At 33.6% G+C, this 114968-nt stretch overlaps 8 protein-coding genes across 15 annotated transcripts; 3 read left to right on the top strand and 5 right to left on the bottom strand.

Moving 5' to 3' along the window:
• The first annotated feature begins 9124 nt into the window (after window positions 1-9124).
• LOC126972678 (dnaJ homolog subfamily A member 2-like) lies at window positions 9125-10790 on the top strand. Its single transcript, XM_050819563.1, has 2 exons — window positions 9125-9292; window positions 9383-10790. Exons 1-2 carry the CDS (start codon window positions 9224-9226, stop codon window positions 10523-10525), a joined length of 1212 nt encoding a protein of 403 aa, XP_050675520.1. The 5' UTR covers window positions 9125-9223; the 3' UTR covers window positions 10526-10790.
• Window positions 10791-11237: 447 nt separating this feature from the next.
• Window positions 11238-15346, bottom strand: LOC126972684 (transcription termination factor, mitochondrial). The gene is made up of 6 exons (XM_050819574.1): window positions 14904-15346; window positions 14655-14830; window positions 14466-14562; window positions 14224-14377; window positions 12670-12820; window positions 11238-11537 (listed from the first exon to the last, which is right to left on the bottom strand). Exons 1-6 carry the CDS (start codon window positions 15088-15090, stop codon window positions 11319-11321), a joined length of 984 nt encoding a protein of 327 aa, XP_050675531.1. The 5' UTR covers window positions 15091-15346; the 3' UTR covers window positions 11238-11318.
• Window positions 15347-22890: 7544 nt separating this feature from the next.
• LOC126972681 (U2 small nuclear ribonucleoprotein auxiliary factor 35 kDa subunit-related protein 2-like) lies at window positions 22891-31117 on the bottom strand. Of its 3 annotated transcripts, XM_050819570.1 has the most exons (8): window positions 30946-31117; window positions 30794-30867; window positions 29701-29921; window positions 29294-29557; window positions 28307-28483; window positions 25653-25818; window positions 25123-25225; window positions 22891-23066 (listed from the first exon to the last, which is right to left on the bottom strand). In XM_050819570.1, the coding sequence occupies exons 1-8, from the start codon at window positions 30951-30953 to the stop codon at window positions 22922-22924; spliced, it is 1158 nt and encodes a 385-aa protein (XP_050675527.1). In that variant the 5' UTR covers window positions 30954-31117; the 3' UTR covers window positions 22891-22921. The 3 variants fall into 3 exon arrangements, with proteins under 3 accessions (XP_050675527.1, XP_050675528.1, XP_050675529.1); XM_050819571.1 differs by lacking the exons at window positions 22891-23066; window positions 25123-25225 and adding an exon at window positions 25900-25930 and having other exon boundaries at window positions 25669-25818; window positions 28211-28483; XM_050819572.1 differs by lacking the exons at window positions 22891-23066; window positions 25123-25225 and having other exon boundaries at window positions 25669-25818; window positions 25900-28483.
• A 4186-nt stretch (window positions 31118-35303) lies between these two features.
• Window positions 35304-56825, bottom strand: LOC126972685 (uncharacterized protein C18orf63-like). Its single transcript, XM_050819575.1, has 8 exons — window positions 56646-56825; window positions 55899-56037; window positions 41429-41612; window positions 40346-40442; window positions 39202-39298; window positions 37904-38038; window positions 36432-36524; window positions 35304-35501 (listed from the first exon to the last, which is right to left on the bottom strand). The coding sequence occupies exons 1-8, from the start codon at window positions 56783-56785 to the stop codon at window positions 35424-35426; spliced, it is 963 nt and encodes a 320-aa protein (XP_050675532.1). The 5' UTR covers window positions 56786-56825; the 3' UTR covers window positions 35304-35423.
• A 608-nt stretch (window positions 56826-57433) lies between these two features.
• LOC126972701 (28S ribosomal protein S18b, mitochondrial) lies at window positions 57434-58561 on the top strand. The gene is made up of 2 exons (XM_050819600.1): window positions 57434-58002; window positions 58338-58561. The coding sequence occupies exons 1-2, from the start codon at window positions 57604-57606 to the stop codon at window positions 58494-58496; spliced, it is 558 nt and encodes a 185-aa protein (XP_050675557.1). The 5' UTR covers window positions 57434-57603; the 3' UTR covers window positions 58497-58561.
• LOC126972677 (suppressor APC domain-containing protein 2) lies at window positions 58254-68760 on the bottom strand. Its single transcript, XM_050819562.1, has 3 exons — window positions 67732-68760; window positions 60840-61055; window positions 58254-59779 (listed from the first exon to the last, which is right to left on the bottom strand). Exons 1-3 carry the CDS (start codon window positions 68605-68607, stop codon window positions 59654-59656), a joined length of 1218 nt encoding a protein of 405 aa, XP_050675519.1. The 5' UTR covers window positions 68608-68760; the 3' UTR covers window positions 58254-59653.
• A 12079-nt stretch (window positions 68761-80839) lies between these two features.
• Window positions 80840-92173, top strand: LOC126972680 (uncharacterized). 3 transcript variants are annotated; one of them, XM_050819568.1, is made up of 6 exons: window positions 80840-80851; window positions 81022-81354; window positions 81431-81546; window positions 83375-83887; window positions 85208-85460; window positions 85547-85689. In XM_050819568.1, the coding sequence occupies exons 2-5, from the start codon at window positions 81051-81053 to the stop codon at window positions 85445-85447; spliced, it is 1173 nt and encodes a 390-aa protein (XP_050675525.1). In that variant the 5' UTR covers window positions 80840-80851; window positions 81022-81050; the 3' UTR covers window positions 85448-85460; window positions 85547-85689. The 3 variants fall into 3 exon arrangements, with proteins under 3 accessions (XP_050675525.1, XP_050675524.1, XP_050675526.1); XM_050819567.1 differs by lacking the exon at window positions 80840-80851 and having other exon boundaries at window positions 80860-81354; window positions 85208-85465; window positions 85547-85685; XM_050819569.1 differs by lacking the exons at window positions 80840-80851; window positions 85208-85460 and having other exon boundaries at window positions 80860-81354; window positions 85547-92173.
• On the bottom strand, window positions 92147-107046 carry LOC126972669 (glycerophosphocholine phosphodiesterase GPCPD1). Of its 4 annotated transcripts, none has more exons than XM_050819550.1 (7): window positions 105754-107045; window positions 105394-105619; window positions 104734-104943; window positions 104526-104648; window positions 103588-103722; window positions 99187-99333; window positions 92147-93433 (listed from the first exon to the last, which is right to left on the bottom strand). In XM_050819550.1, the coding sequence occupies exons 1-7, from the start codon at window positions 106824-106826 to the stop codon at window positions 93404-93406; spliced, it is 1944 nt and encodes a 647-aa protein (XP_050675507.1). In that variant the 5' UTR covers window positions 106827-107045; the 3' UTR covers window positions 92147-93403. The 4 variants fall into 4 exon arrangements, with proteins under 4 accessions (XP_050675507.1, XP_050675506.1, XP_050675509.1 ...); XM_050819549.1 differs by lacking the exon at window positions 92147-93433 and adding an exon at window positions 93494-95361; XM_050819552.1 differs by lacking the exons at window positions 92147-93433; window positions 105394-105619 and adding an exon at window positions 93494-95361 and having other exon boundaries at window positions 105754-105896.
• Between the last annotated feature and the right edge of the window lie 7922 nt (window positions 107047-114968).

Here is a 114968-nt window from a genome sequence, read left to right as displayed (position 1 = left end):
TTTTATAAAATATTACGCGGTCCTTCCGGGTTGGGGTCGTTGACTCGCATAGCTCGGCTAGTGTCTCAGCCATGCCCGTGTCGAACATATATGTACCGCTATAGATAAATACGTACAAGTGTTTTTTGCCTAAAGTGTTGGGAAAACCTCGCCTTAAATATGTATATTAATTTCCGCAGCCTCACTTTTAACGCTTCTATTTGTGTATGCCATTTTAGGTTAGAGTCTATGTGGATTCCGAGGTACTTTACGCTGGAGACAATATTGAGAGAGGGGCAGTTACAGGTGGAATAGTGAATTAATGAGTGATAATAATCAAAACATAAACAATGTTTGTAGCCAAGCCAGTGACCTTGTGAAATGTGACCTATGCTCTCCTACACGCTATTTTAGAGGTGCAAGAGGCTTAAAAATTAACAACGATAAAAAGCACAGTTCCGCGTTAGTTTCGGATATACATCATAGCACCTTGCCCTCGACAAATAACGCGTATCATGTTACAACAAAATTTTCTGAATTATTAGGAAAATTAAAGAATTCGGTTCCAGTAGTAAAGCGAATTCCAAAAGGGGCTCGCATTATTGTTGCAACTGCACTTTCCAAAGTCATTCGATCTACAGTAAACCAAAATTCAAAAGATAGTTTTGTTCGCATATTCAACTTTACATGCAAAAAAAGATGACCACAGTTCACTCACACAGAAAATAAAATCAAATTATTTTGACCCAAATATCTTTGGCAATATTTTAAATAGTAACCAAAATTCAACCTTTTTCGAAAAGTAGAACAGAAAGTTAATGACGGTGACGTGAAAGGTGCTGCATGTATAATTTTTTCAAATGATATCTTGGCACCCGACTCAAATAAAATACTTTTGGCTTTACAAAGTAAACACCCATCACCAGATACTAATTGTGTTATTCCGGAACCATCTTTTTCCGATAACTTTATTAAAAATTCATATAATAATAATTTAGATCTTGTATTTAGTAACTTGTCTGCCTCCACGACTCGTTCGTTAATCTCATTAGTCAGTGAGGATTCAGCGCATCCATGTCTAATAATTGATGCTTCAAATATATCACTTAATTTCATGGAAGAAAATTCAATAGAGAAGTATAATTTTAAAAAATATAGTTATAATAAAATTATAGATTACCTAAACAATCTTAATTGGCATAATATTTTTGAATCATGTGACACGGTAGATTGCGCATTAAAATGTTTTTATGATGAAATTTATACATGCATCAGCCTGATGGTACCTAAATATAAAATAAATAAGAACAATCACTATCCCATTTGGTACAATAATACACTCAATAAAATTATCAGAGAAAAATCTAAAATGCATGCTAAATGGAAAAGATTTAACAATCCATTAGACTATATTGAGTTTTCTTTACTTCGAGCTAGACCGAAAAATTTAGAATGTGAACTTTATAACAAATTTATAACTAAAATTCAAAAAGATATTAAAACTTGTCCTAAAAACATGTGGCGTTACGTGAAACTCATGAGACGAAAATCTAATAACCCGAAGACATTATCATTGAACACCCAAGTCTTTAACAACGGCCCGGATATATGTAATGGTTTTAATACTTTTTTTAAAAGTGTTTTTGTCGAACCCGCCTCAAACTATAACCTTGACAGTCTTCAATTACCCAAATGTAATGACGCATATGCAATTGGTAAGGCTGGCGTCTGTAAAAATAAATTATTACGATTACTCAAAACGATTAATATTAATAAATCCAGCGGACCCGATAATATTCCTCCTATCTTTATTCATAATTGTGCCAGAGCGTTAGTTAAACCTCTCAAATATATTTATGACAGATCTTTATCAGAGGGCATATTTCCATCTAAATGGAAAGAGGCTAATATCATACCTATTCATAAAAAAAATTCGAAATCCAAAATTGATAATTATAGACCTATCTCAATGCTTAATACATTTAGTAAAATATTTGAAAAACTTGTCTACGATCAAATTTATCCCACAGTTATGAATGGAGTAAGTCATTCAGAGCACGGTTTTCTTAAACATAAGTCAACCCTGACGAACTTAGCTGAATTTATACAGTTTGTCCTTAAAAATATGGAAAATGGTGGTCAAGTTGATGTGGTTTACACTGATTTCGAAAAAGCCTTCGATCGCGTAGACCACATCATCTTGCTAGCCAAATTAGAAAGTCTAGGTATACATGGGGATCTGTTAAGATGGATTAAATCATACCTGTCTAATCGATCTCAGGCAGTGATTGTAGGTGGGTACAGATCGGATTTTGTGAAAATTCCATCAGGTATTCCACAGGGATCGCACCTGGGACCATTGCTTTACAACGCATATATTTATGATATATACAGATATTTTAATCCATCTTTTATACGCAGATGATAAAAAAATATTTTACAAAGTACACAATCATAATGACTGCATTGAATTACAAATTACTCTTAATAATCTATCTGAGTATTATAAAAACAATTTTATTTCAGTTAATGCACCTAAATGTCAACAGATGTCGTTTAGTCGTAAGGTAAATAAGATAAAATTTACATACTCGCTAAATGGAATTCCTATTAATAAAGTAGGTGTTGTTAGGGATTTAGGTGTTATTTTTGACAGCAAGCTAACTATGTCTGAGCATATTGATTACGTTGCGAATAAAGCGTTCAAGAGCTTAGGTTTTGTGATACGTACCTGCAAACCTTTTAATGACCTTGCATGTATTAAATCTGTTTACTATGCATACGTGCGTAGTGTCTTAGAGTACGCAAGTTGTATCTGGTCGCCCCATTATATAACATATATTGAAAAACTTGAAAAGATTCAAGCTAAATTTATCAGGCACCTTAACTTTCGTCATAAAATTTTTTCCAACTACAAAGAAGGCTGCATGCATCATAATATAATTTCACTAGTAGACAGACGAACGTTATTAGATACAATGTTCTTATTTAATATAATTACTAATCTTCTGGACTCCCCAACATTACTTGCTAGTATTAACTTCAATGTACCACTAAAACGAACGAGAAATACGCCTCTTTTTTCATTATCATTTTACACTACGAACTATGATAAAAAATCTCCCATTAACAGAATTTGTAAGCATTACAACGAAGTTTTTTCGAATGTCGACATTCATAATCGCAGTAAAAATAGCTTCAAACAGAAATTATTAAAATATTAATGAATACACTAGATACAAGAAATGTTACTGGAGCAATATAAAACGAACAAATAGGTACATTAACACACGCACATATACACAAACACACACTACACGCACACATACACATCCAAACATAAAATAAACACTATAACCGATTATAACATAATATAATAATAGATATATATATATTAAATTCGCATTCATACGCATAATATTATTCTTTTAATGTTTAAACTATACATATTATTATGTTAAAGTAAATTAAGTTGAAATTCATTTAAGTCGATTTTTTTGTTTATAAGTTAAAGTAATTTAAGTTGAAAACTCATTAGTTGATTTTTGTTTATATAGAGAGACCTGTAATTGGCTATTATATGTACACTAATTTTTAAGACTAATTTGTAATGTTTATGCTGTTGGTCTTTTCAATAAATAAATAAATAATCATCTACGGGCTAATGATGGTGATGTACTAAAAGCAATAATATCCTTTAAGACTGGTTCTGCCGGCGGCTCCGATGGACTGCTTTAAAAAACCTTTTAAAACTCCCATTAAATTCAATCTAGCTTAGTTTAGTTTCTTCTCTTTTTGTAATATTTGTAATGGAACTTATAGTTGATTTGAAATATACGGACCAACCTTGGGCTCATCCTATCAGTTGGAAGGAAGTCTACTTCAATTACTGGTAGCTTATAGACGAGTACGGAAAGATGTATCCATATATTTTCGCTATTTATGATATGGTGATGATGACATCTTACCACTGGATTTGCTGGTAATTAAACTTAATATACTTCCATCATTCCTTCTTCCATTCATTTCAGCCGGAAGACGTCCACTGCTAAACCAAGACCTCCCCGAAAGAACCTCATCACGATCGGTCCTGCGCTGCCCTCATTAAACCTATTCTGGCGATCTTAATATAGATTAATCCGTACTTGGATCAAAGTATAGTATCACCGCTCTTCGAGAACACTTCCCTTAAAGCCTCGCCTAGTATCGGAATACTGGGTCTCGAAATCTCGAGCAATTGCCAATTCCGTGGCCATCTGGAGGGCAAAGCCAAACTGGCTCCAAAGAAACTGGGCGTCATAAATAGAGCACGGCAATACATCAAGCCGGCCCACTTTCTAGCGCTCTACAAAGCGCAGGTCCGGCCTCACATGGAGTATTGCTGTCATCTCTGGTCTGGCGCACCCCAGTATCAGCTCGATCCAGTTGACCGCGTGCAACGCAGAGCAGCTCGAATTGTCGGGGACCCAGTACTCTGTGAACGGCTGGATCACTTGGCGTTGCGTAGAGACGTCGCTTCATTGTGTGTCTTCTACCGCATTTATCACGGGGAGTGTTCCGAAGAGCTGTTCAACCTGATTCCTGCCGCCGAATTTCACCTTCGCACGACACGCCACAAGTTACGATATCATCCCCACCACCTGGATGTGTGGCGGTCCTCCACAGTCCGGTTTTCAAGGAGCTTTCTTCCTCGTACCACGAAGCTGTGGAATGAGCTTCCTTGTGCGGTTTTTCCGCGACGATACGATATGGGTACCTTCAAGAAAAGCGCGTACACCTTCCTTAAAGGCCGGCAACGCTCTTGTGATTCCTCTGGTGTTGCAGGAGAGTGTGGGCGGCGGTGATCACTTAACACCAGGTGACCCATACGCTCGTTTGTCCTCCTATTCCATAAAAAAAAAAAGTAGGTATTGATATCGTATCGTTTGGGTTCATTTTGTTGGTTATTTAGATATCTTACCACCGAACGTGATAGACTGAATTGAAAGCCTGCAACAATTACTTAATGCCAATAGAAGTATTAGATGAGTAAGCTAGATGCTTACTAACAATATATAATACTAATATATACTACTAACGATATAAATACTCATATCATAGTTTAAATCAAATCAGATTTTTTAAATCATATCAGATTTATTTATTAGATCTAACAATTACATTTGTGAAAGTCATAATTTACCACCACTTCGGAAAGATTGATAAGAAGAATTGGCAGAAGCAGATTTCCTAATGACAGTTTCTACCAGCCGCTACAAGCACCGTAGCGCCCGTTCACGAGCATAGCGCGTAGACCAGTCATCACTTTTGTCAAACCGTATATTAGGGAACGACCAGACCCACGACCCCACGACAAATAATGACAAATAAACGAGCATGACGAAGTGTGCTACTAAAACTCAACCAAATAATAAGCAAAAATGTATATCTACCTATCTATCATACAATGCCTACTAAATACATCTACTGACATAAATAAAGATCAGTATTTTATTAAATCTGTTACGATTAGTTCTGGCTACTAAATTTGGTTTCTAATTCAAATGCTGGTAACGGATCTACTAGAGAAACAGCACTTACCTAAATCTATGTTTGGCTTTAATGTTAGTCATAAAACATTCGACATCCATTTATATCATTCGAAGTGTAGGAACTAAAATAATGAACTTGAACTATCATACAATGCTTACTAAATACATCTACTGACTTAAATAAAGATCAGTATTTTATTAAATCTGTATATCGATATGTTTTATTAATTTATTTATATTAGGGGGGCTGGTCGCCATAATACAAAGTTTAATGTAATTGGTAATAAGAAAAGGCCATTTATGAGCCTCCACAAGTAAAAATCAACTAAAAATTACAATGCTTCACACTTAAGTCTATGTATAACATTTGCGAGATTTAAAACTTATAAGTGAGATTTTATATAATACAATCCTATTTAGAATCCAGCCCTAAGCTACAATTAGCCAAAATTCTTTTAGATGATTGCACGTCAGAGCAGAATTAGCCAATATCATCCAAATGTTTTAATCTATTGGCAATACTTGAAGCGCCCAAGGTGGACATTGGCTTATGGTCTTGCATCCCGTGCCACTAAATAAATTTAAAAAAAAACAAGGTGGACAAATGCATTTTAGTTTTATTATAATTATTTTAACTAAAAATAATAAAAAAAAAATATTGAAGTAGGCGTTACTTTGCGGAAATCCATAATTATTCAAATGATTTGAGTTTTCTTTAGTGTTAATTCCGCCAATATTTGTCTTTAAACAAGCAATATTAATGTGTCCTTCCGAACGAATCACAATATCAATCGAATATGTAATGGCAAAGATCGATTAAATAATTCTGAAAAGACCGGCGTTTATAAACTAAGTTGCGACACTTGTAACGGGGTATATATAGGTCAATCAGGTCGAAATTTCGAAATTATATTAAAAGAACATATTGCCGCATTTAGGAATAATCATCCCGAAAAATCACACTTCGCGAAACATTTAATTGACACCGGTCGCTCACTCGGAAACAATAATAATTTTAATATTTTACATACATGTGAAAAAGGATTTCGCTTGAATACACATCTAACACTAGAGCAATTAGAAATAATAAAATAGAAAAATAACATGTTTACATTGTTGAATGAACAAACAAATTTAGTCCCTTCACCATTGTTTCTTCCCGGGGGTAATACGTCACAACAGCTGACCAATCACAGTGCGTCATTTCATGGGACGAGGGTATAAAAGTGCGGTTCATTTGATTCAGTCTCGTGCCAGATTTTGGCTAGACCACACGTCCTGAGGATGCCTCTTGTAGAGGCGAAACACGTGTCGAATTGTTTAAAGACAAATATTGGCGGAATTAACACTAAAGAAAACTCAAATCATTTGGCTAAAAATAATTGAAAGCTTTGCTCTTTAGAGCAATTCACACCCAAGCTTTATTATATTTTTTTCGATTTATATATAAATGTAATAAACTTACTACATTCCTTCAAATATCATACAATAGGTATAAAGCGCTTTAGTAAATAGTAATATGTCTTCAAAACTCATCCTCATCCTTCATCATTGCACGTCATTGATAAGATCTTATCATAAAAAATGGGCTCAAACTCGTTACTTCCACTTAAAGTTCATAATCTTAGTTCCTACACTTCCAATTATATAAATTAATGTGCAATGTTTTATGACTAACATTAAAGCCAAACCTAGATATAGGTAAGTGCTGTTTCTCTAGTAGTTCCATTACCAGCATTTGAATTAGGAACCAAATTTAGTAGCCAGAACTAAAAGAGGTTACTCTTTAGTTTTCAATAGAGTCTATCAGAGTTATCGGGAGACTGGTATCTTGACTCGCCGTCCAGGCTCTGGTTGGAATCAAGTTCCATGAGAGCAAGATTTAACGGTATATTGTGTCAGTTCCTCTAGGAAATGGCGTAGATTCTATCCTAAGAAGATTGGCGAAACGTGGCCTCAAACCTCACAAACCAGCTAATGGCGTAATTGCCAATTGGCCCACTTCAATTGGTCATACCTTTAATGGACCAAAGTTTTTATTTTTCTTACTTTCTGGCGAGAATAAAATCAGGCTTTAAGATAAGCAAGAAAGAAGATGTGTCAAAGAGAAGGAAGGTATTTTGCACAGTGCTACATTGAAGAAAGTTAGTTACCATGGAGGTTCATGGACACATTGACATAGTTTGAGGAAGCATACACATCGATGAAAAAACCAACATTTGCTTTTGCATATCCTCGCAATAGTTGAAGAGATGAGTCAGAAAGAGAAAGAGATGTTGCTTTCTTGTACCTATAGCTTAAAACAACTATGCAAGAAGAGTATATATACAACATAAGACTGTGATTCTTATCCGCTCCATGAGGCACGTTATGAAGATAGTCATTAAGAGTAGCCATAAAGGGTTAGGCTAGTGTTATCACTATCGTCTCGTGCACATGTTCAACGACTTCCAGCCTTCCGAACAAGCCGGATTTCGATAAGGCTTACGCTAAAAGACGGAGGAGTATGAGAAAGCCTTTGATTCGATCGAGATCTGGGAGGTGCATCAGTCTCTTCAGAAGTGCCACATTAATTATCGATATTTCGGCATTAAAGTGTTTGTATGGAGACGCCACCATGTCAGCCCGTCTCCAGGTTCAGTACCCGAAGTCTATCCGACTGCAGCGCGGAGTCAGACAAGGCGATGTCATATCACCGAAGCTGTTCACTGCTGCATTGGAAGACGTCTTATGGACTGGATCGGGCTGGGTATCAAAATCAACAATGAATACTCTAACGAACGTATGACATACGGAACGCGTGGTCACTAACTATGGGCCTTATGAGCAAGCTCATGGTCTCTCGGAGGGCGATGGTTTCGTTAGATCGAATCAGAAATGAGGAGATCTGTAGGAGAACCAAAGTCACTGACATAGCCCAGGTGATTGCGAAACTGAAGTGGCAGTAGACAGGGCAAATAGCTCGAAGAATAGATGGCCGTTGGGGCAGTAAAGTAGGTTGCAGGAGGGCAGCGCAGAACCGATCGTCATGGCGATCATTGGGGTGGCATATGTCTAGCAGTGGACGTCTTCCGGCTGAAATGATGATGACCTGACTGAATAAAATATGAAATACTTTTGAAGTCAAACTTCTTTTGGCGCAAGTTGAGGGTATCTCAATTTTTTTACTGATGGATGTTACACTAACTTCTGGCAGAAAATATCAATTGGAACAATTTCTAATTGTTAAATTGAATGGTTTAAGAAAAAATTGGTAAGTAATATTTTTTAAAATCTCCCAGTGACCAGTGTATTTCATAGATTTAATATATTAAATTACGTAACTAACGTTAGAGGGATATCATAATATTTATGTTGTATTTCTTTATTTATTACTAATATAATATAATAAATAATCCATTAAATTTTTAGAAATATCGCTGACGTTTGCGACTTTCCTTAAAATATTCAATAACTTAGAATATTAACATTTTATTATTCTGACTGAAGGAGTAGTATCCATTGTTATAAAATAAATTAAAAAAAAAACGTAGTAAAAAGGTAAAAAAAAAAATACTTTCTGGTATTCGTACTCTGTAGCGTAGTCATAGAGTAAAATAATCCAAATCCAATAATTTATCGAATTCCGTTCTTTCTGGTTCTCAGTTCTCACTAAATCGTTGCATCAGAAATTAGGTACATTTAACAAAGGCCACATATTTCTGAAAAGAATCATGGCTGATAGTAAATTATACGAGATATTAGGAGTTTCAAGAACTGCAAGTGATTCAGAAATAAAAAGAGTAAGTTTCCCATGATTACTTATTCACATGTCGACTGTAGACGCTAGCGAGAGCACATTCTATTCATAATTATTGTTTCATTGTTTTCAGAATTATCACAAATTAGCTAAAGAATATCATCCAGACAAAAATCCTGCTGCTGGTGACAGGTTTAAAGAAATAAGTTATGCTTACGAGATTCTTTCTGATCCTAAAAAACGGCAAACCTATGATAAATATGGCTTGAAGGGATTACAGGAGGGAGGTCAAGGAGGTTGCCCACCGGATGACCTGTTTGGGAAATTTTTTGATATATTCGGGATGGGAGGCGGCAGGCCTCGCGGCCGAGCGCGCGGAGAAGATACTATACACAGACTGGATGTATCTCTTGAGGATTTGTATCTTGGAAAGACAACTAAATTGCAACTAAGCAAGAATGTGATATGTAGCCATTGTAATGGTGTTGGAGGTAAGCTTGGTGCTGTAGTTCCTTGCCGAGATTGTCAAGGAAGGGGCATAAAAATAACTTATCAACGCTTTGGACCAAACATGACTCGTCAGTTACAATCTCAATGTATGACTTGTCAAGGACTAGGTGAAACAATCAGTGAAAAAGATAAGTGTACCAAGTGCAAGGGTAAAAAAGTTGTAAATGAAACAAAAATCTTGGAAGTACATGTGGAAAAGGGTATGGCTGAATTCCAAAGAATTTACTTCAGGGGTGAAGGTGACCAGTTACCTAATACAGAACCTGGTGATGTGATTATTGTGCTTGATGTAAAAGAGCATGAGGTGTTCCAAAGATCTCCTAATGATGATCTCCTAATTAAAAAAGAAATTACTTTAACTGAAGCTTTATGTGGTTTTCAATTTGTATTGAAGCACTTAGATGGCCGTGATTTACTTATAAAACATGGACCAGGGGAAATAATAAGGCCTGGTGATTTAAAGGGAGTACGAGGAGAAGGAATGCCTCACTATAAAAATCCTTTTGAAAAAGGCAATTTGTATGTTAAATTTGATATTAAATTTCCTGACAACAACTTTGCTACAGAGGAGCAAATGTTGCAGATACAAAGCATATTGCCACCAAGGCCAGACTTTGTTATGCCTACAGGAGAAGATGTAGAGGAAGTTAACCTGATGGATTACGTACCTAATGAGAGGAGCAGTCGTGGAAGACAAGAAGTATATGCTGGTGATGAAGATGAACACATGCATGAAGGGCCAGGAGTAGAATGTGCTCATCAATAGAAAATTAATTGCAACTCTAGGTGACTGGTTTATATAAAACCACATGTTTTAATATAATTTTATCATAACCATAGTTAATATTTTACAAAATAATAAAATTTAGTTGTACTGATGTGTAGGATAATTCAAAGTTGTTTAATATTAATAAAACAACACAATTTGAAGGTGGTGTCAAATATATATTATCTAATTCATTCCAGTTCCACACCATATGTATTTTAAATAAATTATGTATTGCATTAATTACAAATAATTATTGCTATCAGTCTTTGTTTTATTTAACTAGTATTTATTAAAATATATCTATATATATAAAAATGAACTGCTGTTCGATAGTCTCCCTAAAACATGAGAACGGCTAGACCGATTTGGCTAATTTTGGGCTTGAATTATTTGTGGAAGTCCAGGGAAGGTTTAAAAGGTGAATAAATAGGAAAATGCTGCTAAATTAAATAAAACAAATTTGTTTTTCCTTTGATGTGTCCATACATAAATTCTATGAGAGAATTAATTGACACACGGTTTGTCAGTTCTGCTGTGAAACAATTTCATTATGAAAGCAGGGTGCATATTTTACAGAGTAATTTTTTATGTTATGATATATTATTGACAAATTCATATAAAAACATTATTTTATTTATTATATACAGAACGTCTGTTGGGTTAGCTAGTTAATAATATACTTGGCTAAAATATTTAAAAAAAAGAGACATTCATATATAGGTACCTGTTTATTATTATTTATAATTAGTGTTTACAAATGTGTTCTTAGTTAAAATATCATAATTTCTGATTATTCTCTATAAGAAGCTTCAATACTTTCACAATATCTTTTAAAATCTTTTCTACTTCTACACAGAACATTCAAGTTAATTTGTGTCATTCCTAACTCCCTCAGTTTGTCAAGTCGCTGTTTAACAGTTTTTTGTGATGCAGCAAAAACTCTAGGCCTACTGATAATATCTTCAACAGTGTATCCTTCCTCAATCAAAAAATCTATAAAGCTTTTCACCTGGAAATAAAAACCGATGTCAGAATTTAACTATTTATAAATAATTGAATGAATTTTACATTATAAATTTTTTCCACAATCTAGTAGGCCTGCGCATAGTAGTTTGGGACTGGGAGCTGTCAATTTAGTTCACTGCTTAATTAACTAGGTTGGTCTTCTAGTATGTTAGTTCCTTTCTCAAACCCGATACTGATAATTCAACCGATCTTGCTTTTCAGGTATTTTACTAAAGAACTGCGAACTACAGTGAATGTTCCCAGGTGCAACTAAAACTTTTATAGTTAGTGAACATAATTAGGTACCTACTGACAACTATGCACAGAATATTTTGTACATCGAGCCTGCGCATGATAATAATAAATAATTTAGTTTGCAAAGTACATATCAGTATTGGAATTTGAAAGAGGATCCTTAGCACAGATTACTAATGTGTAACATCCGTAGGATTGTTAATGAACTAGTTTGTCTGTGGGAGTGCTCTTTTGAACTAGTTAGTTCGCAAACTTCACAAGACTACAAACTAGTCCTACCAATCTCAATGACATAAATTAACATCAGCGGGGAGAAAAAGGGAGCTCCACTTTCATGATTTTTCTCTGTAGAAAAATATTGAGGCTTATTGGTTTAAATTATATTTAATAAATATAATTATTGTAATGATATTTTCTATAAATTTTTCTGATGCATGTCAATTTAGACAATTAACACCCCCAAACATTTTATCACTTTTTTATGACTTGAATCCTTATTTACAAATCTGCTATCATAATTAATGGAACAAAGTCTATATTTGTGCTGAATTCCATCTCAGACATTTTTGTTTAAGGGAGAAGAGTTCAAAGAGTAAAAATAACATGTGGAGGGTGTTCCCTCTCATTCATATTTACAGGAAACCCACTCTCATGTCAATACTAACATGATTAACCACTCCTCAGTCAGAGAAGTACATTTTTCTTAAAGGATTGATATCACTGCAAAAGTTCTTTAGATTTGATTATTATGAGTAGATGTTTTCTGAAAATAATAATGAATGCTGACTATTTTTTTTCTGGACTCAAAACAAATATTCAGAAAATACCTCCATAAAAAGAGCCAAAACCCATTTTATTTATAAACCTTGCAAAATCTTCACCTTAGTTACTCTTATTGTTTCAAATCCAGGTACTTTTGAGTACATATCTTCGACAACATCCTCTGTAGTATTAAGACGTTTTGCAATATACTCAATTGTTCTTTTATCATCACCTAAAATTGACTTGGTTTCCTGAAATAATTCAATGTACCTAAAGAAAAAGAAAAATAAGGCTGTAATAAAGTCAGTAAAGGTTAGCTCAAATATTCCATTACTTAAATTATTAATATGGCAAGTTTGAATGATGATAAAGATAGCCTTTATTTCTAGACATTAGTTATATAGTAACATGTATTTTTTTTTTTATTATTTCCTCTATTTTTTAACAATGTGTCTGTCCACTGACATAGGCCTCCTCTAGGACCTTCCAGTGCTCTCTCTCCCGCGCTACTCTACTCCAAACTGGTCCAGCAACCTTCTTTATGTCATCTTCCCACCTTAGCATCTGTCTGCCTCTCTTTCTTTTAGCATCTCTCAGGTACCAATGGGTGAGTTTCTGTGACCACTTGTTTGAGCCTCTGATCATATGACCCATCCATTTCCACTTAAGTTTTTTCACAGTTTTTGTAATGGGGATCACCTTTGTTTTTTCTCTTATGTCTGTTAGTCTTTCTCTGTCCTTTAATTTTATGTCCAATAGGCTCCTCTGCATGGTGTTTTGGCATACTTTTAAAGGCCGTCAACACTCTTGTGATTCCTCTGGTGTTGCAGGAGAGTGTGGGCGGCGGTGATCACTTAACACCAAGTGACCTGTACGCTCGTTTGTCCTCCTATTCCATAAAAAAAAAATACTTCCAGTTTTCTCATATTTTTGCTTGTAAGGGCCCAGGTTTGGCATCCATAGGACATACATGGTGTTATGCAGGTGTTTAAAATCTTGCCTTTTTCTAATGCTGGAATCTCCTTACTTTTCATGATCTCCTTCAATGACTAGTAGCGTTTCCAAGAGTTACCAATCCTTTTATTGATCTCTTTATCCATGTGGTCCGTCGGGGATATTGTCTGGCCTTGATATTCATATTCATCCACATACTCTACGCTTGTACCTCTTAATTCATTTTTTGTCTTTGGTCCATTTGTCATGACTTTTGTTTTAGATGTATTTATTGTCAACCCAACTTTTGTGCTTTCCTCATCTAATTGATTTATCATTTCATGTATCTCTGTGGGATTCTCACTCAATAGTACTATGTCGTCTGCAAATCTTAAATGATGTAGATATTCTCCATTTATGATAATATAGTTTGAATTTGAGATAAATAATTTTGAATGATGATAATAATGTGTAAATCAAAAATATAATAAAATGTCACCGTCAGTAATGGCTTATTGATGATTTCTTTTTAATGATATACATGATATTATAATCTCTTCATCCAATCACAACACACTGTCTGAGCCTCACAAGTTTATTTAGAACAAGTACAATACCAAGAAATCAGCAGTCCAAGCGTCCTTAAGTAGCTACATAATGTAAAACACAGACTTAAGAAACAAGATTCCCACCTTTTTGTTTGTGATATCTATAAGTTGTAAGTGACTATGCAGATTTACCTATGCAATACATCTTCTGAACACCTAACCATCCATGGATACAATCTCTTTATACCTTGATCTTTAATTTTCTGCAGTCGGTTTCTAATTGTAGTGTGTTGATATTTTAAAACCCACAAATCTCTTATTATTCTGTCACCAGTCACACCCAGTTCTATGCAAAAATATATGTTTAAGTAAATTTCATTTCTTGTTAAGAAATAACTAAATCAGCAAATATAATATAATACCTTAGGCTTTACCTAATAAGACATTCAAAGAGTTTTCAATCCAATCAAAGGATAAACTATAAATGAATGTTCTCCTTGCAACCCGTTCACTAAGCATTGATGGTGGACACTGAAAAAGTAGTAAAAAGCAAATTTGTTGAAGTTATATATTTACTTATTATTAAGGTATTTATTTTAATGATATTAGTAAATTTTACCTACATTAAGACGGGATGCAATATAGTACAATCTATTTTCACAAAGTCCATTTTTTTCATCAGCCTTTGTAGTTTTATATATTTGTAACAAGGTGTGTATTGGCAACTTAAGAAATGGAGCAGCATGTAACTGAGATTTCAAGTTTATTTTTGAAACGATATCAAATTTCGATTGATACTCTAGAAAAAAAAAAAAATTATAGAAAAAGTACAATCTACAATGAAATTAATTGATACTCATGTAAAAACATACCTTTATCTGTTTTCATGCATTGTTTGGGGTTGTTTTCATGTGTTTTCTTATGTCTTTTAAAGTTGTCTAATGTGCATAGTATTTTATTAAATAAGTTACTAGATAGATAAGGTATATTTACATAATATTTAATTTTGTTCTCAAACAAAGCACGACTGCCGACTTTTGACCAAAAGTTTAAAAGCATTTTAAGATACGGTTTTCATCCTATAGTCTCAGAAACAAACTCACCAACTCTACTTGTTTAAGGTGATTAAATCGCTATAAGTATTGGATTTTGGTAATGTTCATTGAATAATTAATTTATCAGTTACATCATACTCTAATTAATATTTTACAAAACAATGTATGTAACCTTTGAATTTAAAGAGATATTTTGTAATCAAATACCTAGGTATCAATAAAAGTTACCAAAGTATATTATAATATTTCCTTTGACCGCAGACAACTGACAAGTTTGTTGCAGACTGCGCAGTGCGCAACTCATAGCTTTATTTTTTTTTTGCGCCCAGACAATGGGAAAGGGCTACCCTCCGGGATAACGACGGGAGGGAGGTGGTGAATGTTCATGTATACCAACGCAGCCTAAGTCTGCGTTGGTTATGTGGGACTCACGTAAGAACCTAAGTGCCTACCAACTAAACATCACCTGAGGTTGGCTTTGGGCAATGTGCCCTCTAAGCCTTCATCGGAGGCGACCATCTCTTGGGGGAGAGAGGCGCAAGCGGCACTCCCTTGGGAGTGTTCGCTGGGATCGCACAGAAGGTGCTATCTAATTGGGACTTGGTGACATCAGAAGGATGATCACAAATGGGAGGTGACGTTACATGTATCTGGTACCTGGCAATCCAGGTCAGACGAAAGTTTGAAAGAAGAGATAAAATGTGATTTAATGGATCGAGTAATACGCCCCTAGGCTACACTCATACCGCACAATGTGATAAGCACTAAGTGCTTTAGGTATTACAAAGAGGCCACCAATTGGTGGTGCTTCGCCAGCACAAAGAGGCGCTCCTTTGAAGACTTAGCCGTCCGGAGTTTCCGTGCCAGGACGGAGATTTCTTGGATATCGACATCGCCCAGTGAGGCGTAAATCTCTTCCAGGTCTTTCACGGGGCCTTGTACCCCTGATTGAGGCTTGGGAGGTACTGCCCTGGGGCCACTGAAGGTGGCCGGAGCGGGGCGGGAGTAGACATTGAATGTCTGAGAGGGCAGGGCTGACTGCCTCCATGAGCTGGAGAGTTGGGGCCCGGTAGTTTTATTCCTCATATGAGGAAAATGGGATTGGGAGTTAGAGGTCGGAGGTGGCCCTCGTTTGGGTGGCCTGCTTATTAGTAGCCTTTGGAGGGGCGGAGCGAGGGGCACGAGAGCATCCGCGATAATTAGCGGTATGGCCCTCCTGCACGTAGAGCACGCATGCGGGAGGTGTTACCTGATCGCGAGTGCGTCTCTTTGGTGCTGTGGGGTTCAAGGCACTTTACCCACCTAGGTGGGGCGGAGCAGTTAGGCACTGCGTGACCATACATCTCGCAGCGGTGGCATTGACCGGGAAAGTTCCGTTTGTGTGGAGCTTCCACACTTATGACACTGATGGATTCATTGTGAAGGGAGCCTCCCCGCTGAAGGCAGGGAGCAACGGGTGTCAGATGTGACGCGGCTATCACTACTGGATATAGCCGCAAACCCTCACCCTTGGGAAAGCCCAAGTGCAATGGGATCGGGTCGTCCGGTTTCTCTCAGACCAGGAGGCCTGAGAAACGCACTGAGTCAACGTTAGCTGAGTTAGTTGTTGTGTAGCCGTTAGGTATCCTTCAGCTCTAACGCGATGACACGCAACTCACTTACTACTCACGCAGCTTGGCGGCGTAGCGGAGTGAGCACAGGCGCTTGTAGGTGAATGCTCGGTGCGGGGGCCGAGACAGGAATGAACTCTTAGCTTTTTTTTTTGCGCCCAAACAAAGGGAAAGGGCTACCCTCCGGGATAACGTCGGAGGGAGGTGGTGAATCCTCATGCATACCAACGCATCCTAAGTCTGCGTTGGTTATTCATAATGCCTACCCTCTAAACACCACCTGAAGTTGGCTTTGGGCAGGTGCCCTCTAAGCCTTCATCGAAGGTGACCTTCTCTTGGGGAGAGAGAGGCGCAAGCGGCACTTCCTATTGAGTATCCGCTGAGATGAACTCTTAGCTTTTATACTGTGGTCCATGTGTTATGACGTAAGTAAAATTATAATTTCATGAACAGTAGGGATGTCTGGCACGGGGTTGCCACGATGTTAAGTGTCTGGCAATTAATAACGTGATTTACACACCTTTAGTACCGTTTACCTGCCAAAGCCACTTTAACCTAAACTCCATAATGGTCCATCGTTCTTACCTGTGTCGCCACTTGTAGCATGCGTCGAAAAACTTTCAGCTTTTATAAAATAACGTAGGTCTGGGGTTCACAGGCGTTTGCTCTAAAGAGTCGTTAATTATTTCTTATAGGTATTACAACTTGGACTAGTAAATATTCTTTGTTGACCTTTGGACTTACATCCCGTGCCGTGCAAAAATATTCGTTGGTATTATTTAATAGCCTAAAAAATGGTCTGATTTGGTATGGCCCAACCATCAGACAGTCCAGTGGGCGCCTCTCACCAATTGGTTCGGCACCGTACTCGGTACGGCCCGGACGGTAATAATAATAATTTTATGCGATGGACGACGTTTGGTCGGACCAAATCCGACCATGTGTTTAAGCTATAAAGACAGCAGAGGTAATTCATTTCAATTTTGGAACTTGTGAAGAACTTGTTCGTCCTATCACTTAGAGTTTAAACCCTAAGGTAAAAACCCTGTTGCCGGGTTGCCTCTCTGAGACATTCAACTACTCTGCAATGCAATTGATGACCCCCAATTTCTTTGCCTTCAAAAGGGCGGTGAAATAAACAATGGCTCGATATCTACTATCAGAAATATCAGATATTAGGCGAGGCGTTAAGACTAATGTTGTCAAAGAGCGTTGATACGGCACCTGACCTGGGGGTCTTTGTGGTTATCGTGCAAACTTGAGTTGTCTGCACTCTGCTGGTAAAATTGAACAAAGTTCATTTCATCCGATTTTGCGAGCTACTCAAGATAGGCCTATCTATATACACATATACGAGTACCTATCCATAGAAGATATAAGTTCCTTTTGGCAATTGTTGACTGTTTCCCTAGAGAGAACTGCATGGCTGGTATATACCTACAGAATCTCTAGTACTGTCATCAATATAATGCATGTAGGGGGAATCAATATTTCATTGATATTATGCAGATGAAACCGTGATAGAGATAGCAGATGTAGCGGCTAGCATTATTTACACTCTGTAGTTTCTCGTGTATTATTAGGAAAGTAATAAATAAAGTTTTATCAACCTCCAGATCAAAAGGTTGCGTGTACAGATCACGTGAGGGTCACCAATTTATCTGATATGTGCAGTCAAGGTTCAATGAGAGCCCTTGAATTAAATTAATCGGATTAATTAATTATAGAAATTATATCATTATAAGTATTCATTTATAAATACTAAAATATTTGGCAAGTATTGTGTGGCCGGCCAGTTATTGATTGGTTTTACTAACAAACTTATTACGTACGTAAGCTTAGAATAATAACGCAATGAAGCAATTTCAATCCGGCCTTTTATCACAGTAGACATATGTACTAGTATGGAAACTAAGCCTTGTTGATAATATACTTACCTACACGTGCGTACACTCGATTGAAGCAATAGGGTTGTCAGGTTATATTTCTAAGCGACATTAAAAAAGGAAGAGGTGCTCAATTCGACTGTATTTTTGGAACGAAGTTCCTTATGGGGCTATGCAGAGCGTAAAAAAGTAAAAAGCGTTAATTTTTATGTATAGTGTATGTATTATGGCTATACAGTGTCTAATGCAATATTATAGTCTATATGATGACTGTTATATAATCTTTTTAAACAGCATTTAATTGAATGTTTTTCTTGGAATATTTTTTTTAATTTTATTTGAAATATTGACGGGAAACTTTGAAATATGTGTTCTTAAACTTTGTCCGTTGAAGTTTCACTTCTACCACAGTCTTAGGAAACTCTTCCCTCCAATCATCCCATGAACATGTCTAGACGGGGCAATTATAGGTTTCGTGAGTGTCAATTAAAAATAATTAACATCTATTTCGAGATACAAGATGGTGGATATCACTTTTTTGATAAAAATCAATATGAGTATCATTTTCGAGGAAAACCATGAAAACGACACCCGAGACGAAATGTTGATAATTTTCCGCAGCCGCCACCTTGAATTTTATTTTGACAGCACTAGCTGGAATTGGTTTCAACACCCACGAAAACCATAACAAAACACTTGTAGGTAACTATTTTTTGACCAAAAAAAAAATATAAAAAATCGTCGAAAACCCAACCACACTCATAAAAAAAATTATAAACATTGCAGCCTCCATCTTAGTTTAGCATTGTGAATTAATTTCATGAATTTTTTATTATCGATCTCACGGACTTATAATTCGAATACCTATTAATTATAATAATAATATAACAATTAATCATTCTTATATTTATATACTTTATAGTTTAAAAAACGAAAACCGGAGTTTTGATGAGCCCAGTTCAAATGGCAAACGTATACCACGCAATACGCTGGCAAACAAATAACGACGTAACACTCGTCTTAACGCGACACTGGCTACTGCAAGACCCCGAAAATCGCTTAGGGGCCTCGGTGATGCGCATGTTTCTGTAAGTGTGTCATTTCGAACGTTTGTAGGTAGTTTCCGAACTGGTACATATGTCTACTGTGGTTTTATGGCCGATTACTTTTCCCGCCGCGTCAGCGTCACGCTGTCAAGTTCCATGACAAACAGCGCGCGAAATTTAATTGAAAAATGACTTACTGTGCAGTGAGTGGGTGCCGCGTCTCAAAATAAAAATAAGGATAAGAAAATCACATTACATACGTAAGTGCTACTTCATAACTTATAGTTTAACTAATACATTCCTCAAAACATAAAAATAATTTGTAAACAAATCAGACGCCATTAAAAAAATATGTTGCCAGCTTTGAAAAACTATTTACCCCCAAGTTCCAAGGCTATAATGTGCGACGCCACATGATATTATAAGTATTAAGCGCGATAATGCAATTGTCAATCATTTACGTACATTTAATGGGCATTTTTATATTTCCGTCGAATCGCATTGCTGCTGCTCGATGGATAGATAAAATACAATATAACAAACATATATGTATAATGTTGGAAGCCAACTAAGTACACGATATGTTCCGAGTATTTCAATGAAAAAGAAAAGTATACTACTAAAAGTGGCAACTGTAAGTTATGTCCGAATGCTGTACCAACGAAAAGGTAAAAATATTCTTGCCGCCCTTTTTTTTGATTCATAGGTACTTTCCGTTCGACTACATCGTCACTTAACATCAGGCGAGATTGTGGTCAAACGCTGACCTATAAATAGTTGAATAAAAACTTGTATCATTCTTCGTTTGTTTGCTCTATATAATCATGTAGTCATTTCTCAATGCCCTTTGAGTTTTTGGCTCAAGCAAAATCTTCAAACGAGCCTGTAAGTAGGAATAAATAGATTGGAATGTTTAATACAATGTATAATATTGTTCTACTAATAATACTAGATTTTAGCTCCAAATGGAATCTCGCGACCCGATTGAAAGCCCGTAACCTATATGGCTCATATTATCGTCCACCGTTAAATCATGTTCTCCTCGAACAAACATACAAGCAAATACAAACCCCAAATTGTTTCAGTAAACTCGGAGATCTCGCTTCACTTGGTTTTGTATTATCTTTGATTAACGCGAGTGTGACACATTTAAAGGATTGAAACGCGTGTAAAAGTAAAAGGATAAAAACACAGTTACAATTAAAAGCGTTTTAATCCATTAAAAGTGTTTTATTTAAATTCATAGATTTTTTACTATACGATTAATGCTTGGTAAAAATTGATTAATGAGTTTTCTAAACAAACCGACTCAGTAAAAAAATTATATTAACAACAAATTCCCCCTGAATACGTGCAGAAGCAAAGTTCATAAAACGTCGGGTTTTCATTTACGCAAATAACTATATATATCTAATATATAAAATTCCCATGTCGCGATGTTTGTAGTTAAACTCCTTCTTGCTTGACCGATTGTCATGAAATTTTGAGTGCATATTGTGTAGGTCTGAGAATTAGACATCTATTTTTCATCCCCCTAAATGTTAAGGGTGGTCCACGCCAAATTTTTTTTAAATTTGTTGATTAAGAGTCAGCATTAAAAAATACATACAACTTCAAATTTTCACCCATCTACCTATATAAAATTCAGTTACAAATACGTGTTTAAATCCTTTAAAAGTATTTTATTTAACAAAAAATCACCACAATTCATATTTGCTGTCATGTGACGTCTCTACGCCCTCGATCCCCGTCAATTCGAGCAGCCAAATGGTTCGAGCTGCGCCAGTCCAGAGATAACAGTAATAGGTTATCCATCCTAACTCCCAATACTCCGTGATCGAAGGCCATCTCTATATCCAGACAACTAGTGCAACCCATGCTTTCGATAGCCGCTCTATGTGTTAGGTATACCAGATTAACTGGTGACCCTGTAGGACCTAGAGTTGAGGTATACCAAGATCTGGCTGCTAATACCCTTCATGATTTTTGAGAGGATTTCAGCGATTGGACTGCATCAGGTGCATGCATGCCCTCGACTTGTCTCGTGCCTACAAATTGCACCCTCAATAGGATTTTCTAACTTTCTCTCTTTGGTAAGCAATGTACTATTGGAAAACAGGTCACGTATCATAATATCACACACACATACACACACCCTAAATTATATATAAAATAGTTTTTGTGTTCATCATTTGTTGCATAACCTCCATTGTTAGTCGCCTTAAAATATGTTGTTTGTTATTTTGACATTTTACATCGTACAACTGCGAAGAGAGTGACCCCCGTGCACGGGCTGTCTTAGTTTGGGGGTCGAGGGTAATTTTAAGTAAAATTGTATTTTTTTTTGCAACAAATAAAGATTTATTATAATTATTATTATCGTACACAATAAACTTTGGTCCCTTACCAGGGACCAACTTTTTGATAACATTAATTTGTTTGATAATTTTATACCCTAATATGAGTATAAGACTGAGAATTTTGGAAAAAGCAATAAGCAAGGAAAAGTTTTTGTTAATATGATCCTAACATTTGATTAAGGAATCAGAAATTATGTCAAACTTCAAGTCGCTGGAACAAACTTTTTTAAGTGAATAAATCAAAAATGGGTTTATTATGCAATTTTTACAGTAGACACATACACATATAGAATGATACATATTTTTCAATATAAAGATATGCCTTTAAAAATTGATATCGAAACACAAAACTTATGGTTGTTTGTTTTTTTTTATCGACAATTTTTTTTGTAATAGATATACTAAGTTCCTTTAACGCTTGAAAATCTCTTATAAGTCACGTGACAGGAAACACGCACATAATATTATTACTATCACTGTTTGCTTTTTGTTTTATGGATACCATTAACCTCCATGTATACAAAACTATATTGTTACACTTGTACACTTGAGATATTGATAAATCCGTATAACATGAACATCCACAGCTCTTAAAAAGATTTGTTATGTTATTTAGATACATAAAAATATGATCTGACAGTCAAAAGGGGGTTTAACATTTGAAAGGCCTGAATTTTAAGCAATCAACACAGTAAGACACCATGAGTGTGTTCGGACAGATGCTAAACAGTATGTATATGTATGTGTTTGGTTGTGTGTTTGTGTATGAGTGTGGGTGGGAATGTGGGTAAGTGTGTGTGTATACATTATGTATTCGTATTAATGTTGTACGCTTTGTTAGTCTATACGCTAGTAGGTACCTATATTGTAAGTATATGATCCAAATAATATTGAAACATCTATAAAAATTAAGAATTTACTACAAATATTTTTCTAACGCCTTTTACTATGTTTTCTCTTGTGACGATGGTGACTTCTCTCTTTTTCTCTATCCTTAGACTTGGAGCGTTTTCTTTTTGGACTGGTTCTTTCTGGTGATTCCGACCAACGCCATGAAGTTTTCGATGTGAGTGGTTTCCTAGAAACAAATAATATTGTCATTCAAATTGTTCTTTATACAGATCAGTATAAAACTGCGCAACATTTAATTGCCTTTTCATTTACATTGTTATTTCATTAATTTCATGTGTATCTTTGACAATATTATATTCAAGAATCAACGCGTCTTCCATTTGTAAAAATAATAACGTTTAAATTCATAAAATCGGAATAGCCCTATCATAAAGTAGGAATTAAGTTTTAAGGTTATTAAGTTTGATAGCTAGGTACTCTAAGAAAAAAAACCGTTTAAAAGTAACAGTAGAAATAGTTTCTAGTTGTTTGTGAATGATACAGATTTCGGCCACAAAATAGTTTAGCAATTTATATATGAATGCTTTTGTGAGTGTGGAAGCCCGTGTAATTACAGGCAATGAGACAATGTAGGCTGGGTCACAGAGTTACGTGCGATTGAGCGTGTTCCTACGATATGGAGCTTAACATCAGATGGGCTCTTGCCGTAGTTTTGACCTTTCATTGTCACAAAAGTCAACCATATTGCTGTCTATATAAGTAGGGTTATGACATAAGCTTAGTATACTAGCGTAATAGACATTATTAATAAAAATTGTCATGTGTGCTAGTTTTACAGATGTATTAGTGAGTTAGTGAAATCCTTCCCTTATGACAAATATTGATAAGCACGTATACAATATTTTATAATCTAACTACGGACTAGTAAAAAAAGAAGGATTCAGCGCCGTGATATTAGCAAGTGAAGCACCTTTATGCTAGTATGTGTGCGGTTACGGGGTATACCAATTACACAATTTTTTCTACCTTAAATAATATTATTTAATGGACACATGTCCATAAATACTTTTATATTATTGTTTTTTACACTTTTTCACAACGCACGACGGCATTTTTAAAATATTTCATTGCGACTCAAACCGATCTGTCACAGACGATGGCAATCCTCATAATGGCGGCCGATCGGCTTGTATTAGTGTAAGTAACGTGGGGCTATGTATTTACACGTTTACCGGCTTGTTTTGGTGTCTCACTGTTATGTAAGGTGACACGGAGTTTTTTACTCGTCCGTGTATCTAACACATATTTTCTTAAGCGATTATAATCTTAAGAAAATATAGTGTGTACTGCGTATATAAAATGTTATATTTATTATTGAAGTGCGTATGTTCTACGAAAATAAACATCACGAAAGTAGTATTGAAAAATCAGTATTTACCTGTGAAATGTTTCAATAGTGTGATTGTTGATATATGTAACAAAACAATCTAATACAGAACACGACACCATTATATTTTTTTATTAATATCCGTTAAAACAAAGAACAATAAGGATAAAAAGACTAAAATTAAAACTCGATCCAATTTGACAGGACACTAATGGACACTAAATTGTTTCAAAACGGTTGCATGGTCTTCATCTATTCCGTCTCTTTCTCACACCTAGGTTTTTTGTTAGTTATCTCACTTTCACACCGGGTTTATGACACCCGAAGGTAGTTTCTCCCCCCCCCCCCCCTACCCCCCCCCCCACACACAGACACAAAATGGACCGATGATCTGGTCATTATATAATAAGGTACATGAGGGCAACGCAGAGCCGATCTTTGGGGGAGACATTTGTCGGAAGTCTTCTGGCTGAGATGATGATTATGACGAAAGGTTTAGTCTCGACCAGAGCGTGTATGAACATAGCACCTGTTGCTCCGCGATACTGATGAGAGCTCGTAAAATTTTACGACCATACTCAATGGGCGGACATTCGCCAAACGTTAAATCTTAAGTACCGTTAAGTACTTATCTTATGGTTGCGGTAGTTAGTTTCACAGTTCTTAAAAACACAATGACGTATTTTAGTGCGCGTTGCCTGTGGTTGGGAAGTATTCCAATTAGTTTAGTAAAACATAGATAAGAGAACATTTATTATTCTGACCATTTTTAAGGCTTATTTGATCGAAACTCTATCCAATTAAAAAGTATCCTCACGATAGTCCATTGATCACTAACATAGAGTACTTTCAAAGTAGGTACCTACCTATAAATACAATTTATATTGAGACTTACCTTTCTGGTATGTCATAATACATAAATAAGTTCTCCGGGTTTGCAAAGACATGAAGAAAATTGCACGATCTTCCTTTTGGGCAACGTTTTCTAGACTGCAAGCCTAAAATAAAATATTTATGTACATTTAATTACAGCTTTAAACTGATTCTATCATAAAATTTTGTTATTTGTTATGTGAGTATCACATATATTATTTATTTTAATAATTATGTCAATAATGTTATTATTTAAATATCTTTAACTTTTAAGAGAGTGGTAATGAGATTCTACCGACAACTGCTCATTAAAATTAAATAAAAAAATGTATATTACTGAAGCTGTACAGTGTACATTGATGAAATGGAATGGCAATGTGTTGCTTGAAACTTCTTCTCATTAAATCTCTACCTTTCTAGAGTTATAGTAAATGGTAAAGTTTATAAATTTGACATTAACAAAAAACAAGACAAAGTAATTTAAGTTTTGAATTATTGCACAGAGCCAGTATGCTAGTTCATATGCTATAGATGATAAAAATATAATGGTACCACATATTGCATTCTTCCACGAAGTTATTTGGCAAAATTGCAGGGTAATCTGCCTGCCACCATACCACCGCGAATGCAGTGCACGATAAGCTCGTACAGCACTCCGGATATCTAAATATTCTACATATGTATTCCCTCGTAGATGTTTCTCATAATTATTACACACCTTTAACAGAAAAACAATATAGTTATAAATATTTTTTAAATTTCTAATTTATTAATTGAATACTATAATTAATATACCAACCTTATTGGCTGAAAGATAAAGCTTAAAGTGCCTGAGAACAATATGTTAAGTATAATTTGTTCATATGAAAAAAGACTCAAATTAAAATCTCCATTCAATTAATAATTTATTTATTAGTTTCATCATTACCAACATTTAAAGTCCCTACTAATATTATAAATGTGAATGTAAGTTTGTTTGTTACATTAACTGAACTGATTTTGATAAAATTTTGTACAGAGATAGACTAGAGCTTGAAAAAGGACATTTAGGCCATTAAGGCTACCTTTAATTGCAAAAAAAATAAATGGATGGGTTGAAATATGGGATGGCAGTTTGTATGGAAATTCGTCATTATCAAAGATAAAACCATGAAAATTTTTATTAGGCACTTGATACGAAATAATTTATAAACATTTGTTTGCGCATTTATGAAACTTTGACCTACATGGGGATGAAATAGGAGATTAAAGTTTACAGGGAAATACTATTAAAGAGACTGTCCACAAAAACAAGGGATATGAGCTGAATAATATGAAGAACTCTACCAGCAGCGGAAAGGGGAGTTTGTATGTGTATTATTAGAAAAGTATTCTAAAAAAAATGCCTTAGGTAACTATTCAACACGGAAGAAATCGCGGGTAGAAGCTAGTATTTTTTTTACGGAATAGGAGGAAAAACGAGCGTACGGGTCACCTGGTGTTCAGTGATCATCACCGCCCCCATTCTTTTGCAACACCAGAGGAATCACAGGAGCGTTGCCGGCAAGGAAGGTGTTAGCGCTTTTTTTGGAAGTTACCCATGTCGAATCGTCCCGGAAACACCACACAAGGTCATTTCACAGCTTTGTGGAAGAAAGCTCCTTGACAACCGCACTGAGGAGGACCGCCACACATCCAGATGGTGTGGATGATATCCTAACTGCCGTGTCGTGCGAAGGTGGAATTCAGCGGCAGGAATCAGGTTAAACAGCTCTTCGGAACACTCCCCGTGATAAACGCGGTAGAAGACACACAATGAAGCGACGTCTCTACGCAACGCCAAGTGATCCAGCCGTTCACAGAGCACTGGGTCCCCGAAAATTCGAGCTGCTCTGGACATAAAAGGGGCAAATGGGCAAGTTATGACCTGCAGGTCTATGAAATGGGAATATGCTCTCAGCTTGGCTGTCTTAGGTCTCTAAGTCAGTTTGGTTTGGAAATACAGCAAGCAGATTATTCTAAAAAGCTTCATCATCCAAAACACTTGCTTGTGCTTCCACAAGGATTATCCAGACATTAATGTGAAGCAAGTGAAATTTCTTGATGATTATGATGATTCATAATCTATATATATAAAAATGAATTGCTGTTCGTTAGTCTCGCTAAAACTCGAGAACGGCTAGACCGATTTGGCTAATTTTGGTCTTGAATTATTTGTGGAAGTCCAGAGAAGGTTTAAAAGGTGAATAAATAGGAAAATGCTGCTAAATTAAGTCAAAAAAACAAATTTGTTTTTCCTTTGATGTGTCCATACATAATTTCTATGAGAGAATTTATTGACGCACGGTTTGACAGTTCTGCTGTGAAACAATTTCATTACGACAGCAGGGTGCATATTTTACGAAGTAATTTTTGATGTTATGATATATTTATTGACAAATTCATATAAAAACATTATTTTATTTATTATATACAGAACAACGTCTGTCGGGTCAGCTAGTGTTTTAATAAATGGTATCTAATGAATTATTTAAAAAATTATTCGCAGCAAGTTGCAAGAATTGTTAGTTGTCGCCATACTTAACAAATGAGCATGGGTGATCAAGTAATCCCCATGCTTGCATGCAATTGTTGGCTGGCATAAAGATACAAGAGCATAAATATCTATTGTACATGCAAGACATTGTGAGAGAGGTCAAATTGCTGACAATGTCTTAATAGACTGATCAAGTGATCAAATAAATTATTAGTAAAAATAATTACTTAGTAGTATTTATGTATGTTTATATGTATGTTTAAGTAAGTATATTGTATTAAATATATTGTTGTCTTGCAACCTATAACACAGGCTATATGCTTAATTTGGGGCAAGATAATTTGTGTAAAAAGTGTGTCAATATTATTATTATTAATAGTAATATTAGAAATGACATCAAAAAGAGTTCTAAAGGAATCAATTTTGAGAAAATAAATGCCCTTTTATGCCTTTATTAGTAAAGAAAAATGGTAATATACAATTTTTTTGTAGGTACTTAGAGTGAAAACAAAGTCCATGTAGTTGTATGGAGTAGTGTATGGAGATAGATATGGTATCACAAATGAAAATATTACGATTCTTGTTTAAAGGATACAATACAATTGTACGGCTGATATAGCTTCATCCATCCAAACTATGACAGTTGTACTGAGGTTTCATCTATTGCTTTTCTTCTTTAATATTACCTTACCTTAAATTGTGTAATCTTTCCATGCTTTTGAAATTCAGGTAGTACATCATAGAAAAAATCCTTGTAATGCCTGGATGTTTCACTTTCCTCATATTCTAACATTACATCTGTGTCATACTCATTAAAATTGGCATTCTCTAATCCAAAATGGACATAGAAATTTGTTGCTAGGAGTATCTGTAAAAGTATTTAAATAAAAAAACTTAAATCAGTCTAAACACATATAGTTAATTTATTGATGTAGGCGTTACTTTACGGAAATCCATAATTATACAAATGATTTGAGTTTTGTTACGTCATTGTTACGTATCACTTCCGGGGGTAATACGTCACAACAGCCGACCAATCACAGCGCGTCATTTCATGGGACGAGGGTATAAAAGAGCGGCTTCCGGCTCATTTGATTCAGTCTCGTGCCGATTTGATTTTGGCGATAATACACGGCCTGCGGATCGTGTAGAGGCGAGACACGTGTCGAATTGTTTAAAGACAAATATTGGCGGAAAACTCAAATCATTTGTATAACATATAGTTAATAAGGTAACAAACAGAAAAATTCACAAATTGAACCTCCACTTTTATTTTAAGTTGATTGAAAAGAACATTTATACTACAAAAAAAATTATGGGTTTAGTTTTATGGAACAGGATGCTAAGTGATAACTGCCACATTTGCCTGCTATCCCAGAGGCATAAACAAGAAGTGTTGGAGGGATGATGTATGTACTTTTTTTTTTTAAATTATAAAAGTATGCACAGTTGGTACTTAAGTTTTACATCTCGTTCATCCAACAAACTGTTGCAACAGTTTGTTGGCGAGTTTACGCTCTTCAACTATATTATAATATCGTGCATCTATCATAAATTAAACTATACCTAATTTGTAAGTTATCTACACTATTACTTATTTTTGGGGAAGGTTGTCCTGGAAACTTTCAATTTAATTAATTTAATATAATATTTAAGTAAATAACTTTCTTATCCTTACATTACTAATCGCAGGATACTGATGGTTTCGTGAACATTGATCTCCAAAACGACAACAAGATGTTTTGACAAAGAACGGACATAGCTCCATATTTGGTTTAGTTTCACGGTATGTTGACAGCCCCTCGGGGGGTTCTGATAAGTTGCCATTCAGAAACTCTTCTAAGCTGTTCAAGAACTTTGCTTGTCTTGCAAGGTTTTCTTCTTCAATTTGTTTTAATCTTTGTGATTCTTTTTCTCTTCGCAACTTTTCTTCCTCCCATTCCTAATTTATTTTTAAAAAATGACATGTTATATCTGTATTCTCAATACTTATTAAAAAAAAATAAACACATTTTAGCAAACATAAAATAACTTAGATATTTTTGACTTCAGTATTTTTTGACAAATTATAATGTTCTTTCTCACCTCTCGCATTTTAGCCTCAGCTACTAATTGTTTTTGAAGATTTCTTTGCCTCTCTGCTTCAAATTTCTTAATCCTTGTGATTGTAATAAGTTCAGCTTGCAACCATTTTTCATTTTCTCTACGATTGTCTTCTTCAATCTGTTCAATTTCTTGTTGTTCTAAAAGTTCTTGATCAATTATCCATTGTTTATATTCATTACAGGATGGAGAAGGCCAGCAATCTGTCAAACAATTATGATAATTTTTAGTATGTATTGTAAAATAGACATGCAGCCACAGTATAATAATATACTCCACCTGGTATTCTCTTTCCATGATGACCTAAGACTATGCCATAGTACAATATATGTCATACTAACAGCTCGCCATTTCAAAGCTATTGTTGGGTCACTCAAGTCAAGTCTATAGCTTTGTTTCACTCGAATATAGTTCGCAAACAGTCATTGCAACTGATGACACATTCTTAGGCCAATTACTTGATCCAGCTGTCACAGGAAGACAATACCAGGCGGAGTTCATTATTATACCATGCATGCTGCTACATGTCACAGTACAGTTACTGTACTGTTTATCAGTATAAAGAGACATTCAGCTTTCAAAACGTTATAAAAACAATCAGTGTGTAACACCCATAGACGGTTAGTCTATGGTTATATGCTAGGATATAGACAAACAATGCATGTAAGAGATATGAAAATCTAAAGGAGATACAGCATTTGATCTTATTGATTTGATGAACAAGTTGTAAGCAGTCAGCCGCTTTTGACATAAGCTATTTAGTATTTTGAATATTAAACCACTAAGCTAACACACACATGTAGCAATGTAACTTGGTCACACATTATTAGGCTGTATACTGTAAGTTTTATAGAGATAAAAAACAACTGTTTGTGCAAAGTGACAATATCAAATTATTTTATACCAACTTTTACATTGAGCTCAATGTACAGTATTTTAACGAAAGAATTGGTTTATTTATTACAGACACTAATTAAAACAATAGTCTATGTTCCTATAATATTAGAGTTTTATTAGAATTTCGACTAGTAAATATATAGGCAAACAGCATATTAGTTAAATATAAATAGAATACCTCTATTCTTGGCATTATGTTTACGAATTTTTCGTCTTCTTTCCCGCTTGGCAATTTTTCTCCAATCCCTGTGTCTGAAATGATGACCTACATCGTCAAATTATGCAAACAAATAAAATTAAAAATTTCTAAATAATACGAGTGTGGATTACCTTCCCATTATTTTTTTTGAAAGCCCACAGGGTACTTTCTGTACTATAATATATAACTGACAAACTTAGAATTACTAGGCCACAATCCACATTTGCAAGCAGAAATATTATAATTTATATTTAACTTAATTACGTGATAAATAAATAGTACGGTACCAACTACCGTTTTAAACATATCTTCAATTAATGTGAATTGACATTTGCAGTTAGCATGCTGTGACATTCCATTTTTTTTTATTGTCCCTCCTGTCCGGGGTAGGCAATAACCACTATACAGACATACATTCCATTTTTTTATTGTTCATCCTGTCCGGGGCAGGCAATAACCACTATACAGACATTTATATTTAATTTTATAATGGACTTGGATACTGATCCTTTGCACATAAAAAGCACCTATAAAAGAAACAAAAAATAATCTAATAACACTCTATAGATCTAGAATCCAGGGTGTTTCCCCAAGTCTGTACCTTAGTAGCTGAGCATATTCAAAATGATGCTGATCAGTTTTGTGATATAGACTGTACTTAGACAGACGCTAAAAACTACTTACTCCGTGGTCAAACAAATAATTTGACACTGAAGGTAGAATTATATTTTTTCATCGCAAATATTTCTAAAGATAGAGTTGGGATAAACTACAATGGAAAGAAATAAAGATAAACTTCGAAGAAATATAATATCAAACAACGAAAGAGAAGTTTATGAATTATTGAATACAAGTATAGACGCAAATTACGAAGGTGGATGGCCGATCAGATTAGCATCCCAGCATGGACTATATAATATAGTTCGTTTGTTCATACGATTTGGTGCGAATCCACACTTGCTCAGTGAATCCGGTGAGTAGGTTTATTTATTGACATGCCATGTTCTATCCTGTGACACACACTCTTAACATTAAGTGCAATACATATTTTTATTTCAGGTGCGTCAACCTTGCAACTAGCAGTGTATTCGGCAAAATATTGGGATACCGACAATTGGAATTTCTTATTGTCTTTTTGTGACTCTTCTCAATTAGCTGATGGAGCTGCAGTTGCTATAATTTTTGGTAATATTGATGCTTTCAGAAAAATAATGCAAACAGGGCGTTGTAATACAAATATACCTACATCACTCACAGGTATGAAGTTCCTTGTAGCATAAGTATATATAATAATATTACCTATTAATAATTGTCTGCAAATTTGTTAATGCGTTGCAAGTTTTATATAAAAATCAAAAATTGTAATGCAAACATCTCTATTCGTTGCCATTATTCTCTGTTTTTCTCCATATAAGAGAGAGCAATCGGGCAAGGGGCTCACGTGATGGACCGTGATGAGGCAACCACCATTGGACATCTGCAATATATAATAAATATTTTATGTACAGGAAAGACTGTGGAGGAATTAGCTAAGGGCTATAAGTTACAGCATTTACTCAATGAAACGACAACACTCAGCTCTAGTAATTTACTGGAAGTGGCTCCTCTGCCTGCGCCCGCGCAGTCACTTAGACACTCCAGGCAGCGCAGAATGGTAAATATACCTTAGGGCTTAGACCAACAATTAGTTATATTTTGTTGGTGTTCCTACATCAATTTTACAAAATACTAGTGAGAGTGATGACACTAAATGCGCATCAAAGCGATGATAGTTACTTACCACCGGCATCAGGCGAAAATTGCGCACGTGTGTACAATATTATAAAAAAGTAATAAGTAATAATAATGTTTCAGGACGAGGTGTTACAGAACTTTTTCTTTATAAATTTATCCTATGTTCAAAATTCACGTTTCTTAGAAATAAACCTCACTGGACAGTTTTCTGTCTACTGTACTTCAGGCATAGAGCTGAAACACCTCGGAATAGCTAGGAACGGTATCGTTCCATAGAATGCCCGGCATATCGGCTCTCTTCTCCTAGGCTAGGGTGTGTCATTCCTCATGTACAGCGGTGGCAGGGACAGCTGTCTGAAGATCGTAGGCACAATAGTACAAAATTATACACAACAATAAAAACTGAATAGGTTTTCCCTAATTTGGACACAGTCCTGCAAATATTTGATGCCTGATTGTATCAACCTAGACCGCGAAACTACCTTTTACAATTTTGAAAATATTAAATAATGAAAAAAGAACGACAGTGCTGCAGGAAAATCTCGATGCTTTAACCAAGATATTACTATAAGACGGAAAGATTCATATAAATGCACTGCTTGTATCCTCACATAATTTTAACATTAGCCTTGTTGGATTGACAAATTATATGTAACATGATGATAATACCAGGAACAAAGATAAACTTGTTATGCCTACTACTGGGTTAAGTCGAGTTTGTAAGTCTTTTGATTGGCGATGTATACCTATTTGATTTCAGAAAATGTGCAAATCAAATGTTTCGAGATTAAAAAGAATTGTCACAAATGTTTAAGTGGGTAATAAAGATTATCATAAAGGACTTTCATAATCGTAACGATAAAATAAAAAACTCGCAAAATTTCTTGCGCCCTTTTTTCTCAGGTCTCGGTGGCATATATTTTAGAATGGGTGAATGTATCAATGTTGAATTTCATGATATATAAATAACTATGATTACAGGAACCTCGTACAAATACATCGGCTATACACGAAAGGAATTTGTCTCCATCAGTAGCAAGATTTTTCAACCTTGCTTCAAACCAAGCGGCGCTATCACCGCCACCAGCCTCTTTCATGGCATCAATGTTTTCTCCTAGAGCACAATAACTATAGTATAAGATGTTTTAAATTGACGGAATGATAGTATTTATATAATTAACGTTGATTTATAATACTTGACATTATTTATGACTAAGTAGAAATATTTTATGTTGTTGTTAATTTAGTAGCTAATTGATATCATACCTATGTGATTTATTTATGTATTTTGACAAAATTAAAACATGTTTATTTAGACGAAACAATGAAAGATCTTCTCCAATTCTATGACTGGATAATTTCGAAATGTTGTTATCGACATAAAGGAGATGCGAACTATTTACCATTTAGGACCGTATTTTATAACTCCACTCATACCAACGTCAATAAAAGTTTATAAAAAATTTCATATTCAGTGAAGTTTACAGATACGGTTTTATTTTGGAAATTATAAAGAATATGTTTTAAGTTCAGATGTTATAGTTTATTGGTCAATAGTATTTATTCGTTGTTGCATTCTTACTTATTTATTATACATGCAACAGTTGTTTGAACCGCCTACTTTTGAAAAATAAAATGCTCTTAGCTCTTTGTATATAGGTATCTCTAATTGTGACATTAAACCGAAAGTATGTTTAAAAATATAATATATACAATACAATACCTAGTACTTAGTAATAGCTTCATTCTTGGTAGTGTTTGAAAAAATCCGTAGACATGGTTGTCAATGGATTGAGTTGTGAGCATAAGGTTCTCAGAATTGACTCCTGGATCCGTATTCAAGAGACTGGAATGTGTTCATAACTGTGCATAATAGAGACAAAATAGAACTAATACCGTATAATTACGTATTTAATTAAACTACTTCTTCAATGCGGACCTAGGAATTGTCAGTGTGAAGTGTTGCTTAGTACCTCTCATTCTTTTTAATTAGGTCTGTAGTCTATGCATAGATTGAGTGTAGGTAAACTCACATAAAAGATCGGCCGGCCACGCAGGTGTAATTCTCTATACAGGAATAGTGATCTGTAGTGTTATTCCGCCTCTGATGCAAGAGAATAGGAACGCTTCGCTAGTTTGTTCTCCTTTTCTATTTTTTGCCCCAAGTACTCATTATTTAATTAGCTTAGGTATATTATGTATAATCTTTTCCACACTTTCTCGTATTTTCTTGACAGCTGAATATTCCATATCTACTCAATCCATTAAAACCTCTATGTCTAGGGAAACATTATTAAGAAATTAGTAGGTAATTATTTAATAACGATGAGTATCAACGCATGGTGAATGGTCTGGCATAACAATGTGTATTATTATCAGGTCAGTATGTTTTTGTACAAGAACTTAAATATTTTCAGAATAGCTTTCAAATTTGCACTCGCCCTACTAATAATATACCTGTTGTCTAACTCGTATTCTAAAATGAATAAATCAATATTTAATTGTCTTTGAAATTTGTTTAGCCTAATAATTCTTAGGGGGATATAGTGGAATAATCGATAATGTTATCGAGTGAGTTTGTATTTGTACAAGAACTAGTGCAGTTTTGTAAAATATTTCAATAGCTTTAATAATTGTTAAATGGAGAACTCCCCAGTAGATAATATTATCGTAGTAATGTTTGGCTAGCTCATATAAAATGAATATTGTAATATAAATATTGTTTAGTTTGTGATGAATAAAATGAAACCCTTAATGACGTAAGTATATGAAATTTTAATGAGTTATGTAATTTATAACATTTTTATGACAAATAATAAATGAAAATATTATTGGTGTTTCAATATTGTATTAATCGAAGTCTATACGAAATATTTCAAAATTTTCTTGGAGTAATTTGTGTTGGCGTACATAAACTCACTGCCTGCGTGTCCAGAAACGTTTCGTTGACAGGCTGAAATGGAAAACAAATATATAATTTGAATTTAAGTGCGATAAATATGAATGATATGGATGTTTGGCTGGATACCGGATATTCGGCAAGCTTCGTAGCTCGCACCTCGTGGTGGGAGCGCCGGATATCCGGCTACCGGATATTCAGCCCTTATCGCGTTACACAACCCGATCAGCAACTTCTTCAACAACTGCTAAGCGAATGAAAGAAGATGAAACCAGATCACGCGTGAAGCTCATGACACTTTATAGGACTTTCAATGAAGTGGCAAAAGATAATAGTAGTAAGAGTAATCTACGCGATCAATAAAAACAAAATACAATTGCTAACGAGATTGACATTTTCTTAAATACACCTCAAATCGATCGCAATCACGATCAATATGGTTAGTTAATTTGTTAATTTGTTCAGCACCTAGCAGTAGCTGATTAATAAAAAAAACTTTTTTTCGTGCATTTATAAAAATAAACGGCGTCCATAACTTATTGTGGTATCATTTGCCTTATGTAAAATGATTTTTTTTTTAAATTTTACTATCCGGAATCTGGCCGGTTACTGAATTACTATCCGGTATCTGGCCGGATACTGAATTATTATCCGGTATCTGGTCGGATACTGAATTACTATCCAGTATCTGGCCGGATACTGAATAACTATCCGGTATCTGGCCGGATAGTGCAAACAAGGCTGGATATCCGTTTTATCTCTAATTAATACCTATTTGAAGGAATCTGAATATGTACAAAGGGGCTTCCGGATCTCTTGCAACTGTGTTGGCAGTTCTTCAAGAGTACCTTAGTATTTTTATGAAAGTTCAAAAGCTTTGTGTGCCCTTTTTTGTCACAAAAACAAAAGTTATTTAACATAATAGAACTTCTAGTGGAAAAAACGTTTAGGCCTAGCAAAAAACATCTAAAAGAAAAATCTCACCATATTTGGACGTCCGATTATTTCTAGCGGCGTTCGTAATATTGTAGGCATCTTATGTTTCAGATGACATAAAAACTTTTCAAGAACGACATTCTGTAATAATAGATATTATATAAAATGGTGGTAAACAAAGTTATAGTCATTTTCGCATCATTACACGGGGTAAATATCAGATAATTAATTTCGTCTAGCGAAATGGGTAAAGTTAATTAACCTTACATATGCAATTCTGATGGGTTACAAGTATGATTACATTTGTAGCTGTACCTACAACCAATAATATCAATTAATACAAATGTCTAATACCTAACTTGTAACGTAGCATTATAGATCGTAGAAATAGTAATCGTGCATAATAACTGTAATAAGCGTATGCCGAAAGATTCGTTCTGAGAAGAACATTTTATTTTGTATAACGTAATATTAGCTCTGATAAGAATCATTTCATAATGCTGTACATCAACTCATAGAATCATACAGATCACCAGTTTAGTTTCAAGCATCGTACTTTCTCTCGACGATCGCAGATATACTCACGTGATCAGTCATATGCTCCGCGTTACACAACCGCACAGCAAGGCCGAGCGTCCTCGAATGAAGCGTCGGGACTCGGGGGTCGATTGCTATTCATGCAATTTTAATCAATGAGCAACAGCCGTAGGTGCGGAATGCTCATTGACATCGTATGATCGAGCTTCGACGCGAGTTTACACAAATTGCGATAGCATTAGTTTTAGAGCGTGATAGAACACATAATATTATTCTCAAATCTTATTGAATGAAACGTTTTACTATTGGTTAAAATGTAAGCTCTAGTATTGGTGTGTATTTTCTGAACTTGTAAATATTTTTTAAGTAACGATTGTAATTGGGTAACTAGTTTTAAGGATTTTGTATATATATCGTGTAACTTTTTAATAAATCATATCTTCCATATATCTTCCACATATTCCTCACAGTCAAGCAGTTGTTTTATTTAATCGCCAAACGCTCAGTCTCTAAACATTTGCACACATCCATGCACTTAGGTATAATAAAACACCTATATGCAAATAGTTTTAATACGCCCCCTGAGATACAGAGGTTAATATAATATGTTACAAAGTTTCTATTTCATATTTTTGTAATTGTTTTAAGTTTTCACTCTCTTTACTTTGTGTCCCACTTAACCACTTTTGATAGATAGGGTTGACTTTTGAAATACTCTTTGTATTTAGAGTAAAGAGTAAATAGGTAGTATAATACAAAATTATCTCGGTGACTTTACGTTTTACAATAAAAAGAATGAGAATTTTGACATTATAAAATTCATGTCATGTTTTGTTTCCTAGCGTTGGTAATGATTCAAATGACATCAAAAACTGTTCGACATGAATCAATTTGAAAGAAAGATAATGACTTTTTTGTAAGGTATATATATTTCTAAATGAGTTGTCTGCAACTATCAAATAGGTAAGTACGTAAATACTTACTTCGGCCGACTTAAGAATCGGTGTAATTGTTGGAAACAATCGCAGCAGACATATGTCCGGGTATGTCAACGGATCTCCTCGCCAGAACCTAACTGAATAGTAGGATCTCTCCTCTTCAGGTAAACGATAGCCGTGCTGAAAACATGTGAAATCATTTTCCAATTACATTTTGAAAGAGTCCTCATTTTTTAGCTAACCACACCAAGGATGTCAAGTTGAAAAATAAGCCCCAAAAATGGGCAACGACAAAAATAAATAAGCAGGTTCCTATTTACAATTTTGTTATTTGCGCTATCACAATTGTTAGTGCAAAGATTTATTCATGTTAGTCAAAACATGACTCTCTTGATTGTCAAAACTTATTTACACAAATAAAATAAAAAACCCGCGACCTCTCGCGTTCCCTGCGAAACGCACGCAATTTTCGAGTCCCGCATCGTTCATAAAATTTTGTTTTAAAATTTTACAGCTTCATCATTATACAAATTATCTTATATCTTTAAACGAGCAATTCTTATCTTATATATAAAATTCTCGTGTCACAATGTTCGTTCCCGTACACCTCCGAAACGGCTTGACCGATTCCCATGAAATTTTGTGAGCATATTAAGTAGGTCTGAGAATCGGCCAACATCTATTTTTCATACCCCTAAATGTTAAGGGTGGTCCACACGAATTTTTTTTTTAATTTTTTTTATATTTTTTTTTTAATTTCACTGCATTAAAAAATACATACAACTTCAAATTTTCACCCATCTACGATCAACAGTTACTTTTTTATCGCGATTTTAATATCGGCAATACAACGTTTGCTGGGTCAGCTAGTATGTATATAATCTGAATCTCGGAAACGGCTGCAACGATTTGCATAAAATTTAGTATACATGGGATGTCGAGGGCGATAAATCGATCTAGGTAGGTTTCAATTTAAAAAAATGTAGTTTTATCCGTGTTTTAATAAGAAACAGCTACAATAACATTGGAATACAAAGGTATATTTCGCCACTATATACAAGACTGTAATAGCTCAGATGGGACATTGGGTGATCCGGAAAGCAGAAAACCCCGGTTCAAATCCAGATGTCCTATTAGTTTTTTATTCTTAAAAATCCGAGCAAGGCTCGGTCTTCTAGATGTATGTGAAACTTTTCTAAAAGACGAGTATCGCTCCTATGATTCCTCTGGTGTTGCTTGAGCATGTGGGCGGCGATGATTATAATTAGATATCCCGTACGCTCGTTTGTTCTCTTCTTACATAAAAGAAAAAGGTATATTGTTATATAGATACTAATACTTACAATGTTTTTCCAATGGCGACGCAAGTCCTTGTAAGATTTGAAATCTCCTATTTTAGGAAGATTTTCGTAGAATTCTTCTACTGTAGCTTTGTTGAGGCTAAAATATTTAGGTAGATAGAATAAATAAAATTTATAAAAGTCAACCTATACAATATTCGCCAAATCTTGAGTATTTCTTCATAGATAGTTTAAAATAGCAGTCCTCAAAATTTAACGTCATTTATGCGTTAATTGTAATGTAATTAAAGCTCGTTAAATTGTTACAGAGTAGGGATCTATATTTACGTAATAATTAATAAATAAAGCATTGTCAACACATCTTGACCTCTGGCCACCGTATGGCCACAATGACAATAGTTATCAATAATGAAAGCCACTTCTACAAAAGATAGCCTGAGAGTTGAATCCTTGAATATTATTGGCTTTGCTGACTACACGAACGGCCCAAACGCAAGTTACAAGAAAAGCACTTATAAATGTGAAAGTTACATTTACCATGAAGTAGCAAGATTCAAGAACTCAGTGTCACTTTTTTGAAACAATATTTACAGCTTCATCATAGGTATTACAAATATTTTCATTTTACAATTACAAAGTGATGCAACAATATACTTTATCGTTTCAACTTAATAAAATGGTAAATATGTAAATCATTAAAAATGTTGAGTTATCAATTAACACACACACTGTAATAAAAAAAAGTTTATGTGTACTTGAAAGAAATTATACTTCTTTGGCCTAAGCAAAAAACCTTAAAATTATTTATTCCTCGTCCTATTCTACGTTTGTAGAAAGAACAATATTGTTAAAATCTTGCAATGATGTCTTTCACAATTAATTACTAAATAACGAATACGCCTGTACGGGCTTGAACCCTTTGCCTGTCCTAATAATGGACGAAGAAACCAAAAAACGAATGTCGCAAACGTCAGAAATTTTTAGGAACCAATTTCAACCCGTTAATTATGTGTTACAGTGATGCGCGCTAATCTTAAAATTTGACTCTCAGCATTTTTTTATAACGTGCCTAAAGGAGTTAAAAAAACAATAAGATATTGAGTAACTGATCTACCAAGTGAATGACATCAGCGTTCAGTATTTTGATATGAAATAGATAATGCAATGAAGTAGTCTAATAAATTACCTTGGCAATACTCTTACACATTCACCCGGAAAGAATATATCATTTGATCTCAGAAGATTTATTTTTATCGGCTTCAGCTGCAGAACGATAGCGTCAGCTGAAAAGCAATGGTCAATATTGTAATGTTATTTTGCAAGCAACGTTTTACAAGAGCCTTTCGAACAGTTTTTACGAGTAAGATGTTCACAAATCGTAAGTCAAACACTCTGCCCACATCCTTCAATGCAGTTCCGCTCATAATCCCTAAAATCCAAATGCTGTACGGCACCACGATTGTAGTTGCGCCCAAAGACAAAAGATGTTAAGTTTCCCACTCAAAGACATAAGATGTTAAGTTTCCGTATTGTTATATTAAAATAGGCAAACACAAGAGTCTTATACTTTCTTGAAACAACTGATGAATAACTGGAGTCTTGCCGGTGCTAATCCGTACGGCGATCCCACTGCCAGCCCCGATACCAACGCAACTATAAATCTCGGTAGATGGTGAGATTTATATAGACCACCGGATAGTCGTTAGGTTAGTTGGGTCAGTTGGTATTTAGGTATGTTGTGTATGGTGCGGTGGTAGGATTCGGCGCAAGAATGAGGCCAAACTTCTTCGGCACAGTCCACGTGATAAATGCGAATACACAATGAAGTGACGTCTCTACGTAGCGTAATCGATATTGATTTAACCATATAAGTGAGTTCTAAAGCTGTGCTATTGGTTGGCGGTAGAGAAAACTGCCACTGTGGTACCTGTATATCCGGCATCCTATGCAAAAGAACTTACCATTTGTATGAAGGTGGAATCGGGACGCTTGAGTTCAAACAGCTCTTCGGAACACTCCTTCTTATAAAAGCGGTACAATATGTTCTAAGCCATCTTCATCCTTTCAAATATTTATATAAATATGTTAGGTAGGTACTTATATCTTCATAAACATAATAATATGTTTATACTTGATAAATCCAAATGCCATCATTTGTCGTATATGAGGTTTCTTGTAAGTGATGCGGGATTGGGTTTGACTAGTTATAGTAATATAAAAAGTAGTAAAATTAAACTTAAACGAGATAATACTTAAATGTTCAACTCACAATTACTATTAGCATTCATGGAGTACTTGAGCCCATCCTGTGGACCAGATGCCGTAAGAAATTCTCTATTATTTATTAAGTAATTGTATCCGATAGTGTTCCACAGCGGCGCTATCTTCGCCGCTACCGTGTAACGAAAACATTCGAGATACACATGAATGTCAACGTGTCGAATTTCGCCATCCTTGAACAAATTGGGAATTTTTTTAATTACTAGATTCTGCCCGCGACGTCGTTCCCATGGACGGTATAAGCAGTAAAAATACAGTCTGCATCTAGCTAACTTGAATTTGAATCAGCAGTTTTTGCGTCTCTGCCATTATACACATATATAAACTCACAGCCAAAAATTCTAGAAACTACTTTGAAGGCTTCGGTATTGTTTGTAGAATACACAGCAAGTATTCTTAAAAAATATATATTCAATGTAGGTACAGTGTTAGTGTTTTATTATATGCATAGATTCTATATTATTATGTTTCTTTTCTAGACGCACATTTAGTCTAGTCAAGTGCCTTTTTGGTCACCTTTTTTCAGCAGTCTCCGAAAATTATGATTGAGGTGTCATTGGATTCGGAATGATGGTTTTGTGTGATTTTCAAAAGGTCTTAGAATAGAATTCCGTTGGAAAAAAAATAAAAAATTGTTAATTTTCAATTATATCTACCTTTTAAAAAATTGTTGATTTTCATTTTGTAATTAACAATTTACTATTTCAATATAATATTATATATTATTATTATATAACAAAATGAATATTTATTAACATTTTTTTAATTTTTCCAACGGGATTCTATTCTAAGACCTTTGAAAAATAGCTCCACGTTCAAAAACCATCTAGATGCCATTCCGAATCGAATGATACCTCAATCATAATTTTCGGAGACTGCTGAAAAAAGTTGACCACAAAGGCACTTGTTGACTAGACTAAGTAATAATAAAGACTAAAATGAAACATGTGATTACTTACAATATTTAATTAATGTTTTATTCCATCATAATAACGTCGTCCAAATTCAAAAAGATAAAATAAAAACACAATTACGATTGTCTATAATAAAATTGTAAATTATATCGGGCGAATCGACATACCTTTGATACAGATATTTCTGATTTACTGCGAAAAAAATAACGCTTTCATGGAGCTATATCTGAATGTTTATACGACAGAGTACTCATTAATGTAGAAATGATTAAAGCTGGCCACTATAATTAATTACATTCTTCGTATCAGCTTCGTATTTTGTTGCTAATTTTCTTTTTTTACAGATGAGAAGGACAAACTAGCGTAAGGGTCACGCCTAAGTAGTAGGGATTCGCCGGTTCTGGCTCACAGTAGTAGGGATTCGCCGGTTCTGGCTCCTCGATTCTGGCTCACTTGCTCGTGATGCCTACTAAAAAAAAAAAAAAAAGAAGTTTGGTGTCAAACTGGGGGTTTTGATGTATTTCCGAGCGATTGCGCTGATCCGTTTTTCGATATCTCTTATAGTTTCAAAGTTAGCTTTTTAAATTAAACAGATCCATAATCATTAATAATCACTGGTCATTTAGCTAATGATTGGTGAGCGACTCAATGTCTAAATTTCCATGAACGTGATACAGGTAATTTACTAATTACCTCTATCACATTCGTTACTACGATTAAAAAGACAGTTTCTGTATTTATTATTTATTTTTAAAACATGATTTAAATAAAGTATATAATAAAACATCATTGCAGATTGTATCATTTTCAAAATATTTGATGAAATCATTCAAACTCTTCTTATTAAACTTAAAGTATAGATACATTATGCAGTACTCGCCACACACTGCGGTATATTCATTCTGTACTCTTGCAGTATTGTAGTTATACATTCTGCAATTCCTTTGTAAAAACATCAGCTGGAATCCCTGAGGTGGACGACCATATGAATCGAAGTATTGTCCAATACCCTGCTCATCAATGTGTATTGCAACCCAGTGAGTGCCTGGCTTATTATCACTATCTAAATTGCTGACAATATAACAGGGCGTTACAACATATATCGGCAATCGGTTTGCCGCGTAAACATTATTTTTAATACTGGGATCGATTTTGTTCAAATAATTCTGTATCTCGATTGTATTCATATTAGTTGAGAACAGGGTCTTGTCAGTTGCGATGATTGAATAGTTATGTGGATCATAATAACATAAGCACTCAATAAATAAGGCTTTAATGTATCTTATTCATGTATTTAAAACTTATATGGTTACAATAAAACAAAATATCATTACAAGCGATTCAAATATAAATCTATGAACATTTGATGAAATTATATTTTCATCAATTTTATTATAATATAAAAGCTGATTGAAAACGAACTTTGTACCTACATACTTACGTAGTCATTAGTACAATCTGGAAATGTTGACTCCATTAAACTATCAATAATTGAACTTATCATTTAAGTGCCATTATGTTTCATCACAATATTTAAAAACCAGTACTAATCATAAACAAATTTACTTTTACGATATTTTAGTATAAAATGCTAGAACTGTTCAGAAAAATAATCATTGAAGTGGCGTATTCAGTCAAATTATTATATATTTTGTGTCTTGTGTAATTGTTGAGTGATTTGCTGCAATGGAGGTAAGTTTTATCTATTATTCACTTTGAAATTAAAAAGTTATATCATTTGTTATATTAAGATATGTATGTATAATACTATTCTAAAGCAGTCTTATTGTTGTTGTAGAATGCATTCAACCCAACAATGGAAGAAAATACATATAAAACATTTTACTATCCCTTGTCTGAAGATAGTCAGGATTCATTAAAAGTTCCTCAACTTAAATCCTTGAAGAGGGCCAGCTCAAATGAAAATATAGATGCATTATTCGAAGTGAAAAAAACAAAACAAAAGAAAATATCATCATCAATATCCAGAGCACAGGATAATGGAAGTATTTACATTACAACTAATGCAGATGACGGAAGAAATGCATCACATTTGGTTAAAATAGAAATCTATGATCTCAATAAAATAAAAAACACGCCTGCACAAGAACAATGGAAATACGCTGATTATAGATTAAAATATTATACAATCGACAATAATGAAAGTTATAAGGACATTAAAAAGATTTTATACAATGTTACGAAGAAAATTTTAGAAACAGAAAATTATAAGAAATATAATTTTAACAATAAGTAGGTAGCTATGAAGAAATACATAAATATTAGTTCAGTTTAGTTATTAGTTTATTTATTCTCTTATACAAATAATATTATTATATTCTCATCATTTGGAAAATTAAACATAACGATATGGAACTCTGCTTTGTATGTAATGAGGTTGAAAAAATGATCAAGTGAGTTATTTTCTTTGTAAATTATTTAGTATTATATTATTGATGAAATGTGGCTAATATCATTCACTTATGTTGTAGTCAACCTGTTCTACAAAGTGGAGGAGGTTTTAAGAGAAGAAGTGCAGTATTACAAGACAGTGAAGACAATGATACAAGTACAAAGAGAGGAAGACAAGGGGAACCATCCACATCATCGGGGCTCACCAGTGTGAACGATGAAATGGTGAACTGTTCTTTATGTCAAATCTTAATACGGAAAAGATATTATGCAAATCATCTTAGAAGTAACCTCCATAAGAATAACGTAATGCAATTACATAGTACTTTAAAAAATGTCACAGTACACGAATCGGCTTTTGGTAATAGAATAATCTCATATAAAATAAAGAGTAAATCCAACCAATTACAAACATTCGAAACACCAGAAATGTTTTTGAATTCTATTAAAAATGAAATTATTTCACTATTTGAGGAATCTGTTCGATTGCTTACAATTTTTAAAGTTAATTTTATTCTGCACGCTAATTTTGTTCAAGAAACAAAAAATATTTCTAATGAATTTGAATTTCAAACATGTAGTTATACTATAATGCAGGGTGAGGATTTAAATTTTTTCTTTTCGTCCTTATGTGATATGTTGATGACTAAAATTAGCACATTTGAGAAAAAAGATAGTGGTTGGAGTCTTAAGAAAATAAATGCATTAGACATGAATATAAACAAATTCAATCCATTACGTGGAAAATCATACATTGAATTACCTAAAGAAATCAAATTAAAAAAAAGTGTTATAAATGTACAAAACTCGGATGATTTATGCTTTAAATGGGCTTTGCTTTCTGCATTATATCCAGTTACTAAGAACTCTCAGAGAGTTTCATCTTACAGTAAATATTCAAATAAATTAAATTTTGACGGAGTTACGTTTCCTGTTAAAATGACAGATATACAAAAAGTAGAAAGGTTAAATAATTTAAGTGTAAATGTTTTTGGTCTTGAATACAATTGTAAAAAGAAAGTACATGAATTAGTTGGTCCATTGTATTTAACAAAATCACGGAAAATTGTTCATATCAATTTATTATTTATTTCGCACGGAACAATTAATCATTTTTGCTACATTAAAAACCTATCGCGTTTAGTAAGTGGTCAAATTTCAAACCATGAACATGCAATCTACATCTGTGACGGTTGTCTTTTACACTTCTCAACAAATGATAAGTTATCAGCCCATCAATTGAATGATTGTTGTCATATTAAAGTGGAATTGCCTAGTACAGAAAAAACTTTAAAAGATTGGTTTGGACAACCAATTTCAAACAATGTCTTAAAATTTGATAAATTTAATAAGATGTTACAAATACCATTTGTTATATACGCGGATTTTGAAGCTTTCCTTAATCCAATTCAGACATGCTTTAACGATCCATCAAAACCTTATACAACTAATGTTCACAAACACGAAGTTTATAGTTTTGGGTACTATATTAAATGTTCATATGATGATAGTTTATCAAAATATGAAACATATAGTGGTCCTCATTGTACTCATGTCTTTATGAATCAGTTGTATAAAGATTTAGAAGTGATTTGCACAAAGAATTCTTTTGTCATAAGTCCAAAGCCTTTGACTTCCAATGATAATGAAATTATTTCGCAATGTAAAGACTGCTTTATATGTCAATTTAATTTAAATGGTGAATGTGCATTATACTTTGACTCGCATACAGGACATTTTAGAGGAGTTGCACACGAAGTATGTAAGACAAAGTTTAGAATCCCCTATCACATCCCAGTTTTTTTACACAATCTTAGTCAATATGACTCTCATTTTATTGTTCATGCATTAAATTCTATTGAAGGGGAAATTGATATTATTCCACAAACGAAAGAAAAGTACATTTCTTTCACAAAAACGATAAAATTTAATAATCATAAAATTCAATTGAGATTCGTTGATTCGTTTAAATTTTTGCCTTGTAGTTTAGACAAACTTGTTCAAAATTTGATGGAGGAACAATTTCAAACATTAAAATATAATTTTCCAAATAATAATGATTTTTTACGTCTTAGAAAAAAAGGAATTTATCCATATGAATTTATGTCATCACATGATTCCTTAAAACTTTCAGCACTCCCTAGTCGCGATAAATTTTACAATACATTAACCGACACACATATTTCCGATGAAGATTATGAACATGCCAAGGATGTTTGGCAACACTTTCATTGTCAAAATATGTCAGATTATTCTGATTTATATCTTAAAACCGATGTTTTACTTTTAACAGATGTGTTTGAAAATTTCCGAGCCTTATGTTTGCAAACATATGGTCTAGATCCAGCTCATTATTATACAGCACCTGGGTTAAGTTGGGATGCTATGTTAAAATGCACAAAAATTAAATTAGAATTACTTCAAGACTTTGAACAAATAGCTTTTATTAGATCGGGCATTCGAGGAGGTGTATCTCAATGTAGCAATCGTTATGCCAAAGCTAATAACAAATATATGCGAGAATATGATAAAGACACACCAAACTCATTTTTAACTTATCTTGATGCTAATAACCTTTACGGATGGGCCATGTCTCAATTCCTTCCTACAGGAGGTTTTGAGTGGGTAGATGTCACAACTAATTTTGATGTCCCTGATGATTATGAATATGGTTTTATTTTGGAAGTAGATCTAGAATATCCTATTGAACTGCATGATTTACATTCTGACCTACCCTTATGTCCCGAGAATATATGTATTGGTAATACAAAAGACATAAAATTAGTTCCAAACCTTCGTAATAAAATTAAATATGTGATTCACTACAGAAATTTAAAGCAATGTCTGACAATGGGTTTAAAATTACAAAAAATTCATTGAATTTTAAAATTCAAACAATGCGCATGGTTACAATATTATATAGATTTAAATACAAACATGCGTAAACTAGCCACATCTGATTTCGAAAAAGATTTTTATAAATTAATGAATAACTCAGTGTTTGGAAAAACAATGGAAAATATCGAAAAAAGAGTAAATGTAAAATTATTGAGTCATTGGGAAAATCAGGGTAAAATTCTAGGCGCACAAGATTTAATTGCTAAGCCAGAATTCCATAGTTTATCTATTTTTAATGAAAATTTGGTTGCAGTTCAATTACGAAAGACGAAATTGTTCCATAATAAACCTATTTATTTGGGATTTTGTATATTGGATATTTCTAAAACTCTAATGTACGACTTTCACTATAACTATATGTTTAAAAAGTTTCAAAACAAATTAAAATTATTGTACACAGATACTGATAGTTTAATATATCAAATTTTTACAGATGATTTTTACAGAGATATAAAACCTGATTTACATTTGCGTTTCGATACCTCTGACTATACAGAAAAAAATATATTTGGCTATCCAAAACTCAATAAAAAGAAGTTAGGCTACTTTAAAGATGAAAACAATGGTAATATATTTAATGAATTTGTAGGACTTAGATCTAAAATGTATGCATTAGATGTTGAGGGAAAATTCACAGCTAAAGCTAAGGGGGTTAATAAAAGTGTTACTAAGAATATGAAAATGGAAAATTATAAGACTTGCTTATTTGAAAATAAGAACGAATATTGTTCAATGCTTAGATTTAAGTCAATAAAGCATAATATTTTTACTCAAAGAATAAATAAATCTAGTCTGTCATTTAATGATACCAAACGGTACATTTTACCGAATAATATTGATACATTAGCTTGGGGTCATCATAAAATAGAATAAATATTATATTAAATTTTAAGAATAAATTATTATAGTTTTAAAAAACCAAATGAGAGATTATTGTATTTAGATGTATAAGTTGCGGAGTAAAACATGATGTACTGTATATTGTTTCAATTATCGATTTTTCTGTTTAAATAAATGGTTGTTTAATAACAGATTGTTTCATTACTATACTAAACCTTAACACACATAGACGTAGTAGATAATGCATCATTTCAATCATCCATTCACTGCAATAGTTGCTGGTCCAAGTGGATGTGGAAAATCAGTTTTCGTAAATAATTTTATAAAATTTTTGAATGATATCTGTGATACAAATTTTACCCAAATCACCTGGTGCTTTGATGAAATGCAGCCTTTATATAATCTCAACCACATTAATTATCTTCAAGGTTTACCTGATTTATCTATGTTTGACGGAAAAAATCCTCAACTTGTAATAATTGATGACCTGATGAGGGAATCAGATGGTCGTATTGTTGATATATTCACGAAAGGAAGTCATCATAGAAACTTAAGTGTGTTTTATTTATCTCAAAATTTGTTTCATCAAGGTAAAGGACAAAGAGATATATCACTCAACTCAAGTTATATAATATATTTCAAAAATCCTCGAGATAAAACCCAAATTCGATACTTATCTCGTCAAGTATTCCCTGAAAATCCGAAATATTTGGAAGATTCTTACAGAGATGCTACCAATGAAGCTCATGGTTATTTAATGATTGATTTGAAACAAGAAACAAATGAATTGTGTCGCGTTAAGACAAAGATATTTCCATCCGATGGATATTGCACTGTTTATGTACCCACAAAAGGGTTTAAATATGGTAAGAATCAAGAAATTTCGATCATTTATAAATGATGCATAGACGTTTAAAGACGCATAAAGATTTGTTAATTGCTCTACATAAACTGAAGCCAAAATATCAAAAAGCTTTATTAAAATCATGTAACAAAACAGAAATAAATTACATTTGTGAATGTATTCATAACGTACTGCGGGGTAACGTTGAATTGGCCGAGAAAGAAAAATCTAAATTAAAGAAATATAAAAATATTCTTCGAAAATTGGTAAGAAAAGGTACGAATAAAATTAGAAAAAATATAATTGTACAAAAAGGAGGTTCATTTCTACCGATAATATTGGGTTCTATTCTAAGTGGGTTGATTAATTCATTTATTTAAGAAAATGGATAATGCTAAAAAAATGTTACTTATTGAACCATCATTATTGGAGAAGTTAAAACAACCCAAAGAAAATGATACGCCAAGATCTCGATTAGATACTGATATGCAAAATATCTTAAGCAGTGACATAGAAGATCGAAAGAAATGTATTTTATATTTGCAAACCCTTCAAAGATATCTAAACTTCGTCAAAGAGGATCGACAACCATACCACATACCACTTATAAATGATAATGATTCATATATTGGTTTTAATCAAAGTCATAATGAAATCGATACTGATTATATAAATCATGATGTGAATAAAATAAATGTAGTTCCTTCTCAAACATCAGTGGAGGTTAACAAAAATATTGGAGAAATATACACGAGCTCTGAAATACTGAAACTAATACCGAAAACATATGCTAAAAAAGGTGAACTTTTACTAAATTTGATTTCCTTGAATAAAAATAAAATAAGCTGGGATGAATCTGGTACCGTGATTATAGATAATGAAAAAATACCTGGGAGTAATATTGTGGACTTGGTGAGTGATTCCTTGAGAGCTCTTCAGAAAAGTGAACCTATAGGTTGGGAAAAATTCGCAACAACTTTAAAGGAAATAAAAGTACCACTCACTTATATCGGGAACCCAAAGCGATTGGATTTTATAAACCATTTGCAATTAAAAGAGGTTGAAGCTAAATCAGTACCTGACGAAGAATTTTCTACACCAACAAGTAATAAGTACACAGGGAAACTAAAAAAAAGATCGGACTGGGAAAAATGGACCCCATATTAGAAATAAATAAAATTTATTATGATGCATCACATCCTGCTGGCTACAGCACTATTGATAAATTGTCAAAAGCAATGAAGGGTAAAATGGACAGAAATAGTGTCTTAAAGTGGTTACAATCACAAGAAACATATACATTACATAAACCTGTTCAAAGAAAATTTCCTCGTAACAGATATATTTTGTCTAATATTAATGAGTTATGGCAGGCCGATTTAAGTGATATGAGATCTTATTCTGAATATAATGATGGTTTCAAATACATACTTTGTGTTATTGATGTCTTTAGTAAATATGCGTATGTTCGAGCAATGAAAAAGAAAAACTCTGAAACAGTTAAGGAATGCTTTGAAAGTATTTTTGCTGAAGCTAATACTACACCTACACATATACAGTCTGACAAAGGAACTGAATTTGTTTCCAAATATGTACAAAAATATTTTAAATTAAAAAACATAAATTATTATACAACCAATAATCCAGATATTAAAGCAAGTATTGTCGAAAGATTTCAGAGAACTCTTAAAATGAAAATGTGGCGCTATTTTACACACAAAAATACTCATAAATACATTGATGTTTTACAAGATCTAGTGCATTCATATAATCATAGTTTTCATTCTAGTATAAAAATGTGTCCATGTGATGTTAATAATACAAATATAATGAGTGTATGGCGAAATTTATATGATAGAGAAAGTAAGATAAAAACATCAATTAGTATGGTGAATCCAAGAATTCACGTTGGAGATTATGTTAGAATAACAAAACATAAACATATTTTCCAAAAAGGATATGAATCAAATTGGAGTGACGAAATATTCATCGTATCTACTATAATACACCGATCTCCGTTTGTAGTATTTACTTTAAAGGATTTAGAAGGCGAAGAGATAGTTGGTACTTTTTATGAAAAAGAGTTACAAAAAATCATATTCGACCCCACTACTAAATACAAAATAGATAAAATAATACGCTCTCGATATACCGGTAACAGAAAAGAATTGTTGGTGAAGTGGAGAGGTTATCCAAATAAATTTAATAGCTGGATATTAGCTTCTACTTTGAAAAAAATATGAATAAAGATAGTTTTTATTTAACTTTACTAAGCAATAGTTCTATGGATTATTTTCCTGATAATACAACAACATTATTTTCTACGAAACTGCCAAAACCAACAATACTAGAAGGTGAATGGAGGGTTGGAGTAGTAGAATTTCAGTACCCATGCACTATGTTCACCGTTCAAGAACATGAAAACATTATTTATATAACAAAGTTGATGCAAGTACCCAATGAAAGTAAACCGTCATATGTTTATTACAAGACACATATTCCAGCCACAAATTACGATAACATAAATCATATTTTGATGGCACTGAATAACACTCGAGAAAAAATTAAATTTAAGTGCGATGAGGTTTCAAGGATTGTAGTTGCTACAATAACGGATGAATCCATAAAATCTGTAACTCTATCACCTAAATTATGTCTTCAACTAGGGTTCGAACCAAACAGGAACCTCGTTGAAAAAAATTTTGGAAAGTGTCCAGCTAATTTGCATTTGGGTTTACCGTCTCAATTATTTGTTTATTGTGACATAGTGGAGCCTCAAATCGTTGGAGATGTTATGACACCCCTTTTACGAATAATACCATTGGATCCCTCAAAATACATATATGGAGCGTACAAAATGCACGTTTTCTCTCCTCCCCATTACCTACCTGTGATGCGTAGAGAATTTGATACAATCGAAATAGATATAAGAACAAGCACCGGTCAAAAGATACCATTCCAATTTGGAACAGTGTGCATTAAACTCCACTTTCAAAAATTATAATGTACGGCAAACGTGATAATATTTCATGTCCATATGAACACTATTATACTCACCAGGCCGGATCGGGTATCGGAGTTATTTATAAAGGAGCACCGTATCAAAGAGGTCATGGAATCGGAAGTTTTCTTGGGGGGCTGTTTAGATCTATTTTACCACTACTGTCTAGTGGTGTTCGAACTATTGGTAAAGAAGCATTAAGTACCGGTGTAGGTATATTATCAGATATGGTTAATGCACGCCCCATGGAAGATTCAATAAAAACTCGTCTAAAAGAAGTCAGCTCAAATTTGAAACGAAAAGCCGATGCTAAAATAGATAATATCAACATGTTTGGATCTGGGTATATAACAAAACGAAAACGTCGTTCTGCGATCATTCCATCATTGACTGCGAAAGCGAAAGCTATTAAGAAATTAAAATTGAATCAAAAACAAATCAAAGATATATTTACTGATTAAATATGTCATTTTTACATAGTCAGTCTTGTGAATGCATTAAGTCCGAATTGGATTTATTTGCATTACCATCAACTCAAACTAGCATTGAAAGTGGACTATGGATTCATTATAAGCCCATTTCATCACTTGCTGATGATGGACCAATAGAATTTCAAGTACCTGGGGCAGGTGATGACTATGTGGATTTATCCCATACTTTACTCCATATAAAAGCTAAAGTTTTGAATCAAGATTATACAAAACTGACAGTACCGACAGTTGTGGCCCCAGTTAATAATTGGTTACATACACTTTTCAGTCAACTTGATGTATATTTAAATCAAAAACTTGTATCGCCACCGAATAATACATATGCATATCGAGCTTATATTGAAACTCTATTGAATTATGCACCTGCTGCAAAAGAATCTCATCTCACTTGTGGTCTATGGTATGAAGATTCAGCTGGAAAAATGGATGCAACTGATGAACAAAATAAAGGATTTATTAAAAGACAAGAATTGGCTAGTGAAAGCAAAGAAATAGAAATGATAGGACATTTACATGGAGATTTATTCAATCAAGAAAAATTTTTGATTAATGGCGTTGACATGTGCGTAAAGTTAGTTCGTTCTAGAGAAAATTTCAATCTCATGGCTTCATCAACTGACCATAAATTTAAAGTGTCTATTACAGATGCAACTCTTATTATTCGAAGAGCACGAATCAACCCAACTGTGCTACTTGCACATCAAAAAGTTTTATCATCTACTACAGCAAAATATCCAATCACGCGAGCAGAAGTCAAAGTTTTAACTATACCATCAGGCATTCAGGGGAAAACCCTTGATAACATATTCCTTGGTCAAATACCCAAAAGGTGTATAGTCGGTTTTGTGAATAATGCATCCTTTAATGGTAGTCTCACAAAAAACCCATTCAATTTCGAAAATTATGATATTAATACATTTTGTTTATACATAGATGGACAACAGATACCTTCAAAAGCCTTACAGCCATCGTTTGACAATAATATTTTTACTACGGTCTATCATACGTTATTCTCAGGAACAGGTATACATTTCCTAAATGAAGGCAATGGAGTATCAAGAGAGCAATATGCCAAAGGGTTTTGCTTGCTAGCCTTCGACTTAACACCCGATTTATCAGCAAATTCTTCAAGTCATTGGAATCTTATAAAACATGGTAGTGTAAGATTAGAAGTTCGTTTTGAATCAGCTCTTACACAAACAATTAACTGTATTGTTTATGCGGAATTCGATAATGTTATTGAAATTGATAAAAATCGTAATATTTCTGTAGATTACAGCAGTTAGAATATAATAATTAATGTTTGAATCGTTTGTATCCTTGTGTATTTTTTATGTTGATTAAATACTAGATTACCTTATAAATTTATATAATAAAAATATGTATATAAAATGATATTTTGTTTTATTATGGTGAAACATAATGGCACTTAAATGATAAGTTCAATTATTGATAGTTTAATGGAGTCAACATTTCCAGATTGTACTAATGACTACGTAAGTATGTAGGTACAAAGTTCGTTTTCAATCAGCTTTTATATTATAATAAAATTGATGAAAATATAATTTCATCAAATGTTCATAGATTTATATTTGAATCGCTTGTAATGATATTTTGTTTTATTGTAACCATATAAGTTTTAAATACATGAATAAGATACATTAAAGCCTTATTTATTGAGTGCTTATGTTATTATGATCCACATAACTATTCAATCATCGCAACTGACAAGACCCTGTTCTCAACTAATATGAATACAATCGAGATACAGAATTATTTGAACAAAATCGATCCCAGTATTAAAAATAATGTTTACGCGGCAAACCGATTGCCGATATATGTTGTAACGCCCTGTTATATTGTCAGCAATTTAGATAGTGATAATAAGCCAGGCACTCACTGGGTTGCAATACACATTGATGAGCAGGGTATTGGACAATACTTCGATTCATATGGTCGTCCACCTCAGGGATTCCAGCTGATGTTTTTACAAAGGAATTGCAGAATGTATAACTACAATACTGCAAGAGTACAGAATGAATATACCGCAGTGTGTGGCGAGTACTGCATAATGTATCTATACTTTAAGTTTAATAAGAAGAGTTTGAATGATTTCATCAAATATTTTGAAAATGATACAATCTGCAATGATGTTTTATTATATACTTTATTTAAATCATGTTTTAAAAATAAATAATAAATACAGAAACTGTCTTTTTAATCGTAGTAACGAATGTGATAGAGGTAATTAGTAAATTACCTGTATCACGTTCATGGAAATTTAGACATTGAGTCGCTCACCAATCATTAGCTAAATGACCAGTGATTATTAATTATTATGGATCTGTTTAATTTAAAAAGCTAACTTTGAAACTATAAGAGATATCGAAAAACGGATCAGCGCAATCGCTCGGAAATACATCAAAACCCCCAGTTTGACACCAAACTTCTTTTTTTTTTTTTTTTAGTAGGCATCACGAGCAAGTGAGCCAGAATCGAGGAGCCAGAACCGGCGAATCCCTACTACTGTGAGCCAGAACCGGCGAATCCCTACTACTCGCCTAGTGGAATTCAGTCAAAATTTGATCTTTTTGACTGGCGTCGCGTTGCAGTGGAATTGCAGTTTTTATTGGAATAGCTCTGCTGATATGTGGTAATCGCCTACGCGTTCTATTTGAAGGTACCCATGACGTATCCGGTATAGTCCTAGAAACACCGCACAAGGAAGCATTCCATAGTTTGGACAACCAAACCACGTACAAACGTGGAAGAATATTCCTTGAAATCGGCACTGTGGAAGCAGACTTCCAGATGATTGGAATAATATTTTGGGACGTATTATTCGTGGAACACGGCGATAGGATTTAGATAAGCTATATAGGTATTCGCGCTTTTAGTATTTGCTGTAAGAGGTCGTAATTTTCCCCCATTTTGCGCTTATGCGCCATTTACTGCTGTAAAAACAAATATCGTATCACACTTGCATCATTATGAACTATCACAAACGACGAATATTACATAGCATTATAATATTATACATATTATCCAAACGAACTTACTTGTAAAAGAGAAAATTTTGAGAACAATGAGTTCAAGCGGTCATATTCATCACCATACCGAGGAAACACAATGTGAACTTTTTTAACGTCATTCCTATCTGGGCTCGCTAACACGCCCGAGTGTGAAAATATAATCATTCTGTAATAATAATAATATGTGGCTCAACCACAGAAAAAATTCCAGTTGTGCATGTTAATGCAAATATCAATCAATTCAATGCTAAGATCGGGACTAAATCACACACGGGATTAAATCTTATCTAGGTATTTCTGTAAGAGAGTGTGGGGGGAGGTTACTTTCCTTAAGGCGACCCGTATCATCGTTTTTCCTATTCCGTATTTAATTTTCTTATTTTTGGAGATTTATAACTCTCAATTAATAAATTATATGACTACGGAAGGAACCTCTTCCCACAAACTGTGGGAAGTGCAAGAACTTTGAACTTAATAGTTAGTTTCATGTTTAACGTTTCGTTTATTTTCCTACATCAAGCTTGTATGGTAACAAGAACTGCATTAGGCACATTATTACCTACATACATACTTATGACATACATACATAAATATACATAATAACACAACTACAGTCTACAGTTTTTATATGTATTATTACAAGACACCCTAACTATCTCAGGATATCGTATTACGTACCCTATCTATACCTAGTACTTATGCCAAAACGAATGTTCGTATTGAAAACAAAAGTATTTTTATATATGTATTTCTTGCAATATATTGTTTTTTTACCTGCACTTTAGAATTTTCCAGTGGTAATCTGACGGTGCTGATCGATCATGTTTGTCTAAAATATTTGCTGTAGCTACAACGTAACCCAAACTTTCCAATCTGGGGCAATAAATTTCAGACTCATAGTAATTATTTTCCATCTTAATATTATTAAGTTTTTATTTAGATGTAACTCTTTCGTATTCGTACCTACCCAGCTACTTACTATTTTTCGCGCCACAAAATTGTATATTTTTTTTTGTTATGGATCGAGTACGAGGCTAAGCCCTATGTTGACAGGCAAAATGGCATGAGTAGGTACTGATCAGCGGTACTTAGTACATTATATCACTCTTTCTTATTTAAAGTAGAGAATAATAAAAAAAGACGATGTGATTACTACGGAATGGCTTGAAAACAGCGAACGTATTTAAAGAAATAAATATCCTGCTTATGATCATTGCAATATTATAATTTTCACAATATTATGATTAAATAGTTCTTTGTTTGCAACGAAAATGCATCATACCTGCAATAAAGAAGAAACAATACAGTAAAAAATAGAAGATATCGTGCAAAAAATAAAGAATTGGTGGAAGCAGTGTCTGGAGAAACATAAATCGTATCAGTTACATATAACTTAGCAACTATAATGAATAAGACGAAGGTAATACTTAAGAATTTTTCTCGAGTCTCGACTTTAACCTTTATACTCTATCTACGACTCTAAGACACTCTTCAGTCTTCACTCTATTTCAACCACAGAACACATTTCAACTCTATAGGCTGCTCTATAGTCTATTTATTATTAGAAAATATTCTGATTTCTGTGATTCTAAATTTCTAACACTACAACATAAAAATAATACAATGTTTATTTAAATATATTTTTACAAAAATATATTCGGTCTCCTCGTGTACACATTACTTTGAGTGCTTAAACTACGTTTGTGTTGTTGACTAGAACTGCACTATAATTATGTCTTTGTCTAGAAACCTAAAATCCATTATCACCAAAATAATAGTTTCGGATGGGAGGTTATGTTCGTTTAGATTTTATTCAGATGAGGCTAATGATGAAAATAAAAAAGAAGTCGACCCAACTAAAGATAGGACTAAGGTTATACCAATAGAAACAAGCATGAAGTATCTGCAAAGTAAAGCGTACAATGAAACATATAGCGACAAACCAGTGTGGATCTTATATCGCCGTAATCACAAAGGGGGATTTGCTCCCAGGAAAACTAGAAAATCTTGTGTCCGAAATGGCATGATCTCCACGGGTAATCCCTGTCCCATTTGCAGGGATGAGTATCTAGTATTAGACCCTAGAAACACAAAATTGCTTGAACAATTCGTATCACAATACACTGGACAAGTAAGTACCTACAAATGCTAAAACTTAAAGAGAATGTGGGCAGTGGTGATCACTTTACACCAGGTTACCCATACACTTGTTTGTCCTCCTTTTCCTTAACAAGTGATTATATTATATAGTGTGATACTATTGAGAGTATGTACAATATTTGTCCACAACATTAGAAGTTTTTGTAGACTGACCTTATTAACTTAATTTGTATAATATATTATCTTGCTCTTATGAAAGTTGATGGTGAAAGAGAATCATAATTGATTGAAGGTATTTTTATTATCAATGCCAGTGACATAAAAACATTCAAGTCAAGCTTCTAATAAATCATTATATTTTTGTAGGTTTTGGACGCATTTAAGACAGGGCTTTGCAGAAAAAAACAAAAGGAATTGTTGGTAGCTATTGAACAAGCATGGGATCAAGGATATTTGACTTATGATGTTCCATTCAGAGAATATGATTATTCATTATATACCAACACAACAGTTAATAAGCAATGAAAATTTAATACAAACTGTAATCTTAGGTGCTTACATAGATAGAATTAAATAAAAGTTTAATTACATTCAGTGTGTTTATTATAATTTTTTGATAACAATAAACTTTTAGATGGATATATTTTAGTATAAAGGTGCATTACAAATTCATAATTTGATACCTTAACAATGTTTTATCTATACTATATCTAAATGAATATGGACTGAAATAATTTATTTTATTTAAACACAACTCATATTGGATGTAGCACCTTATAAACTGATTGGGTATGTATATATATTACAGCCATTGTAAAATACTCTATTTGATTAAAAAGACAAGCCATTGAGTATCTTGTATGTTCTTCTCATGAGCTCAACTTTTTACAAACATATAGTAAATTCAGTAATTTAAAAGAAATATTTGTAGTAATTATTCAAAAGTGCTTAGTTTATGCCTAATTGAATAAAGTTTATTTGATTTTAACTTTAAAGTGATATACCTTTCTTCTGGGATTAATTATTCAAATTAATCCTTAATTTAACTTTCAGTGGTGTAAATAATATATGGTCATATGTGAAACAACAGCATTTTAAAATCATAATTATGGTAAACTACAAGTGATTATACACCCCTTAAAATAAAACACAAGCACAACAAAACTTTGTCTTTACAATTAGTCAACCTGTCAACCACACTTTTTTATGTATGGGAGGTTATATGAGCAAGAGGCAACATAAGTAAAAATCAACTACCTATGGACATTGCAACACCAAAGGTCAAGAAAAGTGTTGCCTTAATTTAAGGTGGAAGTATGCACTAAAAGATTCAAGAGTATGTACTCTTGAAGGTCTTGAATTGGTTAGAGATGATTGATTCCACGTAGCTATGCTGGTCAAAAAGATCCTCTCAAATTATGTGGTAACATGTAACACTTTCTAGTAATCCTAAACATAGTTTTGGCACTGGAAGGACTAGGTCAGGCCAATATACATATAAGTTTGTTAATATATATAATAATATCTTTCATAAAACAAAATATTTTTTTCTAAAATGTGATTAGTATATTTTCAACTTTCACTTCAACCTATATAATATTTTAATAGCTTAATTTGCATATTATATTATGCTATATGTCTTATTAACTCCAATCACAAGGTTTAGGTCCCCGTTGTCCAAATTATAAACCCTGCAAGCTAAAGTTTTCTGTTGTTTTACATCTATTTCTTTGGAGCAATAATTCTCTGATTAATGAAGATTTTTCTCTTTCAAGGATTGATATTCTTTCATTTTTCTTGTTTACTTCCTGAAAATAATTGAAAGGTAAAGTACTGTATACAAGCAATTCATATTATGCAAAAAGTTACACTTCATTTGCTGTTTCTGTAATATGATACATATTTTTATCTACTACATAGGTACTTATTACATGATACATTCACGAAATAAAACACTCATTTTATAATTTAAGCTATGAATTAGTTTGTGCAAATGTAATTATTGTGAGATTAAAAAACATGTGGTGATCACTGCTGTCCACATTATCTTGAAATACCAGAGGAATCACATGAGTGTTGCTGGTCTTTTGAAGAAGGATGTACACACATTTTTTGAAGGTGGACCCATGTCTTATCGTCCTGGAGGCTGGAAACACCTAACAAGGAAGCTCATTCCACAGCTTGGTTGTATGTGGAAAAAAGTTCCTTGAAAACCACATTGTACAGGATAATAATAATAATGAAAGAATTTTGGGGATCGTATGGTATGGGGTACCATTTTTGCAATTAAACCCTGGTATAGGTGTACTGAGATATTTTGATCGATTCTGAATAAGTACTTCTTTTAAATAGAGATCATTTATTTTGCATTGGGCAGATTAACAGACACTGGAATTGGTGCTTTTTTATTGGAGGATTACTCATTTGACAGTACCTAGTTTAATCCAGAAAATATTTGAATAATATTCACATATAATAGTCGGGAGACATAAATATGTGGGTTGAACGGGCAGGTCGCCTAATGATTCATTTCACGCAAAACAAAACTCATCTGTTACATTAATATGCAAAACTTGTCCAAACTATGTGACATCCTTTAAAACAATTTTATGGGTTGCCAAAAAGTCTTGATGCTATCTGATAGCTTTCTGCATTAATTTTATTTAATATAGCTCAATTTATTTGTAATACGTTTTTATTCTCCTCATAGGTGTAGTACAAAGAACTATGTTGAATTCAGGAGAATGTGTTCCACATGTTTCCAATGTTGAATTTCACAGGTGTATTGAGGCCCTCAGCTGCGCCTCATGCCTATAAATTACACGTTATGTTTTATCCTTTATAAACAATATTTGAGAAAAAGCTCACCTCTACCAGTATTCGATTTTGAGATCTTAGTACTGTTGTATTACTTGGGGTACTAGATGTAGTATTATACAGAGTTGCCGGTAAAGCCAAGTTCATGTGCAGAGACAAATGTCCGTGGCGCCATCCGGTAGCTAGAGCACCTAATTGTCGATTGAGTTCTAATATCCGGGCTCTGAGCAACTCTAATCTCTCTTGATGTGCTTCATTCCATGGCTCCTAAAACAAAATTTTAATATTAAATAGTTAACTTATTAATTACTGGTTGCACACAGCTGTTGTAATTATTTAAAAGAAGTCGCTGATAAATTCTTTTTGGGACGCGATGGTTATGTACCTTCTAGGTACCTACCTACCTACACTATGCTAAGATGTATTTTTAGATTGACTGCAGGCCTACTTTTGTAGACTATTGTATGTAAAAAGGATAATGATTCAGTATTAAATTATCCTTTTTTTATTTATAAATAGATTTGATTAATTGTAGGTAGTCCATATTTTTGCTGCTACGAAATAGCATGTATGAATTCTCTATGAAATACCTATCGCAGGGCTAAAAATTTTTCGAACATTTACCACAGTAAGTAATGTATTGTTTGCTGATGATACTTCACTTATTTTTAAAGTGAAGCGACGTGCAGACGATTGATGACGAGGTAAACAATGCACTCTCAAAGATAGTGCGTTGGTTTGAGACGAATAATCTGCACTTAAACAGTAAAAAAACAAAGTGTTTACGGTTCATTACACCAAACACAGCGGAGGTACAAACCAACGTACTTATAAATGACCAGAGATTGGAACTTGTGGACACTACGGTCTTCTTGGGTATCACGTTAGATAAAAAGCTTCAGTGGGGTCCACATATTACCCATCTAGCAGATAGACTCAGCTCTGCGGCATATACAGTTAGAAAGATTAGAGAGTACACGAATGTTGCGACCACTAGATTAGTGTACTTTAGTTATTTTCACAGCATCATGACGTACGGTATATTACTATGGGGTCATGCTGCTGACATTGATATAGTGTTTGCACTGCAAAAGAGAGCTGTTCGTGCTATATATCAGCTTGATTATAGACAGTCTCTCAAAGAAAAATTTAAAGATATAAATATTATGACTAAATAAATATCATTGTCAGTACATTTATGAAAATTTAATATACGTTCACAAAAATCGTCACCTTTTTGCTCTTAATAGTGATTTTCATTATTATAACACTAGAAATAAGGGATTGCTTGTTTCTAATTCTAAGTTTCTAATTTGAACACTGTTCAGGCATTATCTATAAATAAATTTAAATGTTTTATAAAAAAATAGCTTTGTCGTCAATATCTAAAAGATAGAAATGACTGTACAATATTGTATATTTTTATTGAAAAGAGCGCAAAAAAAGAATGCTGGGAGAGTTTCTTGCGCCGTTTCTTCTCTCTCAGAGCGCCATTTGTTTCCGAAGCGCTAGTAGTATCTATTAGTTATTAGAAATGACATCAAAACGAATTCTAAAGGAATCAATTTTGAGAACATAAAAGCCTTTTTTTTATGTACTTATATTTTTTTCACACCATCAAAAAGCAGAGACTTCAACGGAAGATTTTTTTGAAAAAGCTGATTTTTAGACGAGACTTTTTGATTGTAAAACAGGGTTCTTTTTTATATATATTTTTATAATATTTAAAATCAAAAGTGTATTTGGGATAAGAAAAGGTAACTTTTAAATAACGTTGACAAAATTTGTTTTTTGTAAAAGATAAAAATATAAAACCAAAACCTTGATTATTTGAATTTTTCACATAGGTAAGTTTTGAGGTTATCTGATATCTTTTTTCCATACGACTTGTAGCTGCGCCGGAAATCGAGACTTACCATTAAACCTTCCACTTCCCGACTTCAGATCGCCCGTAATTTATTTTTCCTATCATTTTTGTTATATATTCTCTTCCGTTTCCAATGGCTTTCATCCTACTATTTTTTTTTCACTTTTTATAATTTTCAAAGGTTTGGTCTATAGGTAGTTATTAATCATATTATGTTCCTATATCGTACTGTATCAATAGATATTCTTTACATACCCACACATCCTCACACAAGCTGTTTAAAGCCAGAATTTGAAGAAAAATATAATATAATATAATAATATATTATAAAGAAGAAATAATATCGAGAGAATTTATGTTGCCCACTACTAAAATTCAAACTTCGGTTAAATTTAGTTAGTAGGTAAGTCTTCACTACCAAAAAAAAAATAAGCTGCTTGAGTTCAGTACGTCCATTCTTCTCAGGTATGAGTCCTTTTCAAATGAGGGTGAGTAGTTTTTGACGATCAATAGGTGATTAAGAAATCCTATTTTGAATAAAAATATTAAACTTTGAAAGAACCTTTACAAGTGGTCGGAAAAGTGCAACGTGATCTTCATCCTGCGTCAGTCATGGTTTGGAGGGGGTGTGTTATCAAAGATTCACACAGCTTCATTTTTGTGAAAAAGGTGTAAAAACTATAGCCAAAGTATATCAAGAGATTGCCTTTAACTTTTTTTTTTAACTTCTTAGCAATACGATTTAAAAAAAAATACCTTTGACTTTCCAGCAAGAGTCTGTACCTTGTCACAACTCACTAGCTTGGGTGCTTGGCATGGAACATTCCAGACTTTATAAGGGCTGAAGGCTGAACGTTGTCAAGCCCATATCTGAATTTGAGTTGTCGTTCGTAGAACAAGCAGTGACAAAAACTTTCAAAAACGTACATAGTTTTTTTAGGAAGGTGGTAAAATTTCGAATAGAATTTTTTTATTTTAAGATTGTAATCGTGTTAAATTAAAAGTGCCGATTTCAATCACGCTTGCGATACCTAAGAACAACTACCTAACAAAAATTAAATTTATGTACCTATCTATTGTCTACAACATTTTTTCAGTCGGTGGTGTGGTCATTACTACCTGAGACCAATATAATAACCTCCCTTCCTATTTCGTATTGACATATCTAATTTTGTATATTATTTGTATTGCTACAATAATATACCTAGGTAGGTAGGTATGTATGTATGACAGTCATAATATATAAATAGTTTAACTTCAACAATTTAAAAATGTTGTAAAATTTACAATATTATATTTTTCTTTATTCATAATAATATCACATTTTCTAACATAAATACATATTTTGATAGTGTTCTACAAAATGTTTATTTTTTACAATTTTAAAATTTTAATTATTAAAAAATAATATTGTATTAATAATAATATGAATTAATAATTAATAACGCTTTATAAAAAATAATAAAATAAAACTTAAATAATCTAATAAAATTAATTAATTACAAATAGAAAATATCATTAAGATCGCTATCGGCAGTTTATTATATTTTTTATTTTTTAGTTACCTACATTGATTGTTTGACGTCAGTATTTTTTTTTTTTTTGGAAAATGAGTCGAAAATTATTATTTGTTTATTGTCAATTTGCTAATTATTTGCAATTTAGGGGGTTTTGCTTTTTTATTGTAAATTATAAGCGATGAGACATCAACCGGTTTGATTTTAGTTCATTGGGAGAATGACAAATTGAAACCAGATCGCACATCCTGCACTTAAAGCCACACCAACTACAGAGGCAACGCTAGGTAGGTACATATATAACTGTGAAATAAATGCTTTCGTTGGTTCCGTTTCGATATACCTAGTTATTATTAACTAAGATAGAGTTTTAAACTATCGTAATGATTATTGATAAACACGATATTTCAGGATTAACTCTATCGTACAATTTGAAAGAATGTTTATTTCTAATTTCCTCAAGTACTTTAGTATAGAAAAAATATCCCTAGTTGGTAGGTACTAATATCTATACATATAAATAAAATTGGAGTGTCTGTTGGTAATATTGAAATAACCGTTTTTACTATATGTATATGAGTATATCATACACCAAAATTATTTTTTTTATATTTTTGTCTGTCTGTCTGTCTGTTCCGGCTAATCTCTGAAATGGCTGGACCACTTTTGACGGGACTTTTATTTGCAGGTAGCTGATGTAATAAGGAGTAACTTAGGCTACGTTTATTTTAGAAAAATAAAGTAATTTTGCAATGTCCAAGAAACGGTCTAACTCTAAAAATAATTTATATGGCAAAACAACGTTTGCCGGGTCAGCTAGTCTATCTAAAAATAAAATAGAACTCTATATAAAAAACCAAACTCAGACTACGATTATATTATGTTTTTTGACTACCTACCTACCTAGAATGTTTTAATAACGTACCTACTTACCAATACAAACCTATACACTAAGGTCAACTGAGGGAAATGCGTCACATTTTTTTAACTTAAAAATTAAAATCTTATGCCATTTTTAAAAATCTCATCAAACCACTGTTTTCTAACGAATCATGTTCAAGATTTATTAGGTAGTCACCTTCAAGGGTATTGCATAAAAAAGTTATTAAGGATTTTTTAAGAATGTAGATTTTTGACGCATTTACTCCATTTTGGGTAAATGCGTCTACTATGAATAACTCTCAAACCAGATAGTTTTTGAGGTTGAAACGATCATTAGTAGTTCTTTTTTAAATTCAGACTTCACATACACGTTAAAGTTAAAAAAGTAAAGCAAAAATTAGTCTACTAGAGGCATTTCAATTCACATGTGGAAAATGCGTTGCATTTCTCTATTACGCATTTACCCAACGATCAATCCAGGTGCTCTCAATATTTTCGAAGGTATGTAAAATAAAGAATAATATATACTCATATTAAAAATGAAGCTTAAGCAAGCAGTATATCATTGAATAAGAATGTTTATCAAAAATATAGCATTTTTATACAATCTAATTTTAATATTTAATTAAAACAACCATACAAGCTTACCCTATAAAGTATTTTTACTTAATGACCTAAATGAACACATTAAGTGTCAAGTCTTTCAATAAAAAGTACCTATCACAATATTGACACCGTAAAATTAAGCTTCTTAATACAACCTTCGCAACCCATATTCACAGTTAAAATAAAATGACGAGGACTAAATGTTTCCTCGTTTTTGGTTTTACCATATTCAAAATATTTGCTGGATTGAACGAAGTGGGTTTTATGAAAAGTCCCAAGTCAATGATTTACGTTTTCTTGAAACCATAGTTTATAAAAAAAAATATCTATATCCATATAGGTTAATATCACCATTATAATCGTTTATTTTAAACTTATATACTCGTATAACATGTATCTGAAATGGAAATAATAATATGGTGAAGTATTTGAAAAAACGATGACTACTACATCTGCACTGCAAAACGTTTCTTACGGAAACGTATAAAACAAATAAAAACTATACAAGTATTGACTTTTAAAAAAGGTTGAGCACCCGTGATATCGGGGTTTAATGCTTTACACAGACGCATTTACCCAAAAAAACAGACGCATGTTGCCTAAAACTTGTCATAACCTAACAATCATCATACCTCAGCTATTACGATGTGTAGAATCAAAATAACTACCTACGTTTACAGACGAGCAAACATGTACTGCGTATTTGGTATATAAAATCTTATAAAAAATCAATCAGGAGCCATTGATTTTTATTGATTGAAAGCACTCTCCTCTCGCTGCTCCTCTTGCACAAAAATAAGTCATTTTTAAAATGGTAGATTTAACAAATTTCCGACGTACAACGCGATCTGTGTTTATGGGGCGCATTTTACTATGGGGTCATGCTGCTGACATTGATGTACCTAGTGTTTGCTCTGCAAAAGAAAGCTGTTCGTGCTATATATGTATATGGCTTGGTTATAGACAGTCTCTCAAGGAAAAATTTAAAGAAATAAATATTATGACTGTTCATCGTCATTACATTTATGAAAATTTAATATACGTTCGCAAAAATCGTCACGTTTTTGCTCTAGTGATTTTCATTATTATAACAGTAGAAATTGCGAAAAGCGATTGCTGGTAACTAATTCTAGTAGGCTTCATAAGATACATAATAGCATTAAGGGTAAATGTATACACTTTTATAATAGTCCCAGCCACTGTTCAGGCATTATCTATAAATAAATTTAAGTGTATTATTGTGAAAAAATGGCTCTGTCGTAAATCCTACTACTCCACAGATGAATATCTAAGTGATCCGACAGCCTGGGACAAGATTATGATTATTTTATAGCAATAGCAATGACAGTACAATGTTGTATATTTTTATTAAAAAGAGCGCAATAAAATAATTCTGGGAGAGTTTCTTGGGTCGCTTCTTCTCTCTCAGAGCGCTATTTGTTTCCCAAGCGGAAGTAGTATCTAGTATATTAGAAATGACACCAAAAAGAATTCTAAAGGAATCAATTTAGAGAAAATAAATGTCTTTTATGACTCTTTACCGATATATAAAATCCACTGAGAATTTTTAAACTTTTATTAAACCAGTGGACTTTATACCTATATTATCGCTGTAAAACGAACTCTCCATATTAAAAAAAAAACTATTTTTGAAGCGTATTTTATTAATTTACTTTTATCAAATACGTGTTACCTAAGGAACATTAATTACTTAACATGATTTGGTCTGAATACACACGTAATAATACCAATTAACGCGTAGTTATATTAAAAAACATTCTAAATCCTTTCCTTTTGTAAACTATGCTTTATCAAAGGAATAAGGATATTCGCGGTTTTGCCAAGATGATTTTGCATAGATGGATGTAATGTTCTACTAGCGTGTTTTGCTACTAGCGGACCAAATAAATGTAATAATGTACGTCTATTTTCTTAAACTTATTGCTTATTGTTACTTTGTACCAAAACACTTTTGTGTAGAATAATTTCCTTTATAAAATATTCAAAAATTTAAAATTTGTTTCAACTGTGAATTTATTAATTATCTACTCATTACTTATTTATTACCTACCACATAAGCACCCATACGTCCTGCATAACGCATTTTATCCTGAACTTCAGCCAATTGCTTCAAGTACCACTCGCGAGCTTCCTCAACAGCTGTGAGTCCTTGAAGTAAAATATCTTTTTCTTGTTCAATTTGTTTCATTCTTTTTAAAAGATTGTAGTCTATGCCATTGTGTAGGGTGTGTCGCCGAGGTTCGCGCCTTCTAGAAGTGCGACAAACAACTGATTGAGAGACAGTAGCAGAACGCCCGTCCCCTGAACTTCTTCCTTGAACATCAACGATTGACCTCGAAATATCTTCCATATCTATGTTCATGTCACTTTTATGGGATTCACTCTTGAGTTTTTCTTTGCCTTCATTTATGTTTTTTTCCAACCTGGGCGGCTTTGGCGGCCCGTACGTGCGATGTAATATATCATCAGCACTATTACCTGACTCATGCACTAACAGGTTATCGGATAAGTGGGGCATACTGCTTGTCCTAATTTGGGTGCCATTTCTTGTGTTTTTAATATTCGTCCAGTTTCTTTCGGTTTTTTGTTTAGCTCTTGTGTCCTCCGGCAAAGGCTGGGATATTATTTTATTATTGTAACTGGAATCACCAATATCATTACTGATTAAAATATCATTAGATACTCCTTGAACTTGATTACGCAAGAGACATATTTTCAACCCTGTACAAAAACTATCGAATGTTAAGAATCCATCATGAGCAACCTTCTGAAGGCTCTCAATGACACCAGCAGGCAAGCCTTTTGTACGATCGTCGCGCCAGCGATTTTCAATGTCTGTTAGTTTAATGTAGCCGGTTTGTTTATCATCCATTATATTGAAGAGAGTTCGCATTGCTAAAACAAACTGTTTGGGTAGTGATTCCATTTTCAATCAAATGATTCCGTACTATACTTTAATACCTTAAATAACTATACAAAAACACTGACACTATCAACTTTATTAACAAGCTTACAATATGTATATTTAAAATGAAAGACACGTTTAAAATAATCGAGTGCGAGTAAACTGACTCGTAGGCGTGATTTTGCAGACTAAGCGAGATCGAGTGTGAGTAGGTATGATACAAAAACCGGTTCAACTACATTCGGTCAAGAACGAGTAATTGATAGAATAGTCAACAAGGTGCTTTTATGTTATGATTTTAAATAAACGGCAAGTCTGTCTTTCATCAGATTGATTAGATTGTCATCCAATGAGGCATGTACAAAATACTTACCAACTTTATAATATACGCAACTCTAGTTTTGGTCTACCAAACAATTTTTTTTTCTTTGAAGTAAAATTTTTCTCTCATTTCAACTTGCGCGTTAAGCTTGGAATAAATAATTATTCTATTACATTTCATTTTATGCATAATATAATATATGTTATAAATAGGTACCTACGATAAAATTGCGCGCAAGAGCAAAAACGAGATTTGCGAACGTAATAAAAAGGAACTTCGTATTGTAGATATCTAAGATATTTTATATGTATTATATATGTATAGTAATAAATAGATAAGTAGTTCAAGGTCAAAAAAAGCAATAAGGTCCAGATATGAACTCGCTGGTAGCAGTGCTGAGTCCGCCAATAAAAATTAATGGAGCGAAACAAATACCTACGATGTTAATTGTGTTTAGGTACGTATTTGTTTCGCTTCATTGTTTTCATAGATGTGCTAAAAGTGTTAAATTTCAATAGTAATAATAATAATAATATTGACCCACTTTTTACACAAATTATCTTGCCCCAAAATAAGCATACTCGTAGATAGCCTGTGTTATGGGTTGCAAGACAACGATATATTTAATACAATATACTTACTTAAACATACATAAATACATTTAAACATCCATGACTCGGATACCGGGATTCGAACCTATCTAAGAGTGTTATATATCATTGGATAGCTTAGGTATTTGCTAAGCTGAAGGACCTGAGTGACGCCGGTGCTAACGAGTTTATTCCGGCACTCTTAATCAAAAATCATCAGTTCCAAAAAAAGGACACCGTTTTTTTTTCATTTATTGTTCAAAACAAAGCGTACAATAAAATTTATATATCTAAATACCACGAAAACCCCTAAAGGATTTATCTGGGTAAGTTGTCGCTCGCCTTTTCAGCATTATATTACTATAATTACTTACAATAATTAAATAATGGTATATTAATATTTACATTGATCTTCACATAAATATGGCTGTTGTTCTAAAAATGTTTTTTTAGTACGCCTGTATATTTTCTATTCATCTATATATATAAAAATGAATTGCTGTTCGTTAGTCTCGCTAAAACTCGAGAACGGCTGGACCGATTTGGCAAATTTTGGTCTTGAATTATTTGTGGAAGTCCAGAGAAGGTTTAAAAGGTGAATAAATAGGAAAATGCCGCTAAATTAAATAAAAACAACATATTTTTTCTCCTTTGGTGTCATAATTTCTATTAGAGAATTTATTCACGCACGGTTTGACAGTTCTGCTGTGAACCAATTTCATTACGACAGCAGGGTGCATATTTTTCGAAGTAATTTTTGATGTTATGATATATTATTGACAAATTCATATAAAAACATTATTTTATTTATTATATACAGAACAACGTCTGTCGGGTCAGCTAGTTTTATATAAATTTTGTAGATTATCTGGCAAATCGTTTAAAATATTAGGTATTATAATATTACTTAGCATTATTGTACCATAGATGTTATTGGTTTTTGGAATGCTAAATCTCGCTTCGGATCCGGCAAGCAGCCTATTGCTATTACCTCCCTGCTCTCCAAAATCATTTAGAGCATAATTAACCGCCAGCTTTTGATATACCTACCTAGAAGGTCACCAGTTGATCAACGACCGACAGTACGGCTTTCGACATGGTCAGTCTGGTATAACTAACACATAGATAGGCGGTGGCTATAGAAAGCAAGGAGGAATATATAGGAAACCTTTGATCGTGTATGGCACAAGGCGCTCCTCTCAAAACTTCCATCATTTGGGCTTCCCGAGAGCTTATGCAAGTGGACCTCCAGTTTCCTCACTGGGTCCTGGGCTTCCGCATACAGGTCGTTGTCCACAGTTTTTGCTCGAACCCGAAGCCTGAATGCTGGAGTGCCCAAGGCTGTGTGCTAGCATGGAAGAAAAGTCCTTGAAAACCGCACTGTGGAGAACCGCCACACATCTAGATTGTGGGGATGATATCCTAACTTGTGACTTGGCGTGTCGTGCCAAGGTGGAATTCGGTGGCAGGAATAATTTGAAACAGCTCTTCCGAACACTTCGCATGATAAATGCGGTAGAAGACACACAATGAACCGACGTAAGTGATCCAGCCGTTCAAAAAGCACTGGTTCCCCGACAATTAAGCTGCTCTGCATTGCACGAGTTCAAATGGATCGAGCTGATACGGGTGTGCCAGACCAGAGATGATAGCAATACTCCGTATGTGGCCAGATCTACGCTTTGTAGAGTGCTAGAATATGGGCCTGTTTGAAATATTGCTATGCTCTATTTTTGATGCCCAGCTTCTTCGAAGCCAATTTGGCTTTGCCCTCCAGATGAACGCAGAATTGGCAATCGCTCGAGATTTCAATTATACCAGAGAACATAAGCATTGCACTCGAAGGTTGGGTTTTTGACGCTAAAGCATTAGGTAGTCTACAAGATGGAATCCATGAAAGAATTAGGAATTAACGAAGACGTATTGAATTTCGAAGGCAAACATGATTTACCTACTTACTTATTTAAAAGAAACGAAGGCAATAAGGGCTGGAGTAATAACAAGTAAAGTATAGTAATACTCAGCTTCACATGTGTTTTACAATTCTCAAATAGCCTATTGATAAATAACTTTTAATATTATAGAACATTAACAATCATTGCGACTGTAAATTATGTTGTAAAATTCTGAAAACATTATAAAATGCAATAAAAAATTGTTTTCAGGTCTCATTGTAGGTACTAATTAATAGCCCGCTACACAAACATTTTACTAAAACCGTATGGAGAGTTTTAAAAATTACAATGGGCTCCATACTTACTTGGTGTAATGCAATCACAGCGATTTGGTTCTCTTTATCACCCCGTTCCATTTTCATATTTGAAAAAATATTAAAAGAGGATGTAAATACTACGTAATAAGAGGCGGGACTCCCTAAGTAAAAATTGAAATTTTGTTTAGTATGAAACATGTAGTCATTAGACATAATTTTGAATTAGTAGTAATTACAGTATTCCGGTTGGTGACGAAGGATAATCCGGCTAAGTTTGAAAGCGAAAAGTTGCTTATAACGTAGTGGATTTCGGCTACCGCCGTCTTTTACAAGATTATAGCCGTCATCTGTCAATCTGTCAATGTGACTGCACGTTGCGAACAATCGAGGGAATCACTCTTTTTTAGAGAGTATCGCTAGGCTGAAAATATTGTACAATGTATTGGTGCCAAAATGAGAAAACTCAATGAACAATCATAAAAAAATGACAGATTCCAAATTCAAATGTAAATTTAATTCTAACAGTATTCATAGCTAGACTAAGTATTTCGAATTTCGTAACACCTTTGTTCTATACATTATCTGGGGTCATGGTGTAGGTAAAAGAATAATATAAGTACATCATCCAACAAAAGACATACTTACTCGACTTAACCGAGTAGTAGGCATAACAAGTTAAAGTTTGTTCCTACTTCCTGGTGTAAGCATTATGATTATAGCAGTTTCTAGAAAATTCGCTAATGTGCCTAAGAACATACCTACATTACATTATCAAGAATATATTAATTACAGTTTGTAATATATTCATTGCGATTCCGATTTCCACTAGGCGCGTCCAAAAAAAATCGACCACCTTAATAATTTTATTCCACACTTTCAATTATAGTATTAGTATTATAATCGAACGCTATTAATAGATCTGCCACGGGCGTTTGTGCCACGGATAGTGACTTTGATAAAAATTTACTGTCCAATATGTGTTAAATTAACATTTCTGTGTATGTAGGTAAAAACAATTCTTTAAACACACTTTCATAGCGCCATATATTATCTGAAGGCATTTCGATTATAATTACATTGTCGAGGGAACACAGGGCAGATTTACAAGGTTTCCAGTAGGAAAATATAAATATATATACATATATATATATTATATATCCATACACTCAGAAACTCATATACAGTGCCCTGTTGCGTAGTCACTTTGATTACGGCTACATATATATATATGTAGCCGTAATGTGTAAGTGTACATATATATATATATAGCTAGCTGACCCAGCAAACGTTGTATTGCCGATATTAAAATCACGATACAAAAGTAACTGTTGATCGTAGATGGGTGAAATTTGAAGTTGTATGTATTTTTTAATGCTGACTCATAATCAAACAAATTTAAAAAAAATGTCAAAAACATTTCGTGTGGACCCTTAACATTAAGGGGGATGATGGAGACCTACCCAATATGCACTCAAAATTTCATGAGAATCGGTCAAGCCGTTTCGGAGGAGTTCAATGTGTAACACCATGACACGAGAATTTTATATATTAGATATATATAATTATTTATTTATACAAATGATTTGAGTTTTCTTTAGTGTTAATTCCGCCAATATTTTTCTTTAAACAATTCGATACGTGTTTCGCCTCTACACGAGGCATCTTCAGGACGTATTGTCTCGCCAAAATCTGGCACGAGACTGGCGGAATTAGCACTAAAGAAAACTCAAATCATTTGTATAATTATGGATTTCCGCAAAGTAACGCCTACTTCAATAAATTTTAATTATTTATTTATTTTGTATATGTACATCAAATGACCCTGCAAACTTTATTTTGGCATATAAAATAGTAAAAAAAACCCGATATGCACAAAAAATTTCATACAAATTGGTGCAGCATTTTCGGAGGAGTTTGGTAACAAAAACCCGGTAGCCTATTATATGTATAACAATATTCCTTTTTACCTTATGTTTTGAGTACTATCATTTACTATTATATAATTATTGTATTTAATAATCGAAGCACTTGTGGCTGTAATCACGACGGCCGCCTTCTTGAAGGTAGTTACTGAAAATCAGTGTTGGGTTATACCCAACTAATATGCTGAGTAGCAAACTTTATTGGGACAAAACACTGCAAACACCAGCTCATTATGTTGATATAGAATAAGCCTTACTTTAGTTTTTTCTTTGGTTTTTAGTGGATGTTAGTTTTACGTAGATTAGGCATGTACCTATATTATATTCGTAATTATTTAGATAAGTTTTTCATGTTATTTGTTATTATATTTTGTAAAAGTTTACCTGTATTTGTTCTAAATTAAGATATACTTACTTACTTACAAAAGTTTAAACATATACTTAGATATATATTTTTAAAATAATGCAATCCAGAAAAACAATACAAGGCTGAACCATAAAATCCATAAAAAAACAACTATAATACTATTCAATTCCATATTGTAATATCGTTTACGTAATCTTCAATACTGTAATAAGCCTCCGACATAAGTCTTCGTTTCCTTTTTCCTGGAAATCAATATATCCTGTATATCCTATATATACTTTCCCTTCATGTCCCAAAGTTATGGGACATGGAGGGAAAGTACCTTAAATAACGAAGATAGGCTATTTTACTGAAGGAAGACTTTATGTTAAAGGCATAAAAGGCATTTATTTTCTCAAAATTGATTCCTTTAGAATTCTGTTTGATGTCATTTCTTATACAACTAGATACTACTACCGCTTCGGAAACAAATGGCGCTCTGAGAGAGAAGAAGCGGCGCAAGAAACTCTCCCAGCATTCTTTTTTTTGCGCTCTTTTCAATAAAAATATACAATATTGTACAGTCATTTCTATCGCTATATAATAATCACAATCTAGTCCCAGGCTGTCCGATCATTTAGATATTCAGCAGTGGAGTAATAGGATTTACGACAGAGCCATTTTTTTATAAAATATTTAAATTTATTTATAGATAATGCCTGAACAGTGGCTTGGAATTTATTGTAGAAGTGTATACATTTACCCTTAAAGCTATTATGTATTTTATGAAGCCTACTAGAATTAGTTACAAGGAATCCCTTATTTCTAGTGTTATAATAATGAAAATCACTATTAAGAGCAAAAAGGTGACGATTTTTGTGAACATATATTCAATTTTCATAAATGTACTGACAATGATATTTATTTAGTCATAATATTTATATCTTTAAATTTTTCTTTGAGAGACTGTATATAATCAAGCTGATATATAGCACGAACAGCTCTCTTTTGCAGTGCAAACACTATATCAATGTCAGCAGCATGACCCCATAGTAATATACCGTACGTCATGATGCTGTGAAAATAACTAAAGTACACTAATCTAGTGGTCGCAACATTCGTGTACTCTCTAATCTTTCTAACTGTATATGCCGCAGAGCTGAGTCTATCTGCTAGATGGGTAATATGTGGACCCCACTGAAGCTTTTTATCTAACGTTATACCCAAGAAGACCGTAGTGTCCACAAGTTCCAATCTCTGGTCATTTATAAGTACGTTGGTTTGTACCTACACTGTGGTTGGTGTAATGAACCGTAAACACTTTGTTTTTTTACTGTTTAAGTGCAGATTATTCGTCTCAAACCAACGCACTATCTTTGAGAGTGCATTGCTTACCTCGTCATCAATATCCGCACGTCGCTTCACTTTAAAAATAAGTGAAGTATCATCAGCAAACAATACAATCTCATGGCTATCATCTACCACAAACGGTAGAACGTTAATATATATAAGAAACAAGAAAGGACCGAAAATAGAACCCTGTGGAACACCTATTTCCACAGGTTTACCCGAAGACCGTTTGCCATTTACATCGACTATCTGAACTCTTTCGCTTAAATAGGATTTTAACAGATTTAGGGCTCTATTTTTCACTCCATAATGCTTTAGTTTTAGGAGTAAAGTTTCATGGTGGACGCAGTCAAATGCTTTTGACAAATCACAAAAAATGCCCAATGCATCCTGTGACTCTTCCCAGACGTCAAAGATGTGCTCAATGAGTCTAGTACCCGCATTAATTGTTGATAAGCCCCTAGCGAAACCAAACTGATTTTTGTTCATTAATTTACAAAAATGCATTTGTAGCTGTTGAAGCAAAAGTTTTTCAAAAATTTTACTAAAAACAGGCAGCACTGAAATAGGTCTGAAATTAGCAGGGTCAAAAGAACTGTCCGATTTAAACAAAGGTATAACTTTGCTGTATTTTATGAGGTCAGGGAACACACCCTCATCTATGCATTCATTAATTATTATTGCTAATTCAGGTGCTATAATGTCAAGTATGTATTTTACAATATTTGTCGAATGGCACCATTGGTCTTTTGTATTTTTTAGGTTAATTAATTTGAAGATTTTTATTATATCGCTACCTGTAACATACTTAAATTTCAAATCAGTGGAAGATACTGGTACGTGTAATTTAAGCATATATATATAAAAGCAGCATGCTTTTGGCGAAGAGTTAAGGTCTTTGGTCGTGACAATCGGGATTTCGGAGAAGTATTTATCAAATTCATTTGCAATTTCTATTTCCGAATTTATAATGCGATTATTAATATTTAAACAGATAGAGGTGTTACGGCAATTCGATTACACTCCAAGTCGCTTTTACTTTATTATTACTGTTTTTAATTTTATCTGCAATGAAACGTGTTTTCGCTTCATGATAAACTACTTTAAAGAGCTTGGAGTATTTTTTTATATATATTTTAAATTCTTCACTATTATTGTAATGTTTCTCATAATAAAGGTCATATAAGCGTTTACGACTTTTGTGGATACCCATTGTTGCCCAATCATTAAAACTATGTTTGTTGTTTACTGTCATCGTTACTGGAATAAAAATCCTGTCAAATTCCTCACAGAAGGAATTGAAGACTAAGTTACAGTGAAAATTAGCAGTTTCACCACAGTGTAAAAAAGGGTATCGTTTTACTAAATTATTTCTAAACCTCTCAAGACGGCTACCCGTAACTGGTATAATCGTCACCTTTTTTGGTCTAACATTGTCCAATCTTGTATTTACTTTTATAAGTTGCCCACTATGGTCGGACTGAAGATTATTAATTATAAGTTTACTAGTAATAGTAACATCTGTAAATATATTATCTAAACAGGTTGCTGTTGTAGAAGTGATTCTAGTAGGTTCCCAAAATACATTGAACAAATTAAAACTTTGAAATAAATTTTTAAGGCTAGTACAATTGGCTTAAGGTTCAAGCAAGTTTATATTAAAATCTCCACACACTATAATTGACTTGCTAGTTTTGCTAAATTTTGATAGTACCTCCTCCATTCTATGTTGGAATTGTTCATATGATGCAGTGGGGGGGCGTTATACACTTACAATAATAAATTGCTCTAGTTCTATACAATCTCAATTAGTTGTTCTATAGAGAGATTAACAATATCTCTTCTATTTTTACATTTTAATCTATTATTAATAATAATTAGCGAACCTCCATGTATTGCCCTACTTCTACAAAACGAACTGACTACTTTATGTTCTCTAAAACTAAACTGGAGCTGATGACTCTCAAGCCAATGTTCTTTAATACATAATATATCTATATTACAGCAGCTCAAAAACAGTTCAATTTCTAATTCCTTACTTGAGATACCTTGTATATTCTGGTGAACAATAGTTATGAACTTTATATTATGATTATCTATAGCAGTAACATTTATATTTGGTGAATGTTGCCTATTTTGTATGATATTGCAAGAGTTGTCCTCCCTTGTCAAATAACTTAATTTAAATTAATTGAAGAAAAATCTTCATTGTTATATTTTTGTACATTAGTACTAATACATTCCCCAATAGAGGCTTGTATGTCGATTATTTTACAATTTTTTATTAAATAATACTACAGAGGAAGTAGTTTGTTGACTAAGACTATAAGCTACTAAAGTAGCCAGCTGTCGCTTAACTCTAAATGGTAGGTATAGGTTACCATTTGTTATTTTCAGTTTATAATTAGTGAATTTATTTGTGTCAAATAAAATTAAATTTTCATTGTTGTGGAATGTCGCATTATACAAAGTTGTATTTAATTTAAATATTTTTCTATTTAGCTGCTGTGTCAAATCCGAGGAGTATGGAAATTATCATCGCTTTAGATTTTGTGTTATTGGAAATATTAATTAATTTTTCTATATTTTTAATTAGGTCCTTATTTCTAATATTATGAGAGTTATTATCAAACATTATACCTATGATCGTTTTTTCTTTTAGATTTATTTTTGGAATGGAATTTATGAGGTTATTGAAACTTATGTTTACATATATTATATGTTATTATTAAAACTTAGTAATTCTCTTTCCCCGCTGATTCTCCCAAGCCCGTTCCCTTGGCTGTGGTTTCGCTAGATAGTAGATAGCGGAAATCTCGTTAATCCATTCATGCGCGTCACTAATATGACGAGGCATCTGGCTACCTTAAGAGAGTCATAGTTACTCCCGCCTTCTGCATTCAAAAATTTTCTAAAAATTACTTGCCTCGTCTGGAAATCGAACCGACTTAAATATAAAAAAAACACCCCTACTTTTATGATGCCAACCGAAAGTATGGCCAAAAACTAATAACTCTTCTTAAGTAACATAGTATTTTAAAAGAAAGGAACAACGTAAAATAAATGTTTTCCCACTTGGATTGGTACGAATGAACCGATTAGATGGCCGGCCAGATCCCCGGACCTTAAATTAATACCATTAGATTTCTTCTTTTGGGGATATGTGAAAGATATGCTATACAAAAAGTGATACGAGAACGTGGGCGAGTTACAAACAGAATTGTGCCATATCATATCGAGTATTCACCATAAAATATATAAAAGATTGGCGATTTGCGTAAGATATCTCATTTTGAGCATTTAATAAATTAATTTACAAAAAAAATACCCACTTAATTGACTACTTTCTTTTAAAATACTATGTTACTTAAAAAGAGTTATTAGTTTTTGGCCATTCTTTCGATTGGCATCATAAGAGTAGGGGTAGGGTTACATTTAGATCGGTTCGATTCCCAGACGAGGCAAGTAATTTTTAGAAAATCTTTGAATGCAGAATTAATAACTTTTAAAAATAACATAAAGTCTTCTTACAGTAAAATAGCCTATCTTCGATATTTAAGGTACTTTCCCTTCATGTCCCATAACTTTGGGAAACCCTGTAAATGTACTCACTACTTTATACATATAAACGCCTTAAGTACCTACATATAGTACAGGATTTTTATAAAAACAACTGTATAATTACCTGTTTAAAAAACTCCCCAATTGTATAATTTTTTTAATGATATTGAATCCCACGTTATTTAACTAAATTATGCGGTATCATAGTATTTTCACTGGTTGTATTCAATATCTCTTCATAAGCACGAGGAATATTTTTAAGGGTTTTTGATTTATTCTAATTAATTTGTTCTAATTTGGATAATTCAATAATTTAACTAATATACAGTATGTATTTGTATTTATGAATTAAAAGTAGCCACATACTTGTTACAGCATTTGCTGACGATATACCTACAAAACATGAACCAAATCGGTGGACTAATTAGGTCGCGTGAAACAATTTGTCTTTACTAGGGGACGTTCAACAACGGATGTAGGTGTTGAGCTGACCAAGAATATTTTTATAGAAGAGAATAGAATTAATAACTTTTAAAAATAACATAAAGTCTTCTTACAGTAAAATAGCCTATCTTCGATATTTAAGGTACTTTCCCTTCATGTCCCATAACTTTGGGAAACCCTGTAAATGTACTCACTACTTTATACATATAAACGCCTTAAGTACCTACATATAGTACAGGATTTTTATAAAAACAACTGTATAATTACCTGTTTAAGAAACTCCCCGATTGTATAATTTTTTTTAATGATATTGAATCCCACGTTATTTAACTAAATTATGCGGTATCATAGTATTTTCACTGGTTGTATTCAATATCTCTTCATAAGCACGAGGAATATTTTTAAGGGTTTTTGATTTATTCTAATTAATTTGTTCTAATTTGGATAATTCAATAATTTAACTAATATACAGTATGTATTTGTATTTATTAATTAAAAGTAGCCACATACTTGTTACAGCATTTGCTGACGATATACCTACAAAACATGAACCAAATCGGTGGACTAATTAGGTCGCGTGAAACAATTTGTCTTTACTAGGGGACGTTGAACAACGGATGTAGGTGTTGAGCTGATCAAGAATATTTTTGATGCCTGGGAGGAATCGCAGAATGCACTTGGCATCTTCTGTGATTTAACTAAGGCTTTTGATTGAGTTCAACATTCAACGCTGGCCAGGAAGCTATATGGCATAAAAGGAACTGCGCTCGATCTTCTGACTTCATATCTAAACAATAGAATTCAGAGGGTCGACGTGAATGGCAGCGCTTTTGGAGAGCGCTAGAAGCTATCGTTATCAGACTGCGAATGATATGTCCATATGTATAGAACGTCTTGGTAAAAAAGTATTTATACTGACTTATTTAGACTTATTTTTTTTCGTCATATTAATGTTCACCCCTTCAGTCATCAGTGATCAGTGTATCGCGAGTCTTCTGGGCGAATAAATCATGTGTTTGCCTTTCGAAGGAATCAAGCTGCAATAGACACAACTATTTGACTTTATGTACATGCGTAAATTGTGTTTTTAGATTTGATAAATCGCCCATTAAAAGGTCGTTATAAAATGCCCGAGCGGCGATGTATATTAGTTATTTTATACGTAATACATAAACTTTTACAGAAATTAACATTCATTCAAATTAACATCTCATTCGTGATTAATTCGTCAATAATGTCACTGACACTTACCTAAAATACGACATTTCATCCTTTTTAAGTTTGGATATGCTGTTATTTGGACAGATTTAAGTTCTATTGAATTTACTCTAAATATTTTACTGAGTCATCCCGGCTTAGTGCACTGGCAATTGGCAACACTGGTTTTGGGTCACACACACAACACAGGTGGTTCGGCTCTTTGGTACTAAGTCTCAGGTAGTCAGGTAGCTAGTCTTTAGTCTATTAATCTAAAGTTTATTTTAATTTGTTTAGACTTTAGGTACATAGTGGTTTTAGGTGCGTATTATTATACCTACCTACCTTAAGTATTTTATTTCGTAATCATATCGTAGTCAAGTCATCAAATTGAGTTTATTTTGTTGCAAAATGAATATTTTGCACCCGTAATAAGTTACATATTATTCCATTCATTTTTGAAGCACCAAGTTCAAAAGTTGAAATTACAGTTCCCAATTTTCTTATTATTATTGAAGAAATGAGTAAAGCTGCTGAAATTGTGCTGGAGTCGACGGCTAAAACCAATGGAAAGTTAAATGAAGACACAGAACGTAAAACTTGGGTTAAATTCGATGATGATACTTCGCATAATGTAGAAACTTCCAGGAATATCACAGCAACAACAAATAACATTGATACAATACCGTCCTCAAGCACGGACACTCCTGCAGTTTTAAAAACAGAATCTGTGCATATTAATATCGATAAAAACGACAAACACCTCGACTCCACTAATAATACTGATATAAAACATGTTGAAATTGTATTACGTTCAGGATTCAGTAAGTTGGATTATTTAATTTTTGATTATAATTTGAAAATTAGTTTGTAACACTTAATATGAGCATTATATTGCAGCAAATGGAGACATAATAGTTACCTTGTTACCTGTCAATACTAAATTACCATGGATCACAGCAGCTCAATTTAGGCCTGAACTTGTGCCTGAAGAGTTGATGGCTCAAGGACTAACTGTGAGTAGAATTATTAATTGATCTGGTACATTGTAGTTTAGTATACTATCTATGCTATAAATCAAAGTGATTGTATAGAATGCTTATCATAAATATATATTGGTTTAGCTAGTTATAAATACTTATTATTTTCAATTAGTTCTTCTGTTTATCATCAAACTACCAGGCTCCTTTGCACAGGAAGCCGGCTAGATTATGGGTACCACAGCGGCACCTATTTCTGCCGTGAAGCAGTAATGTGTGAGCATTACTGTGTTTAGGTCTGAAGGGCGCCGTAGCTAGTAAAATTACTGGGCAAATGAGGCTTAACATCTTGTCTCAAGGTGACGAGCGCAATTGTAGTGCCGCTCAAAATGTTTGTGTTTTTAGAGTATCCTGAGGGGCACTGCATTGTAATGGGCATGGCGTATCAATTACCATCAGCTGAACGTCCTGCTCGTCTCGTCCCTTATTATCATAAAAAAAAAAAAAACTGCAAAAACCGAAATTATTGTTAGTAATCACTTACTCGATTACATTGTTAATGATGTGTGTCTGATTGAGTTTTTATCTTAATTCTCAGCTTGTGGCAGATGAGGGGCACATTTCACAGTACTTTATTCAAGGTACTATCCTTAAGTAAAGGGCCTCATTCATTGCATTTCTTTAAAATCATTAATATAATTTTAAAAAGAAATTAATTATATGAATCTTAAATATACAATTACTAGCTTACCAGACAGATTTTATTGGGCTTATAATAAAAAAAGGTGTTTTTATAAATTTCTCAAAAGCCATTGTAAAACTCTAAAGGAATGAGACAAAAGAAGTAAGAAATAAAACAAAATAATAAATTAAATATTGGTAGTCTTAGGATTGCTACTGTATGTCACCTTTTCCTTTATAATGATGAATTTATAAACATGCATTTCTTATAAGACAAACATTTATTTCAAACCTAGCTAAAACCTCAATTAAATTAACCCAAACTACAGACTGTATTGTCACCTCTAGTCAAATAATTTGTTGACCCTCTTGATGTTACCTCTTAATTACCATCAGCTGAATGTCCTGCTTGTCACGTCCATTATTTTCATTAAAAAAATGTTCTCCCACTTGTTTCTTGAAGAAACTATCATTTCTGGAGACATTCATACTTTTAAATGGATTTAAATTGTGCTTTAACAAAAAAAAAATATAAATACACTATAAAGCCCATACTATGATAAATCCCAAATTATTTTTTACAACTCTTAATGATAAAAATGTGAACTGTTTTCGGATCTTGGTATTTTTTTAGTGCAGAGAACAAATAAGCATATGGGTTACCTGATGACATGTGATCCATATCACAGTCCATGCTCTAGTAGTTGTAGTGTTGCCAACCTTATGGAGCTTCAAATTAAATACATATGAAAACCCATTGGTATATTGCGGGAGGAGCTCTGAGCCACCAACATTTATTTTGAAATTATCCTCAAAAACACATCCTTTCTCTAGGATTCAGTGCTTTACGAATAGCTCAATCACTTGGCATTGTGTAGATCACTTACTTGTGTCTTCTACAACATTTATCACAGCAGTGTTCTGAAGAACTGTTTGACCTGATTACTCCCTCCAAATTTCCACATTTGCACAACACACCATAAACCTGAATATCATCCTAACTGCCTGGATTTATTACAATCATTTACAGTGTGGTTTAAAATTATGTTTCTGCCACATATGACATGGTGCTTTCGATAAAAGATATGATATGGGTAGTGGTGATCACTGAACATCAGATGACCTGTATGATTGTTTCTTGACCTCTTTCATTAAATAAATTAATGTAGTGATGTATTTTCAGTTAACCGTAGAAGAATATGTCCATGCAATGGAATTATTGGTCAATGATGCCAGATTCACACTCTACAACATATGTTATAAGAGAGTACTTGTTTGTTGGATAACAATTGCATTTGCAGTGCTCCTTTCTCTGCTATTCTCCGGAATAACAGGTTTAACCTTATTTGCACTTGGAGTGTTGTGGCTGATTGTAAATGCTAGTGCAATTTTTCTGTGCATGTGGATAAAGCTAAGATTGTCAAAAGGGTTAGAACAATGTTTAGCAAGTGTTAATAAATTGCTTGTTAAACATAAGTTGATCCTCGCTTTGGATGATAGAGGCAAAATGTCATGTCATAAAGTGCATCTGTGCTTCCTATATTTTGACTCGGCTCCATGTATAGCTCATTTGCAACAATTTATTGAAAGTGAGGAGGGGAAAACTATAACACAGGGCTGGGAAAAGAGGCTAGATGTACAAGCTAATGATATTGTTATAAGAGGAAGTCAAACCACAAGATTATCTAGAAAACAGGTATATTGTTCTCTTACTTACAATAAGTTTTGTCATAATTATATAAATGTTGCTTTATAATTTTTATTTATTTAATAACAACCTGTAGTAGCTACTGCTATTTATTGTATTTGTAAATTATTTATTGTTAAGTTATTATTAAAGTTACTATACAAATTAAATTTGTAACTGATTAAATTTATAATAGATGCAGGACTCTAACCCATACCTCTTGGGTTCCGTCCAAGCGCTCTTATCAACTGAGCTAACCATTTGAGTAATGCATGGATCGTAAATCTAGTTATGTCTATATCACTTTAAAATAACAAATTGTATAGATTAGAAAGAGTGACATTTCAAGTCAATTTCCTAATATGCAATTATTGGGGTTGCGCAGGCTATCAACTGTAAAGTAGATCCTGTAGATGGAGCCACAACCTGCTAGTTGAACAAGATTTACGATCAATGTGTCACTCGAACGGTTGGCTCAGTTGATTGGAGCGCTCAGACAGAACCAGACCGGCGCGGGTCCGAGTCCCGCATTGTGCATGAAATTTAGTTATAATTTAATTTGTATAATTAATCCCAGAAGTGAGGGATATCACTTTAAAATAACAAATTGATTAATGTTACTTTCACCAAATGATAATAAAAAATGAATGCCCCACATAACTTATGTAAACCAAATTTAATGTTGTGAACATTCACCACCGAAGCGGTGGTGGCCACTTACCATTAATAGAATCCAATTATTTTATAGCCATATCCCTAACATTATTATGCCTGGTGATATATTTTTTCAATATTGTAGTGTTCTATTATAGAAAACTATTATTTTATAATTTATGGTATATATTATATTATAACAAGAATGTGTATTTTTTAGTTAAATAATAAAATCTTGATGACCTTAACTAATATGGGTTATTTTAACTTTGGTAGTTGTCATTATTTGGGTGGTTAATCATTGTGAATTTTTTCAAATCAACAAAATATTTTATGCTATATAGCTTAACTGACTGTTTGCGGTGCAAAGTATTATAAGAGTAATTTTATGGAATATTAGTTTAATTTTATTATTTATATATGAGTTGTAAATAGAATGTTAGTAATTATAGTACTGCTGCTAATTTTCATATATACAATGTAAAAAATATCTTAACAGTTCTTTTGATATTTTTAGACTATATTTCGGATGTTGTAACTTTTTGTTGTAACTTTTGTACAATTTATTTGTATTTTATTTAACATAAAATTATACACATCCTTTAGCTTCATAATGCATGTATTTATTATTAATCTCATTAACATATGGGTAAGCAAGGCATATAAAATGTGCAGGATATGGCAGAACAAGTGTACCTCCGGTACCTCCAACGCTGGGGCAAAGACTTCTTGAGACGTCGGCTCGACTGGACTTTAGATGAAGATGGTGGAAACCCAGCTGCGCCGCGTCATTTAGCTCATGCCCTTTGCCCATGTCAGTATGTTGAAGAAATTTTACGCAACAAAGAACCAAAAGACTTGCGTGCATGTTGTCCTCCGTGCAACACCTGGCTTAAGCGTCGTGGCCTGGATTAATTATATAAATATTGTATGGCAAGTTACTTTTAAAGAATTTTTTAAAAGTATTACAGCCGTCTATTTATATAAAACTAATGTATATTTTTTTAATTACAGGAGCGAGGTGCACTTCTTTATTTAAGATATGCAGGTCGGTGGGGAAAGTGTGCAGTACGAAGTAAGCTTAATATTGATAACATTACACCTGGACGACATGGTGAAAAATTTGTTTGTCTCTGTCAATTTATAGAAGAGCACCTTAAAACAAAACCACCCAGAGGTTTAGTTAAGTATTTTTCTTTACCCAATCAAAGTATTCAATTGTATTAATTTGATCACACTTTAGTATCCGTCCGTACTCCATAATATTTCCGTCTTCATTTTTATACCTATTAGTCAGTGAAGACAATGATAATAATTAATTTTAAGAAGAATTACCTAATATATATAAATATTTGCAGTAATTTAAAGATATAATTATTTTATGATACTATTTATTATTAAAATACATGATTTTATTTTCGGAACGAAATTATCTTACAAGGGGGCCATTTAAAATTTATTATTATAAGAATAAATACAATTCAACTTTTAAGTATTAATATAGTTTATTTTGAACTGATGCCATAATCTATTTTTTTTTTTCTAGTTTGTCAATACCAAACAAAATTTATATATAAGAGTCAGTAGGTTTTGTATTAACATATAACTTTACTACAAACAAAAATAGAGTACATTCTCAAATTCTATATTGACTAATATATTTAAGTATGTTCTCAGATTATTTTGGACATATGGAACCAATTCATTTTGTTGATAATTATTACAAAATACAGATTACCTATAAGTCTGACCCAACAGACATTGTTATGTTAATAATAAAAATATCTCTTGCGGATGGAATATCCTAAAATCCTTTCTTAGCTGATGTGCACTCGGTGGAATGAATATTCCTCCAATTTCAAGTCTCAGCACCTTACAGTACCAGAGGTGTTGTGATAAGTCAATACATAGGTGGAAATCTCTTATATATATATATATATATATAGATGAACTAGGCTACTATTTTGGATTATATTGTAGCTAAAATTGGCTTTTATTTTAATTAGGTTCGCTGAAATTTGGTTTATGCAATTTATTGATTATCAAATTGACAGACTAATGTCTTAACCGAGTTCCACTGTATTTGTTTATGAACCTTTTATATATCAACTGTGCGAAATATTTAAATTCAAATAAATATATTAATATTACAAATAAAATGTCACGAAAAAAATCGCACTCACTAGAAATATTTTCATCAACAAACTGCAATTAATGCTAACAATTAAATGTATCAGAGGCAAGTTGTCATGAATGAAAATAAGTTTCTTAGCATTGAAATAAACCAATTTAAAACTATCATAGCCTCTGAGAATATTTTTGCAAACTCTGTCAGCTTTAGATATAGATTTAGTTTAGCTCTTATTGGCCACCAATTGAAGTTATGCGGCCTTATACATAAAATTGGCATAAAGTTATAACTAAGCATAAACCAAGAATATGTAAAATGTTTACAAATAGACATTTTGCTTACGAATGGTTTGTTCGGACGTATAACGTTTCCCGCGTTTATTTGCAAGGCAGCTTGTCATTGTCATGTCAGAATAATTATTGTATTGACAGTGTTGTCAACGATAATGTAAACATTTTGCATTTTCTTTGTTTATCATCAGTTATAACTTTATACTAAGCTTATTTGTAAGGCCGTTAGTGTATTTGTTCTAGCCATTTGAAGATAATCATATGTTTCGGTTTGCAATAGAACTGTTCCTTTCCACATCCTCATCTTTCTGTATTTTCTGTTTCAACTTCCTACAAGAGGAACTGCTTTTTCCATAAGTCTGAAAGCCGACTCGTTCAACAAGTGATAATGTAAAAAATTTGTTAGTTTTTGAAGTGGTAACCCTCACTGTTTAGATTTGCAAGATCGAAATCTCAAGTCAATTTCCTAATAATATGCAAATATTGGGATTGAGCAGGCTATCAACTGTAAAGTAGATCATGTAGATGGAGTCACAACCTGAGAGTTGAACAAGACATACCAAGATTTATGAACGATACGTCACTCGAATGGTTGGCTCAGTGGAAGAGCGCTCGCACGGAACGTGAGAGGTCGCGGGTTAGAGACCCGCATCGTTCATAAGTTTTGTTTTCAAATTTAATTAGTCTTCTTAAACTAGTAACTTAGTCTTCTCCCTTCTTATGGGAAATTATGATTCAAATTCTTACATATACCCAAAAAATGCAAAGAAGTATGCAATCCCTAACGTAAAATCACACCACTCTCTATAATTTACTGTAATTTTTAGTTAGTTTTTATGCACCTTATCTATTTTAATAATTTTGTTAATTTTTTCTAAAAATAAGTACCGATATCATCTGAGTATTAAGGCATATTAATGAGATTAATAATTGTCATATTATTGTTTCTATCTCTTGTATTATTTATTCAAAATTATCAATTTATATTTGCATTTTAATTTACTTATAATCATCATATACTCCATATTATGAGGGTTCAATTTTATTTTTTATTGCCTCTGACATTTACCCCCTTATTCATAATGGTCCGCTAACTTTAAACAGCCGCTAAGGAGTGTTTTTTCTCATCCTGACTTAGGTCAATAGAAGAAGACAAAGCGAGAATTAGCAATGCTTTAAATTAGCAGACTATTATGAATAAGGGGGTTACTCTCGGTTTTGGTTTTTCAGTCATTCAACTTGTTAATATTTTGCTCTATAGTAAAAATACCTCTAAGTCTAAGTAAAAAAATAATTTTTAAAGTGGACTGATGTCAAATAATTATGAGCGTCTTTTATAAAGTCATCTTACAATTATTCGAGACATGGGCTCTAAGGTAAATCTTTTGCTTTCGTAGATAATAAGTTCGGGTTCTTTTCGACACACTTTAATCCCCTTTTTAGTAAGAATTAGTACGTGGACGGCCAGATATACTGTCAACCCGGGACACCAATCTAAAATTTCGTGTCTTTTTCGCATTTCATATCTAAGAAAGTACCTTCTTTGCATAAGGCTTTGACATCAATTGAGTTCTCCGTATCAAACTGCGCCATTTTAATATCACAAGAATATTAAAACACAGATAGGCGCGAAATTGAGACACATAGGTAGTAATGAATATTCATGTGTATGAGTGACAAGTTCAAATGTTATATTGTTTTTTCATTGGTTTAATTTGTTGGTCTGATTATTTAAACATAAAAAAATACTTATAAGTATATCGTTTCATAACCATTCGTAAGTAGATCGCTTGTTATAATTATAAGTATGTTATTTTAACCATATGTTATTAGAATTGTTGACGGCTAAATGCTTAGGTTTATTTGTACTTTGTCTTGATCTGGGTCCAAAATGTAACATTTTTATTTCAATCTATAAAGATATAAATATGAAATATCATGAATTATGAATAATACGCACAATTGAATCAAATTAGGATTTAATATTCTAAATAAAACTATATTCTAATAACTTTGTTGTTGTGAGATCTTTTAAATAATGAATTTATACGATAAAATATACTTTATGATATTTTTGATTACTTACACATTTTTCAAGCCGACAATATGGGTGTGTGCCACCTTATAACGTTTATAGAATTAAGTTTAACGGGACAGATGGTATGACTTTAATACATTTTTTCCTTTTAGTCACTTTCGTACGCTAATATATTTTTATTAAGGTCAGTTAACTGCAGCTGGTCCAACACATCTGTTATTGCTCTATGCGATTGTAATGTTCTGCTAAAAATGCTCGTGGAGTTCCGCTTGCACATCCTGAAAAACCGTCTGTTTATCTCACTCACCGCCGAGCTTATTAATGTCAATCGTAATTTCTTACGTACCGCCGAACCATCGAACGCGGACCATATTCGATGGTGGGTCGCATTGTCTATCGCACAAATTTACTATTATTATCTACACCCATGCTTTAAATCCTCTATTAAAGATTCTGAAACAGTTAGCTTATTGCCAACATTAAAACACCCAATGTTCTAATAACTAGTGTTGTAATGTTGTACTGAATTTTTGCTCGATGCTTGGTATCTGTATGAATTTCAAAAAAAGAACATTTTAAGTTTACGCGCGTTCCACACTACCAGAACGTCGTGCGCCGTAAAAAAAAGTAGGTTATTCGAATCCCCGCCATTTTTGTCCGATATTTTATTGTTTTGTTTACAAAAAATGAACGATTCATTTTAAACGCTGCAAAAGAACATAATATTCAAGTGAATTTTAATTATTGCACAATACAAAATGTAAATTACTACTAACATAAATAATTCTTTCATTCATAAGTACTTAGTTTATTTGTAGTAATTGATGATATTAGGTTACTACTAGGACTGGCTGTTTTAATGTTAGCAGTAAGCTAACAGTTTCAGAATCTTTTAGAGGATTCATATTCTGGAGTGTAGATAAAGTCTTGTATGCAACTGTTGATAATTAGGTATTAAAACACTCACGTGATACTATTATCACTCTCGGCTTCGTCTCGTGAGATAAATCCACATTCGTGTTTTAATACCCCTTATTACACAACAGTTGCATAAATAACTATTACCATCCGGGCCGATAAGCGCGAGGCGTTCACCCAGGCTAACAGGACCGTCCGTACTAAATTCGAACATATGTTTAGTCTATAAGAACAAACCATCGTATAGACTTGACAGCACATTAACGCGTGACCAATTTTGATTTGTCTATGTGTGCGTTAGCAGTGATATAAGTATACAACACTGACCTGTATAAATATCCAGAGAACTAGTTTTGACGTATAATACAAAAGTGTGCGAGAGAAGTGTACATATTCTGAAGTTTTTTTTTGATGTAGAATAAAGGAGACGGATACCCTTTCATACATAATTGGTGTTAATAAATAGCTTATAAATTTAAAAAGCATCACTGAGAATCTGAGGATTATTGGCAATCTGAAAGCAGACTCATAGGAGGTTTTGTAAAATTGAGGTTAAGCAATATATGGGCAACAATCAATATTAAAACAGCTGATTTTTGAAATGCTATTGTTTTTTTGTTGTACGATAATGATCGTACAAGTTAAAATATCAGAAGTCAAATAGAAAGAAGGAAAATATCAAACAACGGGAAACACTCAAATGACAAATCGCGTAGGTACGCACAAACAGATTCTAGACAATTCTGTAGCTGTCAGCACAGATAAAAAATACAGAACGAGATTCATAATCGACTTTTTCTTCGATCGATTCTTTGTATGTAATATATTACAATAATTAAATTAACAATAATTCTCAGTGACTTTATTCATTTAACGTATAACTTATTGTTTTATGTCACATTTACGTTATAACAAAACTAAAATGACAGATGAGCAAAACTCATTAGGTTTTTTACCTGTATTGTAGGTATTAAGACCACTGACCTCTACTATATAGGTACCACTGGTCTGGATGGCGGCTGTCAAAGCGCTTTTGTGCCTGTTTGATATTCGCTATTTTGGCGCTATTGGCCATTTAACGAGAGTCTGTGGTACTAAAACTAGTGAAGACAACCTCAGCAAACATCGATAGATGGTGGGAAACTATTTACAAAAAAATGTGTTCTTTATTAAGTTGATTCTTGAAGTAAAAATAACACGGAAAACGAACGAAATTAATTCAAACTACAATAATACTTCAGATTATTGTACGTTGCTTCGCAGTCATTTGTATTAAACTTCAAAATTAGTTCTCTGAACGCTCGCGAGCGGCACTACAAAAAGGCACAAAAAATTGCTGCCAAACATATGGAACAGCCTGTCCAGTGGTATTTATACAGGTCACTGATTAGGACTCTTTTTCACATGCATAAGGCCACGGCGAGGTTTCCACTCCTCGAGCTATAGTGAGATTTTAGATTGTGCGGCGACCTTATTGCAGAATGTGTGGAGAAATTACGTTGCTTTGTTTTTTTTTTTATGTTCCATTTAATAATTAAAAAAGCGGCGTCATTAGCCTCATATATTGATAATAATAAATCCGGCGTCACTGCCGCCACGAGCGACCGCTGCCATAAAATAGATAAAGCATTGATGGTTTGACGAAGTGTCTCCGCTTCTAATGAATTTTATCGAACTTACCTTAAGCGCGTCTTATGACAGATTGCCGTTGTCACATCGTTTGTTAACCTTTTTAAAATGTTATGGAAAAATAAAAAACGGTAAACGAAACGTAATGATGCAGAAATTTATTAATTTATCACTATTTATTTAACATGTATACTGAAAACTCTGTATTCTATCTGTAAGTAAATTTTTAACACATGAAAATTGTACTTCTTATGTATAACTACAAAAAATAATTAATAAGAATATCAGTATTGTTCTAATGTCAGTATAAGTATTGGTGGTTAGCGTAAAACATGTGACATTTTGTACAAAATATAAAAAAAAATTACAAATAAATATTTATTACGTTAGCCAAAGCGCATCTAAGTCGGCCATTATCCCTATTGTATTTGTTACCTTTGTTTTAAACTTAAGTACTAATAACTTTATATTGCTTCATTAAGACATAAGTACTAAGTATTTTACTAATCATAATTATGAAGTTGTGAGATATATTTAAAATATTTAATAAAAATTTGTGATGTACATACATTCCGTCCTTAAATGTACTTATACACGTTATAAATAATATTGAATAAATATTTGTATTACAATAATGTCTGTTATTTCTATATGAAACTGTGTTCCTTTATAGTAATTATTATAGAACGCTCTTGCCCGCAACCTGGCTGCGTGGGCATAATTGATAACGTAAAGCCATCGTTGACCCGGATCATGTGTTTATCCAGGTTAAATAAACTGTGCCAAATTTCATCAGTTTATCTCGGTTACCAAGCACACAAACTTTCATATTTCATGAGGCCATGAGAAACAAAGTGGTCTAACAATTTTACAATGATAATTTTATTAGTTAGTTCAATTATCTATTTTGTAAAACCAGGGTGGCCAACCTAAACGCTTCGCATACTGATGATATTTAAACTAGCCGGTAAGTTGTAGACGATTCCATAATATTATATTATAATGTTCTTAGAATTAGTACCATACGATGCACTAGCTTCATATTTGAATCAACCAATCACGTAGTCTAACTAAATGATGTTTTCTTCTACTTTCACTAGATGGCGCTCTTACGACGCCATACAAATCGTAGTTAACTTTCACGCGATCGAATAGGTTATAAAATTCACACTTGATACTCGTGAGTTCTAGCTTGAATGCCTTTGAAAAGAAACATATACTTAAATAGCTATTAATTATTTGTTATGTCAGGGCGAATGTGCTTCTAAAATATTTGTATGTAATAAGTTTAACAGACAGCGGCTCAACTAGGTATCTGTATTATATTATTGCACCTGGGGAAATGGATACATATTTCTTTAATTAAGCAATACAAGTTACACAATAAAAAAGGCATAAAAAGCATTTATTTTCTCAAAATTGATTCTTTTAGAATACTTTTTGATGTCGTTTCTAATAATAGTACTAGATACTACTACCGCTTCGGAAACAAATGAAGCGGCGCAAGAAACTCTCCCAGCAATCAATAATAGGACTGTTACAAATGTTGTGGTGTGGGTACAGAATGACCGGTATTGATTAGTTTCATGACTATGCGTTCCACATTCCAATATTATTTAGATGACATTTGGAAAGTCAAATGGAATTAAAATCTTATTCTTGTTATCGCGCTCTAATGAATACAAGTAAATTAATTACTTACCTGATTAAAATTATTACTTTAAAATTGTACCTATCTACAAATAATTAGTAAAAGGCCATAACAGTAAAGTATGTGTACCAGAATTATCTAACAGAGGGATTTATTGATGTAAAACTTCTTTACGCACGCTCGACTTCGGAAGTAAGCTGGTGAGGGCGTAACTTTACTGAAGAGCAGAATTATCTCCCGTATCCTTTTGCACAGACATGCAATGATAAATAATAAGGTTATTAAAAATAATAAAAACACCCTGTCTTATATTAAATACTTTATTTGAAATTTGGTTATAAATTTGTGATACAAACAAATCATAGTCTATGTTATAAGTTTTAATCTATCACAGATAAAAATTATGTATCAACACTTGCTGTTAATACTATAAGTTGGTAACTACGTACCAATACGGAGTGGTCACCGAACAACTGAAAGGTGTAACAGTAATTCGTATTGAATATTTATTCTATTATACTTATTATCAGGTATCGGTAGATAGCTATAAACTCATTTGCAAAAAAACGGGCTGTTTTTTTCCCGTTCCTTAGAAAATACAATACCAAAAGAGGTTTTAATCATTTGAGAATATTTCTGGCACATTTATGAGGTGTTGTGGTAAATAATAAAGTTTATGTTAGTTAATTTAAAATTTTATTAAAATTGTCAGATACTAATAATTAGTGCTTATTTATTTAAAGTGTGATGATAATACAAGCTACTTAGAATTATGAAATAATCTGAAGATGCCAGTGAAACAGGTTATTTACCTAGGTGCCCGTTTTTTTTGCAAAAGAGTATAAGGTAATAGGTTAATAGAATGCGGTCGTAAACAAGGAATATAGAATAAGCATGTATATTTCTTTATTAAATCGTTTTCATACTATATAAATTTAATAAAGAATAAACGGTGAATTAGCAACTCAAAATTGTTTAAATTAGCCAAGCGAGGCGGACACTAATTACCTATTGCTATTTAACCGCACTTGGTGCGCATGTACTGTGCGACGTAACAACCAAACAAGTGGAGGGGATAGGTTGAAAAATTTATAAATAAACGTACAAATTCAATTTATTATAAAATAATAATAATTTGTCACAGAAACACTAGTTAACTACAGAGATATCCATAATATTGACATTTGCAAATTAGCAACTTGATGTCGATGATATCATCTATATAGGCATGAAGTTTAATCAAATTGCATCTGAAGATGTGTTTACTGATACTGTAATTTATTGTGAGCACAGCCGACAGAGCTAGATAAGAAAAAATTCAACAAAAATACAAAATATAACTAAACACAATTTACAATCACAGAATCCTCCAAACTTTTGATATATCTGATGTAGGTTTATGTATATAAGAAAGTATCAGAAATCATTGATACACTAGTAATAGTGAGCAATATACTGATGTTATTTTCAATTTTTTTTTTAATCTAACATAATATCTGGTACATTTTCATCAAATTAGTAAATAGGAAGGTAATCGTATTATTACTATAATACCACAATAATCTGAACTACTGTACTATACCAAATATAGTCAAAGTATGATAAATACAGCCACCATACATCGTCGAAGTTTGGATTATTGAAAGATGAAGCAAATAATAAGTGAAATAATATAATTTGGCAAGAAACGGCACTTATAAATATAATTAAAAACTAATATACGTTTTGTGAAAAGTGTAAATAATAAATTGAGCAAAATGAATAATTTCAAAAAAAAAAATTAAATTCGGCTAAAACTTTGGTCGACTAGTCATCGCGGCGGACTTTTTTTGGAGTGCCTTTGGACGCGTCTCCGGCTGGGAACAAGCCCAGAAACGAGGTGTGATCCTCTTTACCACGGCAATCTTTATCTACGTTCGTTATGTTGCGATTGCGTTTGAGGTTTTTGTCGTCGTCTCGAATGTCGATGGAGGAGGCGAGGGACTCCAGGGAGGTGACGGTGGAGCGTTCATTGAGCTTGTGTCTCACGCTGAGGTCGAGGTAGGGCCGGACACCCGACTCGCTGGGCATGTGTAAGGTGCCCGAGCTCTCCGAGGCCGGCAGAGCGTCGAGTGCGGCCAGGCGCATGATCTCTCGCTGGGACTCGCGAGCCTCCACCAAGAATATGCTTTCCTGTTACAAATATAACGTTCAAACGGAAACAGTTTGGGAAGTCCAGTTGACACTCGAGCTTTCTAATAAACGCTAATTTTCGCTGAAATCTGATTACTAAACCTTCTCCATGTCTTAGTATTTGTAACTGGGTAATATAATATCAACAGTGAGAAATAAATGAATTTTGTTACCACAAGAAGTGAAGATGGCATGAATATTACCTAATTGTAACGGCAAGCCTCCTCTACGTTTTAGTATTTGTAACTGGGTAATATAATATCAACAGTGAGAAATAAATGAATTTTGTTACCACAAGAAGTGAAGATGGCATGAATATTACCTAATTGTAAGGGCAAGCCTCCTCTACGTCTTAGTATTTGTAACTGGGTAATATAATATCAACAGTGAGAAATAAATGAATTTTGTTACCACAAGAAGTGAAGATGGCATGAATATTACCTAATTGTAACGGCAAGCCTCCTCTACGTTTTAGTATTTGTAACTGGGTAATATAATATCAACAGTGAGAAATAAATGAATTTTGTTACCACAAGAAGTGAAGATGGCATGAATATTACCTAATTGTAACGGCAAGCCTCCTCTACGTCTTAGTATTTGTAACTGGGTAATATAATATCAACAGTGAGAAATAAATGAATTTTGTTACCACAAGAAGTGAAGATGGCATGAATATTACCTAATTGTAACGGCAAGCCTCCTCTACGTTTTAGTATTTGTAACTGGGTAATATAATATCAACAGTGAGAAATAAATGAATTTTGTTACCACAAGAAGTGAAGATGGCATGAATATTACGTAATTGTAACGGCAAGCCTCCTCTACGTCTTAGTATATGTAACTGGGTAATATAATATCAACAGTGAGAAATAAATGAATTTTGTTACCACAAGAAGTGAAGATGGCATGAATATTACCTAATTGTAACGGCAAGCCTCCTCTACGTTTTAGTATTTGTAACTGGGTAATATAATATCAACAGTGAGAAATAAATGAATTTTGTTACCACAAGAAGTGAAGATGGCATGAATATTACCTAATTGTAAGGGCAAGCCTCCTCTACGTCTTAGTATTTGTAACTGGGTAATATAATATCAACAGTGAGAAATAAATGAATTTTGTTACCACAAGAAGTGAAGATGGCATGAATATTACCTAATTGTAAGGGCAAGCCTCCTCTACGTTTTAGTATTTGTAACTGGGTAATATAATATCAACAGTGAGAAATAAATGAATTTTGTTACCACAAGAAGTGAAGATGGCATGAATATTACCTAATTGTAACGGCAAGCCTCCTCTACGTTTTAGTATTTGTAACTGGGTAATATAATATCAACAGTGAGAAATAAATGAATTTTGTTACCACAAGAAGTGAAGATGGCATGAATATTACCTAATTGTAAGGGCAAGCCTCCTCTACGTCTTAGTATTTGTAACTGGGTAATATAATATCAACAGTGAGAAATAAATGAATTTTGTTACCACAAGAAGTGAAGATGGCATGAATATTACCTAATTGTAACGGCAAGCCTCCTCTACGTTTTAGTATTTGTAACTGGGTAATATAATATCAACAGTGAGAAATAAATGAATTTTGTTACCACAAGAAGTGAAGATGGCATGAATATTACCTAATTGTAACGGCAAGCCTCCTCTACGTTTTAGTATTTGTAACTGGGTAATATAATATCAACAGTGAGAAATAAATGAATTTTGTTACCACAAGAAGTGAAGATGGCATGAATATTACCTAATTGTAAGGGCAAGCCTCCTCTACGTCTTAGTATTTGTAACTGGGTAATATAATATCAACAGTGAGAAATAAATGAATTTTGTTACCACAAGAAGTGAAGATGGCATGAATATTACCTAATTGTAAGGGCAAGCCTCCTCTACGTCTTAGTATTTGTAACTGGGTAATATAATATCAACAGTGAGAAATAAATGAATTTTGTTACCACAAGAAGTGAAGATGGCATGAATATTACCTAATTGTAAGGGCAAGCCTCCTCTACGTCTTAGTATTTGTAACTGGGTAATATAATATCAACAGTGAGAAATAAATGAATTTTGTTACCACAAGAAGTGAAGATGGCATGAATATTACCTAATTGTAACGGCAAGCCTCCTCTACGTTTTAGTATTTGTAACTGGGTAATATAATATCAACAGTGAGAAATAAATGAATTTTGTTACCACAAGAAGTGAAGATGGCATGAATATTACGTAATTGTAACGGCAAGCCTCCTCTACGTCTTAGTATATGTAACTGGGTAATATAATATCAACAGTGAGAAATAAATGAATTTTGTTACCACAAGAAGTGAAGATGGCATGAATATTACCTAATTGTAACGGCAAGCCTCCTCTACGTTTTAGTATTTGTAACTGGGTAATATAATATCAACAGTGAGAAATAAATGAATTTTGTTACCACAAGAAGTGAAGATGGCATGAATATTACCTAATTGTAAGGGCAAGCCTCCTCTACGTCTTAGTATTTGTAACTGGGTAATATAATATCAACAGTGAGAAATAAATGAATTTTGTTACCACAAGAAGTGAAGATGGCATGAATATTACCTAATTGTAAGGGCAAGCCTCCTCTACGTCTTAGTATTTGTAACTGGGTAATATAATATCAACAGTGAGAAATAAATGAATTTTGTTACCACAAGAAGTGAAGATGGCATGAATATTACGTAATTGTAACGGCAAGCCTCCTCTACGTCTTAGTATATGTAACTGGGTAATATAATATCAACAGTGAGAAATAAATGAATTTTGTTACCACAAGAAGTGAAGATGGCATGAATATTACGTAATTGTAACGGCAAGCCTCCTCTACGTCTTAGTATTTGTAACTGGGTAATATAATATCAACAGTGAGAAATAAATGAATTTTGTTACCACAAGAAGTGAAGATGGCATGAATATTACGTAATTGTAACGGCAAGCCTCCTCTACGTTTTAGTATTTGTAACTGGGTAATATAATATCAACAGTGAGAAATAAATGAATTTTGTTACCACAAGAAGTGAAGATGTCATGAATATTACCTAATTGTACGGGCAAGCCTCCTCTACGTCTTAGTATTTGTAACTGGGTAATGTACCAACAGTGAGATTTTAATTAATTTCGTTACCACAAGACAGACAGACGACATGTCATGACGTTTGCCTAATTGTAAGGATGGATCCAGCCCACACCACTACAGAGCCGCTCAAGATTCTTCAAAACGCCAAAATACCTTGGCTTTAACTATATTATTTCTAATTATTACGTATCGAGAGCTCGTTAATTATTATTAACTTAATTAGGTTAATTCGCCTTATGAAACTAAACAACTTATGTCTTATTTACGACGCCACTATGACTTTTGGTTTTTTAAAGAATACTGTGCGGCACTGCATTGGAATGGGCAGGATTGATTCATCTTTATCTCTAAAAATAAATGGATGTATGAAGTAAAAATAAGCTGATCGTCGGTGTAACATAATTGTAATGGCGGCAGTGTAATCGATGCTCAAGCGATAGCTAAGATAAAATAATAAGTAAGAAAATAAATTAATACTTTGTAATGAATTAAACCACATTTGCCTTCAAGAAAACAGTATAGTACTTTAATTTCATTAGAATAATTTCAGAAACACCCCTTTCATTATGCTACCATCATTGGTGCAAGTGTTACTTTATTATTATAACATCGATATAGGACAGCCTAAGCCTAAGGGCTCGTAAGTACAACAGAGAGCGTACACAAGCGTTTAGAATCTCTCTCCAGAATAAATAAAATGAAGCAATAATAGAGAAGTAAATCCTCACCTTAACCTCTTTGGTAATGTACTGATCCAGTTTGTCATAGATCACGGCATGCAGGCCCATCTCTTTGAGTTTCTTTATGGTGTTCTTGTCGTTATTGTCGTCGCCCCAGCAGAAGATGACCAGCCCCGCATCTGTTGCTAGCTTCACCTGACACAACACAAAATTCATTTTAATACAAAATATAAAAATATAATTATTGTGATCTCTCTCACGTGAGCGACTAAAAAATCTTGTACTTTTTTTTTATATTAACTGGCTCCGTCAACTGAATATCGACGATTCGGCCAACGTCAAGGTGGAGAGATTTTTATTTTAATTTAGCTGATTGAAGTATATAAAGAGCTGATTTAAAAGTAAATGATCGGTTGAAATAGATGTGTTTTTTTTTTGTGAACTGAAGAATAGGCAACAAGAGTTAGTACGGTTAGTAATAAACACCCATAACACAACAATATTAACTATCTTGTTAGTTAATATTATGGGTGTTAATTTATTAATATATATTATAATATATTATATAGAATATGCGGGATGCTAACCCGCGACTCTGGTAATTACCCTTCCAACACTTTTACCGCTAACTAAACATCCGAATTTCGCATTATCCATAAGTCCTATTATGTTTGTTCAAGCCAGTTGTGGCGCCATCTACAGGATCTACTTTACAGTTTGAGGTGGCGCTAGTCATAATTTGGTTTTTGCTTAAATAATATCTAGGAAACAACAATTAGTTATAAAGGGGTTGATATTTGACGTTTATGTTTTTAAATGTAAAGAGTTCAAGAATCTAAAAAAAGACCGTTAAAAAGCAATTAGGTAGACCACACACCTCAGAACCGCAGTGCAAAACACAAAGTAACATCATAATCCAGCGGTTTAGAGTCTAGTGACATATCTGTACCAAGAAATTGTGGCCTGAGTGGTGAGTACATTATATATTTGATAACTGGTAATGTTTTTCCCAATTTTTTAAGAGTAAGGGCATGTATACAAAGCTGCGATTTGATTTACGACGCGCATTCGTGCTATGGTACGTCAACAGCGAGGCACGACTTTATATTAGCGGTGCGTTCCTCTTGTACCAGTTAATTAATTGAGGAGATACTTCGATTAGAAAGCATTTAATAATTAACAGCCGTGCGACAAAGGTTGCACATACATTACACACACAAAAATTGGATTGCACACCGGAAGTGCCGGCAGAAGTAAAAACTTGAACACTAACGTTGTGCATTTTTTAATATTTTGCAATGATTAGGGAATAATTTCGCACGAATTTATCGGTATAAAAGTACTAGCATTTATGTTTTTAAGCACAATATTCATTTATTGCGCTATAGTACAAAAAAATTACAATTTATATTACATAAAAAATTTAACACTTCAGAACTATTACATTAAAAAGTTTATCCCACAGATAAATCAACTTTCATCAGGTCGATCAGGTCACGTGTCCTGAGGCAAGTTTAACATTTTATACCCATCCCAAGAAATATATATATAATAAGATGTAAAGTTTGTATCGCTATAGGGTAATCTTTGGATCTACTGAACCGATTTTAACAATTCTTTTACCAATAGAAAGCCACAATATTTGCGATCGTCATAGGCTAGAATACTATCCCGAAAAATTAAAATACTTTCTTGGTACTCGAATTTGCAATGAAAGTCGGCGCTAACAGCTAGTAGGTATATATTCAGGTTCTGATTCGAGACAAATTACGTCCGGCCTTCTGTTCGTCAATAATTCAATTCGCAGGTCTTAATCAGGAAGGGATCGTTTTATTCCATGTGGGTAACGGGGTCTCGTTTATATCATGTCGATCAAATTCAAATTGAAATATTTTTATTCAAAATATTCAGGATAATAATAATATGTTAATATGTAGGATTCCAAATCACTTATTGAACGTCAAAAACTACCACTCATTCAAAAAAGACTCAGACCTGAGAAGAATGGGCGCAAGAAACTCAGCGGCCTTTTTTTATATGAAAATATGGATTACAATCTGATATCGTACAAGAAACATTTATAATTAAAAAGCCTGAGGAAGTTCGCTTCATTCCCAGTCTCTGGTGTCATTACGAGATGTTTATGCTATAGTAACCTTTCCCACACAAACGTTTTTTAACAATTCTTTTAAATGTCGTAACACATTTGTTTTGTACATTTTCTGAGATCATATTGTAGAAGCATATACATCGCCCAACAAAACACTTACTAACTCGACCCAACCGAGTAGTGGGCATAACAAGTTTATGTTTGTTCCTCGTGTTAACAATATGAATGTCACAGTTTCTAGAAAATTTCTCAAAGTGCTTATAAACACACAGAACATTATCAAAAATATATTGAGAAGCTCGAAATAATCATCAAGACCTGCAGAGCGGCTCCACGATGAAGCCCAGGAATGTTACTAACTGATTTAGTTATAATAATGTCATTCGCTTCAATTTTTTGAGAGAAATTTCATTGAGAGGTTTCTTTACACAGTTAAAGAATATATACAGTTAATATATAGTACAAGTACGGAAGTCTCACTCCAAAAACCAATTTAAGAAATAGGGACTCTTGCAGTCATACAATAAGGTTTAATTCAGATCGCACCTACATTTTTATTTACCTAGAAGTTGCCTCTCTTTCTGATGCGCGGTTCTTACCTTCTGACGACATTAGGGTTGTCTTCTTTACCTAAAACTGTACCTACCTAGTATACGGTCATCTTATAAAAATAGCTCAGTTATTTCTATAATATAAAAAGGTCTGCAATCGTAACTTTAAATCAATATTCTTTCGTTGTCAAACCTACATTAGTTGCAGTCATTCCTTGTTTCCAGGACGATACGATTGGTACCTTATAAAAAAGCCACACGCCTTTCTTAAAGGTCGGCAACCGGCACGAGAATGTGAGCGATGGTTATCACTTTACATCAAAAAAAAACAGGCGTACTCAATATTAGTTAGTATATAAATATTATGCTGATAAAAAGTTAAGTCCCGGATTTATTACTGCTATTATTAAATGATAAGCTGCTTCATATGAAATAATCGTTATCAATGTATTATCACAACAAAATAATCTATATTACGTTATTATTAACAAATTACTAATAACTTTACCAGTGGGAGGCTCCTTTGCACGGGATGCCGGCTAGATTATAGATACCACTACGGCGCATATTTCTGCCTTCAAGGCTTTTCAGTTAAACTTAAACATTAATTGCATTTTTGAATAATTTCGCACGAATTGCTTATAACCAGTGGAACGTTCCTTTCCACAGGATACCGGCTAGATTATGGGTACCACAAGAGCGCCTATTTCTGCCGTGAAGCAGTAATGTATAAACATTATTGTGTTTCGGTCGGAAGAGCGCCGTAGCTAGTGAAATTACTGGGCAAATGAGACTTAACATCCTATCTATCAAGGTGACGAGCGCAATTGAAGCGCCGCTTAGAATTTTTGTATATTTCATGAATTCTGAACAGCCCTGCATTATTATGGGCAAGGCGTATCATTCTCTACGTCCTGCTCGTCCCGTTCCTTATTTTCATAAAAAAAAACTCCATTTCAATCATTATGAGATAATGATCTCTACATTTTTCACTAGCTTTTTAAAAAAAAGACTTTAATTGGAATATTATTACTATCATAAATAGTTTAACAAACATAACATACAAAAAATTGCATTTTACATTCTTTCCAATGTCCTAATGGTAAGTGATATGCCCTGCCCATTACAATGCAGTGCCGCAAGGGTTACAAATATCCAACATTTTGAGTAGCATCTCAATTGAGACATGAGGTGTTATGTCTCAAAAACCCAGTTATTCCACTAGCTACAGCACTTTTCAAACAGAAACGAAATAATACTTGTACATTAGGTACTGCTTGGTGGCACAAACAGTCACCACCATCTGTTTTTGTACTGGTTTCAGGTACATAGGTAGAACCATAAAATATGTCCTGTACTTTTGTCTGATAGATATTTAGCCTTTGATCAGCATCAACACAAAATTTTACCCTTAGTATTTTCTAATTCACATGAATTTAACTTTTCAGCTGCAAGTTAAATTTGTCAGAAGTATTTGCAACAAGCTCCGATTGGATCCTATCTAGTGCAGGAGTGTGCATATCATATAGGCAATAAGGCAGTGCCTAACTCGTTATCAACCTAAATAAATATAGTGTTTAAGTTAATTACTTTGGTTCCGTTATTTTATAACCAAACATTAAACAACCTTTCCTTACGCTAGATACTCAATACTTACGTTAAGCAATCTCTATGTTGCATATTCCAAAGCTTAACTACGACTAGTTAGATATACAGTGCCTACCTTGCTAGAAATCTAATGCACGCTGCTGATCTAGAGGTATACCTCATAATTAATACAAAACTCACCTGCGTGGGATCTCTCAGTAAATCTTCTGTGTGAACAACTATGCCCAGTATATCGGAGCTAATTGCATTTTGAACTGCTGCAGGAATGGACAAGCACCGGGGGTCTCTATATGGAGGATATTTCTCACTTACACCCTAATAAAAAACATAGTTATTGAGAATAATAATAAAAATTGCCCACAATGTATCAATGTAGTATTATTGCATTTTTTATATATGTTTGTTCAAAACCACATTGCTCATTTTTTAATTTTTTTATATTGGCCTAACCAGGAAAAGTGTGTCCGAGTTAAACAACTTATTATACAAAGATAAGAAACTGTTTACATTTTTTACTTATACTAGCTGTACCCCGGCGTGTGTTGCAATGCCACAGTAAATATAAAAAAATTATTTATATGTGTTTGAATTGTTTGAACTTGGTAATACCAGTAATGTCAGGTAATCCCAGAACACTCTAGCAAAGTTTAATCACAATCTGATCAATGGCAATTCAAATTACGGGAAAAAATGATTTTTAATTATAGAGAATATGTAACTTAAGTGAAAAGCCACTGTTAGACTGCCACAAAAGTTACTTATGTATAAAAATTATCCAACAGAGGTTAATAGTTATTATATTCTTTCACAATAAATTCATTTTCTTTAGGAATTTCATTTTGTTAAAAAAAGGTTTAGTTGCTTATGTACCTCAGTTTCTTCAGTATTGTTAATATTGTTAATTTCTCTTATTAAAAGAATTTATAAAGACAACAGCTGTTATTTTTACATCATAGGACCATCAAAAATTTATTTTAAAAATAAAATACAACATTATAATGTGAAAAACCATCCTAAAATTTAAATTAGTACATGTTGCTTAGACTTTATTGATGTGTGTATTACCAATGTGTAGTTAACACCTTTCTTAGTTTATTATAATGTATTAATATACTTACAACTGTAAGAAACATCACAGGGTATTTGTTCTGTTTGTTCCGTACCATTGTGCAAATGTCTGGATTAAAACAAGACAGTACTATTCTCCGTTCATTTCCATTCTTCAGAACTACCTCCAGCACCTGATTAAATTAGCTCTTTAAACAAGAAACACATGAATTCTTCTAACTTCCACTAACAATGTAATGGTGTATCTTCAGTAAATACCTTGTCAACATAGGTGTTCATATCAAATGGATTATTCAGCTCAAAAGTGCCATCCTTAAGTTCCATAGTCCATTTGAGTTCAATATTGAATCCAACATGTACATCTATTACTTTGAGAGCTTGTTCGAGAGTTGGGAAAGGCTGATGTTCCTCTAGATCTTCATCATAAAACATTGTTTCATGACTCCGACCCTCAACCAAGTGATAAACCTGCAAAGATTGTGATATATTACCGAAACAAAATAACAAGAATAATAATTAACTTATCAGTAATATCAATTCAGTACAGAACAAGAATTAATTTTGCTATTTTCTTTATTTTGAGTGAAAGGCATTTACTTTCTAATTATATATATAATAAAAATTAATTCCTTTACAATTCTTTTTGATGTCATTTTTAATACTACCACCACTTCAGAAACAAATGGCACTCTCAGAGAGAAGTGGCGCAACTAACTCTCGGAGCATTATTTTTCAACAGTTAAATTTCTAATTCCTTACTTGAGATTTCTTGTATGTTCTGGTGAACAGTATTTAGTATTTAATTCATTAACATTTTACAAATACATTATGCACTTCTTAGTGAAATTGATAAAACTCAATTATTATTATAGTTGACCTAACTGTTTTTGTCTATTCAGTCTAGGTCATGTTGGATACCTTTAGCTTCTGCAGATGCTCCAACGACAAGTCTTTCACTGGCAATTCTAGCATCTCAGAAAAAGCTACTTCCTTCTTTTTTTTCATAGATATGCACACATGGAAATCGTGATATATCACAGGTATCAAGTCTTTACTGAGCTGCACATCAAACTCCAGCATGTCTGCCCCACTGGCAGCAGCCTTTTTAAGAGAAGCTATAGTATTTTCTCGTATGGCATTACCCCTGAAAATTGGTACAATTCATCGAACACAGACTATGGCCTATGAACAAACCAACTGTGCACCTAGCTCTAAATAAATAATAATATCAGAAATACAAATGATTCCATTAAATGTTATAAATATAAGTTAACTTACTCTTTCGTTTTAAAGCTAGCACCTAGTCCTCGATGACCAACTTCTAACCCTGTCCAAGAGGGATCCCAATGCTTTGAATAAGAAGCTTGAAGGTTACACAAAGGTTCTTCCATAGGACAGACAATAATATATTCAAAATTAATAGTACCAAGTGGACGATGCTTAACATTGCAGGTTACCGGCAATTCCAAAACTCCTTCTGATGGTTTGAACATATTAGGAAGAACATAAGTATAACCAATATGACATGGAGGGTCATTGCTAGAGGCCCTAGAACTAAATGAATATAAATCTATGAGATAGGCAATAGTTTTAGGCTCTGGGGCATACACATTTATAAGCAATGTGTCATTAGGTCTGTACTCTCTACCAAACTGCTCTTGAGGTTGCAGTGAACACAAACTCGTGTCATTATCTAGCGTAGCTACTTCCACACAAACTCCAGCCGGTGCTTCTACATCCATGGTGTCAGTGCTCAATGAGGACTCTTCAGGGTGAGGTTCTGTGCCGAAACTCAATTTCACAGGAGTCACTTTTATATTGACAAGCCTTCCTTCAAGTCGACTTTTCAGCTTTAAAGGATTATTGATAAACTTAAACTGAATCAGTTTTCGACATGTTAACCAGCCCCTATTTACTGTATGGTTTCCATTGCATTCACCAAAACTATCAATGGCAGAGTATAGCATATTTTCAGGAATAACTCTGGGCTTAATATGTGTTTCCCAACAATTAATTATGACATCACCTGACTGTTCATTCAATGTACCCAGAACATAACGATAATACACATCACACGTATTTGGTATTGTTATACTCTTGGACCATATGTCTGAATCACTTTGTTGATCCATTGGAACCATCTTCTTGTAGTCCCATTCGCCAAGTTCTGGAATACTGCCTGTTATAAATACTCTCTCTTTAGATGCTATATGATTCAAAACAGACACTGAAAACGTCCAAGTTTGAGAGGTGATTTCATGTTTTACTGACTCTTGTTTCTCTGACATCATTTTATTTGGTTTAATCTTTTGTTTCTGTGAATGCGAATCTAGATAAAACCAACGTTGCATAATCAATTGGTTTCACTTTTAAAATTGGTATCAAGTAATAATACTATCAGTTTAATCTATGATACCTGAAGACTAATGCGTCTGAAATCTGAATACCAATACATCCACATTGTCACAAGATGGAACTCAAAATAAATTTATTTATATGAATAAAGAATTAAATTAAAAATTTCATTTATTTACAGAAAATAGAAATATGAAATACTAAGACAATGGCCAATTGACCAATGGCAATTGGCAATGACTATCGAATGACTTGACTCAAAGAGAATTACACCAAAGAGAATTTAAACACTAACCAATAAGTTCTTAGAGTACTAATTTTCTATTTGTAATCAAGTAGCATCGGCAACTTGATTACAAATAGAAAGGACAAGCGGTATACAACTAAGGCTGAGATTGAACGGGACATAGCTATTGATCTTGCATCTTTATCGCGGAACCCATTTATTTGTTTGGCCCAATGTCAACTTTGGGACAAATAAACAAAGATCTGTCATATCATCGATCTTGCGAATATCATTTTTGTGATTTTAGTGTTTTGAAACATTTTAGGTGTGAGATACGGCTGCCTTTCAACTTATAAACGATAAGGCCATGGGTGTTGTGTGTCTGGTTGACAAAGCCGTGGTGAATGTAATAATCCAGGAGTTAGCTTCCACACGTTAGTATTGCTTTTCACCTAACGATTTCAATATAATTTCTAACAAGCTCATATCAAATAAATTCAATATGAAATATTCCTTACAAAAGACAACCAAAAAGTTTCCATAACATAAATATTGTTTTACCCAAGCGATAGGGTAATGAGTTATTTTAAACCTTATTTAATTCAATTAAAATAACATACAGGTATTTATTATCAGTATTAATAATTTACAACGGTATATTTGTATGGAGTAAGGAAATTAGAACGATATTTGTTTATATAGTATATTGTTTTCCTATATATTGTTTTCTTATGTTGGACAATGTGTAGTAAAATAATAAACAAACTAATCTATTTCAGGTTTCCATTAGATACTATACTAAAAAAATGGAAAAAGGACGAAAATATTTAAGGGAACCAAATAAACATGCCACCACCACAGTTTGATATTATGAGTTTGGTCCTAGTTGCCAGCAACTACTATTTACCTTAAGGAGGCTGAGTTCTATGAGGGGTTAAAGTATGAAATTTTCAATATCTACTGAAAAATTAAAATTAGTTTTTTTTAATTTAACATATTAATTTAATCAAAATAATTACCATTCTTATCTATACATCTCGCGTTATCATGGTCAATAATGGTGAAGATCGAATCATGATTTGGGCCTGTTTCACTACTAGTTTTGCTATAGCTCGCAGATTTTGACGCCGTGCTTTGATTTCGCACGGGCGATTTGCCGCTTTCAAAATCTGGTGGCATGGTCACATTTCTTCTTTAGAACTTTGCAGTTCGGATCCACTCTCTCCTCAGAATACGACAGGCAGCCCGAGTGAGAATATAATATTCTTAAAAAAGGCTCACACCGCAAAATCAATTAGAGAAATATCAACAAGACTTATCGCTTATATTATTATTATACTTATCGCAACAAGAGTCCCTGCTCTTATTGCGATAAGTACAATAAGTTCCAATTCAGATGAAGAAGATGCCTCTCTTTCTATCGCGTGAGTCTTACTTCTTGTGACGACGCTATGGTTGTCTAATTAAAAAAAAATAACCTGAATATTTATTAATTTATTGAATACTTATAATATATTAAATAAGAACTGACATCATAAACCTGACCTAGCAAATCCTAGTGTCTACATTCAAATAAAATGTGTATTGTTCGTACCTAATAAGAGACATTTATAATGACAAAAATAAAACTTTCCTATTAGCAGACATTTAAGTAAATATCCACTTCGACATAAGAACCTACTGAACTGCGTAGTAAACTGTAAAAAAATTATCTACCGAATATAATAATAATTAATCATTTAATTCTGGCTACTTGAAGTCTAAACATAAATACCTTATAGTCTAAGATACATATTATATTTTAAAGTATAACTTTAATCTACGTCACATTTTCGCGGCGATATGAGGCGCGGGTTCGGTAATAATATGTTCCATCGGGACGCGAACAAAGAAAGAGTAAAAGTCTACTGCGTGACGCGTCACCAACTTTTCGACCCCCAACCGGAACCTTGTCTTCTCCACCAAGTACTGAACATATCAGAGGCCTTAGTGGTATAGTGAAAGTGAGAGACGCAGATATACGTCGCTGGGACTATGGGACGCAGGAGCTGGTTCTGTCTTATCGGTGCTGTGCCACATTGATAACGACTAGGAGGCCTCCTCTTCTTTCGCTCCACCTTAATGAAGCCATCCTTCTCGGTCTATATATAATATCTATAAGATCGTATTATGAAGCTCAGTTTTTGGTCTAAATTATAAATGTATTATTGAAATTTTAAATGAATATTATTTTTGTTGTCAAACCTACATTAATTACAGATAGTAATGCGTTAAAAGACCACGACACAGCACAGTTAATTTTGCCCTGCAATAAGTCGGAACTACGTGGGTAACACTGAAAATGTTTAGAACTGGCCAGTAAGAAGCATTGCTAATGAAAACTTTTTTTGAGTTTCAATTTTAGAACTCTTTGGTAACCTATAAAGGTACGCGTACATTGGCCGCTGCCGGCCGCGCCGCACGCACGGCACGCAACGGATTAAACGGATTTGCCGGTGGCATGCGTCCACTGTGTCCGGATTTTTAATTTAGTTTCGAGTGTTTTCTTGTCGTTAGTTGACGTGTGTTTGACGTCTTCAGTTATGGAGATTGATGAAGATATTATTATTATTAGTTGCTTGTTGGAAGATGAAGAAGAACATAAAACTAAACGTATAATGTGGGTTCATGAAATAAATTTGAAGCGATCAATATTTGGGGAGTATCATTCATTATTTTTTGCCGATTTACTCCGTGACGAAGAAAGATTTTTTAATTACATTCACATGTCAAGAGCCAAATTTATGAATCTATACGGTTTACTAAAGCCCCATTTGACAAAAGAAGACACGACATTTAGAAAGGCTGTGGGTCCAGAAGAAAGACTTGTAGTATGCTTAAGGTATTTATTGAATTAGGCGTTACTTTGCGGAAATCCATAATTACACAAATGATTTAGGTTTTCTTTAGTGTTAATTCCGCCAATATTTGTTTTTAAAAACAATTCGACACGTGTTTCGCCTCTACACGAGGCATCCTCAGGACGTGTTGTCTCGCCAAAATCTGGCACGAGACTGAATCAAATGAGCTGGAAGCCGCTCTTTTATACCCTCGTCCCATGAAATGACGCGCTGTGATTGGTCGGCTGTTGTGACGTATTACCCCCGGAAGAGACACGTAACAAAGGTGATGGGACTAAATTTGTTTGTTCATTCAACAATGTAAACATGTTATTTTTGTGTTTTATTATTTCTAATTGCTCTAACACTTTTAAGCGAAATCCTTTTTCACATATATGTAAAATATTAAAATTATTATTGTTTCCGAGTGAGTGACCTGTATCAATTAAATGTTTCGCGAAGTGTTTATTTTAATTATTGTTAACGAAATTACAAACAACAAATTATTTAAAACAGTAGAAAATATTATTATTTTTTAAATACAATCAAATTGGAATAATCATGATCACATTCATTCGAATGAAGTACTGCTATCTCGTCGTTCTGTTCAACTTGGCTTGAATAAATATTTGAGTATTCAGTACGTTGGGGATTAGTTCCTTCGTGTGCCGGACTAGATTCTGTAAACATGACTAAACCAGTGTGCTGTCTTTGTTCATGGCTGGAAGAAGCGGCATGAATTCTCGCTTGTGGTAAAGCATTTGTACTTGTGGAAGCAATACTTCTTGGATCCATCATCATTTGATTTGCATGAGGTGAAATCGTTGGGCTAGGATTTACCATTTTAGGTAAAGTTATATCACTTGTTATTATTATTTTTCATGGCTGCGAGTTTACATTGGTCGGAGGATGTATTGCATATGAAGGTGTATGGACAACATTCAAACTTGTGGACATTGCTAATTTCATCTCTACTCTGTGTACAATTTGAAAAATTTCAGATTTTATTTTGACTTGCTCTTGAATCGGAAATGTTTTGACAGTTTTGGCCATTGTCAAAAAGAAATCTGTAAGCGGATCCAGGTCGGAATTCTGGCATACTGTAGAGCTCGTAGTTGTGTTTTGTCTTTCTCTCAATGACAGATTTTGTTTGAGGACTGAAGCAGTAGTTTCATTGTTGGTAGAAAGTTTCTTATCCGACGATGTACCTCTACTAGTACTGCGATCTGAACTGGTGGTCTGCGTGTTGTTGTCTGGTGAATAAACAGGTGTGTAACATTTGTTGGGTATTGGAGGAGATGGAGATGGTACGTTAATGTTTCTAACGTTGTCTCGTATCGCTGAAAGAATATTGTCATCTTCCGTGTCACTGCCCGATTATTTTAGATATTTGCCTCGATTCTCTTCGTCATTTAAGTACGGGATAAGAAAACGTAATTCCTTGTTGAATTTCGGTGCCTTTATTTTACAAGCAGCTTGACCGCTCTTGGTTTTTTTTAAATTTAACGCTTTTCGGTAGTTATCCCTTAGTCTCGCCCATCGTTCTTTACAAGTAGTACCTGCAAAAATTCATAATTACATTAGAGTTTTCATGTTACAGATATTTTGCTACGGGATACTCATATCGTTCTTTGGCTGAAAATTACCGCATAGGTGAACGTACAGTAAGAGAAATTGTTCAAACAACTAGTAAAGCTATTTGGATATACTGCAACCAATAGTAATGCCGAAACCTGATGAAGAATTGTGGATGAGATCAGAAAAAGATTTTTGTCAAAGATGGAATTTCCCTAATGCTATAGCAGCTCTTGACGGAAAACATGTATTAATCGAATCACCGCCGCATAGTGGTTCAAACTACTTTTGCTACAAAAAATACTTCAGCCTCGTATTATAGGCATTAGTAGATGCAAATAAGAAATTCATCGCTGTAGATATTGGTGCTTATGGTAAGAATTCAGATGCAGCTATATTTCGTAATTCAAACATGGGAAAAAAATTGCGGCAAGGTAATTTTAGAATCCCAGCTCCAAAAACACCAATGGGAGGTAATCAGCCTTTACCACACGTTATTGTTGGAGATGAAGCGTTTCCACTGTGTATGAATATAATGAGACCTTACTCTCGAGTTGATGTTCGACAAAATGAAGATAAAAAGACATTTAACTATCGCCTAAGTCGTGCCAGAAACACAGTTGAAAAGGCATTTGGTATACTAGTTCGTAAATTTAGAATTTTTGAGTGCAGATTGAATATGAACTAACATCATACAGTTTCTGTGGTAATGGCCTACATAATTTTTTGAGAGATGACCGCTGTTACTGGTCTCGCAATGAAAAACGTGTGCAAATCATTAATGGGTTGCAAGATCTTGAACATTTTGGCGGAAATGTAACTTTCGAAGCCACAGAAGTGAGGAACGCGTTCAAAGACTACTTTTGTTCAGAAGCTGCATCTGTAAGTTTGCAACAAAGGAAAGTAAGAGCTGGAAGACAGTTGTAGTGTAGTTTAGTTTGTTATTATTTTTTACTAACCTTAATTTTTAATAAACCTGATCTTTGGACCCCAAAAATTCGGCCCAGTAACTAAAAAGTTCATAATGGCGGTCACTTTTTTTAGTTCTGTCGAAGGATTCTTAATTGAAGACTTCACGGAACTCCAGATATCGATTTTGAAAGCAATCGGTCCAGTAACTAAAAATTTCAAAATGGCGGCTAATTTTTTCAGTTCTGTCAAAGGATTCTTAATTGCAGCCCTCGAGGACCTCCAGATATCGATTTTGAAAGCAATCGGTCCAGTAACTAGAAAGTTCAAAATGGCGGCCACTTTTTTCAGTTCTGTCAAAAGATTCTTAATTGTAGCCCTCGAGGACCTCCCGATATTGATTTTGAAAGCAATCGGTCCAGTAACTAAAAAGTAGTCAACAGATTCTTAATTCTAGACCTCGATTACCACCCGTGCGAAACCGGGACGGAATGCTAGTATATCTTACCTATACAATACACTGTGGTGGGGGATAGATGTTATTGAAAATGTGTCAGTGCCTTGTGGTTGTGGTAAGGTTCTCAAGGTTAGACTAATAAATTATAAGACTATAGTGGAGGGTTCTCCTGTCTGGAAACCTACTCAAAATGTTGTTCTGACATTCGATGGCCAGGTCCTGCCGGAACGTATATTCGTTTGTTTTAATTCCTTACCAGTAGAGCTATACACATACCCAACTATACAATGTTTCAATTGTTGTCGATTTGGACATACGAAATTGCAATGCCGATTAAAATGTAAATGTTACAAATGCGGTTCTGAACACACTGGTGACTCTTGTAATGTAAATGAGGAGAATGTTACTTGTTTCTATTGCTCAGGTAATCATTTTGCTATTAGTAGATCTTGTCCAGAGTATGACCGTCAAAAACAAATAAAAATTTCTATGGCACAAAAATGCATCTCATATGGGGAAGCACTAAAATTGATTCCTCCTATTAATAAATCCTATGCTTATATAGCAGGAAGAACATCAGTTTCTTATAATCTTTCTAAATCAAATAATGGTTATGATCTTTTAGAGACTGAGCGTTTGGCGATTAAATAAAACAACTGCTTGACTGTGAGGAATATGTGGAAGATATATGGAAGATATGATTTTTTTTTTTTTGAGAGGAGGAAATACTGTTACGTACTTACGCCCCGGAACGGGGCGTAATATATCGGAATCGAGTGTCCGCGTAAGCGGACACCCCATACCGACTAAAACCTCCTTTGTGCTGTTAGCAGCTCTGGCTTTCACAGCGAAGTAGGACGTGGGCCGTGGTGGCCGCAAAGACTACGTAACAACAGTCGCGGGGCGTCTCCTAAGGAGACTCGAACCTCAGACCGGCAGTGTGCTTGTGGGAAGGAGAGAGAATGAAAATGAAGATGAAATGAAGATGAAAGATGAAAAGGTGATAAGAACACACTCGCCGGCGAGTGTGGTGATGTTTTGTGTAATGTATGTAAGTGTGTATGTATGTGTTTATGATTGTATGTATGTTTGTTTGTATGTATGTAAGTAGTGTAAATGTTAGTGTGCAATGTATGTTTGTGTCTGTTTGTGGAGTGTGTTTGTGATTGTGTAAGTGGTGTATGTCAATCCGTCAATCAGTCCGTGTGTGAGTGAGTGTAGTGAAACGATTACAGGACGAGGACTAGCGTCTCGTCGGGTATCAAAACAATGTGTGGTGTATCTAGGGTGCGGGCCGCTGACCATCGTCAGAGTGACGAGTGCCAGTGGTTTGCGGTGGCTGACCGCGCCTACGCCTGCGAAGGCGGTGTGTGCGTGTCTGTGTCGGTGTTTGTGTGGGTGTCGCGTTCGCGATGGTGATGTCGTCATCCGGGTCTACCGTTACGTGTCTGGGACGTCTTATTGGGTTGAGACTATGGTGAAGGGGGTGTACCGCATGCCTTCCTTACCAAGATGTGGGATGGTTAGGCGCCTTGTCAAAGAAGCGTCGCGAGATCTCTTTAAAGTGTTGAGCTATCGTCGGAAGCTCTAGGTCGCGGTGAAGGTCAACGTTTCGGATGAACCACGGGGCTCCGGTTGCCATGCGCGTGAATTTATTTTGAACTACTTGCAAACGACGTAAGTAGCTCGGTCGGGTGTGCGCGAAAACGACGCTTGCGTATGACAGTATGGGCCGTACGATGGTTTTGTACAGCGTCACTTTGTGTTTGAGCGGAAGTTTGCTTCGCCCACACACAAGTGGATAAAGGCGACTGAGGACAAATCGGGCTCTATTGCATACTGTATCAATATGTTTCTTGAAGTTCATATTGCTGTTGAACGTGACTCCTAAGTATTTGTAATCCTTCACCCACGGTATGGGTGTTTCATACAGTTTAATAACGTCGGTCGGTTGTTTTTTAGCGCGGATGCTATTCGCGTTACCGAAGAGTACCGCTGCACTCTTGGTGTTTTTCGTGTTTTACAATTTTCAAATAGCCCCTTGATAACCAAATTAAATACTCTCACGGATATCATTGAATCATGAAGTTAT

Source organism: Leptidea sinapis, chromosome 27 (assembly GCF_905404315.1).
Source record: "Leptidea sinapis chromosome 27, ilLepSina1.1, whole genome shotgun sequence".
Lineage (NCBI taxonomy): Eukaryota > Metazoa > Arthropoda > Insecta > Lepidoptera > Pieridae > Leptidea > Leptidea sinapis.
The sequence above is the reverse complement of the archived record's forward strand: the minus strand, read 5'-3'. Positions and strand labels throughout refer to the sequence as shown.

Coding starts and splice junctions, on each gene's coding strand:
- LOC126972680 (XM_050819568.1), top strand. CDS start 81,051: ATGAGTAAAGCTGCTGAAATTGTGCTGGAGTCGACGGCTAAAACCAAT. Junction 81,547..83,374: donor TGATGGCTCAAGGACTAACT/GTGAGTAGAATT, acceptor ATGTATTTTCAG/TTAACCGTAGAAGAATATGT. Junction 83,888..85,207: donor CAAGATTATCTAGAAAACAG/GTATATTGTTCT, acceptor TAAAATGTGCAG/GATATGGCAGAACAAGTGTA.
- LOC126972669 (XM_050819549.1), bottom strand. CDS start 106,826: ATGCAACGTTGGTTTTATCTAGATTCGCATTCACAGAAACAAAAGATT. Junction 104,944..105,393: donor AGCATCTGCAGAAGCTAAAG/GTATCCAACATG, acceptor CAATCTTTGCAG/GTTTATCACTTGGTTGAGGG. Junction 95,362..99,186: donor ACATTACCAAAGAGGTTAAG/GTGAGGATTTAC, acceptor TATTTGTAACAG/GAAAGCATATTCTTGGTGGA.
- LOC126972701 (XM_050819600.1), top strand. CDS start 57,604: ATGTCTTTGTCTAGAAACCTAAAATCCATTATCACCAAAATAATAGTT. Junction 58,003..58,337: donor TATCACAATACACTGGACAA/GTAAGTACCTAC, acceptor ATATTTTTGTAG/GTTTTGGACGCATTTAAGAC.
- LOC126972678 (XM_050819563.1), top strand. CDS start 9,224: ATGGCTGATAGTAAATTATACGAGATATTAGGAGTTTCAAGAACTGCA. Junction 9,293..9,382: donor GTGATTCAGAAATAAAAAGA/GTAAGTTTCCCA, acceptor CATTGTTTTCAG/AATTATCACAAATTAGCTAA.
- LOC126972685 (XM_050819575.1), bottom strand. CDS start 56,785: ATGGAAAATAATTACTATGAGTCTGAAATTTATTGCCCCAGATTGGAA. Junction 56,038..56,645: donor TGGAAAATTCTAAAGTGCAG/GTAAAAAAACAA, acceptor TTATTATTACAG/AATGATTATATTTTCACACT. Junction 41,613..55,898: donor CAAAATTTTCTCTTTTACAA/GTAAGTTCGTTT, acceptor AATTTGTTCAAG/GATGGCGAAATTCGACACGT.
- LOC126972684 (XM_050819574.1), bottom strand. CDS start 15,090: ATGCTTTTAAACTTTTGGTCAAAAGTCGGCAGTCGTGCTTTGTTTGAG. Junction 14,563..14,654: donor ATATTGCATCCCGTCTTAAT/GTAGGTAAAATT, acceptor CTACTTTTTCAG/TGTCCACCATCAATGCTTAG. Junction 14,378..14,465: donor CTCTTTGAATGTCTTATTAG/GTAAAGCCTAAG, acceptor ATTTTTGCATAG/AACTGGGTGTGACTGGTGAC.
- LOC126972677 (XM_050819562.1), bottom strand. CDS start 68,607: ATGGAATCACTACCCAAACAGTTTGTTTTAGCAATGCGAACTCTCTTC. Junction 61,056..67,731: donor GACGTATGGGTGCTTATGTG/GTAGGTAATAAA, acceptor ATTTTGTTTTAG/GAGCCATGGAATGAAGCACA. Junction 59,780..60,839: donor AAAATCGAATACTGGTAGAG/GTGAGCTTTTTC, acceptor AATTATTTTCAG/GAAGTAAACAAGAAAAATGA.
- LOC126972681 (XM_050819570.1), bottom strand. Junction 29,922..30,793: donor ACATAATGCCAAGAATAGAG/GTATTCTATTTA, acceptor ATTGTTTGACAG/ATTGCTGGCCTTCTCCATCC. Junction 28,484..29,293: donor AGTATCCTGCGATTAGTAAT/GTAAGGATAAGA, acceptor ATACTTTTACAG/ATACTCCTAGCAACAAATTT.